The sequence below is a fragment of the Sciurus vulgaris genome, assembly GCF_902686455.1.
Source record: "Sciurus vulgaris genome assembly, chromosome: 1".
Taxonomy (NCBI): Eukaryota; Metazoa; Chordata; class Mammalia; order Rodentia; family Sciuridae; genus Sciurus; species Sciurus vulgaris.
Window position 1 is genome coordinate 98,375,242 of NC_136461.1, and position 122,421 is coordinate 98,497,662.

At 40.1% G+C, this 122,421-nt stretch overlaps 3 protein-coding genes across 4 annotated transcripts; all 3 read right to left on the reverse strand.

The window, feature by feature from the left end:
• Positions 1–2,432: 2,432 nt before the first annotated feature.
• MYBPHL (myosin binding protein H like) lies at positions 2,433–15,829 on the reverse strand. The gene is made up of 8 exons (XM_079131163.1): positions 15,552–15,829; positions 6,315–6,403; positions 5,609–5,804; positions 4,968–5,107; positions 4,679–4,838; positions 4,460–4,596; positions 3,277–3,463; positions 2,433–2,458 (listed from the first exon to the last, which is right to left on the reverse strand). Exons 1-8 carry the CDS (start codon positions 15,694–15,696, stop codon positions 2,448–2,450), a joined length of 1,065 nt encoding a protein of 354 aa, XP_078987289.1. The 5' UTR covers positions 15,697–15,829; the 3' UTR covers positions 2,433–2,447.
• Positions 15,830–18,631: 2,802 nt separating this feature from the next.
• SORT1 (sortilin 1) lies at positions 18,632–81,801 on the reverse strand. 2 transcript variants are annotated; one of them, XM_079111487.1, is made up of 20 exons: positions 81,422–81,801; positions 58,885–58,944; positions 57,498–57,571; positions 47,574–47,676; positions 46,794–46,958; positions 44,812–44,885; positions 42,105–42,154; positions 40,923–41,050; positions 38,838–38,982; positions 37,947–38,102; positions 35,706–35,812; positions 34,963–35,065; positions 34,454–34,622; positions 33,693–33,883; positions 31,438–31,627; positions 27,541–27,657; positions 25,472–25,580; positions 23,874–23,980; positions 23,247–23,361; positions 18,632–23,048 (listed from the first exon to the last, which is right to left on the reverse strand). In XM_079111487.1, the coding sequence occupies exons 1-20, from the start codon at positions 81,725–81,727 to the stop codon at positions 23,034–23,036; spliced, it is 2,484 nt and encodes an 827-aa protein (XP_078967613.1). In that variant the 5' UTR covers positions 81,728–81,801; the 3' UTR covers positions 18,632–23,033. The 2 variants fall into 2 exon arrangements, with proteins under 2 accessions (XP_078967613.1, XP_078967612.1); XM_079111486.1 differs by having other exon boundaries at positions 40,923–41,053.
• A 3,469-nt stretch (positions 81,802–85,270) lies between these two features.
• On the reverse strand, positions 85,271–107,880 carry PSMA5 (proteasome 20S subunit alpha 5). Its single transcript, XM_079109468.1, has 9 exons — positions 107,694–107,880; positions 103,212–103,278; positions 99,067–99,193; positions 96,719–96,786; positions 95,706–95,813; positions 95,508–95,566; positions 94,488–94,590; positions 91,884–91,970; positions 85,271–85,511 (listed from the first exon to the last, which is right to left on the reverse strand). The coding sequence occupies exons 1-9, from the start codon at positions 107,720–107,722 to the stop codon at positions 85,434–85,436; spliced, it is 726 nt and encodes a 241-aa protein (XP_078965594.1). The 5' UTR covers positions 107,723–107,880; the 3' UTR covers positions 85,271–85,433.
• Positions 107,881–122,421: the final 14,541 nt, after the last annotated feature.

Below are 122,421 nucleotides of genomic sequence, written 5' to 3' on the forward strand. Positions count from 1 at the left end.
AGGCATAGAAAGCTGTTTCAGTTACTTGTTTTTTTTTTTTTTTTTTTTGTCTTTTGCAGTACTGTGGATAGAACCTAGGACCTCACATGTGCTAGAAAAACTCTTATCATGTGCTACATCCTCATCCCCAGTTATATGTTTCATGTAAAAAGATCACTTAAAAAATTAGTGTTTGAAACAACAGCAACCATATGTTTGCCCATGATTTTACACTTGGGGTAGAGCTCTGCAGGGATAAGCTATCTGTACTCTATAAGGTGTTGATTGAGTTTGACTAGGGCTGAAAGGTCTACAGAGGCCACAGGTTTCTAGACCTGTGGTGCTGGCTGTTAGCTGGGATGTAAGGTGTCTTCCATGTGGCCTCTCATAGTTTAGCTTGATATTCTTTACACAGGAGTTGACTTCCAAGAGCAAAAGCAAAAACTATTAGATCTCTTAAGGCCCAGGCCAAGAACTGCCACAGCATCACCTCAGTTACATTCTTTTGACCAAATCAAGCCACAGGATTCAAGGGAAGGGGAAACAGATTGGAACTCTTGGTGGAAGGAGCAACATGGCCATATGAGGATGGGAGGAACTATTACCATCTTTTGCAGATTCTATCACAGAATGCCTTCAATATTTTATTTGATATAAAAATGAAAACAAATTAAGTAAGGGATGCTCAGGCCTGAGAGCTGTCTGTAATTAGCAAATTGTGTATGCGTTTGTCCTGTTGTTTGCCACTTTGTGATGGATATGCATTCTGTTAGCCTAACTTATATTAGAAATCCAATAGAAGAAGAGAGCAAGTCATCTTCACCTCTTTTCAGCACCTCCTACTGTATAGTTAAATTCATGAACTGCCATGAACTGCCTAGGGAAAAGGACAGTGTCAGAAACCCATGTGGAAGAAAATATGGCTATAGAAGAGGAGAAGAAAGAAGAGAACAGAAAGAAGAGACAGTCTAGCTAAAGAAATCTAAATTTCTAATTTGTGTGTGTGTGTGTGTGTGTGTGGTGCTGGGGATTGAACCCAGGGCCTTGTGCTTATGAGGCAAGCACTCAAACAACTGAGCTATATCCCCAGCCCTCTAAATATTTTTCCCATATAGAAAGGCTCAGACAGATGCACTGAAGAGCCACACATTTATTTAGATTATTTCAAACCAGACATTGTGCTAAAGCTCCTTAAGAACACCATCTTGTCACAGTCAGGCTTCCTGGAGGCCCTGAAAAGAAAGGGTATTTTGAGGCCGTCGTAGCAAATAGCCAGAGCACACCTGGGAAGCTGAGGCCACCTCTCTTCATGGTCCCAGGGACCTGTGCTATGAATTCACTACCTACCCCGAGTCATTGCTGGGCACTGGTTGGAAGGAGGGAAAAGAGCAGCAAATACATGCACCAATGCAGCCTCGCATCAACACAGAGGGTGGTATTCATGAGCCAGCTGGCAGACAGAACTCTCCTGAGGGGAGTCTGTGCTTTAATGCAGCCCTTAGTGTTTTTATTTGCTCCGTATCAATGATGGGCTTAAGTAAATGGCTTCAGGGATTGAGATCATTCTTAATTTTCCTTAGTCAGGAGCTGCAACTCAGGGGGACGTTGGGAGCTCATTCTTGTTCATTCTCTCTTCTTTTTCATCTTGCTCATCAGTTTATTTACAACACATCTATTGTGGAGGATTTAGAATTTGAAGGAGCTACCAAATTCTAAATAACTGAGTTGTACTTTGTGAATAATGGGCTGCTTGGGAACCACATACCCAAATGTTAAATTACTGTTGATACATAATGAAAATGGTGATTTCCTTCTCTTAGATAGGAAGGCATGCATGACATTCAAAGTCACATAAACTGATGTTTCTTCTACCTATGATCCTGAGGTAGAAACATTTAATGGACAATAATAGCTTTCTGTCCCTACTCACCCAGATTTTTTTTTTTTTCTTTTTGATCCTGGGGATTGAGCTCAGGGGTGCTTTTTAAAATTTTTTATTTTGAGACAGGGCTTTGCTAAGTTGCTGAGGTTGGCCTCAAATGTGTGATCCTCCTGCCTTAGTCTCCCAAATTGCCAGAATTACAAGCATGCACCACCATACCCAGCTGTTCTTTCACTCTTAACCCCATCCCTTAACAACTTTTCTTATAATACTGCCTAGTTCCTCCCACAGAGCCCCTCAGGATTAAATAGATGCTCTCACCCTTCTTCAGAGGACCATTAAATTTGATTTTTTGTCATCAACATACAGAGAAAGTAGACTTCATCTATGGCAAATTCTCTCTACAGAGGTAATAGTATTGGTTTTAAAAAAATGGTCACCAGGGGATACATGGTTGAGAGGCTCAGGAATACACATCTGTCCCAGAATCAATAACACTAGCATAAATATAAAATGATCCATCAAGACACCCTGTCTGTCTTCTCTTACCTTTCTCAGGTAAGACACCATGTCCATTTAGGTAGTCTCAGTTAGGAGCTGTAAGAATGCAGACATTTCTCAATGTTAAAATCTCAGAAATCTCTGGGAAACCTTTCAAAGCATTGGGAAGGGATATTCTACTTTTGTGTTTTTGGGAGTCCATGATGCTAGTTAGGGAGACTATACGTAAAGAAGAATAGGACATATGAAGGCCCATTCATTCCTGATTCAAGCAATGAACATTTTGACAGTGCCAGAAACTAGACACTGGGGAAACAAAGGTGCATAAGACCTTGTCCCTGCCCTCAGTGCTTAGAGTTTAAGGAGGGAACAGAACTATAAGTAGATAATATGCTAAATGCAGTGATGGAGCTCTGAAGAAGGTGACAGGGATGGATACATGAATGAATATTTTAAAGAGCTAGGGAGGATTGCAATATTGCCTTTAAATAAACCAGAGGGGGAAGAAATAAACAGTTGTAGTTTTCCTGGACTGGGTCAGGAGATTGTATAACTTAAAGAAAAAAAATGATATGATTGGGAACTTGGACTTATTGCCTCTGTAGTGTCAGCTCTAACTAAACAATACTGGAAATCTTGGGTAAAAAAGTTATCTCCTGTGCTTGGGATTTCTCCTTTGCAAACTAGGAAAAAAACAAACGATTTTTCTTACATTACAGAATGGTGATAGAGGGAAATGAGACAGTGGATACTAAAAATGTCTCCTCAAATGCCTCCTAATGTGACAGTGTTAAGAGGGCCCAGAGCCGGAAGCCCTTCTCCATCTAAACTTGTACCTCTGGGTGCTGACTTTTCCACCAGGGGAGAGAGAGATGGCTGGCACTCTAAGGCACCAGTTCCCCTCTTGCCCTTACTTTTCACGTCCACCCGACAGTCCACAGATGCCTCTCCCAGGGCGTTCACTGCCTTGCAGGTGTAAATGCCTCCATCAAAGGGACCAGGCTTGCGGATTTCTAGGGAGCAGATCCCCAGGTGACTGAGGGCTCTGTACTTGGGATTGCCTTGAATATCCATCTTGTTCTTCAGCCAGATGATCTTGGGCTAGAAGACAAAGATGAGGGGGTAGAAAGAGACAGTAAGAACAAATTGCTCTTTCTATGCTCAATATCTGGGACTCTTCCCACTAGGCTTGTAGATAATGACTTTCTGGAAGACTCCCTGACCCTAAGGTTGTGGGAGGAGATTTCCCTTCCAGTACTTTCACCAATACCCCACGCACGCTCCTTCATTTGATTGAAAAGAGCACCTGAAACCTCACCTTCTTCATCAAGTATCCCTGACTGGAAGAAAAAGGATAACTTCTGTATAATACTTCTTGAGCAACCCTTCATGGATCATAAATTCTGGGCATCAGGGTCTTCTCTCTCACTTTCTCTCTCTCTCTCTCTCTCTCTCTCTCTCTCTCTCTATATATATATATATATATATATATATATATATATATATATATATACACACACACACACACATTGTGAACCATTCATATTCTAATGCCACTGTTGCCTTGTGACTAGTTCCTGTCCTCTCTGGTTATAAAGTAGTTTCTAGAGTGGGCTTACTGATATCACCCTTCTAAGATGTTATCTCCATATCACCTCATAACCCAAAATGTACTTGGTGAAGATTGTCAATGGCATGGTGAACAGTGCCTAGATTTTAAATAGAAAGCCTCACTCAAAGTTATGGCCAGAGGCCCAACTCTAGGCAACTTGTATGTATCTGTCCCTGAATAGATGAGTTATGGATAAGCGTGAGGACAAACCAGTGGGACTCCAGCACTCTTACAAGATAAACAACTCCAAGCTGCCATCTTTGTGTATGAAGAATCAACACTAAAAGGAAACATCATTTGCGTCAGTTCATCTGGAACTACAAATGCACTGACTGTTCCTAAATAACCTGCTATTAAAGAGGCAGATGATGACAAGGATAGCCATCATCTAGTTCTAGATAGTTCTGTGGTATAACTAAGGTTAGGATGGGAGCATGAAACAGCTCAGTACCCTCCCTTCACCCCTGCCCCCACTCCCCACTCACCCTGGGAAAAGCGCGGACACAGCAGAAGAGCTGGGTATCATAGCCAGTGATTGTAGTACAGTCTGCCAGAGGCTGGGTAAACTTTGGGGCTTCAGAGAAGTCCCGCTGGGCAAACCCCTTGGTCTTGTAAACAGTAGCTGTGGGCATGATGTGGCATGAGATCCCCATCCCTCTTCAACTCTTTAGGTTTTTCTAGTGTGGTCTCTGTGCCTTCCTTACCTGCTTTCTGGATGTGGGCAAGATCAGCTGTGACGGGGGCTGTTTCACTGAGTCCACACTGGTTTTCAGCAAAGACACGAAAGGCATAGGAGTTGCCCACAATGAGGTTGGAGACAATGCAGCTATTGCGGTGATATTGCTCCAGCACCGTGAACCACAACTGGGGGCCCCAGAAAGTGCCATGCATGAGATGACTGTTTTATGAGCTCATCCCACACGGAGCTGCCAGAACGCATTACCATTCCAGAATGCCTTATCCCTCCCTCCTTCCTTTCCAGCTACACCTCACCCCAGATTTTGTGTCAGCCTTCTGCACCGTGTATCCCAGAAGCGTTGTGTTGCCTGTATCTTGGGGAGGTGTCCATTCCAGCGTAGCGTTGGAGCCCCAGACATCCACCAACTTAATACTCTGAGGAGGGCCTGGCCTTTCTGAAAGGGCAAAGTCATGGCAGTGGACACTGTACAACCCACATGCATCAAAATCACGTCAAGAGTGCCCTCCACCCCCTTTCTCTCCCTCTCTCCATACTAAACACCACTGAGAAAAGTGTCCTATCAAAGTTTATTTTATTTTATTTTTTGGTACTGGCGATTGAACCCAGGGGTGCTTTACCACTGAGCTACATTCCCAGCCCTTTTAACATTTTTATTTTGAGACAGGGTCTTGCTAAATTGCTGAAGATCTCACTAAGTTGCTGAGGCTGGTCTTGAACTTGTGATCCTCCTGTCTCAGCCAACCAAGTCACTGGGATTACGGGCATCTGCCTCATTGCCTAGCTTGGCCTTTTCTTTGCTCAGGCTCCTCTCCTCACCCACCAGCATGTTCCAGACTTGGGGTGGGGGCATCAGCCCAGCTTTCCTTTCTCCCTAAGATGGCTCCTCTTTAGCCTGAAGAGGGAATTCCTAGGGACTACCCCACCCACCACTTACCAATCACCAGGATGTCAATTGTGGCAGTGGCCTCTAGCCCACCCAGCTTCACAGAGAGTTGGTAGTGGCCTGAGTCAGCACGTTGAGCTTCTCTGATGAAGAGGATGGAGTCTTGCTCCCCATTCCGCACACTCACTCGACTGGTGTCCAAGGCACAGCCATTGTGCGTCCAGGTGGCTCGAGGTTTGGGCTTGCCCTGAGGAATGCAGATATGGCTGGAGCAGTCCAAGAGGCTTCTGGACCCTCCCTGAGGCAGTTGGGTTCAGATCCATCCCAGGTCCACAGGGTTACTTGACTTGCAGCTGCAGATTCCTTGAACTAGAAGTTGGTGGACTCTTCCAGGGGACTTCCTCCTTTCAGCAATGGCCTCAGATCATGGGAAAGGGGATGGAATTGAGGTTATGGACACCCATGGGACCAACTTGAATAGCTGCCCAAACTCCCAAGAGCTCTCCACTTTGAGGGCTCCCAGACTTCTGCAGACAGAGAGTCATGGATTAACTTAACTCTCCTCACAGGCACCCCTGACCCTACCCAAACCCCCCTCGGGAATGAAGAATAAATGGGGCATTTTGCCTTAGACTTCTGGAGATGTGACCCTCTCTATTCAAGGCCAGGAAGACTGCCTGATTGCTAGAAGGATTCTTGGTATCTGTTTCTAAATCAAAACCTTGGCCTGCTCCTAGTGAGGGACTGGCATAATCACCTGGAATGGGATTAGTAGGTTCACTGTTTCTCCAACCTTCCGGATGTAGGTCTGCCTCAGGGCCCGAGGTAGCCAGATCTTGGGGTTCTCTGAGTGATGGAAAGAGAGAACAGAAATTGGATACTCAGAGGAAGGGGATACTACACACTAAGATTGCACACTAATGGTGATGACCCAGGGCATCTTTCAACAAATTAAGCCACTATGTTAGGAGATGGGAATATTGTTCCCATTGTCCTTCTTTCTCTTGGGCAGTGCTGGGAATCAACCTAGGGTCCAGTGCCTGCTAGGCATGTGCTTTATCACTGAGCCCACTGGCATTGTCTTGCTGGGATTTAGGGAAGAGCAATTGGCTAAAGGAACACCAGGAGAGCATTTAAGTCCCTGCAGAAAGAACACTGGAGTGTAAGACTGCCACTTTTAATTTATAATTCTCAACTACTGACTCTCAGCAACCAGAGTTTTGTCTGTTTGCACTCAGACCAGTCCTGTATGTGTGGTGTGTCTTTCCAACCCTTTTCTGCATTGGTTCTCAGCAACTTTGCTTGTCTGGAGGTCACTTTCAATATTAATCCCCAACCGCCAGTTAGGTGTGGACTCTAGGAGAATGCTTTCCTGTTCTGCAGGCAGAGCAACACCCTGGACCCAAGCAGCCTCCCACTGAGACAGCACTGATGTCATCACAGGGAGCCTGCATCTGGGTCCCTTCCTTTGTGTGGCCACCGTGTTCCCAATGCCTGCATGGTATTCTTCCAGTTGGTGGAGGATCACTTTGTACAAACAAAATCTGGGAGAGATTAGATCCACCGCTCACTTCCCTTTGATCTCCCAGGCCTATCCCAGTGAAGCGTAAAGATTAGATGACATTTATTGGCTTCCAGAATGTAGATAGGAGATACTTCAGAAGGTGCTGAGTGTAAGGTTTGGAGAATGATCAGACACCATTTCTCTCTTCATGGGTATGCCTCGGGCTTCCTAAACTGTCAAAGTGGGACTATCCCACTTGGGTCCTCTGGGTGCCTGGTTGAGATTGACATCTTCCCAGGGCGGCTGTTTACTCTTTCTCAAGCAGAGACAGTCCCCTGCTGCTGTTGTCTTAAGTGACAGCGCCTCAGTTCCCACCAACAAGCCAGGCCTCCCTGCCAAAACTCAGTCCTAGCTGTTGAAAAAACTCCATCCCTGGTACATTCCTGTGGCAAGCAAGCAGGACGGCTCAATAGCAGATTCCAAACTTTTTGATAACACACATTTCCTTGTAAATACATTCCTGAGCATTCACCCTAACACAAATATGTTTACTTACAGATTGAACTGTTTAAATATGTACATGAAGTAAAGATTTAAGGGATGACATTTAAAATTACATAAACAGAGGTCAGACTATGTTTTTCCTACACCTCAATTTGTAGGCCCTCCCCCATTATTGTCTCAAGATCACTTGTCCATTGTAAATGAATACAGATTCAGTGGTGAGGGGTTATTTCACTTCTCTAGTTTCCTCTTTTGGTGTGTAGCTTATGCTTTTACCTATCTTGGATTGCACCTTGGAAGCTGGATGCTAAGAGACATGAGCGTTCTCTGGAACAGGGCAGTGACAGAGCCACAGGCTGCAATGACCCTGCTCTGATTGCCCTCTGCTGACTTTGGTAGTTGGGGGCGGGGCGGGAAGAACAGAAGAAGTGTTGTGTGATGTGTTCCTCTCCTGTGGCCATCTTGGCAAGTAACCAAGGAGTTAGAAACAGGCAAACATGAGTTAAGGGTTTTTTGAAAAAGAGAACTGTAAATGGAAAGGAGGGTCAAAACCTTGTCTTATTGAGCTTGGTTTCCCAGTGTTGGGTAGGGAAATAACCCTTCACAAGGGTTATTTCTCTCCCTTATGGGGGAGAGGGTTGGAGAGGAGATGACTCTGCTGTCCCTGTGCTGCCTACAGACTATCAGAGTTATCGAGATAGTTGAGGACCATCATGGGACAGAATACTAAAACCCCAGGGCCTTAGCCCCTGACCTGTCATCTATCAAAGGAATGGTACAAAGAAAGCATGGAAAAACACCCAAGGTTGTAAGCCCCTAAGCTGCCAATTCCTTCAAATTGGCATGCATTTTTTTTCTTTTCTTTCCTCCTTCTCTCTCACACTTTTCAACTATCTTATAGCCATAGAGTTACACCATGAAAGCCGAAATATTGATATCAGAACATCTCCAAGAGCTAGGTGAACACCTATAACCCCAGTGACTCAGGAGGCTGAGAAAGGAGGATCATAAGTTCAAGACCAGCAAAGGCAACTTAGTGAGACCCTTTCTCAAAATAAAAAATAAAAAGGGCTGGGGCTATAGCTCAGTGATAGAGCATCCCTGGTTCAATCCCTAGTACTGAAAAAAAAAAATTCTCCAAGAATAAACTAAATAGCAATGGGTATGCATCTTCCTCAAGGAAGACATTCCTTGAAAAATTATGACCCATAACCTGTGGAAAATGACCAGATCCTAGCCCAGCCCAGCATCTTGATAAAACACTGGACCCTTCCTTTGTTCAGGGAGCAACCTGATCTCTTTCTGTCAGTGCTGTGTCCTGTCTCCTTGAGGTAACCCTACCCCTCGTTAAAGCTTTGCCGTGTGCTCAAACTCCTTGGCTTGATTTCATTTCTGCAGTCACTGGGTCAGAAGTACCTATGTCTGGCATTATAATGAAGGACCCTGGTGATTACCTGGAACAAGGGACAACTGGAAGAAAAAGGACTCAGAGAGAAGAATTGATTTGCTGGAGATCTCCAGGCCAGTTGTAAAATCACACCTGTCACCCAAGACTCTGGCCTTCTTGTATGTCGGAAGAATGCACTCTCTGAGCATGTTCTATCTGTCCATTCACCTGCTCACCAGTGTCTGCCTAGAGCTGAGCATCAAAGTGAGGCTCTCATGTGACCTTCAGTGGCCTGCAGGGAGGAGGCAAAGAAGGGAAGGCAAAGGGATATATAGACTCAAAGACTGAAAAGGGTCAAGATGAGGAAAGGAACCCAGGCCTTCACGCCTGGAAAATGTGCGACTGAGCCTGTCTCTGCCGAGACCTTGGGTAGGAAATGGTAGATTCACACTAATGTATATGTTTATTTCTACCTAGCGTTTCTTTTGTTTATTGGAAAAACTTCTTTGAAAATGTTAGCTTTCTTTCACAGGAACTAAAGAGGAAAATGAAAGGAATAGGTTTATGTAGAACATAAGCTCTGGTGGGGGAATTAGGGTAGGATTTCAGAATGGCTTTGGAAAACTTAGGGGAGCTCTGCTGGTACAGAGCCAGCAGAGGAAGGCTGTGGTGGCAGTGAGGTGGCAAGCTGTCCCTCCAAGAGGGTTCCCAGCCTCTTGCTTGTTTATAAGTGGGATTCCCTGGCAACACGGTGGAACTGAAGTTAGCAGTATCTGGCCCCTCTGAGGGTAAGCGGGTGGGGTGCTGCTCTTCGTAGCCTCTCAGCCCCCAGAGACAAAGGGCTGGAAGTGCAGAAGAGAGTTTGGCAGTGCCAGGTGCCCGGTCAGCAGTGAGTTCTCCAGTGTCCTCCCAACTCAGCCCAGCAGCAATCTGACTCTTGCTCAGAATGTAACAGGGCTCATTTGAGGCCTCTCTTTTCACAGCTCCACAGTCAAGCGAGGTGTAAATTGTACTGACCTTGGGGAGCATGGCTTCTCCTGAACCCAAGGTCTTCCTTCTCCTCAGAGGCCAGGAGGGATGTGACCAAAGCCTAGAGCTTCAGTTTTCTCAGACCAGGTCTGTGACAGCCCCAGTTTGATTTTCTCCCTTCACAGAGTCTTGGGAAAAAGGCATTTTGAAAAGCCCTTTGGGAGCCAAGAACTCTGAGCAGGGTGCTCTCAGCACTCTCTCTCTCAGAATGTTGTCTACTTCTTTCTCAGACATTTGTAGAGGAGAATAATTCAAGATCTTGATTCCTCCTGATTAGAGAATTCCTTCTAATATCTAATATATAAATATATACGTACATGTATGTGTGTGTGTACTGGGGATTGAACCCACCAAGCTACATAGCCAGTCCCTTTAATTTTTTTTTTTTTTAAATTTCAGACAGGATCTTGCTAAATTGCCCAGGATGGCCTCAAACTTGGGATCCTCCTGCCTTAATTTCCTGAGTAACTGGGATTACAGGCATGGACCACTGTGCCTGGTTTCTTATTTTACTCTGTTGAAGTTATGCCCATTTTCTTTTTTTATTCTCCTGGGAAATAATTGTTCAGATCCTCTCATAATTTCCTTTCATATGACCAGAGACTTTCTTCCAGCAATTCCCTAAGGCTCTATAGTTCAAACCAATGTCATTAATTGTGGCCTGAATAGTGAAGGGGTGAGTGTGCATGCATGCTGTGCATGTGTGTTTGTGTGTGTGTGACAGCAGAGTGACACACACATACACACACACACACACACATGTGTGTGTGTGTGCCTTTGTGAATAAATGATTCCCCAAAGAAAGCAAATGCCCAAGGTGAACTGTGGCTTTGAAACTAAAGATTTCCAGGGATCGGAATACCAGCATGTCTTAGAGAAACATTCACAGATACCTAGGGTGTGACCTTGACCTTAGAAACCTGCCTGGAGGACTGTGATGGGAAAGGAGTGTGATGACCACAGAATAACCTTGTGAAGAGTATCACCTCCTTGAAGGCGTGAAGTGCAGATCAGAAAACATGAAAGGATGGAGAAACAGGCAACACTTTTCTGTGATAAAGACCCGGCCCCTCCTCTATCAGTCTTGCCTCATAGTTGGTTTTAGAGGCAGCTCAATGGTTCTGTCTTCTCAACACTGCTTCAGACCTGATTCTTGGAGATTTCATCACCCATCCTTTCAACCCTGCCGGGCCGGCCCATTCTGGCCCACCACTCCTCCAAAGATTTTTGTCCTCCCCAGCTTCAGCCACTGGACCCTAAGTCTCTAGAGTAGGAACTGCAACCTCTATATGGTCTGAACTGTAAGCATCTCAACACCTCCAAGTAAGAGACGGCTACTTGGCCATGAAAATGGTTATCCCTTGCAGAGTGAAATTATCTCCGAGAAGTGACTGCCCAGCGAGGGACACTTCCTACCACCCCCCTTAATGCAGACCGTAAGACTAGTTCTTGCCAATGAAATGCGAGTGGAAATGGTGGGAATCACTTCTGGGTTAAGACCTGTGTGCAGATGATCATGGGACCCTTATGAAAAAGGCCTGCAACCCCGATTTGCTGCTTGGAGACCTATCTGCTGAATAGGGACACTCATTTTCAGTTCTTATGCTAGTGAGAAAGAAACATCCATTATTTCTGAGATCTATTTGTTTCATCCATTGGTCTATCCTACGTGTAATACAATCTTCAATCCTTTATCTCACTTCTTTTTTTAAAAAATTTTTTAGTTGTCGATGGACCTTTATTTTATTTATTTATATGTGGTGCTGAGAATCAAAACCAGTGCCTCACATATGCTAGGCAAATGCTCTACCACTGAGTTACAACCCCAGCCCCATATCTTATTTCTTTCTAAAGGTGCAACATCAGCATTTTTGTGTGTTTTTGTTTTTGTTTTGTATTGGGGATTGAACTCAAGGGCCCTTTACCACTGAACTACATCCCTAGCCCTTTATAAAAAATTTTGAGACAGGGTCTTGCTAAATTGCTGAGGCTGGCCTCAAACTTGCAATCCTTCTGCCTCAACCTCCCCAGGCTCTGGGATTACAGGCAGAGACTGTAATCCCACTGTGCCCAGCAACACCAGTAGTTCTTTAGCATCGCTGAGATCTGTGCTTCATTATCCTACCACCCTTCTGATTTCGGCACCCCTCTTGTGTTAATCACTTTTTTCCATGGTTATTTTTTTTTGATTTTTTATTTGTTCTTTTTAGTCATGTATGACAGATTTTTTTTTTTTTTTTTGTACAAGGGATTGAACTCAGAGTCACTTGGCCACTGAGCCACATCCCCAGTCCTATTTTGTATTTTATTTAGAAAGAGGGTCTCACTGAGTTGCTTTGTCTCACTAAATTGCTGAGGCTGGCTTTGAACCTTCGATCCTCCCAAGCTGCTGGGATTAAGGCATGCACCTCCGTGCTCTCATATTTTTAACAACCATAAAGCACATTCCTGCCTCAGGGCTTCTGTTCTTGTTATCTCTGCATAGAAAATATTCCCCTTAAATCTCTCTTATGATGCTCAAATGTTGCCTTATTTGTAGGTCTTCAAGGAGTATCCTTTTTGAAACAGGAAATTTGCAATCTTCTTACCCCAGCACTTTCTATCTTCTTCCCTGTGTTATTTTTGGCATAGTGTTTATCACCATCTGACATACTATATACTTTACGTGTTTATTAATTGCCCAACTTCCTGTCTTAGAATATAACCTCAATGAGGGCAGTTAGTTTTGCTATTTTATTCATTTCCGAAACCAGAATTAAAACACCTACAGCAGTGCCTGGCACATAATAGGCACAAAAATAATTTGTGGAAGAAAGGAGGAGAGAAAGGAAGAAGGAGAAGGAGGAAGGGAGGAACCTTGCTCTCAGGCATGAGACTCAACTTCCCAAGCCTGGAAGTCACAGGACAGTTCAGAGTGAAAGAGGGTTCAAGTCAGTTGCATCAATTATGCTGAAGTCAGCAGCTGGGCCCTCCCTCTTCTGTCTCAGGGACTCATCTTCTTCATGGCAGGGATGCAGCCTCTTCCAGAGCCCCTACTAGTTTGGAAGTTCTCCTCTAGCCTCTGCCAAATTTTGTTGCCAGGATGCCATGCCTAAGTGCTGTACTGTTAGACATATAGCGGTTACCAATGCCAGCCTCCTCCCGTCCCCTTATTCAGTCACAAAGCAGGCTTGCTTGACTGAAAGCTCATTGCTGGTCAGTTGCATTGTATTTTGATCTTGCAAATTAATTTCTGTCTGCTCTATTTCCCACATGTGCTCAAGGCATCCCCCTTGTCCCCGGACCCTCTATGATTAAGATGAGGAGTTAAGAGGGGGAAGGTCTTTGGAGCTCTCAGGAAACTTAGGGTTCACCTAGTCCCTGGCACCTTGAAGGATCTTTGGATGGGCTTCAGCGACTCTGCAAACTCCCTGAACTGTTTTGATGTGTTTTTCCTGGGGCAAGAGGGCACATCTTTCATCAGATTTTCTTGGGGGTCCCTAGCTATCTAATTAATATTTGGATTAATTAATATCTATCTAGACAGATAATTAATATCTATCTAGTTAATATTTGGATTTAGTACAACTTCTTAATTTACAGATTGAGGCCCTAAGAAGTGAATTGACTCCCTTAAAGTGAAGAGACAGAGGGATTTGAACTCAGGTCTTCTTTTTCCAAGCAGCTAACAGACACATGTACTTTGCAAAGTGTCAAAGGGTGTCCTTAATGCCCGTCACCTCTGGGATACTACTGGGTCGAGCCACTGGCTGGTGGTAGAAGCCTGCAGTGTGTAGAGCTGTGGCCCATACAAGAAGTTATGTGGCCATGGATTGTCAGAAGCTATCTGCCCACTGTGTCCTGCTCTGCAGGCAGAGGCCAGAAGCCTCGTGAGATAAGTGCCCACCCCCAGGGTTCCATGGAGGCCAGGAGAGAGAACTGAGGGTTTAGCAGTCTTGGTTCTCATTCCCTCTTCCTGTGTTTTTTGTTGTTGTTGTTGTTGTTGTTGTTGTTAGGGGAAGAAACTGGCTTTCTGCCTTATTTGCCTCAGTTTAACACATGCACAGTAACTTCTGCTTCCCCTATTTTTTTTTTTTTTTTTTTTTTTTTTGGTACTGGGGATTGAACCCAGGGGTACTTAACCACTGAGCCATATCCCCACCCCACCCCCTTTTTAAAAAAAATTTATTTAGAGACAGGATCTCACTGAGTTGTTTAGGGCCTTGCTAAATTGCTGAAGCTGGTTTTGAACTCACGATCCTCCTGCCTCAGCCTCCTGAGCTGCTGCTCCTCTTACTTCTTCAAAGGGACAAACCACCAATTCTTTGTTCCCGAACACTGAAAACCTAGTGTCTTTTACATTAGGATGTTATGGGGTGAAGAGCTTTCCTGCACCAGCCTACATGGAGATGGAACTCTTGGCCTCCATCTTGACTTGGAGATATTATGGATTCACATTTTGATTTACCTCTTCCAAACCACTTTGGATTATCTTGGCAATCCTTTCATCTACCCTACTATATAGATGTTCATCAATCACTATTTTACAGACAAGAAATTGAAACTGAGTGGTTAATTGACTTGTCCAAGGTCACAGAGATGCCAAAGCGAGCACTGGGAATGGAGCCCAGATCTTTGCCTCTAAGTTCAGAGTATCTTTTCTCCTACCTCTTCCTACCCTGGGAGTCCATGGGTCTCTAGTGTGTGGTCCTTGCGTCCTTTGCACTTAGGACTTTAAGGTGCTGAAAGCTGGGGCTCCAAGCAGCTATATTAACTTTAATAGCCCTGTGGCTGCTTCTGATCCTTATGCGGAAGGAAGAGTCCAGCTTCTATTCTTATTCTCTAGTCTGCTGAGCAGGTTCGGCATGATGCACACATGTGCTTGGGTCCCAGGGTCACCCAGGTGAGCTACAGGGGCATTTGGTATTAGGGTGGGCAGTAGGGCATCCTGGGATTGGAAGGGACACCAAACTCCTCCCAGCTCTAGAATGCCTCTTCACAGAGATCCACATGGATGGGAATCAAGTGCTTCTCCCAGAAGGGCTCCATGTCATGAGCTCCATCTCTGAAAGGCCAGGATTTCCCATGGGAGCAGCAGGGGTGTTGGAGGGGGCCCCAAGGCCATGGCACTGTCTAGGGAGAGGCTGAGTGTCACTGTGTTGATCAATACTTAGCCTCTCAGTGGCCTCAACTTTTGATTTCCCTTCTCCCACTGCAGATAGCTGCCATCTCACCCTTCCTGCCCAACTGTCCATTAACACTTCAGGTCCTCCCAGTCCCAGTGACAGACATTTTTTTAAAGGTAAAAATAAAAATATGATTTCTAGTCACTATAAAGTACCCACGAACACTATTCGCTGACTTCTCAGCTAAAAAGCAAAAATCCAGAAGACATTTGAGCAGCAAGGAAGAATTCAAGGAGGCAGGTGGAGACTCTATTGAATGATGTAGTGTCCTAAATACCCATCCCATAGTCTCATAAAGTCATTAAGCTGTGCCAACACTTAAGGAGGTGCAGCTGGGGCAGTAGGGAAGTTCTCCCCAAATCCCACTACTCAGCCTCCCAACCCTTGGCATCTGCCAGTACTAACCTTCCACGGAGGGCAAGAGCTGGTGAGTGAGGCTGCCCACCCGCTGTCCCAGCGAAGCCTGGGGCTGTTCGGCATCTGCGTGATTGGCTTCTCCCACCTGCAGCTTGGAGCCTGAGACCACCTCCAGAGTTGTGGCTGCCTCCATGCTGGGCCACCCCAGGCTGGGCTCCAGCAGAAGATTTTCACTGTTGGTGGTAAAGGAGGGGCTGAGCACCTGCTCCCTGGGCTGGCCTCCTGGGGTCCCAGTCACAGGCTTATGTAAGTGGGCTGGCCTTTCCCCACCCACCTACTCCCAGCAGAAGGGTGAAGTTGGGGCTAGGGGAAGAGAGAAGGATCAGAGAGTAGCCCAGAATAGCCACAAGAGGAGGGCCGAGGTGGCCCTGTTATCTTGGAAGAGAGATGACACCCACACAGCACTAGGGAGGGAGGGGTGAGCTTGAGCACAGACCATCCAAAAGGGACCTCTGGCTTCTGTTGGGAGGATTGGATGACATCTCAGCTTCTGACCTCCTGCTCACCCAACAGGGCTTCAGGCCCCAAGACCAGCTGACCCACAGGCACACCTTTAGCTGCTCCCACATTCAGTGAGTTGTGAAGTCTCATCACTCGCCCTTCACAGGGCCGTCCCCATCCTCTCCACCTGCTCCCTTTCTTTGCCCCAGCCCTGCCCCCAGAGCAGGGCAGTGCCCTGTGGAGCCTGCACACTGCAGAGACTACCGACCACTACTCAACCACCCAGGCTCTACTTGGGCTCTGTCACCAGCTAGCTGTGTGACTTGCTACATACCAGGTGCTGGGGTGGAACCCAGGGTCTAGCATGTGCTAGGCAAGGGCTCTGCCACTGATTTGCACCCCCAGCCCGACAGTGTCTCTTCAGTCTGTTTCCTCATCTGTAAAATGGAGATAATAATAATCATAGGGTCGTTGTGTGGATTAAAAGAGCTAATCTCTGTAAAGTGTTTAGCAGAATGCAGTGCTCGATAAATGGAAGCTATTTTTAGGTCAGGCTAGTATTTTGAGTGTCAATGGCTCCCTTCCTAGGAGATAAAGCACAAATGAAGTGAGAGGCAGTGGGGCTGAGGGAGGAGAGCTCCTGGAGGAAGGGAGGTGTGACTTCTGGCTGTACCACTCTTGTCACCAGCTGGTGACTCAGAGTTGCAGGTCCATGAAACAAGGGATGCTGATGTCATGGTTGTTTTGAGGACAAAATGATAAAATGCAGGAAAGTGCCCATCCCATGGTAGGTACTAGTGATGCACTAAAGGTCCTGCATAGTTTCCAGGCTCACCCCCCCACCCGCCGCCGTTCTGTTTTATGTTCCACAAAACAAACATCTGGTTTTTGATCATGCTCCCGCTTTCCTATCTCCAGAAACCAGCATCCCCTTTGTATTTTTTAAAAATACATTTTATTTTTAGAGTGGTTTTAGGATCACAGCAAAGTTGAATGAAGTACAGAGTTCCCACGTATCCCTCTCCCACCCCTATATTTTTTCCATGGGGAAAAAGAATCAGTGTGGTTGAATGAATCAATAAGGAATAAGTATGAATGATTAAGGAATCAGTATGAATGAATGAATAAGGAATCAGTTCCTTATTCATTTTAGCCTCCAACTTAGGGACAGCTGGTAGGATCCCAGGAACTCTTACCTTCTTGGGGTGCCAGAAGCCCAGTCTCTTTGCACTCTGGATAGAGTCTGTGGTCCAGAACATCCTATAGACACACTTTAGGGTCAGGAATCTGTTCATCAGGGGCTGGGATGGCTGAGGAGGACAGCTGTAGAGGTTGACCTCTGGGTCTGGTTTGGTTGGGAAAAGGTCTGAAGGTCTGACCTTTTTCTTGTCTGATCCAGTAAAGACCCCTAGAAATAGTAATCCCCCAAACCAGGGGACCCACTTTTTATACCACATTCAATCACATTTTGATGAGGAAGTTGGCACAGTTTTCAGTCCTAACCTTTTGTAGCAATGAAGGTGTAAAGAATCAAATTTAAACTCCAGATCCCTGGGCTGGGGATGTAGCTCAGAAGTAGAGTGCTTGTCTTGCATGCACAAGGCCCTGGATTTAATCCCTAGTACTGCAAAAATAAAATAAAAAGCAAAGTTCTTGGGTCTGCCCAACATAAATTCGTAAGGGTCTGGGGTGGAATCCAGGCACCTGCATTAAAACAAAAAAACAAACAAAAACTAAAAAACATTTTGGTGCAGTGAATCTTCACTCATTATGGTAGGATTTCTTAATCTACCCTAGATAATCTCATGGGGTAGAATTCTCTCATCAGAGGGTGGCCCCTTCAAGCACAAGGGTTTGTCCTGTCATCTCAAGATCAAGATGCTGGAGTAGTAATGGAAACACTGCCCTGGAATGGCAGGGTGGGAGGGCTAAGGGCTCAAGGAGAGTGCAGAAACCCTCCTAGAGGCAATATCTGGAAGAGAGGAAAGCTGCTGTTCTTTGCAAGACTGGGAGTAAGAGCAGCAATAGAAACCTAAGGGGGTACTGAAAGTCACTGAAGTTCAACTTGTAGTGTTGCCATTTGTCAAACCTGCCACAAGGAACAGAATTCAGGAGAGCAATGATGTGTTGCTGTGTCCAGAAGCAGCGGAAACTAGAGAAGATGTGTGGGTGGATCTGCCAGATTTCCTGAAGGTGAGAACAAGAGCACTGGTCTTGCAAACTCCATAGGAGGTAGATTTTTATGAGCATAAAGAACAAGAAAATGAAGGACAAAAGGGCTGGGGTTGTATGTAGCTCAGTGGCAGAGCGCTTTCCTACCCTGCGTGAGGCACAGGGTTTGATCCTTAGCACTCATAAAAATAAACATAAAATAATGCATTCTGTCCATCTACAACTACAAAAAAAAGAAAAAAAGAAAAAGAAAGGACAAGAAAATTGTATAATTTTTAGGTGAAACAGCTCACTTTTGGGGGGAGTCATTTTCCCCTTAAAGTATCTAATACCTTTCATAAATGCACAGTCCTGGGTCTTTAACTTTTTTTCTGATTGCTGGAGTTTGGTTCTTAAAGCTAGAAAACTGGAAAAGTTATCCCATTAACAAACTGTAGTTTAGTCATCTCAGTAGATCAGGTAACAAAGTCCAGTCTGTTTTATTTTCTAACCCAAATATTGCAAATATACATAAAATTACCAGTACAAAGTTAAACACATCCAGATTTATTTACACAATGCCAAAGAAATTTCAGTTTTATTTCCATTTTGTGGAATTGCATTATGGAATCTGGCTTTGCCGTGTAACTGACATGGGTCATTGAAACTTGATTATCCCACCTCACATGCAATTTTCTGTCCCAAAGGAACAGAAAACTTGGGTTTTCAGCACACATGCAGTAATGATCTTAATACTGCTATACACTTTCATAAGACAGCTTGGGGGAGGGACCACATGCTCAGAAAGGGAACAAGAGACCAGAGAGGGATGAACAGGCACATGGGGACCCTGAGCATTTCTGTGCATGAGGATAAGGAGAGAACAACCCAAACCCTCCTCCCTGGAGGCTCAAACACAGGAGGTGAGCAGAACCACCAGGGGACATTAAGTCACCTGACCACAATTGAGGGCATGCGGAAGATGAGAACTGCATTAAAGATTTGGGGCATATCAATAAATCATTAACATGTACACTATACAGTTTATACATGTATATATGTACACATATATATAAAGGTACAGGTTAGTTTGTTATTTTATATAAACAAGGATGCTTGAGAATGTACTGGTGTGAAAAATGCATACAGTGGGTTATTGAATACAATTCCAAATTAATGCTCTAATTCTTATTGTTATGCAACATAACCAAGAAATCTACATGCTCCTGCTATTTCAATTATCTCTCATGAGGGCAGGGCCTGGGCTCTGCTAGGGCAGGATGCTGCTCCAGGAGCTGCTTGTGCTGGGCAAAATTATGGCAGATGGAGCAGAAGGTCTGGCACCTGCGGACTCTGGCTCTCCCTGTCTCTACATAGTATGGCAAACCTTAACTTTGGTTTTGTTCAAAGGACAGTTAAGTCCATGTTAATTTTCTTCCTGGAAGGTGGTAGAAAGTTGAAAAGTTGCATTCCTTCCAATTTTAACAGATCCAAGTACCCTGGCTTAATATGGAGGTGAGAGGGCTGTGCTGACAAGGAGCTGGTGAGCTCTTAGATGTGTGTACAGGGCAGGGCCCTGCACAGCACTCCTAAGGAAAAGACAGATATGCTCTTTCAGGGTAGCTTGCCTGGAAAATAATTAAGTGACTGAAGCCCTGTCACCCTGGGACTGGTATGGATGGCCTTCCACCCTTTTCTGTGTCCTGGTAACTTGACAAAGGCTATGGGGATGTTTATAGGCCCAATACAGAGAAGGAGGTGACCAACACATGACTAATCTGTCAGGGATGAAAGGCTATCTTGGGCATGCAGAGACCCAGAGGAAAACCTAAGAATAAGAGAGATACACATGAGAAAGTCTATTCTGGGGCAGGCAGCAATTACAAAGTTCAGTTACAGGGACTCTGCTGAACTCCTGAGCCCACTCCACAGCAGCCACAACTCTTCAAAGGCTTCTACTCTTCTGAGTAGTGTTCTTAAGTCAATTCACAGCTTAGGCATAATATCCAGCCCTGATCTCTGGTCTCAGTGAAAACCAAAAGTCCCCTAGGTCTTGAGCAGGAAGGACAGTAAGTTCTGGATTTAAGAGCTCAGATGACTTTGGACTATCTGATATGTCCAACCTACCTAATAATGCTAGATTCCACTACTCAAGCATCCAGAAATAATTTCTTCTGCTACCATCAAACCTAGGTGTTTACACAACACGCTAGGTTGTACCTTCAAGTAAAGGATGATGCTCCTAACCTGAGTAGGATAAATTAGTGTTTTCTGTCTTCCTACGTTATAGTAGGAAGCTATAATGGATTTAGACTGTTTTCCTTTCTGGCTGAGGGCACATATTTGTGACTGGGTGGGCTGACACTGAAAGTGAACTGGCCAAAAAAGGCCAGGCTTGCTGGCAGTCCTCCAGCCAACAGAGCCAGCCAGGCAGGAGTGGAAAAGCAGGCTGGAAAAGGGCACCATCCACAGAGACTCACTTCTGCTTTGCTCAACAGGGACTCTTCACCAGAAGAGGGGTCATTCCTGACACACATTCATGATTACTCTTACTTTTGTTTTCAGCCATAAAAAACAGGAGGATAAACTTTTCTGTTTTCCAAAAATAAAATAAAAAGGTGCTAAGTAATGCTCTGAAAGAAATGCCACTGACCCCTGTCCTAAAGAACAGCAAGTCATCTATAAGAAAGAAGCCCCACTGTATGCATTCAGAACTTTGAGAGCATTAATGCTTCTGCAGAGTTCTGAAGACAGCCAGCCAGCTCTGCTTTTAATGTACACAGGAACCCTGGACAACTGACTCAATTTTGATTCCTCAGCTCCATCATAAGAATGTTGAGGGATGCTCTGAAAATCGCCAAGTTCTACAGAAATCCCAGTTTTTATAAGCAGAGAAACTTAATGTTATCTGGTTAGAGAAGAGTATCAACTTTCCTACGTCTTAAAACTAATACGAGGATTACGGTATATTGGCATATCTACCCCCATCTATCTGGGTAAATGCTGGGAGAAAGAGTGTGTGGTGTAAATAGGTGGGCACTGAATTCACTTTCAGCAGGAGGTAAGGGTGGGATGGAGGCTGACACTTTTATTATTTTTGAGCTGGTGTATCTTTGGAATTATTTTATAATTGAAAACTACACAAAATCAATGAATTAAAATACATACACTCTACCCCTCACAAATATTAGTTCTTTAAAAAACTGCCCTAACTTCATTTTCTAGTTGAAACTCCCTGACTCATTTAATTTTACTGCGATTTCAAAGCCTCTAAATTTTCTATCCACTCCCTCCCCCTCTGTCCCTGCTACTGTTCATCCATTCTGGGGAGGAGAAAACTTAGCCATCTGCTCTCACATTCTGACAAAAGTTAATTTGGCACATTTACTTTATACTGACTTTCTAGTCACAAAATGAACCAGCAGCAAAATGGCATCTACTAAAGAATGTCCCAATCATAATCATCTGGAGAAACTGTGACCAGCACAATAGGTATGGTAAGACTGAAGACTAGCCATACTGTATTACTGTATAGCAAATATTCAAGTAGTATTGAAACTAATTATTTCAGTTTTCCATTACTATCTGGCCTTCCCAACTATATTTTAGAATTTGTTTAATTTGGGAAAATATCAAATGAAAAACTTCCTTAAATTTAAAATATGAACCCAATATATCACACAAAGTCTCCATACTGAAACTGTGTTTTCAATTGGTTCAGCCAAAAGTTTCATGTCAAAAAATGACTTGGCAAAGCTGGGGAGAGGGGTGAGGAGGAGAACCTGGTCAGAGAATTCTGATTTTTTTAAAAAGTCTATAAATCTGAAAACAACTCTTGTCCTGGCTCTACATACAATAGCAACCAAGGAGGAGGTGGGTGAGCAGCCACTGTAATGTCCACCAATAAGCCAACACACCAGGTGAAATGGGAAGACAGCGAGGGCCAGTCCCCAGCGCTGCACGATGCGCTCACAGATCAACTCCAGTGAAGAGATGGTCGAGCCTGGGCAGACTCCCAGGCCACGCCTGCACCCTGTCCTTGGGCAAGTCCACTGGCACACACACAAAGCACAGCTTGAACAACCTCAGAAGCAGCCAGAGTTTTGCTTTTAATAGGTGCTAAATCTAGTCAATTCTCTATTGCTCCCTTCTTCCTGCCCCAAGTTAAAAATATTGCCCTGTAAGTTTTCCTGATTTAGTGTTTTGGAAGCACATGGTTAAGTTAGTTGCCAAAGGGCAATTAACAAGGGTATTGCCTAATTAAACAGGGGGAAAAGAAAAATCACTGTGGTCTATGGTCCCTGGGGAGGCGGAGAAGCAGCATTAGGATCTGTGTGAGGAGCTGGTGTGCGATGTTCTTGGGGCAGAGATGTCCCCAGATGGGGAAAAGCTGGCCACGCTGTGCTGTCACTGCAGTGGGTTTCTTGCTGCACTGCCTCTTCACATGGCCAGCAGAGCCCAGGGACAGCACCAGATATGTTGATGCTGGAGTAGGTAGATGCCCTGGGCCTGGCCCCACACAGAACATGCAAGAGTGGAGTTAGTGAAATAGTCCCTTCAAATTCCATTTTCTTTCCCTTAAAAAACAAACAAACAAAACAAAACAAAACCCCAAAGCCCATACTTTAAAAAAAGACAGAACTTGAAATAAAGTTAAAGAATTTAAATCCCCCTCCCCTCAGAGCCAATTGTACTCAGGGTTCCCCACCCCCACCCTGCATTTCTTTAGTGAAGGTCCTTTTGGCTTTGATGGAAGCAGCAGAAACAGAGCTGGGTCCCTCGCAGTGGGAAATTTATTTCCCCCAAGTTGGAGCCACAGGGAGTGTAAGAGGTACTGCGGTTCCACTATGCATGCTGGGTCCCAGCTCCTTTGAACAGCTATTCCAGGAGGTCCTGAAAAGAAAGTCATATGCTATATTATTGACAGATTAAAAAGTTCCTATTCTGAAAGCAATTACAGTTTCTGGGTTAGCTGAATCCTACAGTCATTAAGGTGTTGCTCCTACTTATATCCTCCTTTGCCCAAATGGTAGCCTGATCATGAGTAGATGAATCACTTTGGGGTGACTCCTCAAGAAGAAATGGCCTCACCTCGTCTGAGTCATCATGATAACCACTTTTATTAGCATGAGAGGTTGTGTCCAAAGCATCCACACCGTCAGCCTCTGCGTGCTGCTGTAGCACTGAGTACCTGTGCACAAGGAACCTGTGGATGGAAACCTTCGTTAGCTCTCATGTGGGAGCAGGGGCGAACTTCTTATAGGACTGAATTTTCCCAGTTTGGTACACTCATGGAGTGAGCTGCGCATATAGGCAGCACAGCCCACTGTTGACATATGGGAAATATGAGATATGAGAAGATTTGGCCTAATTGGTTTTTTGTTTTTTTTTTTTTTTTTGTACCATGGATTGAACCCAGGGGTGGTTATCCACTGAGTCACATCCCCAATCCTTTCTATATTTTGAGACAGGATCTTGCTAAGTTGCTTAGGGCCTTGCGAAATTGCTGAGGCTGGCTTTGAACCCATTATTCTCCTGCCTCAACCTCCTGAGCCACTGGGATTACAGACCTGTGCCACTGCACCTGGTTTAGGCCTAATTTTGGGGGGAAGATCATTTCAACTACCAACTTTTTGCAAAAGGAAGACTCAACCATATATGCTGGGTTGAATTTCTGATTTGAATTCAATACCTTTGGCCTACTTCCATGTTCCTTACCTTCCACCACACACATATTTCTTCACAATGAGCACTCCTGCTACAACTGTGACCAGCATCAGTCCCACGATGGCCAAGATAATTGGAACAGAATTTGACTTGGAATTCTTGATAAATCAAAACACAAACACAAAGGTTTTTAGACATGCATACTCTAGGACTGTATTTGAAGAGGTTGTTATTTCCTGATTTCTCTGAGCGTATATCTACAGTCCAAAGTACTTATTGATGGTACTTTTCCAAGCCCCCCACGATGAACCATCTCAGTGTTACCAGAGCACCAGAACCTGCAGAGGGGAATCTGAATTCCACTGCTTAGAAACTGCAGGGCTTCAATGCTGGCAACTGCCTAGGTCAAATATGGTAATTGTGAGTATTCCACATCCTTTGTTTGCAAGTCTTGCAACTTAAGAGTGGATGGATCAGGAAAGGGAGACTGTGATAATAGTGGGTTAAATGAATGTAGAAGAGGGCTCTCATGGGGAGGAAGCAATGTCAATGCTATCCCAGGTAGGCCATTCTATGACACCAAGATTAATGTTTCTATTTAATTTTTGTGTTTACAAATATGCCTTATCTTATCACTGTTTCCCTATAACCTACCTGCTTCTGGGTGGGAGATAAGAAGTGTGTGTTTTCAATTTATCCAAGAGGAGGCAGAGCTGGATTCTGGGACAAGCTGTGTCCCTGTGGGCGGGAGTCCTGTGCAATCACACACACAAACGTTCTGAGGACAGCCACCAGGAGTCCAGGGCAGGGGCTCAGAGGAGTAACTTGTCCCCTTGCAAACACACACACCCACACACTCTTCTCCAGTTGCCTCCTTAATCCCACCCCTGTTGGTCTCATCCCTTGGAACAGCAGAAAGGAGGTGACCATAGACTGTCTGGCTCAACCTTTCATATTTTAGATGAGGAAGCAGGGCCTACAATTTAACTCTCCAAGTCACACAGCTGGTCCACAGTTTGTTTATCCTCTTCTCAGTATCTCCAGATCCCAACCAGATAGTACAGTACCACAATTTGTAATCAGTCTCCTAATTTGCATCTAAAATCAAAACCAGCCCATTATGACCATAGTTCATTTTTTAATTCTGAATACTTTTGGCATGACTCAGCACAAAGACCCACCCTACCTACTGTCCAAAACTCTTCTCTGCATGGGTACAACTCTAGGTCGTAGCCCTTACAACCAACCTTCTTTTTTTAAATTTACTTTTAAAATTTTTGATTAATAAGCAATAATTGTACATATTGGGAAAGCACAGTGTGATATTTCAACACATGCATACATCATGAGTCAACGGTCACCCCTTGAGTTTTTTTTCCTAAAATGACTCAGCTTCAGAAATTTCCACAACTCAATGCTTCTAAGACTTTCATGACATTTTAGAATACCATTTTCCCTCAACAAAAGAGAGCTTTATTGGGATGAATTATCATTGGGTTAAGGGGCCTGTCCTTCATTTTAACAGTTTGCCTGTGCTTAGGGAAGTCTGGCAGTAGTTTGGCCACTTTGTATCAGCAGCAAAATTCTTGATGTTGTAACATTGACAGAACACAAAATCCAGCTTGTATTAAAAACCAGATCTAACATACCTGCTTTTTGGGACTCAAATAGTTGCTTGTGCATTTCTTTTTCAAGTCTTTTACTTCTCGAGCTGGATTTACTCCACCTTGGCATCTGTCCCCTGGAATTTTCCGGTACCTGAAAGGCAGAGACTTGTTCACAAGGTTTTGTGTTTGTTGGTGGCTGTCACCTTCTGGTAAAGGTGTGTAGATAGTGGCTGTGGCCTCTGGGTTAGGAGGCTCTGTGTTCTACTGGAGTTAGAGGCACCAAGCCAAGCCATGGCTAGCTAGCACTCAACTGACTCCTGCTGCTGCAAGAGTCAGGCTGCTGCAAGGCCATCATGACTTGCAAGCCATTCGTGTAATGCAGCCTCAAGTAAAATGAGCTTCTCAAAGACCACTCACTAAGATCTGCCTTCAGTGGTGGCTATTACAGAAGTGGGTTTGAACCCAAAGTGACAAAATAGGAAGCAGCATTTAAACTGGATATAAGTCCTACTGCCAGTAAGGAAGAATAAGAGATGCTCACCAACAAATTGTAATCTTAACTCATCCAAAGGAGGATCTCCTTATATAATAGACAAAAATCACTGAAGCTGAAGATCTGCTAAAAGGTCAAACTAAAAAATGAAGTACATGTATGATGAATTTTCAGTTTCTATTAGTTTATGTACATGAGTTCCAGCTTTTTAGAATAAAATGCTTTAGAGATGCAAAGAAAGAAAGGAGGGAGGAAGAAAGAAAAGAAGAGGAGAGAAAGGTAGGTCTGTTAACAGAATATAGAACAGATGTATTCTTGGACTCTTTTCCATTTCCTAGAAACAAGATTTAAAAAAAAAAAAAGTTTCTTGTCCTTATGAAGCAAAGAAAAAACCCAAATAAACTGTCTAGTTTCATTTGCTCTTAGTTGCTTTTAGTTGACTTTAAAAATCACTAATTTTGGAGGTCATGCAGTTGGGCAATGTATTATTAGTTTCCCACTAGCTTTGCTGTAGATGACATATAGGTCATGATAAGAGTTGTCTGGGATACTTTTCAGGGACTTGAAGTCTGCTTTTGTTGAAACCAAAGACTCTTCACTTGGGTCTGTTGAAGTGTCTGATAGGCGAACTTTTGTATGGTTTTTTTTGGGTACGATTTAATGGATGACTTTTTGAGTTCAGAAAGCCAAAAACACTGTCCTCAAATCATGCGTACATCATCATTTTCTGAACATATGTCCTATGGGAGAGCTATGAAAATTGACTATGTACGTGCAGACCACTGATTATTGCATCTCCAGTCACTTTTCCCCATGCCTTAAACCATCCTCCTTCTTTATCCCATAAATAGCCCTGAATCCTGTTTTCAGTTAGATGGATCTGAGACTTGTTCTCCTGTCTCCTCTCTCTTGGCCACCTTGTGAATAAATTCTTTCTGTTAGGCAAAACCTGTTTCCATGATTAGCATACTGCATGGTACAAGGTAAAATTCTGTCCTTCAGGTTGGGAACAAGGATGTTCATGGGGATATTCTGTGCAGTTTCAGGGCTTGAGCCGACTAAGCATCTCTATCTCTTGCTCTTAGGGACATATCTGTTCTTTCTACCTTAAGAGTCCATGCCAGGGCTGGGTTTGTGGCTCATGGTGGAGCGCTTGCCTAGTGTATGTGAGGCCCCCAGTTTGATTCTCAGCATCACGTAGTAAAATAAAATAAGGATATTGTGTCCATATACAACAACAACAAAAAAGAGTTCATGCCAAAGAACTATGACCCAGACATAGTGCACTAACAAGTGGAACAAAGATGGGTGTGTGTGTGAAACTTTATCAGAGGGGAGAGGTAATGAGGCTCCTCTAGGGTCACACTGTCCCAGATGGCAGCTATTTAAATTAAAATTAGTTACAATGAAAAACTCAGCACCTCAGCTTTACTAGTGTCAGGAGCCCGCATGTTGGATACAAAAGATCACAGAACATTTCTATCATCCCAGCAAGTTCCACCAGGCAGTGCTTTCATGAATGCTGGGAACACTGCTTGGGTCTATGTGGAGAGAAGCAGCTGTCACTCAGAGCAGTGACGATCCATTTGCCACCCTGAGGAAGGAAAGGCCATCTCACCCATTTGTTGTCAGGTGCTCCTCTCTCCCATACAGACAAAACTCCAGGTCGTGCCCCTTCAGCTCTGGCTGTTCCACACACTTTGAGGCATTTTCTGGACGGAAGTAGCCAAAATCACTGCAAAAGTCAACAGATAAGGTAGCTTTCAAAGTCGCTGAAAGAGAATAGCAATGAAGGTTTTATGTGGGGCAGTGGATGGTTTATATTCCAGTCTGGAACATTCCAGATGGGAAGGTGTTAGCTCAGGAAGGTTTGTGACAGCTCTCTCTGGTCCATGGTATTGTTTGGATTTTATCACATGGTCCCATGTGGCCTATGTATTAAACGCTTGGTCCCTGCTGTGGCACTACTGGGAGGTGGCGGAACCTTTAAGAGGTGGGCCTCGTGGAGGTTGTTAGGTCACCAGGGACCCCAGTTCCTTCTTCCTCTCCTCTCTTTTTTTCTTGGCCGTGGTGAGCAGTTTTGCGGTGCCATGCACTTCCATCATGAAGTGGTGCATTGCCACAGGCTCAAAGCAATGGGGCCAAGCTATCATGGACTTTATACATCTTTTTTTTTACAAGTTGATCATCCCAGGTATTTGTTATAGTGACGGAAAGGTGACTAACTCAGTCCATTTAGGAAACAGATATGGAGAGGGCTTTGCTGAGAAGACAAAAGAAAAAAGCTGATAAGTCAGGCCTGGTAAACTGAAGAATCACTAATCCCCAAGACTGGGGGTCCTGTAGACAGCTCAAGTGCAGGGAAGGGACTGAGCAGCTGGTAGTGGAGTAGGAACCCACACAACTCTGACAAAGAAGGCAAAGAGGAAGCCACAACAGCAGCAGCAGCATGAGATCTAAATCCAGGGTCATTCAGCAATTATTTTTTTCCTTCAGTTATCATTATATACTGCCCTCGGGATACATGTCAAGTTTTTCTTTTCTTCCCTCTTCGCTTCTTAAATTGTCCTTGCCTTCAACATCATCACCCCTTCTTGCCTTCTATTTCATCCCATCTCTTTCTAGTGCCTTTCATCTGTTCCTCTTTCCCTATTTCTCCCAAAGAAATAATGTCCTGCCTCTTGTTCACAGCTGACCCTTCATGAGCATTTTTGGTCTTGGTCCCACTCTTCCAATCAATGCTGGGCCCTTCCTTCATAGACAGTATAAGAGGGGACAATCTTTCCCACTCAACTGGTGGCTTCTCCTTAGCCTAGAATTTACTTCCTTAACTCTTCTCTCTTTTACTAGTTCAGTTTATGAAAAGAATATTTACAGTCGCTCTATTTTATTAATTTACTTTTTATTCCATGTATTTTGGTTTCAATCCTCTCTGAGACCTTGAAAATGAACATCTGAGGCTCCCCTAAGACCTGCTAGCCATCCAACCCAGCAGAGTCCTCTTTTCACTTTGGTCACCTGTTCTGTAGCATCTAATACACTGTGTCCCTACCCACCACGACACTGGCAGAGCTTCAATCACATGTGTTTCTGGGGCCACTGCTTCCTCTTCTTTCTTCCTGACCCATAAATGCAGGCTTTTTCAAGGTTCTATACTTCATTCTTTTATTCCGTATCTGTTCTTCCTTAGTGACCACAACTGTTTTTACTACTGAACTTCCAGCTTTTCCTTCTCTCTTGGGCTCTAATCTTACATTTCCAAGTGCCTGTTAGATATTGCCACCTAAATATACTCCTGAACCTCAAAGGAATATGGCATATAGCATGCCTTCTCCTCTCCCAGCACCCCCTTGTCATTTCACAATACTATGACCTTTCTTCTCACCACCTAAGTGGAAAATTTAGCCTAACTGTCTTCCATCTGTCCCCTGCTTACTCACCATGCTTGCTCTGACTTCCTCTCCCAGTGAGAGGGGATGCTATGGTTCAGCACACCCTTCCTTAGTCAGGCTGTTGGGTGTCCATGCTCACAGCAGTCCAGGGCTTTAGTGACCACTTTCTTACCAGAAATGGTTATGCATGGTTAAATCCTACCATTCATCAGTGCTCAGCTCAAATGCCACCTCCTCAACAAAGCTTTCTGTGACCCACCTCCTTTCAGTTCCAGATGGTGCTTTCTGTCCCTTCTTGACATCCTCATGACACCTACTACCTTCTGTTTTGCATCATAATTATGTCCATCTCATCAGGAAAGTTCATAAAACTCCTTCCATTGGCACTTTGCTTTGCTCTGCCCACAGCAGGCATTCAGTGACTATTTGGGGAATGTATGCTGCTTGTATTTCAAGGGTTGTCTGAAGAATATTTAGGGGACAAGGCAGGGACAAAAGATACAAAAAGATGCCACCCCTCCAATAGCATGGGGAAATTTTAGGTATTCAAGCCAAAATTTCAGGGAAACTATCTCACTCATAGCATGTCTGGTAGAGGGTGTGGGCACTGGAGCTGTAATGCTGGTTTCATGTCCCATTTCTCAGGGGCCAGTCAGGCACAACTTCTCTGTTGTGAGGGTAACTGTAAATTGCTTAGAACAGTGCTGACTACAAAGTTAGTGCTTAATAAATGTTAGCTGCTATCATTACCACTATATTATTATCAAGCATAATATGCTCTCAAGGAGTTTGGGTTTGATGGTGGAACCAAGCCTATAAAGTATCGTTAAAGACAGTAAGTGCTGGAATGCAGGTGCTGCAGAGATCAAGATGGGGGAGAACTGGGAGACTCTTTAAAGTGGTACTATCTGAGCTAAATATTAAAAGCCAAGGAGGAGTTCCCTTGGTGTGGGGATCAAGAGGGGAATGTGGACAGAATTTCCAGGCAGAGGAGGCCCCATGCACAATGGCCTGGAGCACTGCAGAATCATAGCATGTTTGGAAACAGCAGCAGCTCAGGCAAAGAGCCTGGCATATGTGGAGTCGAAGATGGGGCATATCTTCTAGAGTTTCACAGGTCTGTACCATCCTTGACTCCACAAAAAACTCTAGCTGAACTGCAACACCAGAGGTGATCTGAGTGAAGTTTTTCCTGTGGAAATGGAGAAGGGAGGTCCCTTGACCATTCTACATTCAGATGTGAACCAGAGGAGGAGCCGCGCAGAGTCAGACCTGCATTTCCCTCAAACCTGCATTCTGTGGTCACCTGCGGTTCAAGGGAAGACAATGGGGGAGGACATGCCTGCTGTCTCCCTGCATCTGGTCCAAAATCTTTAGGATCCACTTTACCTTCTGTCAGTATCTATGGTTGTAGCAAGTTCCACTAGATTATTACCTGTGAAGTGAAGCTGTTCCTCCTTTGGGCCCTGGAATTACTTCATTTAAACTACACTGAGACTCCTTGCCTTTTTATGTAGTCAACTAACCTTATGCCAGCCAAATAAGTAATCCTTAAGCCTGGACAGTCCTGAATTCTAGGGAGTCCACCTTGATGGCCTCTAAACCTCAATGGGACATAAGGACCATGAACATATTGATGTTGCCCCTAGTCTTTCAGGACCAAAAATCATCTCTCTGCCTTCAATCTTGCATGGATGCAAAACCTAGTGCCCTACCTGCTGTACTCAAACCGTCAGGCTGCTCTTTAAAGTCCAATTCCTCTTTGCTCCTGTACCACTTTTCTTGGAGTTTTTCTTGCCATTTTCTATAGATTGTTTTGTTTTGTTTTATTCTCTTCCTTTTTATATAACTTTTCTTCTTCCCACCATTGCCAAGTCAGGAATTCTGGGGTGGTTGCTGGTTCTGCCCAATGATTAACTGTCCAGTATGATTATATTATCTGTCCAATTATTATCAAGTTTGGTTCCCTCTCTCTGTGCCTCAATTTCCTTGATAAGAAGCAGCAGTTCTCCACTCTTGGGGAAAAAAAGATTTCAGTATTTTTTAGCCCTATAAGACAACTGTCTTTCACCAACTCCTACACGGGACAGGGGCTGACAGAGGGATCTTAGGAGTGCCGATACCAGAGGAAGTCCTCCAAGGAACAGGGACAGATGGATGGCTGCTTGGTTACAACATAGTCTCGACCATTCTGACATACAGATGACTTGCGTAGCCGTAGGTACTGTTCCTTATAGCCCAAAATGCAGCCATCTTCATAATCCCCAGGGTCTGTGGAGTGCGCCAGCCATATGGTATAGTCCTTCTCTTCACCTAAAGGAGAGACAGATGGTTCAGGAAGCTGCACTGCACAGGGCCACCAATGGGAGGCAGCTGTCGGGGTATGGGAAGAACGAGGGAAGGAAGGCAGGAATGTCTGCCTCAATTTATTGCTCCAATTAGGAATTGCAAAAAAAAGTTACATTAGTCTACAGCTTGCTAGCAATTGCAGTCTTGCATGCCAAAAAAGGATTCTTTCCATCTCATCATCCATATAAGAATTAGGAAAAACCTCATTTGTTTTGAAGTGGGAAGCTGGACAGGGAGTTCTAGGGTTCCTTTCAAACTAGGAGGCTGCTGTCTTGCTCACCTATGCCCTCAGTCTGCAGGAGCTGTCAGAGGTAAGCAATCAGATGTTTTTCACTCTTGGGACTCTGCTTAGAATAGAACACTGAACAGCTCAAAGCACAGGTTTGATTTTACCACGTGTTAGTTTGCTTCGAACAGAAGGGAAAATAGCCTCTTTCTAGACTCCTATCTCCAGAAGATTGGCTCTCAGATGAGAAATGCTGACAGCAACATTTCTGGCTCAGTATTTCTTATAATCTACTCCTGGAAAACAACTCAAAGGCTGCAACCTAAAGACTGTGAATTAGGTTTTTATCCTTCAGGATATGAAAACCAGCACAGAGCCTGTTAGAGAGCAGGTGCTTAACAAATCTCTTAATGATGCTAAACTTGAGGGATAACCGTTTCTCCACCTGCTGTGGGGAAAACTACTAAGCCAGCTCCTTTACAGTGTCTAATGAATTTAGATGACAACAGTCCTCAGGGTTTAAATCACATTTAAACACCTTGTAGAAAAGCAGTAAACTCCAAACAAGAGCTCTGTTTCCTCAGAAGTCACTGAATTAACACTTTGAGGAAATGGACTCATAACTCAGTCTAATAGAACCAAAATCCAACTAGAAGGTCTTGAAATTTTAAGTCTTTGATTGTGTTACACCAGCATGTGACTATAGGTCACTTTTCCACCAGTGTTTTCTTTTATCTTTCATAGTTCTTATTATAGCATCAGCTCAGCATTTTTGGCACTGGGTCTGGGTCTGCTTGTGACACTTTGGGAACACTGTGCACTGCATTTTGTCAATCTTTTTCTGAAACCATTTTCTGGACCTTACTATGTCTTCTATGTGAAGTCACAGAACACGGAAAAGGTCAGTGTGGGCTTCACACCTGCCTAGTGGTCATTCCAGTGCCTCTCCTACAACTGACATTTGAGTCAGAAGTTGTTGCATGAAAACTTTCTCATTTCAACGTTTTGAGAAGAGATGCCACCAATTACTACCGCAAACATTTTCCTCTAAAATTTTCTCTTTACAGTCTTACTGCATTTGACTAATCAAGGGTAAAAACCCCTGAAATGTCCTGAAATAATGTTAGTCAGACACACAAATGTACTATTCTTTTTAAAAATGTTTTTAGATGTTGATAGACCTTTATTTTATTCATTTATTTATATGTGGTGCTGAGAATTGAACCCAGTGCCTCACACATGCTAGGCAAGCACTCTACCACTGAGCCACAAGCCCAGCCCCTACTATTCTTCTAAACCAGAAAAAAAAAAAGGCTCATTAAAGGTATAGAGATCTTTCCTACTGTACAAAGCCACACTGTCCTAGACGGTAGCCCTAGCCTTATGTGGCTGGTCTGAACTGAAATTCACTAGAAGTATAGTATTAGCTGTATACTAGATTGCAAAGACTTAGAAGGAAGCAATGTAAAATACCTCAAAATTTTTAACACAGCTTACAATTGATGATAATGTTTTGATAAATGAAGATAATCCTATCACTAAAATGCATCCTTTCTTTTTACTTTTATAAAGTGGCTGACAGGATAATTTAAATTACATATTTCTTTTGGACAGTGCTAGTCCCAAGAAGGAAACTGCTTTTCTGATATGATTCCACTGGATTACCCATATGGAATATCCTCCAATAACCTTTAGTATACATACACATATGTTTATCCCAACTAAAAGACATTAAGCTGCAAGTATTATTTAGGAAAGGGGGCTGACAAGTTTCTGGTAGAAAATGTCAAAAGAGATACTCACAGTTCCTTTCAAGGATATCTTTAAAATCAATGGTGTAGGAGACCCATTGGCGGGTCAGGAAAGATTCTGTGAACCCCCAAATGCTGATATTCATAGACCTGGCTCCAGGTTCTGAGGCTAGGCCAGTGAAATAGATGGGCTCCCTGGTGAACGTGTAGGTTTGCCAGCATTGACCTTCATCTGTGGAGAACCTGAAATCACAAGTAAATAAAGATCATGACAGAGGACCAATATATATAGGGATCCCGAACCAGAAGAAACACTTGTATTTAGGAGCTGGCATACTGACTGACATTACTTTCATTTTTAAAGACTACAGGTAATTGGGTAGGGAGAAGGATTCAGTCAGAAAAAGTAGGGAAGTAAATATCTTTACAAAAATTCTTTCAAAGGCAAGACAGGGTAGTGACCAGGTGAGAATGGGCTTCTAAATTAATAAACTCAAATTATCTTATAAAAACTTGTACTTAGAAAGTCATTTCCAATCCAGAGAGCTTGAGTATTTCCATACTTTTGTGATGAAAAAGAACATTTTTTTTAAAAGAATGAAAAAATGTGTTACCTAAAGGGAGTCAGAAGAAAAAGCAATGTCAATAGTCTGAGTTGCTCTAAACACAATCCCTTCTAGAACCTTCCATACAGTTCTGTAGAATGCAAACATTTGAATCAGAGTCCATGCCTTTTCCCCTGGATAAATTGAAGAACATTCCCACCACTGCCCTGCAAGCAGATAGTGTGTGTGGAGCTGAACTCATGCATACTTAATCACATTGATAGGATGGCTGCTGTGCTCAATGGCCACAATGATGCCTCCAGAATCCAAGATGGTGTAATAGTGGGGTCCTTCCAGCATCTTCGCCCAGGAGTAACCCCCATCGTCTGAGATGTACACATCTGGGACCATCACCGAGATGGCATCCCCCACGCTACCTGCAACATAATCCACCGTTTCGTCAGCACAAATTGGCAATGAAACAGAGAGGATTCCTGATAAGGGAACTGGGAATAAATGTATTCTGATGAGTTCCCAGCAGGCCTCTTGCAGTAGAAAAGAAGGCTACTAATACTTGATAAAGGAAGTTGTGTTGATCCCTTAGTGGGCAGTCTATGAAAAGCCAAAATTGTTATAATTCAAGAAATTCTACCAAAGGAATGCAAAAACCATCTGCAGTGGGCTTTGTTTTGTGTTTTAAATCAGGCTCAAAGGCTGTGGCTGAGTTCAGTATGCTCAGCTACTTCAGTTTATGGGGTGCAAGGGGGGGTTCCTTACCATGAGCAATGACTATGCCTACAGCATTAGGCTCTGAGAGTGGGGCCATCGGGACGTTTAGTTTCTGAGAGATGCTATAGGAAGCATGAATATGAAGGCTGCACTGTGAAAAGAAACCAAGCTCAAATTAAAACCAAATATTGATGCCCTTACTCATCTCACAGAGCCTTCTCATGAAGCTTGAAACTTAACCCAGACCTTGATGGGGTGATCTTTTTTATTTTTTTTAATTGTGGTAAAATATAAATTTCATAAAATTTACCACCTAAACATTTATCTAAGTGTATAGTTCAGGAGTGTTAAATATATGCTCCCTTTTGTGCAACCAATCTTCAGAGCTTTTTCATTTTGTAAGATTGAAACTGTCACCCTTTAAGCCACTACTCTTCCCTTCTGCCTCCTTGCAGTCCTGGCAAGCACTATTCTACTTTTTCAGCCTCATAGCTGTCATGCTGGCCCCTAACTAATGGCCAACACATCTGTCTACCCTGTTTTCATTCAGCATTTTAGCAAAACAAATTGTTAGCCTTCAGTTTTGTTCTTTAATAGATGAATAATCCATAGTATCTTGACCTTTCTGCAAGTTGTTATTTTCCAAATTCTAAGTTAATTTCATTACTCTCATTCCAAACTTTCCATTTTTAGTTGTACAAATCTAGTACAAAACTCCATTATTCAGAAGCTAAGCACTGGGCACAGCAGAGCAGAACAGCTGCTTTTCTCCTTCATGAATGTAAACAAACCTCATTCTTGTTCTTTGCTGTGGCATCACACTGGCTATTTTCAGGCTTCCTTAGGTGCTTCCACCTTCCTCCTTGATCAAAAGTGATCATTGTCTGAATGGAATTATCTGAATGGGAAAAGAATGACCATAAGCCTGACATACTGCAAATACCCAATTTAAGTCAATTTACCACTGCATAACTCTCCTGAGGCCACACATCACTATTTTAACCCTGGAGTTCCACAAAGCTTACAAAATGGCTCAGTGTTGGTGAGTAACTGAGCAGCGCTTTATATATGATATTTGAAGAAAGCTTACTACCTGAACAGACTCAATTAGTTCCAGAAATAATATGGGGTTGATATCATTGAGAAAACATCATTTTTATGCTACAGTTAGGATGTTAAATGTCCCCCATCCCATCTCCAAGGTCCATGCGTTAAAGGCTTGGTTGCCAAACCATGGCACAATTGGGAGATGGTGGGAACTTTAGAACATGGGACTCAGTGGGAGAAAGCTGCCATTGGAAACATGTCCTTGAAGGAGATATTAGGACCCTAACCTCTTCCTCGTCCTCTGTTTGAGGTAATGGGGTTTCCTATACCACATGCTTCCACTATGTTGTGCCAACATAGGCTCAAAAGCAGTGGGTAAAACCAACCATAGACTGAAATCTTCAAAACTGTAAGCCAAAACAAACCTTTTCTCTGTAAAAGTGAATTACCTGAGGTGTTTGTTACAGCAATGGAAAGTTAACTAACATATTTTCACTTCTGACCAACATTAATTGGCTGATATCCATACTCTTTCCTTGTCTGCTACCTTGGAAGGAAGGAAAATCTACCATGGGAAGGCATCCTAAGTTTTCTTCACACGAGGCCATAACACCACTCTTATTTTAAGGATTCTCAAGGTTTGAATATGTGTGATTAAATATAAATTAATAATCCCCAATTATTGTCTCTCCACTACCCCTCTTATCCTTTTTTTCCCCCTTATAATTCTCCCTCATCCTCCATTTTCAATATTATAAACTGCTACAGTTTAATTCAGAGATAATATGTTTGGAGTTCTATGAGGAATATCAAATAAAAAAGAAAGTAATGGAAGATTCACTTATTTGGCAAACCTTTGAGTGTCCACTGTGTGAAAAATATTGCAAGCCTTTGGGACTATATTAGTCATCAAAACAGACAAAAAAAATTATGAGGTATACATTTCTAGTAGAGTGAGACAAGCACTAGACATAGTAAATGATTATATGTTAGGAAATAAGTGCTGTAGAAAATATGTGCACAGCTAAAGGTTGACTGGGAGTATGAGTGTGTGAGTGTGTGAGTGTGTGTGTGTGTATGTGTGTGTGTATGTGTGTGTGTGTGTGTATAGGGCAGGGCAGACTGGAATTTAAAAATGGGTAGTTAGGGAAGGATTCACTCAGAAAGTAACACAAGAACCCCCAGCAATTTAGCAAGACCTTGTCTCAAAGTAAAAATAAAAAGAACTAGCAATATGGGTCAGTGGTTAAGTGTCCCTGGGTTCAATCCCCAGTATTAAAAAAAAAAAAGTAGTAACACATGAGCAAAGACTCCAGGGAGGAAACACTCAGTGCAAATCTGTAATCACTGGATGTGTGTATCTGGTGTATTTAAGGATGGGCAGGGGCAAGTGTGAGTGGTGCAGTGCAAACGAAAGAGAAAGAACTGGAGGTGAGGTCAGGGAGGATAGGAGATCCAATGTCACTTAGGACCTTGTAATTCACCCACAAGGAGTTTACAAAACAAAACAAACAGCCTGTACCTTTTACCAGAAAATACACAAATAAAACTTGCAAAACCTTTATACTTGGGAGTAATGTGTTTATTTGCATAACTGAACCTTGGTAAAGGCGAAACCTGTAGAGCCATGGAATAGAACATTAGAAGAATCTTGGCGGGTTATCGCTATGCCCTCTACAAGAACAAAAGTGGCTCAAATTAAGGCTTGTTCCTGTTGGTCTGAAACTTCCAATATGGAAGACTCACTTTATAAACTAAACAACAAAAACTCCAAAGCATCTTTCCTCCTACTTGCAACTGCTTTGCTCTCTCCTAGTTCTATTTACAACTTACTTAAAATAGGGAGACAGAATTTACGTGAGCAGGCTTGTTGGCAAGGCAAGCACATTATTGGGGCACAGGACCACCAAGTTCCCGGAGGCCTCAAATACTATCACTATCAGCAGAAGGAGCGGAAGGAGCAGAACAACTGCACCAGGACTCACCTTCTGAGAGTGTGCTTGTGATGTAGACCCCACGGAGAGAGGTCACATTGGTAAAGTCAGTCTCTCCACCTGTGGTAGTGTAGAGGTGTCGGTCCAAAGACTTGGAGTAGACAATGCCCCGATCATCAGAAGTAAAGATTGTGCCAAATCCAGTATCTGAAATAGGTGAAAAACAAAAACATTAAGTCTTAAGAGGGATAGAGAGAAAAACAACAGTCCAGCCATTCACGACTGCCTGATTGACTCAAGATCTTCATGATTAACTTTAGTTTTAGTACCCTGCTAAATGCCTGGAATTGGGGGATGCTGAGTTTGTTAAATGACTTAATCAGTTTGTTAAATGACTTAAAGAGAAGAGCTCTTCCCAGAAATGGTTTGCTGGCAGTGGCACCGTATTTGGATTCATAGTTTACACATTCCTAAATCTTTAACACACTAGAACAATGTTTCTCAAACAATTTGTGGTGAAAGATCACTTTCTAATTTTTCAATATGTCACAACTAATGTTTTTGGTAAATATAATAGAAAGCAATCACTAGAAAAGTGAAGTAGAAAGACAAAAATAAGCCCCCATTTTTTTTTTATCATCAGCAAACAGATATAAAATTACTTTTATATCTTAAATGGCTGTAAGACTGTCTGCATGTTTCCAGTACTTCACTGGTAACAGAGGATTTGCAGATCAGTAAGAGCTGAGCCTCTGCTCCAGAACACTTGAACATTCAGACTATAGCAGACCACCAAAACAAACGGCCTTTTTAAGAGCCAAGATGTTACCTCTAGGATCGAGTAGTCAGGAAACATTGGCATGTAAAAAGGGAATGTACTCGAAGCAGGGATCAGGGCTTATATCTGTACCCATTTGGGATGAGCTACTAAAAGGCTCTTACCTCCAGGTTCATCTACGTGCATGAACACCATGTCATCATTTGCTGCCAGAATAGAATAGAACTGTTCCTGTCCCACAGAGGGGAGCTGGGCCATGCTCCACGTGTCCCCTTGATCTGTTGACACATGGATCCTTCTTGTTGTATCCTGGAATAAATATGTCAATATCTATCTTTCAAATTTTCTCTCAAGATGCCATGTTCATGGACATGAACGGGAACATTTTTAATAGTTATAATTATTCACCTCCCCACTGGGTACAATTGCAATGAATGGTCACAGTGCCAATTACCAAAGCAATTTCTAACCCCTTCTAGGCAATGGGAAAATCCATTTTAAATAAGGCTATCTTGGCTTTCTCTTTGGCTCTTTCATTCTGGCATGATCTCCTAAACTCTGATACTCCATATTCTTCAAAAGAACTAAGGGTTGGATGGGACTATCAATTTGTTTTTATAGCCATTTGGTCATACTTGCTCAAATAATTTTTAAAATTATTACTGCATGAAAGTTTGGTCCTTTTGAAGGGCTGGGGATACAGCTCAATGGTAGAGAGCTTTCTTAGCATGCAGGAGGCCCTGGGTTTGATACCTAGTACCTGCCCTGCCACATGGTCCCTTTGAGATAGTCCTGGCATACCCCAGAGAATTAGAAAATTAAGGGGGTAGAAAATGGAGATGAAACCTATGCTTGGGAGATCACAGGGAAGTCAAGATGGGACATGCTTTTAAGGAGCTCTCTCAGAGTAGCCATGTAATGAAGGAAACATGTATGGGCTGAAAAGAGGCCAAGGAGGGTCAAAAATTACTATAAGGAAACTGTATTCAGATGGTGAACAAACTGTTAAGAAGGTAATTTAAGCCTCTCTGATAAATAGGTTAAAATAACTACTAGATACAATTAGCCATGGCATGAGAATTAAGCTCCAGGCCTTTTTTTCCGGGTGGAGGGCAGTAACTGGGGATTGAACTCAGGGACACTCATCCCCAGCCCTACTTCGTATTTTATTTGGAGACAGGGTCTCACTGAGTTGCTTACTGGCTAGCCATTGCTGAAGCTGGCTTTGAACTCCTGATCCTCCTGCCTCAGCCTCCTGAACCACTGGAATTACAGGTGTGTGCCACTACGACCAGCTTCCAGGCCTCTTTAGGTTAAATACTTTTTAAAGTTCAATGATAAGTACATTTAATTTATTTGATTTATACTGAGATATCTAATTACTTTGAATCTTATTGTTATAGATAGAAACTAGAGTTATAAAGCACACAGTAGAATTTTAATTCTGTAAACAGTAGTACAAGAAACTAAGGAGGCTACTGCTAGAATCTAACAGTCTGATTTCCACCAGAGTTCTACCACTGGGTGACCCTACACAAGTTACTCATTTTTTCCCCCTATAAATTTGAGATAATGGTATTAGCTTCAGCCTGAGGGTCTGTTCCCACACATGCTGTTCCTCCCCATTCTCCCCCTAGATGTCTGTATAGTCCTACTCTCACGCATTCAGATCCTAGCCAGGCCACCTTGACCACCCAGTATGCAACACTGCCTTGATTCCTGCTGCTGTTTCCTTACTCTGCTTTAGACTACTTTGCAGATTTAAATATCTGAATACACTTAGTATTTATTTCCCCACTTGAATATAAGTTCTGAGAACAGAAAATTGACCTAATTTATTCACTGCTATATTTCTAAGACCTAGAATAGAACCTAGCACATAGTAGATACTCAATTGGTGTTACCTATTTTTATTTTATTACTATTATTGAATAGTATTTTGTTGCTATGATTAAGTAGATGGCTTTTTTTTTAAGATATCCATGTCTGACTAAAGTTCAAACACTGATCTATATATCCCCCCAAATACATATGGTAACAAAAGACCAAAGTGCAGAGCAGCCATGAGGTCAATCAGTCTCTGTAAACAGAATCACCCCGAACTTTAAAGTGATATTAAATATTGCAAAGACAAGAAACTCTGTCAGTACTAGTACTACTAACAGAGTACTATAAGTAGTAAATGGAATCTATATGAGGTAGTATATTTGCAGAAATGTCAGACCCCAAAGTGAAAAGGTAATACCCACCTTATCAGCCATTACAGAAGCAAAAAGGAAACGTCCCCCAAGACCAAATGAGTAGATTTTCACACCAATGGTTTTGAAGCTTTTTCCCAAGTCTGAAGTTCTCCACAATTCCAGTGCCCCAAGATCAGCTTCTTAAACAAGACAAAATATTAATTAAAATTTCATTTACTGGTGAGCCTAGTTCAAAACAGCTGCTTTAGAATTGCTCTTAGTTTTATAGCAAAGCATTCTAAATCATATGCATGTTAATTAAGTAATAATACAAACATAATATAGCATCAGACTCAGGGAATTCACATTTGGGTTTATTTTGTACATGAAATGTTTTATGCTGGATGGAAAGATAGAATTTTCTCAATTCCTATACAGTCACATAAAAACAGCACAGCCACAGCATCCTGCTTTCCTTGTCCTCCTTGTTCTCCTTCCCCTCTTCCGTCCTATTAATGCTGGGGATTGAACCCAGGACCTTGCACATGCTAGGTAAACACTCTACCACTCAGCTAGATCCCCATTCCTTTTTATTTGTTTGTTTCTGTTTTGTTTGTGGTGTTGAGGGTTGACCCTGAGACCCTGCACATGACTAGGCAAGTGCTCTAACACTGAGGTATATCCCTGATACTTTTTATTTTTTATTTTTTGAAACAGAGTCTTTCTAAATTGCCCAGGCTGACTTGAACTTGTGATCCTCCTGACTCAGCTTCCCTGTAGCTGGATTACAGGTGCCTGGCCAGTCCATGTTCTTTTGCAGAAATCATAATACATTTCAATTTGCTATTGTTTATAGCTTAATATTTATATAAATATTTATATAAATACACTGCCAAAATTAAGTATACTGCCTCCATGTTCAGCCTATTTGTGTGTGCATGAGTGTGTGTTTTTTGAGTGTGTATGTGTGCTGCTGGGGACTGAACCCAGGGCCTAGTGCATCTAGGCAAGTGCTCTACCATTGACTATTACCCCAGTCCTAACTGACATTTTTATTTGATATGGGCACAGTAGTAATTTGTAATGTAGTAATTTGGCTGTACTTTAAAGATTTAAAAAATCACTAACAGGTCTCTTTAGCTATTAAAATGTCAAGAGAATGAAAGAGACTTGTTTCTACATCACACAACCCAGAATATTCTACCATGAATGGATAACAGGACGCTCTTTCTGGGACTAAAACATACTTACTGCAGGAGCCATTTGCATAGGTGGTAAAGAAGATGATGTTCTCTGATCCCCTATAAGGAGGTAAAGGCAGGAAAAAGAAATGGTTTAAGGCTGCTTATGTACTGTGTCAACCTTAGTCACAAAGTTCATGGCAAGTCTAACAAATGTCACCCACAGGCACCAACTGACACAGCCTGCTGTGGTGCTATGCATCAGTTTCTCCTAAGGCCCACCAAGCTCCCCAGGGCTTGGCCCCATGTTTTTCCCAAACGATTATGAGGGCTCATCCAGGCAGCCAAAGTGGTCTATTTACACTCTCCAAATCTGCCTCTTGTGTCGTACTGTTTCCCCCCTAAAATGCTTTTCTCTCATATAACTGAACTGTACTCTCACAATCTCCCCCTCACAAGCTGAAGCTTAAAATCTAGCTCTCCTATGAAGTTTTTCTGTCATTCTAACTGGAAGGCTTCTTTGCTGCAAGTAGAGTAGTAGTTTCTCAACCAGGGGTGATTACAGACTAATATTTGCTTTTCATGAATACACTGGTAAAATTAGACATTTGGTAAAGTCTGGAGACATTTTTGGTCGTCACAACTGGTGTGGGGGGAGTGGGAAGGAGTTGTTACTAACATCTAGTAGGTTCAGGCCAGGCGGGTTGCTGCATATCTTATAACGGAGCAAAGCCCTCAATAATGAGTTATCCAGTCCAATATGTCACTAGTGATGGGCTGAGAAATTGCCCTCTACACCAGCCACTTGACATTCACTGTCTCCCATTTGGCTCTGTTAATTGCACAGTGTGTGCCTCATCTCTCCTACCACACTTGTTGGCTTCTTCAAGTCAGGTACTAAATTTTATGTTATGTTACTTCCTCATAGAATTCAGCTTGATGCTTTGTATGAGCTAACTAATTTAGTTCTTTCATCTCAAACAGGACAACAAGGTCAGGGGTTGAGTTATTTAAAATGTAACTTGCAAAAGGAGTTTGCAGGGAACTAGATTCAGACCCTGATATTACTTAGAGATGACTACAAGCAAAAGATACTGGGTTTGAGCATGTTGTTTCAGGACTTCAGGTTTCTAGGTAAACCCCTAGAAAGCAAATGTCTAAAAAGTGAGTAGTGCAGTTATCATATATTAAGAGTTAAACAAAGTAATGGATTATTCAAAGTGAAAAACTTGCATAGAATTCAAAATATCACTTTAACATAACTTTTTCATTTTAAAGATGCATCCTAAGGATCAAATTTTCTATAGTCTTAAACATGTACTACATAATTTAAATCCAACAGAAGTGAAACAATTTGTTAACTTTTATTACCTTAAAAATTACTTTGTTCATGATAAGACAACATGGTACAAGCAAAATTCATTAAAATATATAATATGAGAGAAAATAGAGTATGTGTACCACAGCATTGCTGTAAAAAACTTGATTGAAAGCATTTCTGGAAAAGGTTCACCTTTTTATAGTTTAAATTAATTTTGGTTGATATCCAAATGTGTATTATACATTTTCCTGATTGCCAAGGTAAAGTACATTAAACTCTTCCTTGCGATTATAGTTCATTGTCAGGAACATCACTCATATCAAACCATAATACAGTGTTTCTATTAGAAGTTACTGAAGTATGTGTCCTTTCTTGATCTAGCACTGAATAATTTCATACTGTTACATGCTCTAAGTTTTGTCTGTTCTCTTCATTTTTCTGCCTCCTTCCAGGTTTCAGACTGTAATTCTAATGCTGTCATGTGCTTGTTGCCAGCAGCCACTAGCTCATCTCTGGCAGCAATCTGCTATAAACTGAGAAACCAGATTAACAATTTTGTTGAAATTAGTCAAAGGAAAAGAAGAAAGAGACTCTGAACAAGAGTCTGAGCCTAATCAGAATTTTGGAGGTTAATTCAATTTTTTTTCCAGTTGTTGATGAACCTTTATTTTATTTATGGATATGTGGTGCTGAGAATTGAACCCAGTGCCTCACACATGCTAGACAAGTGCTCTACCACTGAGCCACCGAGTCCTGTAAATTCAACTCTCTTTCAACCATCCCCCACATTCCCCAAACAAATTCCCTTTTGCAGAAAAGGAAAAACTAAAGACCAGAGAGGTTAAGTCACTGTCTAGCAGCAAAGCCAGGTCAGAACCAAGGTGACTTGATTCCCAAATAAGAGCTCCCTTGAGTTTGTCATCTCTACACAGGCACCTGTTGGGGGCATGGCATCCTGCCGAAAAGAATACCTGATGGGGGCATGGCATCCTGCCAAGTAGAGTACATTCCAGTGATCTGACAATGTGCCTTTGGCAGTCTGGAAGCTCTTTCAGCTTTCCTCCTGATTCCTTACTATGTTCCACATAACTGAAATGGATTGCTAGATAAGGGAGTGTAAACCTGGGTGCAGAGAAGAATTTGTCCCCAAACTAGAGTTGTATTTTATTATGTTCCCATTGATGTCACCATTTGCAGAATAAATCTTTTGTAGACAGCAGCTACTCAGTCATGTGCCTTGTTTATATTCTATCATTAAGGGGGACTAAATCTTCTTTTCCAGCACAATAATAGAAGTTCCTCTGGGTTGAGATCTATGTCATACCCTTCTCTCCCTTATGGTACTCTGAAGAGTACTTGGCACACAGTAAGTGCTCAATATTTATTCATGTGACTTTTGGCAGCATTATCAGGAAAGGTTTAGGGCTATGCACAGATGGAGTCTTCTGTTACTCACCATTTGGCCAAACATACTGCTTTGTGGATTTCTTCCCATTTTCCCCCAAAATTCTTGGACACCCACAGGCCATTCTGAAAGATTATAAATGACTTATCAAAATTCCAGCTTTATCCTGTGCAGCTGCTTGTATGACCTTTAATAATTCATATTCAATCATACAGGACAGTAAACACACTCTGAGGCTCCATTAGAGCTGCCTGAGCTTTACAGACACACACATGGTTCATCTGGGCTCCTTCAGGGTCTTGAGAGTTCAGAATAACAAATGCATATGAAGCACCCACTATATGCCAGACACTGTACTGGATGTTACACAGGAGATACAAAGAATGAATAAGACATACTCCCTACTCTCAAGGAGCTCACAGTTTAACAAGGAGCATTGATAAGAAGGTCAATGCCATGTGGTAAATGATATGGAAACAGTGGTGTAGAAGTGGAGAGAAGAGGAAAGCTGCATCAGATTTTCTAGAAGACAGTTGCACTCACTTTGAGATGAACAGTGTAACCAAAATGAGGCAAACAAGGAGATGAGATGTTGCTGCCCCAAGGTAGACTAGTCTTGCAAAGGCAGGAAGGTGAAACAACACTGCAGCATGTGTAGGGAGCTCAAAGCCATTGAACATCAATGGAGTACAACTTGTGAGGTGAGGAAATGCAGAGCTAATGCTCTGGAAAAGGATGAGGGCCAGCTCACAGAGGACCTCCTCCTAGGTCAGGCACCGGACGTGAGGTGCTCTCCACAGGAGGGAGGCTCTACAGTTTCCCTTTTTTAAGTGGTATACTTGGATGAGAATGAGAAAGCTGGATCTCAGAAGGTACCAATTGAAAGTAGGACATGTGATAAATAACTGTCACAATTAATTCAATTAAGAGTTAATGAGGGCCAGACAAGGTGTTGCATGCCTACAATCCCAGTGGAATTAGCTGGAAGCTAATTTCTCTAAGATCTGAAGTACCCCAGCAAGCCCTTCATCTGGCCTACCTCAGCATCACCTCTACTCAAATATCTCCCCACCAAAGACTCAACACCTGGACCTCTCTTCTGTGCCCTTCATCCTCCACATGTCACCTTTTGCCCTGCCTGCCTGGTCCACAGTTGGTGGTCTTGTTTCTGCCCCAGAATAGTCAGCACAGAAAGGCTCTTAAATTTTAGAGTGCAGGCCCAGCTGGGGAGCTAGATAAAAATATGAGTCTCTGCAAGCAAAAGTCATTGTTTTACTGTATCTGGATTGAGGTTTAGGGATTTGCATTTTAAACCCCCTTGTCAGATGCTCCCATCGGACGCTGCTGCTCAGCAGACTATATCAAGTGCTAAGACAAGGAAAGTCACAGAAGTGTAGAGTATAATTTTGACCATCATAGTCTGGTCACTCAACCACTTGGTGCCCCTAACTCCAGGTTTGGAGACTGGTCCTCCAGGACAGGAAAAGCTGAATTTGCTCCTCAAGGAACTTTCAGAAGACAGGTGGGACAATGTGTGAGGAACACTGGTTTCTGGGAATAGTACAGGAATATGATAGGGAACACAGGGATTTGAGACTTTGGATACTTAATACATGAAATGTCAAAGGCAGAAATCAATACATAACTGAGGAATTAGCAAAAAAAGGACAAATATATAAAGATGTGGTTTGATCATAGGAAAGGAATAATAACAATACCAGGAATTTGATGATTTACCTTTGTCCCTGGCAGCATAACAATAATTAATTTTTTTAGTTCATTTCTCCAATACACATTATTTGCTTAAAAAGTTATAATGGCAACATACATTATATTTACCTGAATGGACAGCACACAGAAATCATATCTTTTATCAAACAGGAAAGAAAAAGTTAAAAATATATATTTTGTGTGTAAGATGACACTGGGAAAAAGTCCAACATAAAAGCATTAGCTATAGTATCCTTTAAAGACAGTTTGTTCTTAAAGTATAAAAACGCAACAGGAAAGCCAAGTTCCTCAACTGCACTCACCTCAGTGCTGAGGGCTAACAGGTAATCAGAATTCTGAGGGCTATACATCATCTGAGTCAAAGGATGAAAAGGTAGATCTGTCTGCACAAAGTTCTTGGCAAAATCTGATGACCTGAAGATTCTTCCTCCACGACTTCCTCCAGATACCTCTGCTGTTAATATCACCTGACCAGGAAGAGCAAAGATCACATTGAGCACAGAAAGTTCCTGTGCCATTTTCACTAGACATTAAACTTCTTAGATTATATAAAGAGTCGTTGCTCCATTCAACTTCTTATGTCTTAAGTCTTTTTATAAAAAATATTTTTAAAAATATATTTTTAGTTGTAGATGAACACAATACTTTTATTTATTTTTTATGTGGTGCTGAGGATCGAGCCCAGTGCCTCACACATGCTAGGCAAGCGTTCTACCACTGAGCCACACCCCCAGCCTCAAGTCTTAGTCCTAAAAAAAAAAAAAAAAAAAAAATCCGAATTGAGATTTGTCAGTTTCCCAAGAGACTAATGTTGTCTGTTGTCATGGGGAGTAAACATGTAATGCTAAGTGACTGTCACATAGGTAGGAAGGTTTTGGTGCATCTTGGACAGGGACCAAAAGAAAAGACCTATGTACTTAAGATTCTTTTGTGATTGACATTAAACTATGCCTAGTTTTAAAATTCAGCAATACTAAACTAAATATAATATTGTGTATCTCTGGATCATTCCAAAACTAACACTGGACAGCACAGTATATGTTATTAAGTACCAATTTTATAGATGCAAGAATGAATCTCACCTTTCCAGAGTTCTCTGGACCAATAGCCATGCCGAATTCAGTTCGAATGAAGGTGTTGTTGATGAGATGTGTAATATCCTTAAAGTTCTTCCCATAATCCTCACTGAGGGGAAGAAAAAAAAAAAAGGCAAATTTAGAGGGTGGCAGTGATGGATATTATTGGGTTCATATTTAGCTTCATTTCTTCCTTATCATGACTTTTTCTAGTGGGGGCCTGATTAGTCAGTCAGAGAAATCCAACTCCTTCACCAGTGATGGGTTCAGAAATAGGAAAGTGACCTAGGTTGAACCAGTGAGACAAAAAGGGAAAGTTTTATAATATATAATTACATATACATATATATATATATAAACACACACATATATAAATACATAATTTGTGTGTGTGTGTGTATTGCTGGAAATTCAAACATTGAAACCTAGGGCTTCATACATACATACATGCCAGGCAAACTCTACCACTGAGTCACATCTCTAGCCCAAAAAGGGGAAGTTTGAGAGTCTTTTAAAAAACACATTTCTGCCCCAGATAACCACTTACTGAAATGGTCTGCTTCCCCTTAGACCAGCTGTTCTCAATCAGGGGTATTTCTGTCCCCCAGGGAACATTGGTAACGTATGGAGATAGATTTGATATTCAGAGTTCAGATGCTACTGGCATCAAGTGGTGGTGGTCAATAAGGCTGCCAAACATCATACAATGCTCAGGAAATAGTCCCACAAGAACAAAAGAATCATCTGTACTCAAATGTCAAGAGCACTAAGGCTGAGGAGTCCCAACAACGTAGTATGTGAATGCAAATCAAAAAATGGCTAGTCATTTTGCAAAGAGAAGGCACAAATGAGGTAATTCTGGGATTCTGGAGAAGCAGAGCCTAAGACACTGGATTGCAATGGCTCTGAAGCCTGTTCTTGCTCCGTGTTTAGTTGTGAGAATCAATAATTCCCTTGTTATTCAAGCAGTTTGAGTTGGGAATCTGCTATACGCAGCCAAAGGCCTCCTAACTAATCTGTTAATCCATAGTACTTAACTACAAAGCTGTAAGTTAAGTAGTAGGGGTCTTGATGTTTTTTCCACTAAAAGTTACTATCCCACATAAATCATAGTTAGGAAAAAATAACCATCCTCAACTCTTGGTTTCTCAAAGCTTTTCCCAAAAGTTCATTTCAATAATACATTTGAGAGGTATTTAAATCCATATTCAGATTTTAAGAAATCTAACATGAGCAAACAACTAGGAGCTGACAGGTTTAAAATAATGTATTGCTCTTTTAAAACAATAATGAAATGCTAAATCTTAAATTTGTTAAATTTAAGTATCTATCCATGAAGATCACAGTGCATTGCAAGTTAGTTGCCCACACAGAAAGGTAATCTGCAGTGGTCCTCACAATGGAATTTATGACCTAAAAAGATGGTACAAATTTTTGTTGCATCTTCACTAAATAAAGAACCAAGAATAACGGAACATGAGAGATGCAAGGAATTGAGGAGAATGGCTTGTTTAACTCCCTCACACGAGGGAGATACTTTATCAAAAGTCAAGTAGTTAATTAAGGACAAAATTGAAACTACAGTCCATTTCTCTTTATTCTTACCCCCCAAACTACAGACTACTTTTAATTATCTGTGAGGTTTTCCTCTCTGCCAAGGGCTTGTGAAAGGACAGTATAGATCAGTTAACAGGAAGCTGGAGATAGGAGGGACACGTTGATGTTCATATGTATAGGTCTGTGGTAGTATGCTAAAACAATCTGCGTATGTCTTCAAGTTGTCCAAATGACTCTTCCTCTCCAGAGAAAATTTCTGGATCCATAAAATAAGGATTGGGCACCACCCAATAAATTCCTATAGAGCCCTGATTTTGGCTTTTGAGTACAAGATCAGTTCTTATCCTCTTGACAGCCAGCAGGAGATGTGCATAAACAATTCCCAGCTCTGCAGGATCCACATCAGCAGCAGCCAGACAACCTTCCCAGGGGTGGTAGCAGTTTGACTATCACTGTTTTACAAATCTCTCCTCGTTCATGGCACCCCCAGGGAACCTCCACAAACCTGCTGGCAAGCCTGCTTGCTTTCTAAGAACTTGGCACAACAAACTCATCCCTGTGCCCTTCAGAAAAATAGGGCAACATGAATGAAACAAAAAAAACATGTGTGGCAACCCTGTGGTAGTCAGTGAAACAAATGGAGAACCTGCTGGGGGGTTAAATAAATAGGGTTTTGTAAGGATACTTTGGGCCTGGAGAGATATTTTGACATTTCATTTGAACATACCTTTGTTTTCTATTAGCATAAGTATGCATATGGCATGCATAACGAAGAGGAAATCAATAATATACCCTGAAAATTGAATCCACTTTTCAAACTCCATATAATTAATGAAATTATTCATAGCAGTCAAGTGATGAGTTAATTAAAACCCTGTGAAACCATCTTTTAGAAAGAAATCTTTTTAATAAAGATTCTATACATCAACCCCTAATATCTGCTCATTTAGGTTACCAAAAATAATGATCGCTTTTGTGGGTATCTGTGGTGTAAACATGCACATGTTTACAACTCAAGATAACAATGCTAAAATACAAATGTGTGAAATAGAGCTTGTCTTAGTCCATTTGGGCTGCTATAAGGGAATACCAAAGCCCAAGTGCTTTAAAACCAACAGAAATTTATTTCTCACATTTCTGGAGGCTGGGAAGTCTAAGATCAGGGTACTGGCAGATTTTGTGCCTGGTGAAGGCCTACTTCCTAGTTCACAAACTGCCATCTTGTCACTTGTCACTGTAATCTCATAAGGCAGAAGGGTCATGGGAACTCCTTGGGCTGGTCTCTCTCTCTTAAAAATATTTTTCTTTTCTCTCTCCCACAAACCCCATACTAGAGATTGAAATCAGGGCCTTGTGCATGCTAGGCAAACACTCTACCACTAAGCTACACACCCAGCCTCAGGGAGTCTCTTTTATAATGGCACTAATCTTTTTGGTGAGGGCTCTGTCCTCACAAATATTTATCACCTACCAAAGGCCCCGCCTCCTAGTGCTATTGCATTGGGGGCTAAGACTTCAACATATGAATTTGAGGGGGAAAAGTAGACTAATCTGCCCTTGTCCCCCCCAAATTAATGTACAGATTCTCACATGCAAAATACATACATTACATCTCAAGAGCCCTTAAAGTCTTAACTCTTTCCAGCATCAATTCTGAAGTCTAAAATCCAAAATGTCATCTGAATATTATATAAATCAGGTATAGTTGAGTCTCAAGGAATGATTCATCATGAAGAAAATTCCTCTTCAGCTGTGAATCTGGAACCAAACAAGTTATTTACTTCCAAAACACAGTGGCAAAACAAGCATAGCATAGACTATCCATTCCATAAAGGTGAAATGAGAAAAAATAAAGGAGATCCCAGATAAGTCCAAATCACAAGGCAAACTCCAAGAGATATTAAGGCTTGAAAATAATATTCATTGGCTCAATATTCTATTCTCCACATCCACCAAGCTGGTGAATCTGCCTGTGCAGCTTTGCTGGGCAGAGGTTGGACCCCCAAGTCTCTGGGTGACCCTGAACACATGGCTTTGGGTAGAAGCCATCTCTAAATGAGAAAGGTAACCCCTCCTAACCTCACCCAAATTTTGAAGCTGAGGCAGCAGCCTTGATGATTTCTGAATTGCTTTGGGGGTCATTCTTCCCTTGTCTTGAAAAATAGTGCCTATTAGCTGAATAGCTCTATGGTCCCATCCTTTTAAACTTGAGAAGTCAGGCAGCCTTCCTTCATTTCATTCTGTTTCCTTCCTCTTAAGTTCATACTGGTAGTTTTTCTGCTGGGTGGTTAATTAAGTTTATGGTTCATACCCATACTCATCTTTATCAAACGGTCTCTTGGCCACTTTCTTAGTTTTCATGATTTTTGCAATATGGGTAGACTAAGAAACTTCCAAATCTTTAAGTTCTGCTTCCTTTATGCTTAAGAATTCTGTCTTCAAGTTCTTTCTTCTCAAATTTCACTATCAGCTGTCAGGAGGAGCCAAGCTACAGCTTCAATACCTTGCTCAGAAATTGCTTCAGCTAAACTCCCAATTTCATCACTTGCAAACACTTCCTTCTATATAACACTATAACATGAACACAATTAGCCAAGTTCTTTGCCACTTCATAACATAGATTGCCTTTGTTCCATTACCTAATAACATGTGCCTCCTTTCTGTCTGCAACCTTATCATAGCAGCCTTTAGCATTTATATTATCACCAACATTTTGCCATGGATTACAAACACACTGGCTAAGACAGAAGTTCTTTTCTACAACTGTCCCTCTTTTTGTCTACATCCTCAATAGAATCATTTAAAAAATTTCATTCACAGCAATCTAGGCTGTTTGTAACATGCACCTGGAAACTCTACCCATTTTCTCTATTCCTTTTGTTCATTTTGCCATGAATACTTATTCACTATGAATTCAACATAAAAGTAACCAAGTTGATAACAAACTCAAATTACAGCATTATCGTTTTCACTAATTGGAAAAGTTAACACAGTTCATCCCCATTCACACGTTCTGTATTTGCAAATTTGCCTACACACTTAAATTTATTTGTAACCCCAAATTCAATGCTCATGGTGTTTTCACAATCATTTGGAGACACTGGCAAGGCAACCAAGGATTTGAGTCGCATAGAACGTACATTCCCAGCTGAGGTCAAACAAGATGATGCTCTGCCTTCTTGTCTCAGCTTTTATAGTGCAAACAAGTATCCTATTCATGGACCATTTAGTGTCATATTTTTGCATTTTTGTAGGTTTTTTTTTTTCCCAAGGATTTTGCTGTTTAAAATAGCCTCCACATGTAGTGGTGATATGGTTTGTGTTCCTAAGCACAAAGACTTTGGTACCTCATGGAGGAAACGTGAGTTAAACAAGCTTCATCTGGGCGAGCGTTATAGAGCTTTTGGCCAAGAACTCAATTTTAATGAAGCAACAATATCTACTAAATAAAGTATCTTTAGACAGAAACACACATAAAACAAGGTTATGTATTGATCGGTTGACAAATGTGACCAGAGATTTGCAAAAAACTAACCCTTTATTTTCTCTATAAGCAATGGTTCAGGTTCACTAATTCCGTGTTTGTGGCAACTTTACAGAACATAATAACTATCATAAATAATAAGAACTAGCTCAATTGAGACCTCCAGTCAAAAGAGCAATAGGGAAAATGCAGCTTATTAAAGTGTGCCAAAGGAATCCTAGACTTGAAGTAGCTGCCAGGTAACATGGCAGAATTTGAACCCACACTAACCTTAATAACCACTACTTTCAGTCACTTTGTTTTCTGTCTGATGCTACCTTGAATTTTAAGTATTTTGTTGTGTTTTATCATTACTAGAAAATTCATATTTTCTGTAGAAATTCTGAAAATACAAGTGGAAAAATAAGCAGAATTACAAATAAAATCATAGAACTTTTAATCAGAAGGAATATGAGTATTTGGTGGGTTTCTTATTTTGCTTTGACAAGATAATTCTAACAGTATAAAACAAAGATGCATCAAAGGTGAATCGCCATCATCATGCATTCAAGTGAACTTTTTCTTTTAAAACAAACAGTAAAAGAAATTTTGTAAATGGAATTTATGTTAGCTGTAACTGAAATATGCAGTCATTGTTAATAATCTACTGCAGTGAAACTGACCTGAGCATATCATTAAAAAGGCTGCATGTTGGGCTGGGGTTGCAGTTCAGTAACAGAGCACTTGCCTGCTTGCCTAGCATGTGTGAGGCCCTGGGTTCAATTCCCAGCAACACACACACACACACACACACACACACACACACACACACACACAAAAAAAAGGCTGCATGCAAGATGGTTTAATGAAGCTGGCTAACTGAAATAGCAGTTTTCTGCCTGCTATATACTTAAGCTATCTTTTTTTTTTTTTTTTAATCTGAAGCACATCCTGAAAAACTTATATTGACCACAGAATAAACTTTGATATGAAATCTTAGAGATTCCCAGATTAATTTCCAAAATTTAAGTAACTCTCAAGAGAAAATGAAAACCAGAAATAAAATAATCCAGTAGTTTTGTGTTAATTAGGTACAGAATTTTGATGTAGAACGTGTATGTTTGCATGGCTAAGTGGAGCTCACACACTGAAAAGTTAGATTCAAGAGGCCATGAAGCAAAAATGCAGGATATCTTTTAGTTGCAAAACAAAACAAATAAAAAATTATCACCTGAATACTGGTTTATTTTTCAACTTCATATTTGCAAGTGAGAGACAAAGGTACTTAACAAGCTATTATACAAATATTCCTTAACAGAATCAAAATTTATACAACTTAAACATGATTTCCTTCAATTAAAGGTATTAACAATATTCTCTCAATTTTATCTAACCATTAATGCCCTTGGGACTTTATTAGCTCCCAAATCCTTCAACAATTCTTCTTCAAAGCCTAAAGAGAAGTATACTCCTTCTAACTGCACAGGTAACAGGTGACTTCCTTCTGTTCTTGCAAACCCTTCTACTTTACTACATGCAGCAGGTGGCATGTAATTAGCTATATTTTATTTGCATTCCTAATAAACCTTTGGCTGTATAAGATTTAGTACACAAAGGTAATCTAATAAACAATGCAGAAAACTAGAAGAGTCTTCAGAGTAGATTTGGTGGGCTTTTTTTTTTATTTTTTCTAATTTGGCAACAATAGCATATTCAGAACTTGTAACTCATTTTAATTAAACTGTCCCCTTCCGTTTTCTTTCTTTCTTTATTATTATTATTTTTTGGTACCAGGGATTGAACACAGGGGTGCTTACCCACTGAGTCACATCCCCAGCCCTTTTTATTTTGAGACAGGACCTTGCTAAGTTGCTGAGGCTGGCTTTGAACTTGTGATTCTCCTGCCTCAGCATCCTGAACCGCTGGGATTTCAGGCATATGCCACCATACCGGGCTCCTTTCTCCATTTCTGAAGCAAGGACCCCATGGCTAATGTGTTCAACAATGTGACTCACTTCCAGGGAGGTCAGCCCAGTTGGAGAGGCAACAAGGCATATTTACAGTATTCACCTGAACTCTGGAAGTAGACAGGAATCAGGTTTCACTTACTTGGAGGGAAGAGAGAATTAACATTCAAAGTGACTCTGGTTAAAACACAACAGTATTGCTGTGCAACATGAAGATAAAGAACTCTGGTAACATCATACTGAGTCAGAAACAAACGGAACTGCTCTCTAGTAAATTATATGTTAGCAAAGGGGCTCTCACAAGAACAGACAAATATATGATGAAAAATGGCTGAGTCAGATGGGGGTGAGTATTTAAACAATAACACAGTAAGACTATTCTTATTTTGGTTTTGGTTGTCTTAAAGTAGACACGATATTGAAAAGCAAAAGGATGGGTGAAAAAAATTCATGAAAATGCTTTCACTCTCATAGATCTGTCTTAGGAAACTGTTAGATCCAATTCCAGCTGCATGATCAAAGAACAACGTAGAGAACAAGAAGTGAATTGAGAAGAAAAGCAAAAAAGCGGTTGAAGCATTAGGTGTGGAAGATCATTCAACCTGGAGAGGGCAGAGTTTTAAAAAAACCCTTCAAATCATGTAACCATTAATCAGAGAGGAGGCGTTCATTTGCTACTAAAAATTGAACTGGAAATGAGCATCCCCTATAACACAAATATGTATGATATTAATCACAGTAACATTAGTTACAGTGAAAGAACTAGCTGTAACTGTCCAATGCAGTAAAGATTAAGAAGATTATGTCCATCCAAAAAAATGAGGGCTTACTAGAAGAGGGGACTGTATGGGCACTGACTAACAGAACAGGTGCAGCTCATAAGGCCAGGTGTTAGTAACATCTACACGGTGGCAGGGGCTGGAGCAGAGTTGTGCATATGTAGAAGCTGTGGAGGTATTTTGGGCAATCACTTTTTACCAACTGGCACGGAAGGCTTTCAGTTCATTTTAACAATTGGTACGGCAGTGCCAGTGCATGCTGGTCATGTGCCATCCATAGCCACTGGCATGTAGCAGCAAACAGCACCAAGCTCTTATTCCATGCCAGGCATTGCAAAGCATTCCTTGCCACACTGAGGTGGGCATTATTACTGTCCTTTTACATAGGACAAAAAAGACTTAGGAGGTTAAAATGACTTGCCCAAGTTCATTTTGATTGCAAATGACAGTGCTGGGATTCAATCCCAGGCCTGCTTGCCAACAAAACTTGGCAGCTTCCACACTGCTTCCCAAGACTAGATAGCCAAATGATGTAACAGTAAAGAAGAAAATCAAGATAATTAACTGTAAATAAACTAAGATTATACTCAGCATTGGGTGAATTTCTTTCTTGATGTTAGAATTTCCAAATATTATATTATGATTATCTTGCTTTTATAATGAAAGATAAGTTGGCAAGGAAAGCCATAACATGAGGAGAAATTTTATAACAGCAAGGATTCTTAAATACTAGAAAGAGTTACTAAAGTTACACATTTTTCCCTTCCCAAACAGGAGACATTTCATCTGTCTGAAATGATTGAACTACTGTTCTAAATGAATAAACAATGTCACCTATTATAGCCCCTTCTAGCACTAGGATTCCATAATACATTGTCAATTCTACATCAAACAAATAAAAATATACTATTAGTCTAAAGATTATAGAGAATCCAAGGCATTCATTTATTAACACTTGTTGCCAGCTGACCTGTCAGTCATTTGATAGATGGTGGAGCACCACAAAGTGGTCCAGAGCCTTGCCTTCATGGAGCTTACAGTAATTCAAGATGGCAGCTCTTTCTTGGCCTAAAGGTCCACCTACCAATTTGAGGCCAACATTACTGTGTTGAAGGGCACAGAGCTCTGGCTCCAGACCCAGCAGGCAAGGATCACACTTACTGGGGAAAGGAGGTTGGTTTGGTTTACTTCAGAGCTTCATCATGGGTTCCCTTCCACCTGGTCAAGACCAACAGTCAAATAAAGAATCCTTAGAAACCAACATGGCCCCTAGAAAACACCCTGTCCCTGGGGTAGTTTCTTCATCACCTGCTGGGATGCCATGACTTCTTTAGGTCCCTAGGGGCAGGGGTGGGGAGGATGAAACTGACACAAATTTGAGGGAGTTAACTCTGCTCTTAAGTCTTACTTTTAAGGAAAGAACCTATTATTTAACCATTCTGTACCTTGGAGGAGACAACTCTTAAAATGTGAATGTTGGGCTGGGGAGATAGCTCAGTCAGTAGAGTGCTTGCCTTGCAAGCACAAAGCCCTAGGTTCGATCCCCAGCACCGCAAAAAAAAAAAAAAAAAAAAAAAAAAAAAAAAAAAAAAAGATGTGAATGTTATCAGAACACAGGTTCCTGTTGTCATTACTGGTGTGAACTCTACAAGGCACTTTGGTAGGTTTGACCTGAGAACTTCCTTCTTATGTAGAAACAGTTACCTGACAATCTCCATCTAATATAGGAACAATCTTTTAGGCCTTAAAATGTTCAATAAAAAAAAAAAAAATTGTCTAGAAGGTACAATGAAAATTTTCATTTCAGGAATATAAAAAATCATTCTGTACTCATAATAAATAGATGTATAAAAATCTGTACTACCTCCTGCAAATAAATATCTATGTAAATTAACATTCACATGCACTCCTTAGACCCTTCATCTTCCTTCATTGTTCTACCCCTACGTCAGGTGACCTCATCTCTGCAGCATTAGTTCCCTTTTCATACTTCTTTAGGTTGCTAAGTAGACATTAAAAAGTGGGCTGAGTGTGACAGTTTGGTGAAAAATTAAGATGGAAAGAAGATCTAAATCAACATTAGCCTCTACGATGTCCAGAACAGGGAACTTGCATTCTCAATGTGTTACTTAGTCAAATGCCCCTAAGGTGCTGGTCATCTCACCTTCGATATAGCTTGGACTGTTCAGAAGTAATAATTACCAGTGGTACATGGAAGGTAGTCAAGACTAGTATAACCTGGAGAGAGACAAAAGCATTTCGTCAATAAGAAAGATACTTGGATTACATGCTGATATGTGATGGGATTAAACCACACCTGATAGGCTGCTGAAAGTCCCATTGTGTAGCAGACTACATGCCAACATATTCAAGAACCAAGAAGTACCAAGTCACTAGGACTTACAATGACTGGGGAAGTCCTCCACTCATTTCATTGGGATGATCCTCCTGGCTTACACTTGAAGCAGTGAGGCAGAGCTATTCAAATACACATTATGATAAGGGAAGGATTTAACTACTTTGTATCCAGATTATCCATAAGACATTCTCAGGCAAGAATCATCTCTTTTATTATGTCTACAGAGGCTACAATACCATGGATGTTGTTAGACAACTGTGAGACAGACATATATATATGTATGTATATATGTTCTTCTGCTGTTAGTTCTCCATAAAATTCCTTTTATAAATAACTATTTTTCTACAAAAATATTCATAAGATAGAGATACTGGATAGATTAGTACAGGAGTCTAGGGAGTCTCAAAAAGTGATATAATAAGAAAACTTGGAGCTATACCTATCTTAGATAAAGGGATAAATCATGGAAATTAGGGTCTAACAAATCTTAGAAGAAACTGAGACAAGTTGAAGGGAATTCTACTGGAAGTTTAAAAAAATAATTAAGCTACAACTTGCTTTTCAAACCACAATTTTATTTCTTTAGGCTTCTGATATGGCTATCATGTGCCTCCAAGTTATGCTACATGCACTACTGGAACACCAGGAGGCATGTGACATGGCCCCTCAGGGTATCCTCCTCATGGGAGACCAGCTGCACACTAGGAGGGAGAAGGTGCTTCCATTCCTCCAGTCCTGGCAGTGCCTCCTTTTGTCGACACAGGGAGACTGGATGTAGTTGAACAACCACGGGCCCACAGATGCCACAGTCCTTCAACATAACTGTGGGAAAGGACACAGGGAAAATGCAGTTTGGAGGGAAAACGCCACAATATGCAATGTTCCCTTTTCTGTTTCTACACAGGGGCTTCCCTTCTTAGCACACAGCATTCTTTTCCCTTTCTTCTTCTTCCTGCACCTCCATGCTAAGGAGCCACCAAAGTCCATCCTCCTACTAAGGAAAAAGGGAGTCTTAAGATGGTCCCAGTTCTAAAGCAAAACCAAAACAACTACAGCTTCCCGAAAATCTGTCCCGTGATAGCACTCTCTGAGCCTGCACTTTGCAGTTTCAGAAAGTAATGATACTTAGTGGTTAAGCCCCACAAGTCTACATCTTTTTGCCAGACTGAAATAGAATCAAAATGTTACTTACCCCACTGCTATCTCCAACCCAGGACAAGGATACTGAGCCCCTGAGATCATCAAACACATGCTATAAGGGGAAAAAGAAATGAAATTCCTTTAGAAAGGTATCCTCTCTCCTTCGATTTTTGACTTCCTTAAATAATTCAGAACTTTATCACTGTTCAGAGTAATTAAGTTCGTAATTATAAGGAGACATGGATTTCCAGAACAAAATTTGGGAGAGATGGGATTTAATTATTTAACCTGGATCACAAGTAACTTGGAAATTTAAATTCTCTCTTACACAAAGTAAGCCAAGCAGATGAGTTTTCTTCACTGCACCAGATGGGGAAATGGGATAATCTAATTGCTTTCTCCAACATAACTAAATATAAAGATATGGCAAAGTATTCTTAGGATGCTTTAAAACAAGAGATCAGAGCCCACATTGACAGACATAATTATAACCCAATCAGCATAATTTCAATTTTTCTAGGCCATCTTCACAGTATAACTGAATAGTTAGTAGCTGTATTCCTTTTGCTTCCAGTCTAACACCAAAATGACAAGAGGCAAAAGCAAATGGCCTTGTTTCATTTTTATTCAATAGTAATATTAATAAAATAATAATAATAATAAACCTTACGAGAGCTGTGGTGTGAGTCAGGAGGCAAAAAAGAGAGTGTATTGTTCAAAATATGGTACATATGTTAAAATACTATTATAATTATTGTTGGGGTGTTTTTGAGTTTTTTCTCAAATGTATAAAATAACGTAGCCAAATATGGTGGCACATGCCTGTAATCCCAGAGGCTAGGGAGGCTGGGGCAGGAGGATTCTAAGTTCAAAGCCAGCCTCAGCAAAAGCAAGGCCCTAAGCAACTCAGTGAGACCCTGTCTCTAAATAAAATACAAAATAAGGCTAGGGATATGGTTCAATGGTCGAAGTCCCTGAGTTCAATCCCCAGTACCAAATACAACAACAAATAAATAAATAAATAAATAAAATAATATACATATCCATTATAGAAAACACAGACATATAACAAAAGAAGCATTATTCATAGTTCTACCATTCAGAGATATTTCAGATATGTATAGTCTTCTAGTCTATATCTTTTTACCTTATAAAAAAATAAAAATTCCAACAAAGCAATAGCTTCATTTGATAAAAATAGCCACCATATAGAAATTATATACTATATATAGCATATATAACAAAAAGTGAAGATCCCTCTCCAAACCCTGTTTCTATTAATAATTTAGTAAACATTTCTATTAAATGTTGGTGAATATGTTTTTTCTTAAGATTTATGTCTCAGGTTTTTAAATCTTAAGTATGTCCAGGCCTCCCAAATATGAGGAGCTCATTATAAGCAGAGGATGTAACTTTATATTTCTTGGTACTCCCTATGCCTATCATAGGGGTACTCTGCACACTCAATAAGCATTTGTTGAAAATGCTTATAATATATCCTTCCCAAACCACAAACTAAATCTCAAAACAGAATACATCTATAAATGGTGGGATGCCAGTTACTTGGTCACCCAAACCACCAATCCCAACAGAGAAGTCTGAAAAGAAACAACTCAAAATACGAACTGCTTTACTTATCTTCTGATTTTCTCTTGTGGTCCTCCTGAGTCCACCTACTCTATTTCTCTCCTGGTGGGAAGTGCCTTTGAGGTCAAAAGACCCTCTTATACAATCTTTGCAAGTAGTACCATGAGTGCCTCACACAGGGCTTGCTAAATAAATGCTGGTTAACTCTCAAATGCTCAGGCAGAGCTTCTCATAGTCTCTGTAGGACAGAAGGGCTATTCATACATGTAATCTTGCCAAGCATCTAAGGAGCAGGGCTGTGAGAGACTCCCGGAACCAAAGCTTACACACTGACACAGCAATGTGTTTTGTAAGATATTTCACACAAAGCAAGACCACATGTTCTCTTGAGCAAGAAAACAGTGTCTGACATTACATCAATGAGTTCCTTGAGGAAGAGTAGGAATATTCAGAGCTACCACAAGCTCCAGACAGACCACATGCTCTACCAGTCATGTAAACATAGGTTATTTTTTCACAGAGGGTTCTGGTCATAAAACTGACTAGGGTGGATGAAAAATTCCATTATATGTAGTTCTTGAGCTCTTGGTTATCTTGATCAGTCCACAATATAATCTGTCTTGAGTCAATGAAGTCCTGTACCTTATACTTCTCAGGCAATGCTCTACAGACCTGACCGTGTCAGTGCACACTTGGATCACCCAAATTTTCCTACCTTTCAATCATAGAACAAGCACTAGTACTAGATGTCACTAGCAATCCTCTGCCTCACCTTAACAACTTAGACAATAACTGATCTCATTCATCATCCAAAGAGGCCCTCTAGAAATGTAGGCCGGACTACCCTTGACCTTCTATACCATTTCCTCCCATTAACCAATTAACATTAGATTTTGAAAATGTACAAACTCATTAAAAATTTTTTTATCTACCTAGAGTAAATGTAACTGACTTGTTATATTTCAATCTCTAATACACCTATACTTCTGAAAGTAAAAGACAAAATGAAATCAGAACAGTATGACCAAAGCTCAAGTGGAAAAAGGTCATGTGGAAAGAAGACATGTCCAGGAGAGATGTGGGACTAAGAGTACAGAGTCAATCCTATCTGTTGGATAGGAGAAGGAACTCAGGAAAGGGTGGGCAACATTTTTATGGTTAGGAGACAGAATGCACTAGTGTCAGCGAAAGTTCATCAGTTCTGATCCCTAGTTGTTTATCATTTTAACACAATGTGCACTTGTCACTCTACATTCTATCATCATTTTACATCTTTTGAAAACTGTATTTTAATTATAGCAACAAGAACCCTAGATGACCCCCTCACTATATCTGAAGCTCATCTGGTTCAGGGATTGAGCCTATACATTTTTGCAGTAACTTATAGCCTCATATGCCACAGGCGCTCAACAAATATTGAATCCATTTTCTTTAAGAACCATTTGGAAAGTCCTGAAAAGGAAGATGAAGTGAAAAAATACAGCCAGACCCAGTTAACTTCCCCATGACAGAAATCAGTATGAAATTTAAAAATTCCATTCTGAGAGGAATTTTGCTTCTGGTCAAGAGGGAGCAGCAGGGATCAAATTTACTCTCCTACCTGAAACAAGAGAACACAGAGAATAGAAGCCGCGTGCAGTGGTGTATACCTTTAATCCCAGCTATGTGAGAGGCTGAGGCAGGACGATTGCGAGTTCAAGGCCAGTCTTAGCAACTTAGTGAGACCCTGTTGCAAATTTTTGAAAAAATAATAAAAAGGGTTGAAAATATAGCTCAGAGTACCCCTGGATTCAATCCCCAACACTCCCCTCCATGTACTTAAAAGAAAAATAAAAAGTACAAAATACATGAAACAAGTTTTCAAGACACTGGACAAGAAGCAGTGAAGGACAATGATCCCTAGAAGATAGGAAACAAACATAAGAGGATCTTAGAACGGCCCCAGCTTACTATCTGCAGAGATTTTCCAGGCCACAGTGCAGGGAAGAGAAATCTAGGCAGAGCACAGAGGTCTCCCTAAACTGGTGAAATAAAACTAGTGTGGGGAAGCCAAAGAGGTCAGCGTTCACCAGATAGAAGACTAGAGAAGAGAGTTGCAAAGAAAGAGGGGGTGCTATGGATTGAATGTGTTCCCCAAGAGTTCGTGTATTGGAAACTTAATCCCCAAATTCATATGACATTTGGAGATGGGGTCTTTGGGAGGTACAGAGACCTATATTAGAAACTGAGGATGAAACCCCAAGATGGCATTAGTGGCTTTAGAAGAAGAAGAACAGAGATTGAGAGCTAGCACACTTGCTCTATTTCACCCTGCGATGCCCTATGCTGCATTATGAAGCAGCAAGAAGGCCCTCACCAGATGCTGGGGCCATGCTCTTGGACTTCCCAGCCAACAACTGTGAGCTAAATAAACCTCGATCTTCAGTCTTTGTAATTACCCAGTTTTCCATTTTAGCAACAGAAAACTGACTGAGACAGGGGGATTCCCAACCATTTAACCAAGTATCCTGCTGAGTACTGTGAGTACATGCATGTGAGGAAACTACCTGAGGCCTGAGAAAGAATCACCTGACAGGATGTGTGGTCTCACAAGGGACCACAGTGATTCCTGTTCCCAACAAGCACAGTAGAAAAACTTCATGTTTCAAGGGAATTGAGTAGAGTACTCAAAAATGTTTACCCTAAAGTAAAGAAAAATTAATTCTAGACTAAACGCTGTTCTGGTCCTGCTTTAAAAAGCTTAAAAGCAAGACCAAAAAGAATCAAACTGTTTCCAAGTAACATAACTGCATTCCAGAACAAAGTTCAGGAATATTTATAAGAGTACTAAAATATCTAGCACTCAACAAGATAAAATTCACAATACCCAACATTAAATAAATCACCCAGTATGCATGGAACAAGAAAACAGGACTCACAATAAAGAAAAACAAATCTATCAAACTGACTCAAAAATAACACAAATAATAGAACTAGGAGGCAAGAACATCAATATAGTTATAACTATACTCCATATGTTCAAAAATTAGACAACATAGAGCTTGTTAAATAAAGATATGAAAAAGGACCCACATTGGACTTGTAGAATGAGCATTACAATGTCTGAGATGAAAAATACATTGGGATAGGATCAGCAGATTAGACAATGCAGAATGGATTAGGAACTTGAAGAATACCAATAAAAACTATCCAAAGTGAAACAAAAAAAGAGAAAAAATAAACAGTATCATTGAGCTGTATAAAAACTTCAAACTAATATACACACACACACACACACACACAAATTGTAGGAGACTGGGGAAGCAGGGACAGAAAAAATGAAGAAATAGTAGCCAAAACTTCCCCAAATTTGATGAAAAGTATAAAGCCAGAGATTCAAGAAGCTCACAAATCCCAGGCTCAAGCAACATGATGAACAGGCTCATCATATTTCAAACTGTGTGAATCCAGTGATAGATAAAAATCCCCCAAACATCTGGAAAATGTTCACATACAGTGAACTTTTCCTCAGAAACAATGAAAGTCAGAAGAGAATGCAGAGCTGGGTCTGGTGTTGAGCACTTGTCCTCCCAGCTGCTTGAGAGGCCAAGATAGGAGGACTGCTACAGCCTACAAATTCAAGACCAGCAGAGGCAACATAGTAAGACACTGCCTCAAACACAAACAGAAGACATTGGAGCAGCATCTTTAAAAAACTGGCAAAAACTGTACATTCTGAATTCTATACCCAGTGAAATCTTTAGAAAATGCAGGTTCCAAAAAAGAAAAGTTCTATTCTTTTGAATTTGTCCATTGTTCCTCAGAATTGCACGTTGGGTGTTTCTTCTTGAAGCCATGATGGAGGGCCTACACCAGTGCAAAAGACCTGACGGTCCAATCTTTCTGTAAAACCAACCATTCTAGTCCTGAATTATCACAGCTCAAAGTGATCCCCTCTTCCCAGGTTATTATTCTCCAGCATTTTTCCCCAAGAGCTGGGATTGAATCCAGGCCCTTGAACATGCTAGGCAATTGCTCACCACTGGGCTACATTCTCAGCCCTATGCTATGAATTCTTACTGGCAGACATCATAATGTGGTATAGCCATCAGGTCCAGCACAAGGTCTTAAACATTTTAAGTGCTCCACAAACATCTCCATAAAAGTCTACGGTATTCACAAATCCCTGATGTCAACATTATTGATCTGTGTATAATCTTCCTTCTACCATAGTTACCATGGTATCAGTAAAAAATGGCAGAATAGGGTTTATTTCTTTGCCCTCTGAGCCAGTCAAAACACTGTTAAATGCTATTACGTGTCTTGGGTGTTCACCCATACAGTGATGACTTTATTCCTCTCCTTTCCACCATAGTTACCGTCAACTCTATATAATAAAAAACTGGCAAAGATTTCTTAAACACAAGGGTGTCTAGAGGTATTGGCCAGGGGTAGACTATACAGAAGAGAAATGCAAACATTTGAGTATGAAGAAATAAGGTCTACATACTGAGACTCTAGCAGAGCTTACAGAGGTGGGAGCAGATGGTGGTAGAAGGTAGTTGTTCAGGTAGAACAGGAACATATATGCAAGTATTTTAGAAAATTTCAAAGGGTAACATAAAATTTTACTAAAATATTGCCAACCAGCAAAGTTTTAAGTATACAGTAGATGCTATTAAGTAGTTGTTAAAATAAAAATTTCAAGAGAAGAATAAAAGAAGTTAAGGTTGAAATAGAAGGAAAATAAAAATAGAAAAAAGGAAATATGTTTGGCACTTTAGAAATAGTACTTCTGCTTCAAAGATCCAAAGAAAGCTGAGATGAGGCCTCAGGATCACTTACTCAGACAGGGCCAGTTTACAGCAGTACACAGAGCTGAACACAATTGACCAACTGGTTCAATTGTTCTAATCAAGGCAAAGTAAGAAGAACAAAAGACATATGAGCAGAGTATAAGCTTTGTGGCTAGAAAAAACTCAAATGCAGAATAATCTCTTTAGGAGGGGAAAACTCAAAAGTTCTAACCCAATATTACCAATGACTATTCCATAGTATTAAAATACTGAATCAAATAAAAACCTGTAGAAGTAGGGGAGTCCAGCAAGCAGAAGGTAGAGAGAACATCTGTATCTCAAACATTGTTATTAAAAAGACAACTGAAATGGAGAGTGTAGGAAGTTGAAGCAAGTTTTCTTTCCGGTGAAATAAAACTTATTTCTCTAATGTAGAATGCGGAAGAGGTAGATTGTCCACCATAAAGAGAACATACCTGGTCAGTCAGTCACATATATGATCTAAAGTTAGATCAAAATTAAAGGAAACTAGTCAAATTTGCTGTTTTTCAGGTTAACAGTTCAGTATCCAGAGGGGCCACAGAGCAAATATAGTAACTCAGATTACTTAAGATACTTTAGGATAGGAAGCTCAGAAACCAAAAAGTTGAAGACCAGCTAGGTAAAACATCAGTTTGATTCTTTCTGGAGCATATGAGTATGAAACTATTACAGCTTCTCAAGAGATTTATTAATCTCCTGACACAGTTACTGGCATGGTAATAGACAAGACAGATCAATGGAACAAAACAGAGTCAGGAAAGAACAAGATTTCTTTTAGCATATGACAAAGCTAGTACTTCCAGATAGTGGTAAAGGAGTGTTGGAAAAATTGGCTATTTGGTGGGGGAAAAAGCCAAATTCCTAACTTCTTTCTTAACCCCACTCTCAAATACATTCCAGATAGAGCAAAGATTTAAATGTTAAAAATTAGATTATAAAAATACTAGTACTATGAGTGAATATTTTAATAATCTTAGAACAAGAAGACCTTTACAAAAAATGATTTTAAAAAATCAGAACCCATAATAAAAGGATTTTCTCTGACTATTTTAAGAAATTAAATAGCAACACACCAGAGAGGGGAAATTTTTAAAAAATTATTTGCCACATAGCAAAAGGTTAATACTGAAAGTTTTTTCAAATCAATAATTAAAAAAACAAAACAAAGCAGGTCTTTGAAAATAGGTAAAGGGCGTGAACAAGCAACTTATAAAAGGACACAGACATGGACAATAAAATATGAAAAGCCACTCAGTCTCCCTTGTTATCAAAGAAAAATAATGTGATGACATTTTCACTTTTCAGACCGTCAAAGATTAAAAAGTTTGACAAAATGTATCTGGAGGGTGTGAGACCAGGGCACCTTCCTGCATGGCGGGTGGGAGTAGCTAAACTGAAACAGTTTTTCTGGAAAGCTGTTTGGTGTCACAAACTAGGACCAAGATGTTCATGCCATGTGACTCAGTAATCCCCCTCTTGGGAGTTTATCATAAGGGGATAATGACACACCTTTAAAAAAATGTCACATGTGATGTTTAGCAGATAACAGTTTAGCATTCCTCCGTGTCATCTTCTACATCAGTCATCTGACACACTATCACTTATCCACCTAACAACCCCATGAGATTTTACTAAATCCATATATTATAGGGGAAGAATGTAAGATTTGTCAAATGTTATGTCATAAGCCAGTATACAATGTGCTACTGAAAACATTCTGGGTATTTACTAACATGCAAAGACATATAACATATGAAGCAAAAATCAGGTTATAGGACAGCATGTAAAATCATGTGTGTGTCTATGGTTAAAAAGGTATCTGGAGGGCTACTCTTCAAAATATTAACAACAGCTATCTCTAAATGAGAATTTATGGGGTGGGGTGGATTCTTCTTTATAGTTTTCTGGACAGTGTGTGAATTACTCTTAGCTCACCTCCCCCGATTAGCAGGAATCTTTTGAGCCAAATCCCCAGCCCTTTTTATTTTTTATTTTGAGATGGGATCTCACTGAGTTGCTTAGGGCCTCACTAAGTTGCTGAGGCTGGCTTTGAACTTGTGATCCTCCTGCCTCAGTCTCCTGAGCCACTGGGATTACAGGCATGCACCACCATGCCCAGGTAGCAGGAATCACTTAAAAAATAAAACTGTAAGCTAATTTTAGTAAGAAAAAAAATTATGAAAAAGTTTATATGAAAGGATGAGAAAAAAGTAGATCAAGTTAGTTTCTTCTTATTTATATTAGATTTGCTAACAGATAAACCAGAAGGTTATAGGATGTCAGAGAGCCCCCTGTCATGCTGGGCCATAGGAACATAAGTTGTCTTGATTCAAGGGCAACTCTCTAATGCCACATCCTAACTTCATCATCCTCTGATTCACCTTTTCATAGTCACTTTCAGAGCCCGTTCATTCAGCACCTGTTGAAAGGTGATTACCAGGGTCCCTTATGGCCCCAACAGTCATCTATTTGCCCTCAGTAGGAGAGCTCTGGGTTGATATTTATGGCCACCATCTGACTGTCAAACAGGTTTTCAGGAACTCATGTTAGAAAGCAGGGGACAGTATGTACTTCCTTCTCTGAAGTAAATCCACCTGTAGAAAAAATGATGCAGGATTCACCTACCCACCAATTGCCTGCCATCTTAACTTTAGACTGAATTAACACAATGTCCGGTTTGGTCATCATGGTCTAGTTCTGTCCAGAAATGAAGAAAAGTCACAAATCACAACATTCTTCACAGAAATAACTTTGTCTTCACCTATAATTAAACTAGATGCCTAATTAAATTACTGTTACTATAAGGTTGGAGAACTTTGAGTTGGACCCAAGAGTCAATGTACTTGGGAAAAAACTCAGTAATGAGAAACTTGTGTCTGTCTTTAGTGGCACATTTTGATCAACAGCAAAATACTGAAAGAACTGACACTGGCACAACTGAGCATCAGTTTTCCCATGGCAGGTCACAAGTTAAAAGCCACTTGCAGAAAACCCTATCATCTCACCGTCAGGAGCAGCCTCTCTGAATCCACATGGCTCAGGTCCTTTATATCTTTGTATCCAATGGCCCAGTGTTTCACAGAATCTACTCACACCCTCCTGTATACTTTAAATCATCTCTAAATTATCAATACCTAATACAATGTAAGTGCTACATATGTAGTCATTGTATTGTGTTGCTTAGGTTACAATGAGAACAAAAAAGTCTATACCTGTTTGGTATAGATGTAATTTTTTTCCTGAGTACTGGCAATTCAAAATTGGTTGAATCCATAAATGTAGGACCCACAGATACAAAGGGTCAACTATATACCTGTGCACCTACCATGTGCTGGACCCTACCTGAGGCACCAGGGAAATGGCAGTGATAATGGCTGCTCTGAGCACATGGAGATTATACTATTATAAACACTCTTCTCTTATGCAAAAGTCTAAACATTAAGGTTGTATATGCTAGACATTTAATCTATAAAAGAGCCCACCAAGTTGGGGGAAAGACAAAAAGAGCATAAAGCCTAGTCCAGTAATTAACTGATTGGGCACACATCATTTTCTCTCTTGGGAATCCAGTGAAAATGAATTATGCTCCTTCACTAGTGGAAATAATAAGAATCAAATCAAACAGCATACAAAGGCAAGGAAGGTACTGGTGATTCTATGAAGACTGGGAATTCAGGATCAGGCTTCCAAACCCCTAGTAGGGGACACAGGGACAGGACACAGTGATGTGTAGAAGATGTCTGGAATGCAACATGGGCGATGCTTTTGCAGGCAGGAAGAGAATCTTAACAGAGTACAGTTCTGTTAAATAAGGCACTGCTAGGATCATAAAACATGAGCCAAAAATAAGATCACAAATGTTCCAGTTCTCATGGAGACTATTCTTAGAAATGAAAAAGCTAAACATAAAAAAGTACAGGTTTTCAAATCTATTCAATTATTTAGTGTTTTCTCAGAGGTAGGATAATACAGAGGAGAACACTGGGCTAATAATCAGTCAGCCTGAATTTTATTTCCAGCTCTGTCAAAAGCTCTGTGTGAACTCAGGCAGTGCAATCTAACATCAACATGAGGGAGGGGGCTGCAATAACAATCTTTCTGGTCCCTCTGAGCTTTAAAATTCTATGACTCATCAATAATTTAGTTGCTTGGTTTGTTTTTCCACTGCTGTTTATCTGTTTTTTAAAGAACAACAAACAGCTCCCGGTTCCACAATACCCGATTTACAACAGCAACCCCATTATCTGGACACCTTAGCAACCCTGACACTTGCTAAAGGAAGCAATTGAGACCTCTGATGAAGCACTATTATGCATTATAAACTTATGCATTTGACCTCTAAGAGATGCACACCATCACTCTAATTCAATTTACTAAGCTTGCTAGAGTTGTAGTTTGTTAAAAATCTGCTTTCTTAGCTTACTGAGGAAACAAATCATACTTTGGGAATGGTGTATCTAGAGACAGACATGGATTGCAGCAAGAAGGAGCAGGACATTGCAAGATGGTTTCTGTAGAACGAAACAAGTAAACTTAAATAAGCAGACAATCACACTAAGCTTACAAAAATGGGCCACTGAAAACAGAAGAAAATAGCCCCATCTATCTGGATGGCTTTGTGAGCATTAAATATCATACCACATTAAAATAATGTGAGTCATGATGGAGCATAATTTAATCTCTTCTTAATGATCCAGGACCATACTAAGGCAGCTAAGAAATATTTTAGAAAATTTTTCATTAAAACAACAAAATTTTGGGCACTTAACAAGGGCAGGCTGGGCTGGGGTTGTGGCTCAGTGGTAGAGTACCTAGCACATGTGAGGTACTGGGTTCGATCCTCACTACCATATAAAAACAAATAAATAAAATAAAGGTATTGTGTCCATCTACAACTGAAAATATTTTTTTTTAAAAAAGGTGGAGGCATGCTTAGTTTTTGAAAAATTCACTTTCATAGAACAACTCATTCTAATCATGCCCAGTAAATGAACTACATTTCCAAACCTTCAACATTTCGTTTTTACATATTAGTCCCATTTCAAAGAAAAGAAAGTGAGGAAGAGATATGTTCCAATCATCAGCTGACTGAGTTGCCAGAAACATAAAGCTTGCTGCTCACCCACTGGGTGTGGGGACTTGCTTCTTCACTTCCTCTGCTACAAACACATTGGCCTTTTTCCAAATCTTTGAGTACACCAAGCTCTTTCTAGTCCTGGGCCTTGTAAACATGCTGTTCTCTCTGCCTGGTATACTCCTCCTCGCAAAATTCTGTTCATCTTTAAATATCAGGTTAATGGTTCTTTCCTAATGCCCCAGATAAAAAGACCTCTGTCAATTATTCTCCTGTGGTTACTTCTTTTCTTCTTGGTGCTCATCATATTTATAATTATATATTATTTATTGGTCATGTTCTCTATTGGTTCATAAAGCTCCATGAAGGCAGAGATGGTATCTGGTGTGTTCCACACCAGCTCCCAGGACTCAGGACTCAGTACTGTGTCTAACATATGCAGGTACTCAATAAACCATGGTTGAGTTAAAGAATAACAATAGGAATATTTAACCTTTATGGAGCACTTATTAAATTGTTATTGCACATATTATTACAAGGCATCACTGCTACTTTGTAAATGAAGAAGAGAGCTCAGAGAAGTTATTTGCCTAAAGTTACACAGCTGGTAAGTGGCAGAGCAAAGCTGCAAATACATGTCTGTCTGACTCCAGACAACACATTTAAATACTATTCTTTCTCCAGCACTGTGTGGGGTAAAATCGATAAAGGCCTCCTAGAACAAGTTGGGCTACTTTTAAGGAATTTATAATTCAGGGAATAAAAGTTTTATAAATGAAACTGAACACAAGACGAACACTGTAGTATTACACTACATGGCACAGTTAAATGTTAGAGAAGAGAATAGGAAAAAGCAACCAGGGGTAGAAGTGTATTCAGACAGGAGGAATGCCATGAGAACAAAGGCAGAAGCAACGGAGCTTAAGAGACCTGTGAGAAGGTCACTCTGACTGAAACTGAGGATTAACATAGGCCCAGAAGTGGTGAAATGGTAGGTTAAAGAAACATGTGCATTATTAAAAGTAATTCCTTCAACATTCTGGTCTGCTAGCTTTCTAAGAAAAGTTCCTGAGAAGTACTTACCACATTTTATTAATATTTCATAAGCCTTCATCAGTGTCAAGAGAGGGCAAAGCTGTTAGTAGCTGCTCAGTTAATGAATGGGTGAAATATACAAGATGCTATTTCAGAGTTATCAACTTAAGACCAGTCACTAGCTCTAATAAGTTAAAAACTGAAGAAAAAAGGCATTTATGAAATTATGAGTAGTCTTTTTTTTTAAACTATAAGTTATTCAAAACTAACTACATATACTTGAAACTTTTATAACTAGATGATCAGGTATATAATGATGATTTTCTATTAATCTGATTATTATTTTTCCTCCATCTCCTATAGCTTCAAGAAAGATACTTCAAATAGATGAGATGATCTCTCCTTTACCTTACCCCTACTTTTCTTTATTCTGAATCGAAGGATATAAGGAATATAGTTGTCCATCAGTATTCCGGGAGTCCCCCATCCTCTGCAGATACTAAAATCCACAGATGCTCAAGTCCCTCATATAAAACACTATGAAATTTGCACAAAACCTACACGATCCTCCCATATACTTTAAATCATCTCTAAATTAATTATAATAACTACAATGTAAATCATGTGTAAGTCATTGTTATACTATATTGTTTAGGGAATAATGGCAAGAAAAAGTCTGTACAAGTTTGGTACAGATGCAATTTTTTAATATTTTCAATCTATGTTTGATTGAATCCAAAGATGTGGAACCTATAGATATGAAAGGCCAAGTGTACATTTCTTAATTCGGATTTGGTTCCCGCAGATTTGGTTCCTGTAAGTACTCATGACAATTCTCTAGGACTAATACAGTTATGAATAACTTTTAAGCACATGAACAAATACTTAAGCATCTAACTGGCAACATTTGGAAACTTAGAGGTACTCATTATAAGAAACTTTCAATAAATGATGAATACATCCTAACTCCCAAAGACTCAGTTTTCACAATGACCCTAAGAGGTAGGTAGGTAGGTATTAGATCTTCCATTCTAATCAATGAAAAAACTAAGGTTCAGAGAGGTTAATTTGTCCATGGTCACCACTTAAGTTTGAATCCAGGTCTGATACCTGAGATACTGTCCCCCCCACTTCCAAACCATTTCCTCAAAGAATTAGCAATCATATTAATAAGTTAAAACTTCAATGTAATCACAAAGTTTAAGAACACCACCATATATGCTTCTTACATTTATGTCAATCTTGACTCACTCTCATTCTTGCCACCCCCGCCCAAGCCTGTCATCCAACCCTGCCAAGTGATAAAACCAAATACATTTATGCCTCATCTGTCTCCTTTTGTGCACATGTTCCTTGGAAGTTGGCTCAAGGACTGTATTTATCAGGATCATTTGGCTGACAATTGGGCCATGTGGAGGCTGTGACAGATCAACAGGCTCATTAAGAAATCACACAAGTCATACTCACATGGTACTTCAAGGTTTTCAAAATATCTTCATGTATATTTTCCTTTCAAACCCTCACAATAATGCTACATTTTATATGATGAAGAAATGAGGGCTTAGAAAGGCTAACTGAGCTCTGTTGAAAGAAGAGAGTAGTAGATCCATAGCCATATGACATAACTGGGGTCTACAATCTTGCCTTACCCCTACAGAAAGTACATTGACTTAAAACATGTCTAGAAAATATTTCCACATGTAGTCCTATGTTGGGTTATCTGGGTTCCACCCTCAGCTCTTGGATCATAAGCAACTTATCTAGCCTCATCCATAAAAGCGAGGGAAGTGACCCTCTAAAGAGCCTAATGATCATGACTCAAGCTATTAAGCATATTACCAGCCAGTGTTCAACTTTATCCTGGTTCACTAATGTTCAGAAAAGAGAACTCTGTCACAGGTACCTAGTTTTTCACACCTTGGCTCACATTCTCCTTCAATAATGTCCTGCAGTCTAGGAGCATTCCTCAGAACCTCTAGCATTTCAAGTCTGCCCTGCCCTGTATTCCGCTCTCCTATTGGGCCTATGCTTGCAAGCGCACAGCGATAACCAGCCTGGGAAAGGGCAACTCTTCTTGGTTCCCCATTGCCACCTCTGGCCTCACGTCTAACTCTGTTGAAACACTTTTGCTAGTTAAGTCCTAGTCCCAAACTACCCCCTCCTCTTTCTACCCCCTTAAAGAGCTATCTTTTTTTACTTCTCTATGAGTCTTCATGGAAATCTTAGTCCATTGTTTACCAATTACCTTCCTCTGCAATAGTGTCCACTGGCCATCCCCTCAGCATGTCTTGGATTTTCCTAACTTAGTGTCTTTACAGAATTACCTCCACATCCAGACTGTCTTTATCCAGTTCTTCCCAGACCATTGTACCGTAGTGCTCCTGCCATCTTTCAAACTCCCAGCAAGCTGCCTCTGAACACCTAAAATCCTTTCAATGAGACCAGTGCCTAGCTTTATTAATGCACAGGCGTAAACTCCATTCAGTACATGGTAGGAGGTGTTGAAATGAATGACATCCACCTAATACCTTACATTTAACAAGACACTAGGATGGAACTTCTCATATGACCCTCTGAGCAACCCTGAGAGCCTGCTTCTCTAGTTTAAAAACAACTATAAAGATCAGGGAAGTTAAGTGACTATCCATGATCAGCTATTAAGCAGCAGAGCCCTGACTCAAATCTGGAAATTAAGCTCTCTCTTTTCAATTTTGTATAAAACATATCTATACTATGAATCCCTTATGACAAGTAGCAAGTATCAGATAAACATTTGCTCCAAATTACTCTGAGAAGTATTAAGTAACTTAAAACTTTCGTCCTTAGTTCAATCTCTCTCGGTTCTTCAGAATGATCTTACAGTTGAAGGAGATTTGCAAATAGGCATAAATACAATGTTAAAACAGCTTTTTTTTTTTTTTTTCAGGACATACAGAAGAAAAAAAATCTTAACAAAAGAAAACTTAAGAGGGATAGTATTCACAAGCGTAGAAGATAAATGTACATTTTTTTTTCCTGATGAAAATAAATTAAGTCCCAGCCTCAGCAACAGTAAGGTGCTAAGCAACTCAGTGAGACCCTGTCTCTAAATAAAATACAAAATAGGACTCAGGATGTGGCTCACTGGTCGAATGCCCCTGAGTTTAATCCCTTCAATCCCTGATAACCCCCCCAAAATAAAAATAAAACTGAAAATAAAAATTAAGCCAACTAATCACACCTAAGTTTCTATGTGTAAGTATACTTAAAGTAAGCTATTTTCAAACACACAGGCAGTGAGAATGAAAAAAAAAAAAAAAGTCTCCAGTATTTTGCAGAATACTTTAGGGAAAAAACCCTCACATTTACTGCTACATGTCTATTGGATTTGCTTTTGGACTATCCAAGCTAGTAGCTTTTATTAGCATTAGATTGTTCAGCCAAGAAGGAACGATTAACTATTACCCAAAAATAAGAGACAAATGTCTTTCAAAGTTGTATGAAAAAAAATATTCCTATCTTTTAAGAACACTCATATTTCACTGCAACAAATCCTGGAGGTGGTAACAAATCACCCCCAGATGTGAAATCTATGCTATGTTCAAGTTCAACTGAGAAGCTGAATAGTCACAATTTGCTTCTAAATTTGGAATCAACCAATAAACATTTGTGATCACAACCTCTGGCCTCCTCTTCTTCCATATGAATCACAGAAATTTTTTTTGGCCATTTAAAAGCTCATCCAAAACTTCTCATGTTGTAGAAGAGGAATTGAGGGCCAGAGACTAAAACACAAAATAGAAAATAAATTACAATCACAGAGACTTTCTCAGCAGAATACCACAGGTTCTACATGGAAGGATTTTGTTTTTACTGTGGTTTCCCGAGCCTTGGTTGGGGGTAGAAAAGGAAAAATAGCCTCAATCTTTAAACAAACCCACATGTCCAGATTCCCCTTGACAATCTGTACAGATATGAAGGGTCTGTCCTGACGATTCACTCAACCCAGCAGGCTCAAAGCCACATGACTAAGCCAACTTTGACAACAGTCACCATTAAACAACAAAAAAGCTGCCTAGAGCTGACTGAAATCGATCAGCTTGTTCCTCAAGCATCATTACTCCTAAAATCTGCCAACCTACAGGCCACAGAGGGGAGGAACAAGTTGTTACCAAGTTTCTTTCAAAACAGTGGTAAAAGATACAACAGGAACGCTGCTTACAAAGGAAGAGAAGCGAACTGACAACTTATCAGAAATTTACAAATGCAGTACATATTTCATATTTTGGAACCATTACCATATAGCATTTTCTAAAGCTAATTACATGTCAAATTTGATGGTTTCATCTGCCTTAAACATTAGCTCATAATCCTATAAAACATCTGAGCCTCATTTCTCCAGCCTCAAAATGCAGTTAATTTTCTATAAAGATAGAAATTGAGGGGGAGTGAGAGTAGGAAGGGAGGAAAAAGAGGGAATGTTCTTTCCGGCTGACCACTACGTCTGGGGGCTGAACACTATCTGGCAAGAGATGCTCCCACAAGCCGAACAGGCCAACTAGGGAGCAGGGTTTCTGCAGTCGCCCACAGAGAGTCTGATGCCTGTTAAAGAGAGCTGATTGAAAGCAGGCAGAGTGCAAGAAGAAACTGTTAACAGCCTCTGTGAACCTGACATGAAAGAGCAGATCACAACAGCAGGGCGGAGAGCCTATTATTATCGTTATTACAGAAAGAAAACAGCCATTAGAAACTAACCAGAACATAAGCCTTCTTTCAATTAATTTTCATAAGCAGAGATAAAACTCAAATTTCTAATTAAAAATCAATGTGCACAAAGCCAAATATTTGAGCCAGCAGAGAATCATTACACAGTGTTCCCCTTGAGCCATTTGACATACCTGGCTAGCTTTCTACTTTCACCTTAACCAAATCCTAGATGAAGACTAATCTTTCCCCAAAGAAACCAGATTTCTTAAAATCTGCTGATAGTTCATACTGGCATCCCTGATGCACACATCATTTTAACATCCCTTTGAAGTTAAAGGTTTGACCAGTATACTGCATGGGAGAGGATTCTCCATGAGGATTCTGCTCACCTAGCTCAATCAGGACCAAAGAGGAAAAACTCCAGAATTCCTATGCCTTGATCCAAACATGAACAGAAAAATACAGGACTCAAGAGACGATTAAGTAACCTAGAGGATGGAAGTGGGGTGCTGGTGAAGGTAGCTTGCAGACAGGCTAAGTACTAGAATGAATGAGGCAGATAAGAAGTTCCGGGGCAGCTAAAGGCACTGACCTTCAGATTTCCGGGTGTTCAAAGGCCTGGTGATCCACAACAACAGGCTGAGAGCAGCAGCTCCTGAAACTGCCAACAGGCACATTCAGTCCTGTCAGCCTGGACTCAGCCCTGCCAGTGCCACAAACAAACACACACATTCTTCCCGGAGCTGACGGCTCATACAACACAGCCTCTCCACAGGGCCTGTTTATTTAAAAAACCAGATGCTTTGATGTTGGGGTAGAAGTTGGGAAGTTATGTATAAAGAAGTAGTTAGTGACAGGAGCAGAAGGAGAGCATGAACAACAGTTACTGGCTTTATTAATAGTAGGTTTAAAAAGATTTAAGGAAATTGTTGAATGGCCTGTACACAGGAATGAGAAGTAAGGAAATTATGTCAGCCACCACACATAACTGTGGCCAAGGCATTTCAACTGTTTCTTTAAGACAAAGTTTCATGCCTACCCTCAAAGGGGTGTTCATAGAGGGAGTGTTTTGAAGCAACCCGACTTAGCAACCAACATTAATAAAATCTTCCAGGCCTGCTCAATTTCTCTCATGTACAAAGGTTATACATGTCGTGAACACTCCAAGCACTGGAAGGAAAGATTCAGTTAAAAGTGTAGCCTGAAAACAGTTTTGGGTTAAAGGCAAAAGGAAGACCATTGAATCTCAGAAAACAGCACTATGAACAATCCCTACAAATAAAAATAATAGCTATTTAGTCAGTGCTAACTAGGTGTCAGACATTATTCTAATGAGTTAATACATTTTATACACACATTCATTTATTTCTCACAACCACCCTGTGAATTTAGGACTCTTACTATCCATTTTACAGATTAGGAACTAAGACACAGAGAGGGCTTAAGTAATTTACCCAAATTAACATAGCTAATCATAATAGCCAGGAATCAAATGCAGACAGGCTGGCCTCAAAGCCTGTCCCACGCTCTACTGCCTTTCCATGGCATGTCACACCCTCAGAATAAAATTAGGAAGCATGATTTTGGATAAAGTAGAAGTAGTTGTCTTTCTTCTTTATTTTCTTGTCATTCTTTTGTCTTCTGTTTTTAATAATGGCCAGTATTTTGATTTCCAGTTTCTTTCTTAAGAGACTCTTATATAACACTCTAACTAGAAAAAAGTCTTTCCCTCTCCTCCCTCAAATCCCAAAATAGAGTACTTAATCATTGACTTCTACATGAAAAATATATGCTGTGCAAGATAAGCCCTGAATAGATTTGAAATAGACTTAAATTCAAGATTGAAAAGAAGGTATATGAAAGGAAACCTAGAGAGAAAGAGGGAGGCTTGGGTAAAGAGAATAATCTGCTGCTTTCTTAAAAAAGCAAATAAATTAGTTAAAATAATGTGTATGTTAAAATAAATTAGTCTCATGAGCCTTTAGAAACAGGTCTAGGAGGCCTTGCTAAAACATTCGAGGTTTTTATTCTCCGGTCTGAATTATCTTTTCTTTATAAATTGGCAATCCCATCCCAACTCCAGATCTGGGCTCTTGGAGGGCATTCACATACATGGATTATATAAATTAATGTGGCTTGAAAATAAAAGCATCAAGTTATAAGAAAGAAGAAGAGAACCAAGAATTTTTTATTTTTCTTGGGAATTGAATTCTGGAATATTATGTACGAAAAACTAAATGGCACTTTCCTTTCCTAGCTATACAAAAGCATATGATGTGATAAAAAGTTGTTTGTCATGCTGATACTTTAATTTTGCACCATTTACAAAGGATCCCAAAATACTAGATCTCTTCAATACAGTTCCGGATGATTTAATATGACTTCTAAAAATATAGAATTGAAAAGCAAAACAGACCACTGCATAACAATTCTTGGTCAAGGAAGTGGAACCGTTAAGAGCTTCATTTCTAAGGTTAAAGTTATTAACAGAGGCTCCATATTTTTCACTTTGGTACTGGGTATTGAACCCAGGGGTGCTTTATCACTGAGACACATCCCCAGTCCTTTTTTTTTTTTTTTTTTTTTTTAAATTATTTTTTTATTTTAAGACAGAGTCTCGCTAAGTTGCTTAGGGTCTTGCTAGTTGCTGAAGCTGGACTCAAACTTGTGATCCTCCTGTCTCAGTCTCCTGAGTGGCTGGAATTAAAGTTGTGTGCCACCACGCCCCGCCAAAGACTCCACTTTTTTTTTTGTTGTTGTTGTTGCTTTCTTTTGTTTTTAGGTACTGGGGATTGAATTCAGGGGCACTTGACCACTGAGCCACCTCCCCAGCCCTATTTTGTTATTTTCTTTAGGAGCAGGCGAACAGGGTCTTACTGAGTTGCTTAGCACCTCACTTTTGCTGAGGCTGGCTTTGAACTTGGAATCCTCCTGCCTCAGCCTACCGAGCTGCTGGGATTACAGGTGTGTGCCACCTTGCTTGGCAAGGCTCTGCTTTTTAACCAGATATACAAATTGCTAAAAGGATAAGATCCCTGAAGAACAGAGTTGGATGAGTAACAACTGCAAAAATAGCTATTTTAAATAAGGTTGCTGAAAGAAGACTGGAGAAAAGAGCTTAAAAAAATCAGAAACAGCAGCTAAATAAAATATAAGAAATAGAGGAAATTTCTTTACATATGGGCTTCGAAGAATGAATGGTTTTAGATCCCCCTGAGCCAGTTTCCACAATCTCTAGGTTTGGAATCAATATATTACAAATGACATAGCAATCTGAATTAATCAGAAACTTTTGACTAAAGGATAAATCCAGAAGTAGCAGCAGATCTAAAGACACCAGCAAAAGATTCTGATATATGGAGTGAGAATGCTGTATCTGGCTGGCCCAAGGAAGATGTGGTCCTCATATAAATTAAGCATCAGTTGTGAAGTCTTTCTCAATGCCTCCCGCACCATGAAAAAAAGAGTGTACAAGATTATTTTTTTCTCATCAAATAGGAAGATTTCCCAGAACTCATTCCACCCTATCTGCACTCAACCTTCAGCACTAGCTTAGTTACCTTAATATAGCTGCTGCTTGGACTACTTTATAATGCATGCATTTTCCTTGAATACTTGTGCCTTAACTTCAAGTGCCTCATGCCCCCAGATCTGAGAACAAGAGTAGTCCAGAAAGATAGTCCAAGAAGACACTGTGGCTCAGCTGATACTGGAATGCAAAGTGGTAACACAAGGACAAGTATAGGTCCAGAACACCAGCCACCCATCTGTCTCCATGTGCAATTCTCTTTGAAAGAGGCAAGGATAAGGAAGAAAATATATTGAGTTGAAATACATTTTGCAAATGTGGGTTGCAAGAATTGTTAATCGTAAAAAAAAGCATGAGGAAAATGCCCAAATCAAACTAAAGCAAGGACCAGTAGTAGTTAGCTAACAATTTTCTCAATCAGTAGTGTGTCAAAGGTTGAACTACTGGTCCCCACAGACAGAAATATCACAATTTTGAAAGTCTTTTTTGACCAGGAACTGGCTTAAAGCAGAATATCTACAATGTGTTTCTTAGCTATTGGAAATCTTGTGGCAACACTATACTGACATCCCAGTCAGAGTTCAATACCAGGACAGAAGGTTAATTTTGAAGAAGAGAGATCATATAAATAATATTGTGACTGAGCTGGGCATGGTGGTGCATGCCTATAATCCCAGCTACTTGGGAGGCTGAGACAGGAGGATCATAAGTTCTAGGCCAGTCTCAGCAACTTACTGAGACCATGTCTCAAAATAAAATAAAAAGGGCTGGGAATGTAGCTCAGTGGAAGAGTACCGGTAGGCTCAATCCTCAGCACTGCAAAATCATGATGATGATGATGATGATGATGATGATGATGATGATAATGTGATTTAGCAAAGACTGGTGGCTGAACACATAGAAGCCAACGCTATGGCACCTGTCTTTGCAAAGAGAAAAAATTTTATTGTAGGCTGACAAACAGAAGGCAATCTCAAATCTGTCTCCCTGACAGCCGGTAGCAAGGAATTCAAGCAGCCCGGGGTGAAGGGAAATAGGGCTGATTGGTTGTGACTCAGAATCTTGGTGGAACAGTTTGTACCCAGGAAGTGCATCCAGGTGGAACGTATGGATAATTCTAGATTGTCTTGCATCTGTTGAAGGCGCCCCTCACTTCTAACATAGGTTTGAGAGACCCTATGCCTCAAGTTCTACTCATGGGACATTTGGTTCTGCCAGCCTCTCAAGGTCATTTTGGGTCAAGTTCTAATGTTCTTCGCCTTCATTCTGAAAAACAACTTGAACAATTTTTAGAAGCAAGGAAGTTGTTTTATAGTTGGGTTTCAATGTCATCTAATTTCCATGCTTGTTCCTTTAACTATTAAAATACACGCAGTGACCTAATAACTGCTTTGGGATTTCACCACCGCCTGAAAAGTACAGATCCAGAGAGGACACACCTCTGCTTCTGCGCAGCCCAACTTCTGCAAGCACTTAAGAGGTAATTATTCCTCCAGCTTCCTGGTTGGTGATAATGTTACTGGATCTGATTATTTACACTGACGGAAAACAACGACGCTCAAGATATTTTGACAACTTAAAAAAAAAAAAAAAAAAAAAAAAAAAAAAGAATGTCATGAAAGTCTAAGATTGTCTCCCCTGTGACGAAACACAGCCCCGCGGGCCGCAGCCCGGGCCGACTCCGCCCGCCGCAGTTTCGGAGCCGCAGCCCGGGGGTCTCCTGCTCCGCGGAGACTCGCCGCGCGCGAGGCAGGGAAGCCGGGCAGGAAGAGGGGCCGGCTGCGCGGCGGGAGGGCAGCCGCTAGGGGCCAGGGGCGGCACCTCACAGTCCGGGCGTCGCCCGGGCCCGGCGCCCGCTCACCTGGTGCGTGTTGTTGGCTAGCTTCGCGACGAAATCCCGGACCCGACTGCAGTCCTCGTCCTCGCCGGGCGCGCTGCGGCGCCAACGGCCGACGCGGGGGATCGGGCCCCCGGCCGCGGCCGCGCGCAGCCCCCAGCTCACTCCGACGGGGCCGGACCAGCGCAGCACAGGCGCAGCCGGCGGCGGCGGTGCGTCCAGCCGGTCCTGGCCGAGGGTCGCCGGCGGCAGCAGCTGCAGGAAGAGGAGGAGGCCGAGGCCGTGAGGCCAGCGCGAGAGGCCGTCCGCAGCTCCCCGGGGCCGCTCCATCGCCGCCGAATGCCGACGCCGCTGACACCTGCCACCCGGCGCGCCCGCCCACCCCCGCCGGCGCTGCGCCACACCCCCGAGCCCGAGCCTGGCGCTCCTTGGATACGCGCAGCCAGGCCTCTCCGCCCGCATAGGCTGGCCGCCTGTCCTTCTTCCCTGGCCCACTCCTCATTGGCTCGCGTCGCCTCCGGCTTCGGGGGTCCTGGATTCGGATGCCAAGATGCGGGACTGATTGGCTGGAACGTGGCAGAGAAGGCTGAGGTCATTCTCCACCCTCGCGCGGCGTCTCTGGGCTCCGGCTTCCAGAGTTCGCGTAGGAGCTCTCCCCACCTTCCCGCGAAGCCCCCAGCTCCGCGGCCTCTGACTCCTTGCTGCTTCTCTGGCACCCTCAAGTTGGGGCTGGGTATTTATTTCCCTTCTTTCCCCCCAGAAACACTCCTAAAATTCCCTTGTTGAGGCAGCACCGGGAAATCTCCTCAGGGAATCCCTTAACTCGCTCAGCTGGAAAAGGGGGCTTCGTCAGAAACTGGTGCTTCAGGTTTTTAACCCGGGCTCACTGGTGCGCCCATTGTCTGCTGAAGCTGCCGACTTGCTGCCAAGGTGAATGGGAACTGGTGTGGGCCAATTCCTACCGAGGCAGATAGAAGGACATCCGTGACTCACGCAAGCTTGAAGAAAAGTCTTCCACCACATTTGGCCTCACTGGCCTTCCTCTTCTGCAGGGAGGTAGGCCAAAGGCGGAATTATTTATGGTTTTCCTGGATTTTGAACAATGCTTAGGCATCAAGGGTAGATAAAAAAGGAAAAGGGAATTGCCCTAGGCCTACTTTGAACATGATCATTTCATGGATGCATATTTACCAAAGTGCCTCAACCCTGCAGTGAGTGCATTGAATAACTTTTGTTCCAGAATAAGATAACCCCGATAGCACCCCGCCTCCAATAAATAAAATCCCTACCGTTCCCTTTACCACAGAAGCTTTGCACACAACTTCTAGAACATGCAGCACAGGTATAACCAGTTCTGAGTCCTTAACCCTACAGATTCCATCCTTTCTAAATCCTAGAAGTTCAGGAGAAAAGGTAACAAATAGATACAAAATATGCAAAATGTTACACCCAAATAAAGCCACAGAAATTTTCTTTAAGCTGGCAATAAACCCAGATGAAAGATAGTCATTGTAGAGCAAAATGCTGCAGTGCACCCAACTCAAAATGTACATCAAAATACTGGTCAAGTTAACTTGCAAACAAAAAGGTCTTCCAATTTACATGTTTCCCCAAAAACAACCAGAGTGGGAAGTGAAAAGTTTTTGAATGTCATCAGAACAGGATCCTAAAATCACCAGAATAGTCCTCCAAGTTCTGAACTCCTGGACTGACAAGATATAGCTGATGAAAACTGGTGAACAATTTGTTCCTTTTCTATAACTATTATGTGTCAGATTATTTTTTAAAAATAGATTAATTTTTAATCTATGCCAACTATGGAATAGATCACAAGACAGTCAGTTCCAGTAGCATGTGATTAGTTGGGGAGAAAAGAGGGGCTATAAAGGAGTATTTCTTTGTCTGGGTGACAAAGATGAATGGTCTATTGTCTTACTGTCTGAAAAGTAAACTCAATAGTGCCATCTCCTGGAGAAATTACCAAACATACTTTTAAACTATTTGTACTACCTGTGCTTTTTAATGTATTGCTCTTAGTCATGTCTACAGTATATATTTCCTCAAACTGCATCACTGAAGGTAGCATGGTAATTTGCATATGGCACTAAAAGTTTTTGAGTGAAAAGGTATTTTCTATTTCACTTTTTGTCTAATTACGCTGCACAAAATACAAAGTTGCATTGCCAGTTTCTTGTATGAATACATCACAAATTAGAGTTCCATCTTTTTGAAGAATGCATATAATAATTATAGAGGGTATGAAATTTACTGTTTTCTCAGATAATAGTCTAAGGTACAGATACACCACCCAGGCAGTGGGAAGGAAAATTGTTTTAAGCTGAAGCTGAGAGTTAAGCTATTCCTTGATGTTTCCTTTCTCTATACAATGCACATGTTTCAGACATAACTCACCTGTTTTCAAAACAGCATGTGCTTTATATTTTTCTGCATTAACCTACAATGTTACAAGGGAATATCATTTATTTCCTGGCTCTTCCCATTAGAAATGTTTCATAATCCATATGAAGACCATAGATAACACTTTTTCCAGATCTATCCCCAATGCTTAATACATTACTTGGCATGTCATAGGTGGATTCTCAATAAATTTGTTAAATGAACAAATCGAAGTTGAAATAGGATATTTCAATGCTACTATTAGGGTTTGATAAAACTAAGTGATATGAGCTAAATAAATCTCACAATTCACATGTTACATTTAATAATAGGATGAAAATCACCAGGAGAGTCTAGAACTTTGGTGATAATACTCTAGTCCTCTACTTTCCTTTTATGTCTAAGCCAAAACTTTCTTCCAATACTTCCTGCCTGCATTGTAGTTTTCAAATGCATATATATATTTATGTATATATTTATAAATATATATAATATATATATATATTTTTTTTCCTGCAACCACAGTAGGAATTTTGTATGAACTCTACTTAACTCAGTCACTATTTTTACATCGTATGGAGTACAACTTCCTAATGAATACAGAGCCCAGCAAGTCATCCTGGGGTCCCTGTTAGTGAATTTCAATCAATTCTACATCATCTCCATGTGAGTTAGGTAAGTTGTACGTAAGTGCAAGTACACTTCAAATCTCTATTTCCCTATTATCCAAGAGCTAGTGATTTGAAACCAGAAAATGAGTTCAAATCAGATTCTGTGTTCATGAACACACAGCCTATCTGTTAACTAGTAATAATGATACCTACTTGCTATTGTTATGAGGCTCAAATAGAATGATTCTTTAAACAATCTTAACCAATCACTCATATGATGGCAGCTCTAATGAGGGAAGTTCATAGCACATTCCAAAGTCTAATGTAAACTACTTCTGAATTTTACAATCCTCTTTTACTGATATGGCTGAGATCTGTAAATGACTGCCAATGAGGACAAGATCATGAATTTAATTTTTACAGTTCTTAACTTCATAAAAAGGAAAAACTTTCCAAATTGTCCATCAAGACACAAGAACTAGGCAACTTTGGAGGAGGCTTATCCCAACCTATCACTGTATTGAGAACTCTAAAACATGCTCTTTTGATGGTCAATTAATTGCATTTCCTTCATATAAAGAAACACAGCAAAAAAATACTACTTATTTAAGAGAAAGGAGGACTGAAATAGATTTACAGCGGTATTAACATGTATTAACCACTGGGAGGAGCTGGGCTAGTTTGAGTCCGTTTATCAGCACCATGGAATTCATGGCTAGAGTTGACTGTTACAGGGAGCAACTAAAATAATTTTAGAACAGACACTCGCACAGGATAAGGATATTAATACCCTCTCCTTTTTTGCCTGCTAATACAAGCATTTCAAACAAAAAACTACAGTATAAGAGGATAGATCATTAACACATATTTTAAAATTTTCTTTATTTCAGAACTGCATTTATGTACAGACATCATAAAAAAAATGCACAGACAATGGAGATTTGCCAAGGAATAGGAGCTGGAAGTAAAACTTAAGGGCAACTGGAGAACTGAAATTGTCCCAGAGTAGTTCTGAGGATCACTCTTCCTTAAATGTCCTTGATAACCTCTTCAAGTTCTTCCTTTGTGAACATGTGGAAATTCTGGCCAGGCTGCACTGTGGCTAGCTGGAAAGAAAATAGAGAGGAGTTTATAAGCTGGGCTTGAGTTCCTCTGATAGCCCTAGCATGGTCAGGAAAAAACTGTGTTGGTAATGCAGCTGTTCATTAGGAACTAAGGGATCTACTGTCCCAGGGATATCCTTTCCAGGCAGCAGGTCCCTAAAATAGCTCTCTGACTACAAAATAAAAACTCTTATTGACCAAATTTTCTATTTTGAGGTTAATCTATCACATAATAGTTAACCAAATGCCTGGCATCACTGTTACTTCTTGAAATTAGCAGCCAAGTACGTGGAGTCAGTACTCTTTTTCTGTTAAAGATTCCTATAGAAAAGTATTTAAAGCATATTTATATACTTGCAAGTTGAACTTGTGAGTGTGACATGGGGTTATTTGGCCACTTTTTGCCCTTACTTCCTCCTCTGTAAAATGGGGATAATAATCATACTTATAGATTAGTTGTGAGGATTAACATAAGAAACATCAAATAATTGTTAACTATTATTGTTAGATATTTTCTCGAGTACTGTCTGTGTGGCAACTTAACAGAAAGGTTTGCTTTGTTTTTTAAAAGGACTGATTATGAAAAGACACCATGAACAATGGCACAGGAAGTCAGTTGTGTCTGATGATATCAGAAATAACAAACAGCCTAGATTATAATTTATTTTACCAACAACAACAACAACAACAACAAAAAGAAGATGGTTTCAAATTTAACTATGATTACTAGATTTTCCATTATCTCTGCTGGTCACTGTCCCATGTTTTTGGTCAATACCAAAGAAAAGGTATTTCACATTTGCCTTAAAGCTTTTGTGTTTGTTTTAAATGTCATTCCTTATACTGTATTTTTTTTAGTTTAAAAATTAAACATAGTAGGGCATTTTAAAGTAATATCCATTACTGATATTTAATATAATTTGAAAGTTGCCAGACAGAATTAGCATGACCCAGTTACATGATGTTTATTATTTTCTGCCTCATTTGTAAGTAAAACTCAGAAAAAAGACTGCTGCACATCTTAAGACATCTAGAGATGATCTACTCTAGGAACAACTTAAAAAAAAAAGTTCTCTCAAAGCCTGCAGTTTCCTCTAGAGTTTCCCAAAAGATATATCCAATTACATAAAATGCTGAGTCCAAAATATATTTACATAATATTACAAAGGTTAAAATACAGAAATTGGGTAAACTCTGTATAGAACAGTCCTACAGAACTAAGATGCAAGTATTGTCTTCAGGAAGTTACTCATCATTAGAAGAAAAAATAACCCTTTACATGTGCATAATGATGTTATTTACATAATGAAAATGAACATGTTTTTCTAGATTCTCACTTTTAAAAAACCTGTGAAGCAGGTAGAACGAATATTTCCTTTAATTTACTCCATCAATAATTAATTTGAATACCCGTCACAGTTGTACTAGGGACTAGGGATAAAAAGATGAAGAAAAAAGTCTGTCTTATTTATTAAGGGCACTGGTTGCCAAATGTTTTCAATGTCAGGTAAGTATTATAATAAAACTTAACATATGTAAAAGAGTGACCAAGAAAGCAGTATGGTGATGCCTAAGAAAACTTAGAATGGAACCATTTGACCTAGCTATCCCACTCCTTGGTTTATACCCAAAGGACTTCAAATCAGCATACTACAGTGATACAGACACATCAATGTTTATAGCAGCTCAATTCATGATAGCAAAACTATGGAACCAACCTAGATGCCCTTCGACAGATGAATGGATAAAGAAAATATGGTACATATACACAATGGAATATTACCCAGTCTTAAAGAAGAATGAAAATTGTGGCATTTGCAGGTAAATGGATGGAACTGGAGAATATCATGCTAAGTGAAAGAAGCCAATTCCAAAAAACCAATGGCCAAATGTTTTCTCTGATAAGTGGATGCTGATCCATAGTGGAGGGTACATAGGGAAGCATGAAGGAACTTTGGATTGTACAGAGGCAGTGAGGAGAGGGGTAGGGCAGGTAGGGATGGGAAGGATGGTAGACTGAGACAGACATATACGTGTATAAAAGTTTAAAAAAAAAAAAAAAAAAAAGAGTGACCAAAGAGCCCAGGAAGGCATCAAGGAGAAGAAACCTTTAGGTCGTACATTACAGAATGGCAAGAATGGGTCAGATAGCCAAGGGGAAGGGCAGACTCATGCAAATGCATAAAAGCACAAGACATGGTTTATCTATGAAACAAATACTGTACTGTATATAGTTGTAGCAGAGGTTGCACATGGAATAAGATGAAATGAGAATGACTTGGGGCAGAGGTCAGAGCTCACAGGTAGAGAGTGTATTATAGTGGTTAAAAGTATAGAACCGGGAGGCTGAGGCAGGAGGATCAAGAGTTCAAAGCCAGCCTCAGCAAAAGTGAGGCACTAAGCAACTCAGGGAGACCCTGTTTCTAGGAATTGAACCCAGGGGTGCTCTACCACTGAGCTGCACCCCAGTCCTTTTTTTTTTTTTGCGGTGCTGGGGATTTGAACCCAGGGCCTTGTGCTCGCGAGGCAAGCACTCTACCAACTGAGCTATATCCCCAACCCCCTGTTTCTAAATAAAATACAAAATAGGGCTGGGGATGCAGCTCAGTGGTCGAGTGCCCCTGAGATCAATCCCCAGGACCCTCCCCGCCCCACCAAAAAAAAAAAAGTACAGGACCTAAATTCAAACCTGGGTGCAAACACTGACCCTACTATCTACCAGTTACCATTTACCAAAGCTGTGGTTTCCTCCTCTGTAAAATGAAACCAGGAATACTTATCTCATAGAGTTGTGAGGATTAAAAGATATACATGTAAAATGCTTAGCAAAGTACCTAGCAGATTAGACATATGACTTAAGAAGCAGTAAATTATCATGCCCTAAAAAGAAGTTTGGAATTTATCTTGTACATAACAGGAATAGGAAACGATTTTTAAAGTGGATAACAATTAAGATTGGATGTGGACTGGAAAATCTACTCCAGTAGCACAATGAGAATGAGGGGAAAAAATGGGCTGAAACAAGGACAGCAAGGCTGTAGGCAGGAAGACTAGTTAGAAGACTCTGAAAAATACATAAGGCAAGTGCAAAATGGGGACCTGAAGCAAAGAAGGTACATGAAATAAGAATTGAGAAGGGGTATTTAAATAAGAATTATTTTTTACAAAGGGGAAAACACAATTTAATAAAGGGAAAGGGAAATCAAGATCTTCCAGGCTCTGGGTGTGAATGATAAGAACATGGGTGTTATCATCAACCAGCATTAGAAACAGAGGAAGAGGAAATGATTTTCTGGAAATAAAATGATTTTATAATTGTCAAGTTTGAGATGAATGCTTCAGAAATGTCAAATAATAGTGCTCAGGATATCCAACAAACAGGAGGTTTTACAGAAAGGTGCAACTTGGACATCTTCCCTTTCTCATGGAGACACTGGAGATTCAAGAGACCTACAGGAGACAGGGAAGGAAGGGCTCTAGAGTGAAGGCTCCCTCATGCTGGTCTTCTTAGACGACTATCAGTTACTGGAGGCGCTTTCACTAAAGTACAGATCTCTGAACCTCATTTCCAAAGACTCTTATGGGCAGATAGGCTTAGAAACCTGGAGTTAGAGCACTGGTGGAATAGTCCTGGACAAGTCAAAGTGCCCTTTTTTAATGCGAAGAAATCTATAGTTAGGGAGATTAATGACAGAGCCTGCATGAGCCACACCTGACGGATGCTCATTTCAAAGCAACACTGTAGTGGCACTGAAAGTAAACGAGCAAGAAAATATCTATGTAGTTTCGGATGAACCAAAGAGGCCTCAGAGCCTTTGCCATGGAATCAAGAGTACATGTGAATTCGTCTGAGGTGGCAAGGAGCTATTAAAAATGCCACGACCCTCTTATTCAGTACAGAAGAAAACAAAGTACTAGAAAGATACCGACAAAATCCCTCTTAAGGGTCAAGTTGGGAGTATCATACTATGTATTGTGCTCATCATTTCACAGACAGGGAAGAAGGGGAAATATTTTCAAATCCTTGTTAAGAAGGGAAAAAAATCCAGCATATTTATGAATTAAGTTTTCCACTGAAGAACTATGTTACACCTTTCTCCCTCCATTACTGCTCAAGGAGCAAGTCAATCACCCCTAACCACACTCTCAAACTCCTAAAACTCTACCAATTCTAGGCTAGTTCCCTCTTTTATATCCTTCATGACAGCCTATGAAAACCAGCTGCACTAGTGCGACATTCACCAACAACATTCCCAAGAACTCTCCACTCTTCTGTTCTTAACTAATCAATCCCCCATTGGTCATTAATCCAACCATCCACTTTCTCATGAGTGAGGCTAATTAACATTCTGGTAGGTGCTGGATGGTTTAATTGCTGATTGCTGATTACAGCATTTGTTGGCCTTTAAGATTTTTAACTGAAATATAATATTCGAGGCTGGGGATATAACTCAGTGGTAAGGCTCTTGTCTGGTACACATGAGAATGTGGGTTGGATCCTTAGAACAAAAAAGATTAATATATGTATGCACACACAGATACATATATATATATATACACACACATATAAATGTATTTATGCATATATGTATTTATATATATAAATATATATATTTATATATAAATATATAATGTATTTATATAAATACACATATATGTATTTATATATATATAAAATTATACATTATATGTGTGTGTATATCTCTCTATATATAATATAAATACATACTATGTGTTATGGTTTGGATGTGAGGTATCCCCCAAAAGCTCATGTGTGAGCAATGCAAGAAGGTTTAGGAGAAATGATTGGGTTATGACAGACTTAACCAAATCAGTGAATTAATCACCTGACAGGATTAACTAAGTGGTAACTGAAGGTGGGTAGAGGAGGTGAGTCACTGTGGGTGTGCCTTTAGGTATATATTTTTTATCTGGTGAGTGGAGCCTCTCTCTGCTTCCCTCTGTCACATTCTTCTGCCAAGATATTTTGCTTTACCTTGAGCCCCGAGGAATGGAGCTGGCTGTCTATAAACTGGACCTCTGAAATCAGGAATTCTCAAACTTTTTTCTCGCCTAAAATTGTTCTGGTCAGGCCTTTGTTACAGTAGTGAAAAAGCGGGCTAAAACACAATGCCTTCAAGAGTAAACTTTATCCCTAACTTTTAAGAATAATGTGGCCAGGCATGGTAGCACATGCCTATAATCCCAGCAGCTCGGGAAGATGAGGCAGAAGGATCACAAATTCAAAGCCAGCCTCAGCAACATAGAGGTGCTGAGCAACTCAATGTTGAGTGCCCCCGAGTTCAATCCCCAGCACCAAAAACTTTTAAAAAAAGAGAATAATCTGTCCTCTGATTCCAGCTTCAGCTACTATTATTTTAAGTGACCCAGCAATCCTTTTAACTCATCTCCATCTTCCCTTCTATTTTTGTTTTGGAAATATTTCCCATTCTTAACTTCACTATTGCATTCACCCATGCTCAGCAGGTGACCTAACAATCACTAGGCAAATGTAGGACCTCTCTCCCAATTTACCTCCAAACTATGTGTCACCATTTGGTCCATGCATCTGCAATCTTATCTCTTGCCACTCTCCTATCTTACATACATCCCACACCCCAGCAGTCAGATAAAAAACCTTGGAATTCCATTTTAAACAAGTTATTTTACATCTTTGAACCTTTGCACATATTGCTCCCTCTTCTGAAATACCTTTTTGTTCCCTTCTCCAGACAACATCACCTCTTCTAGGATGTTTTCTTAATGTTCTAATGTAAGTTATGTTCACATGTTAATCTGTTCTTCCTCCTATTATAGAAGTTTCACCCTAAGCTCTTATTGTTCATATTTCCATACACTTCAAAGTACTACTTAACTACGAATTGAATTTTCTGCATATGTATCCCTGGCATTTAGCATAGTACCTTCTATATGGTGTGTACTCATATGATGCTGAATTAATTTTATTTTTTGAAACCAACTCCTTCATTTGCACCATGTCTTCCCTCTTCTAGAACTTTTCTATCACCTTTGAATCTCTCCTTTTTTTAAACTTTTTTCTATCCACTTCCTCAGTTTAAAAAAGTAAGTTTTCCCCATCCTTAAGAAGACAAAAGTCATTTTCTTTAATGTTGCCTTCTGCTCAATAAATCTTCTCAAGATAGTAGCATACTTGGGTTTTCTACCTCATTACCTCCCTTTTACTCTTTAACTCACTGAACTCCAGCTTCTGCCATCACCACTTTACAGGAGCTGCTTATTGAAATGCTATAGATATTCTAAGGACTGAACATATAAGATATGCTTTTCTTGATCTAATCAATCTTTAGCACTGGGGGTTATGATATCTGAAGAGACAGTAAAATATAAAAATACCTCTATATTAGTTGCATTCAACTTCTCCTCCATTACTTGTTTGAGGATGATGAGTGAAGATTTGATGGCTTCTTTCAGTGTCATAGACTTGAAACAAAAAAGGGTGAGAAGATAAGCCATTAATTATATATAATCCCTCCTTCCTTCAGATTTCCCCTTTATCTCCCCCCCAAAAAAAGATTTAGCATAAATTAATAAATCAAGCACATTAATTTTACAGTACACTACAAGTATCTCCAAAATTCAAGTAAATGGTAGAATACACTTATTCAGAAATAGAAAAAAATGCCTTATTTTGAGCCAGAGTCACCAACTTTTATACAGTAAATTACCTTTAAAGAAGGAGAAGGGGCAGCACTCTCTATATTTGAATTCCTTGTTTAATTTAGAAGATAACATAATATTAGTGATACCTAACAGATAATAATGCCCAAATAACATAAAAAGATAATCCAATGGTTTAGAAAACCCACTTTTTATACCTTTTTCATATCTAATTTTCTCCACATGTAAATTCAACATTATAGGAACACCTTGTTTTATTGTGCTCAGCAGATATTACATACAAATAGAGCTGTGTCAACCCTGCATTGATCAAGTCTACTCGAAAGATATTTTCAACAGGATGTGTTCACTTCATGTGTGTATGTCACATTTTGGTAATCCTTACATTTGAAACTTAATTATTATTACATTTGTTATGGTGATCTATCAGTGATCTTTGATGTTACTATTGTAATGGCTTTGGAATACCACAAACCACTCTCACATAAGATGATGAATTTAACCGATAAATAAAGCAAGTGTTCTGACTGCTCCACTGACCAGTCATTATCCCATTTCTTTCCTTCTCCTGGAGCCTCCCTATTCCCTGAGACAAAGTAATACTGAAATTAAGCCAATTAACAGGTCTACAATGGCCTCTAAGTGTTCAAGTGAAAGGAAGAGTTGTTTGTATCTACTTTAAATCCAAAGCTAGAAATGATTATGCTTGGTGATAAAGGCATATCAAAAGCCATGACACACTAAAAGCTAGGCCTCTTATACCAAACAGCTAGCCAAGCTATAAATACAGAGGGAAAAAAAAATACAGAGGGAAATTAAAAGTGCTACTCCAGTGAATACATGAATGATAAGAAAGTGAAACAGCCTTATTGCTGGTATGAAGAAAGTTTTAGTGGTCTGGATAGATGAAACCAGCCACAACACTCCCTTAAGCCAAAGCCTAAAACAGAGCAAGGCCCTAACTCTCTTCACAATTCTATGAAGGCTGTGAAAAGGTGAAGACAGTACAGAAGAAAATTAGAAGCTAGTAAGAGATAGATTTATAAAAATACAAGGTAAAGCAAGTTCTGATGTAGAGGCTGATGTAATTTACCCAGATCTCGTTAAGATCACTGATGAAACTGGCTACATTAAACAACAAATTTTCAACCCAGATAAAACAGCCTATATTGGAAGAAGATGCCAGACAAATCAGTGCTTAGCTTCAAAGAACAGGATGACTCTCTTGTTATGACCAATGCAGCTGGTAACTAAGTTGAAGCTAAGGCTCAATTACCATTCTAAAAATCTTTAGGCCCTTAAGAAATATACTAAATTTACTCTGCTTGTACTCTTAAAAAGGAACAACAGTCTGTACATCTGTTAACTAAGTTTACTGAATATCGTAAGATTACAATGGAGACCTACTGCTCAGAAAGATTCTTTTCAAAATATTACTGCCAGTTGACAATGTACCCAGTCATGTTATAGTTCTGATGGGCATTTATAATCAGATTAATATTGTTTTCATGCCTGCTAAATACACTCATTCCACAGCCCTTATATCAAGGAATAATTTCAACTTTTGAGTCTCATTTAAGAAACATCTTTTAATAGTGTAGGTTCCTGAGATAGTGATTTCTATGATTGATATAGGCAAAATAAATGAAATCTTCTGGAAAAGATTCACCATTCTAGATTCCATTGGGAACATTCATGTTTCATGGAAGGAGGTCAAAATATTCACAGGAGTTTAGAAGAAGTTGGCTCCAGTCCTCTTGGATGATTTTAAGGGGTTCAAGACTTCATTAAAGGAAGTTATTGCAGATGTGGTAGAAACAGTAATGAACTAGAATTAGAAATGGAGCCTGAGGATGTGTCTGAATTGCTGCAATCTGTGACAAAACTTTAACAGATGAGAAGTTGCTTCTTAAGGATGAACAAAGAAAGTCGTTTCTTAAAATGGACTCTACTCCTGATGAAGGTGCTGTGAATGCTGTTGAAATGAAAATTTCAACAATTTGGAATATTACATAAACTTAGTTGACGAAGCAGCAGCCGAGTTTGAGAGGACAGACTTCAATTTTGAAAGAAGTTCATGGGCAAATACTATCAAACAGCACCCATGATACAGAGAAATCTTTCAGTCAGTCAATGGCAGGGAGTGGGAATAGGGGTTGAGGGAAGTATTCTGTATCTTGTTTTTGGTTGTGGTTCTAAGGGTATATACAATTGTCAAAACGTATGGAACTGAACTCTTAAGGTCTGTACGTTTTATTACATGTAAATTATGCCTTGACTAAAAATATAGTAATAAAGGTTGTGAGAATGCTTGATTACCTTGTGGTAAACTTCTTGCAAGGAGCTCTGAGCACCCTCTGAAGCAGAGCCAATTGCTCGAGCATCACATTGTACAAAAGTCCCAGACGGGTCCATATGAAACCTGCAAAACCCCAAAAGGAGAATTAAAATGCTTGAGTGGTGGCATTTTATGTAACAAACATCTCACTTAAAAAAAAGTACAGGCCAGGGGTAGTGGTTACATGCCTGTAATTCCAGAAGCTTGGGAAACAGAGGCAGGAGGATCACAAGCCAACCCCAGCAATTTAGTAAACAACCCAGTGAGACCCTGTCTCTAAATAAAGTACAAAATAGGGCTGGGGATGCGGCTCAGTGGTCAAGTGCCCCTGAATTCAATCCCTAGCACCAAAATAAATAAATAAATAAATAAATAAATAAATAAATAAAATTTTAAGAGTACAAGTACTTGGCCCTGTAGCAAGGAAATGCCACTGAAATACTGAGGCACAGTTCCAAAAGACGTTCTGTTTTGAAAAATAGATCATTTTTTTAAATTTGTTTTTTAGTTGTAGATGGACACAATACCTTTATTATTTTTAAATATTAGTTGTTGATAAACCATTATTTATTTATATGTGGTGCTGAGAAATGAACCCAGTGCCTCACACATTCTAGGCAAGCATTCTACCACTGAGCTACTCCAGCCCCCCCAAAACTAATCTTTTAAAAAAGGATTTAAGAAAACTATTAACATCCTCAAGGTGTATGCCTATCTATTATTTGAGAATGAGAATCAGATCAACACTCCAAAGCAAAGCTCTAAAACATATTCTGACTTTAGTAATAAGGTTAGTTCTGATTTTTTCCCAGAATTAGCACTGGTTCCAATGGGGAAGTTCCCCAAATTTATATAAACAGCACAGTCACAGCTAAAAGTCCTTTTATTTTTCCAATTCTAAAATAACCTTAGTTGATTTATACTACTATCCCTGGTTCCAAATTAAAATAATTATCACACTCCCCCCAAAAAAGAGGAAAAAATGGCAAAATGGTACTTACAACTGGGGTCCTTTCTCATCGACTCCTCCAAATAACAGTGCTACTCCAAAGGGACGAGACTAGAACCAAAAAGAAGAGGTGTTGTGATAAGTGGCCATGAAGTAAGCGGGTGAGAGGGGCCGGGAAAGGTAGGTGCTGAGGGCAAACACCCAAGTCCTACAGAACAGTAAGTGAATTCAACACACGCATCGCACTCACCATGGCACCTGGATCTGCATCTTCTTCTCCGAATTGTAGAGCCAGATTGGACACAGCCTGGGTTACACTCTCCACCGTCATTGTCTCATTGTAGGTAAACCAATGGTTCTAGGAAAAGAGTACAGAATGGTACAGCTTTCTAATAAGAAGGGCATTAAAGCAGTCCACCATCTCACTACACTCATCCCTTTGAAATGTGACTGGAAACAGAAGGCTCAAGAATGTTTCCTAGACAATGGTTATTTGGAACTGCAAGAAAAACATCTTTGAAAATAAATATATCAAAAAGAATAAGCAAGGACTGAACTAGAGGGTTAATTCCTTGAAAAAAAGTGTTAACCCCTACAAACACCAAGTTTAGTCTTCTCACACAGTAAGTGCTATATCAAGTGCCACTTCCCTCCTCAAAGACTCTATCTTATTCTGTTATTTATGTTAAAGTACTTATTACTTAAATGATGAGAACAAATTTGCAAATAAGTACAAAACATTTTACCTTGAGATATTTTTTTTTCTTATTAGCCTACTCTCCAGGCAACAGGTAGTCAGTTTAAAAAAAAAAAAAACACACACCCCAGCATTCCTAACCAGTATTTGTCACCTTATACAAATCATTATTTACCAGAGAAAAGCAGTTACTTACAAGTCTGGTAGGAAAGGGCACGAAAGACAGTTGTAGGGAAAATGTTCCTTAACTATGACAACTTCCTGCACAGAGCTTCGAAAGAAAGTCAATCAGGGAACAGAATGTAGTGTGATAAATGCATTATGTAAGGTGAATCAAGAAGAGGAAGACTATCACCTCTATTGACTAGAGCTTCCTTAAAACTGCAATGATTAGGTAGGTGCCTAAAATTTAAGCCCCACCAAGTTACAAGTCGGGATTCTAACCAAAATCATTCCCAAGAGTCACATCTAAGATTGATACCTGCAATGTAGCCCAGGCAGCTATATTACCAGTAAATAAGGAACTCAAGCATCATAGTACAAAAGCAGAGAAGATGCCCATTTACCTGTGTCTCCACTCTGGCTTTATCGATTAAAGTCTTAGCATCAGCAATTAGCCCACTCATGGCACAACCTGTAATATAAAAGCAACAGTGACCCAAAAGCCAAATCCTTATAAAACCTTTTATCAACTCAGGAAAATACTGAAATTGTGGAGTGGAACCATGCCAACAATCCCATGGCAATATAATCAATAAATTACATGGGAAATCACTGGCACTAAACCCCAGTATAATAATGATACCAAAACAAAACAAAACAACAACCCCATTCATAATGACATAGAAATCCAGATAGTATGATAGACGACAGAGAAGAGCAGAAGCCAACCAAACACAAATTTCCATATAGAACATCTCTAAGAATCCGGCTAGCACTCATTGTAGGTCATCATGCACTTCTGAACTAAGCAAATACTAACAACCCAACCTGAGAAATAAGAAAAAGGAAACTATCTCATTATGTGCTACAGTGGAAGACCTCAGAATAATATCAAAAGCCTTTTCACCTCTCTGTTCCAAACAAACCAACGTAAGTTATGTTAGAAAGTTTGCCTAATGGTCCAAGATGCCACAGTTATGGCTAGAACTGCTTACTTACAGATGATGTTTCAAATCTAAATCTCAGCCTAGGTTTCTCTCTCAAGTTTCAGAGCTATAAAGTCAAATGACTCCCTTAATACATCTACTTGGATATACAGCTCAATCTACTCATCTTATTTCCCTTCTAGACCCCATCTTCTTCCTTGGATTAGTCCCTTGCCCTCGGATTTTTTGTCATTGTCTTGCTTAAGGTCCTGATCATCCCTTTGCTTGGACTATTAAAAAATTTCTTATCTGGTCTCCCTATCTCCAGTCTCAGCCCTTTACCCTAACTTGAACATTGTTATCAGAAGGGTCCTTCTAAAATTCTAAAGGAAACATTACCTCACTGCTTAAAACCTTAACTGTCAATGCAAAAGGATCAAGTCCAAGCTCGTTGGCAGGGTAAATAGGGACTTCTATACTGACCTCAGATTCATCTCTTGCCATAGTTTACCTCACAGCCATACTAAAGTGTCTGTGCCATTTATATTTTATACTGCCATACCTTTGTTCATTTCTATTCCTTCTGACTAGAATGCTCTCCTGTGTTACACTAAAACACTTGTTTTATCTTTCAAAATGCAACTCAGCTCAAGCATTACCTTCATGGAATCCTTTTCTGAAAGCTGCCCTACCACCAGCCTCAGGCAAAACTATTTTTTTCCTCCTTTATGTCCCTACTAAGCACATACTAGAATCTTTCTTAATACCTGTACCACTTAACTACATTTACTTATTTACATGTCCAGCAGCACGTTTAGACTGCAAGCTCCTGGAAGTCAAGGACTGTCTTATTCCTGTCTGTATCCCTGATGTCTTACACAATGTTCGTTCCCTATTTGCTGAATGAAATGATATTGACCTACCTACAAAAGAAAAGTGATCTGAGGTAAACACACTGTTCTAACTGTAACAGATTCAATCTGTTTCTATACTTTAAAAAATACTATACTATGTTCCCACAGTCACCAGTCATTTTTTCTTTGCCTTCAAGCATTAATTATTATAGGAATGTATCACTAATTAGATGACTAGGTAGGTTAAAAAAATTTAGTTAACTAAAAGTCCATTCTATAAATAAGTAGAACTATTCACTCTGTACTGCTACAATGTCAGGAGCCAAGGCAAGGGAATTACACTAAGGACAAGAAGGTAAGGAGGGGAGGACAAGGAATAAAAAAACTTGAAAACAGGATATGGTCAAAATCTAAAATACTTTTTTTTCCTTTTAGCCACCATGTTGTTTCATGATATGAAAACTGGAATACTGAAATGAATATAGCTGAGATTTCTTTCATGACCTGTGCTTTTTATCAACTTGTTCATCTTAGAACCAACCTTTACAGTTATCAATATTCCATCACTTTAACCAGTCTTAGGTATAATATTCCTGCTTACATGTATCAAAACTCATACTGAACAATTAGTTCTGGGTTGCAAAAGAGAATTTCTCTTTTGCACCTGTCTATAAGTCTCTGTCCACACGTTAAACAAAAACACACAAAGGTGCCCTCAAAGTCTATTATAGTACTCTTACAATCCTCAGATCTTTGAGAATTCCTCTTTCCTCAGTGAATACCCTAGTTCCTCACATGATGGTCAGCTCTAACTGCTTTCTACTCCTAAAAGTAAGCACATTGGCCTACTCTCTGGAAATGATAGCTAGCCAGGTGACAAGATATTTGTCTCATGAATCTCTGCTGGAACAATGCAGAAGACCAATTAACTCAGACCAGATTCCTACAGAACAGCTTTCCCCTACTCCTTACCTATATGAGCATCAATCTCTACAATTTTCTCAATGCTGCTAGGCTCCATGAGTGGGGAGGTAATTCTTTTCTCCACAGCTAGGCATACGCCTTCTGATGTCTGGATCCCAATGGCTGTAGAACCAAGCTAAAAAGAAACATGTTATGGTTACCATGTACAGATCAAAGAACAGTCTCACATGCTCACCAGAAATTTCTCTATAGGTTTTCAAAAGCCTGAAATTTTAATTATCCATATTAGTACGCACAAAATACCAGAAGCAACCTAATAAGTAATACAATGCTCCTGTCAACAGCAAGACCATAGATTTATAGAAATCTGAGTTTCTGAAAAGGAAGTCCAATAAGGTCTTCAAATCATCTGAAAAATGATCCCTTCTAATGCCAATATTTGGGAGAAAGGGATTCTAAGGTTCTAAACACAGTGGGCAAGAAAGTAATAAAACCCTAACTTTTTTTCTGGACTTTGTCTCTTTTCACCTCTGCTATCCATCTTGGTCTGTCCCAAAGGGGACAGTCCCCAAACCTATATGACATCAGGGAAAAAAAAAAAAAAAAAGGGAGAGAGAAAAGACCACTATCCTCACCAACAACATTAAAATACAAATTTAATACAAGCTCACTAATTTAATCCACCATAGAGCTTAAATTCATCTCTTTATCTCTATATGATACCTCTCTATATGATCCTAGTCATCTACCTCTACATGTCTCAGTTTCCCATCTGCAAAATGAGAATAATAACAATACTTATAGGAAGAATAAACATTAATAAATTAACACATAATATGTAAATTGGTGTATACCACACACTAATTCAACAAATTTTATTATATGACATACTTAGTCTCATCTATTTATTTTGCAGTGCTGGGGATCAAATCCAGGGTCTTGAACATGCTACACAAGCACTCCACCACTGAGTTAATCACTAGCCTGTAGTCTCACCTTTAATCATTAACTCCCAATGCATCTTTCATGCTACAGCCTAACTGATCTAATAAAATGCTATTATTAGATTTCTTCTCTCAAGAACTAACATCTCACCATTTTATCTATAACAAAATCTAAGCAAGCTTCCAGAGCCCTCTTAACCTAATGCCACCCTTCCCTTCCAACTTCATTACTCAATATTCTCCAACAAAACCCTTCCTTCAGGTATAGCCCACCTCATTTCCTCAAGCCATTATCACCTAACCTTTGTACCCCTGCTAAAGTCATCTCCCCTGGAATACATTCTTCCTTCTGCCTCTCCAAATTCTACCCATTATTCATAAAGCCTTCCATGAACACTCTTTCCTCTGAGTTTCCATTCTGTTTAGTTAAGTCTATAAAGCAATAACTGCCAAATATGAGCATCGATTTGAGCCCATTATTACAAAGGGTTCCAAAGAATTCCATCAATCTTTAGGTATAACAGGCTTAACATGTCTACAGACTGAATGATCATGCTTCACACATTTTTCAAATATGTAAATTTGAGACTTTATTTGGAAGTGTTATTAAAAGTGTGGATAATGTCTAATAAAAACAATATAAGTCTGAGTTCTAGATATATAGAGGTAAATATCAAGAATGTTATCAGCTAAGACATTTTAAAGTGCTGCCTCTGGGAAGCTGAAAATAGATGGGTAAGCTTCAGGGATTGCTGTTTTTGTTATACAATTTAAAGAAATATTTTACCTTTTGACTCTAAAATCACATATATACCTAAAAACTTAAAAACAAACATTCAGAAACATAATGCCAGAAAATTCAGAAAGCACTTTTTTGTTCTAATTGTTTTTATGTATTCCAATCCAAAAAAGGTCAATATTTCTGAGACAGGATATTTTCAAATGCATCAAAATTCAAAAAATTTTCATTTTACAGTTATATTTCCTTCCAGATATTTCAATATTATACTTCTATCTAAATTTCTCCTCTACCTATCTTGATGAGAACTGGAGAGAGGAAGAATTGAGGGAACATTTGAACTATGTAGTATTTCTTGAATATAACTAATTAGCATAGTAATCAATATCTAGAGGCTTAATATAGTATAGTAATTTTGTCACTAACATAGATTTCTACTCCTTCCCCCAAAACACCTACTCAAGGGCACTTTTTCCCCTTCCTTTGCTGGATACATCTCGCCTATACCATTCAATATCAACACCTCCAAGTGAACGTCTTTACGATCAGTCATTCTCTAGTTCCTCTGATGCTACTAAAGTCTTAAGGTTAGCAAATTGCTTTCTCATTGGCCACTCATGAGTTGCCAAAGCAACCAGAAGGTTGTTTAACTCCCAACCACCTAATTTTCACAATGGTTAGGTCTCATTTGTTAAGGGCCACATTACTATCTCTATCCTAGTCCAACTAAGACTATGGAGATCAGATACCACTTCATAATCTCTAGATAACCTAGAAATTACTGGCCCTAAGGAATCTTAAGAACTGAGGTTTACTCTTGGCTTTTGTACCTGGGCAGAACTATTGTCTTAGCTGATGCCCCAAATTAATCCTACAGTTTGGATTTCCAATAGTCTGGCACTTCATAGTAATATATTCAACACAAAGCAAAGATATCAGGATAGAAAGAGGTACTTGCAGCTGGCCCAGCATTTTCTGTACTAGTATCACAATGTTTCCACTTTTGCTTCTATGACTTCAGCTGACCAGAATCTCTTTCCTCTTTTTCGGATTCTTTTTTTCGTATTAAGGACTGAATGCAGGGCCGCTTAACCACTAAGCCACATTTATTTATATTTTTTTTCTTTTATTTTTATTTTCTTGAGACAGGGTCTCACTAAGTTGTTGAGGCTTGCCTCAAACCTGAGATCCTCCTGCCTCGGCCTAGAATTAATCTTCGACTCTAGGATTATAGGCATGCACTACTACCCCCACTTTTCCTACTCTTTCTAGGAAAGGTAGCTAAGAAATGCAACACTTCTCTTTAATGCTAAGAGAACTGTCCTATGGAAAAGGTTTAGATATTCTTTGATCAAAGGCAAACTAGGATCCCAGTGTCTTAGGACGCTGAGGTGGGAGGACCACAAGTTCAAGGCCAGCCTCAGCAACTAAGACCCTGTCTCAAAATAAAATACAAAAAGGGCTGGGGATGTGGCTCTCAGTGGTTAAGTGTCCCTGGGTACAATCCCTGGTACCCCCCCTCCGCAAAAAAAAAAAAAAAAAAAAAAAAAAAGAAAGTAGGACAAATTGAAAGAATCTTTGGAAAGTTACCTGATATTTTTATTTGAGGATAAATTCTAAACTACCATGAGCTATTTCAAATAGAACGTGCTCTTTTGTGAGAAAATATCTGTTACTAGAATTCTACAAATAGAGACTATCAAATATATGCTCTTTGGATTTATATAGGTAATTCAAGCAGAGTGAAGATCAGTGATTTTCAACTCCTGTTGAGTATTAGAATAATTCATGCTTGAGCCTGGGCCTTAGCCCAGATAACTAAATCAGAATTTCTAGGGTGGGGCCTGAACATTGTTTTACTTACTTTCTTAAAAGCACTCCCCAATGATTCCTTTTCAACACTACATTTAAAGATTTAGATTTCCTATAACTCTTTGTTTCTTTTTCAGGTTTCTTCTTAAACATTTACCAGTTGAAATGCTATTTAGATTACACATAATTTAACAAATACAGTTCCTACAGGACAACTAATTTTAAGTATAGGTATCTTACTAATTTATGGAATAATGGTTTGACTACATATTTATGTTACTAGATCACAGAACGTATCTTTTATTCATTCCCTAGTACCTAGTACAAATTAAAAACTTTACCAACAAGAAAACAATACAGAGGTGATTAATTACATGATTTGATCAAGTAACAGAGGGGTTAACACTAGATTTCTACAACCTCTTTATAGACCAGAGGATTATAAACCTGAACATGTCCCTCTATCTGCACTAGAAAAAGCTAGTTATATAATCAATTAATTAGTAACCTGCTCGAAAAGTTTTAAAATAGATGTTAGGAATAGGATTGAAATTGTTATAAAAATAGTTATTAATGGTTGGTTAAAGGGATATATGAAAACACTGTCTAAAGGAATGGCTAAAACATTTACCTAAATGTTTTGCTAGCAGTGTGAGGTTGCCATAAAATTTTGAAAACTATACTACTTGCTAAAATACCTTGATAGCTTCAATGGCATATTCCACTTGAAATAATCTTCCTTCAGGAGAAAAAGTATTCACGCCCCTGTAATTGAAATAAAAAAGTATTAAAAAACTGTCAGTAAAAATAAATCATACAGACACTAAACTCAAGTTTCTTGCTGGATACAGTGGCACACACCTGTAATCCTAGCAACTTGGGAGGCTAAAACAAGAGAATTGCAAGTTTGAGGCCAGCCTCTGCAATTAAGTGAGACCCTGTCCCAAAATAAAAAATAAAAAGATCTGGGGATGTAGCTCAGTGGTAAAGCATCCATGGGGGCAGTCAATCTCCAGTAAACCACCTCCCCCCACCAAAAATCAAATTTCTTAACTAGCTCAATGACTATAGGTTATGCATGTTGTCATTATTCTGTACTTTGCCCACAATAATCTTTTTTTTTTTTACTTTAACAGTATAAGACAATAGAACCTCTTGAGATGATCTATAGGTTTTTAGACTTGATAACCTCATGTCCCAAAATTATCATTCAATTACCAAGGAAATGTGCATTTTTCCTTATCCCCTTCCCATTATGTGCATTTGACATTAACATCTTAATTTTAAGCAAAGGTTATTCATTGGTACATTTCTCTACTTATTTGTAGGAAACAGTATTGTTATTTTAACAATACTTTAAGAGCCACATAGTTCCTAAAGTCTAACCCGGTTCATTCACTCAATAGATTAGTGTCAGATTGATTTTTACTCTAAAACACGTCCTCCATCTTTTCTTGCTCTTAGGGAGACAAGGCACCAATCATGGTGTTCACTATAAAAGCTTTCAGCACACAAAGAACACTCAAAAAATAACTAAGCTGGGCATGGTTGCGTATGAGGCTTGTGAGGCTGAGGAAGGAGAATCATAAATTCAAAGTCAGTCTCAGCAACTTGATGAGGTTCTAAGCAACTCAGTGAGACTGTCTTTAATAAAATATAAAAAAGGAGTGGAGGTGTGGCTCAGTGGTTAAGTGCCCCTGGATTCAATTCCTGGTACCAAAAAAATTTTTTTAAAGAAAAAAATGAATGAAAATGCTTATAACCCTTAGTTTATGGACTCTGAACTTTATTACAGGTAGCATATAGTATATAGTATTCTCAAATTTCTTAAAACAAAAACTCTTTTTTTCCAAGGAAATTTTATGTAATCCCAAAACGTAAAACAGATAATAATGAAAGTTGGCACATGCCGATCATTCACTATATGTCTGGCACTATGACTTAACTCACTTAATCCTCAAAGTGATCCAATGAAATAGTCTTCTAAGGTAGATACTATTTTATAGATGAGGAACTTGAGGTACACAGAGATTAAGTAAGCTGCCCAAAGTCACTCAGTATATAAAAGGCAGAGCTGGAGTAATTTAAGCAATAAGTCATATTGCCAGAGAACAAGTTCTCAACAATTCCACTATTCTGCCTATGAGAATTAAACTGGCTAAATTGGGGGGTGGACAGAGAATTCCACCATCCCGACTCCCTGTCTGCTGAGTTTAATATCCCAAAAGCCATTTAAAAGTAAGTTCAGGGCTCTAAAAAAGTTTAAAAATCACTGAAAGAAAAGTCTGAAGACAGAAGACGTAGGATTGAGTTCTAATTTTGCCAGTTGCTAGCTTTTAACTTCAGAAACAAAAACTGATAATGCTTGTCCCGCCTTAATCACAATACATTTGATTACTGATTGGCAGAGTGTGAAATAATTCTATAAACTGTAAAGTGCTATGTGGCTATAATAGCTTTTACCCTAATTTAGAAACTTAATTCTAGTGAAACATTACTACTCCTCCCTAATATGGGCTCTGGTCTTGGACATCTTCTCAAACTGAACTGTCTCCTTGGACCATTTCATATATGCTAAGCACCAACTCTCCAAATCTCTATTACCAGTTTGATTTATTTACTAATTAAATTCCTGATGAACTTTTCCACTTGGATATTCCACTAGCACCTAACATTCAACATTTTCCAATCTGAAATATTATTTCTTCAAATACTGTCACTTTGGAAAATCAGGTTCATCTTGCACTGTTCCTAGTTCAGTCTTATTTTAAAACACCTCCAACCTCCCTGTTCCCCAGGTTAGACAGTTCTGAATGATTTGGGCCATTCCTCCCCATCTTCTATCATATGACAAGCCATACCATAGCAAGTCCCTCTTCACAGTAACATGTCACTCTTCCTTCCATTCTCAATGCCCTCATTATCTTTCACCTAACTATTGTAACAGCCTCCTAACTGGTATTGACTCCACCTTTCACCTATTATAACAGTCTCCTAACAGGTACTGACTCACTCTTTCCTCCAACCCAATCAATTAATCTCTCTAAAACACAGCTATGACTGGGCACAGTGGCGACCGCTTGTAATCCCAGCAACTCCAAAGGCTGAGACAGGAGGATCCCAAGTTCAAAGTCAGCCTCAGCAAGGCCCCAGGGAACTGAGTGAGACCCTGTCTCAAAATAAAAACTAAAAAGGGCTGGTAAAGTGAAAAACAAAAACAAAAAAACACCCACACAATTATGACTATGCAACTTCTGAAATAAATTAACGGCACTTAGCTGCTTACAGAGTAAGACCCAAACTCCTTAATCTCATATTAAAAACCATCCAATACCTAGCACAATTGTTTCCCCTTACCTCTTGCTACTCCCATAATATGTATCATGTGTGCTAGTCAGAACAGACTTCTCTCAAACATATCTTATGTTTTTTTATTTCCTCTCCTTTGTTCACTCTATATTCTCAAACTCAAAGCTATTGACTCTTCACTATCTTTACTCAACTCCTGCTTTTTCAAGACCAGCTTAATATCAGCTCCTTTGTGAAGTTTTTCATGAATCCCTAATATCAAATGCAACCTCTCATCAGAACTTCCAGTGTTGATTTCAATTCCTCTAATGATGTAGATACACTTCTGCCTCCTACTAGTTACTTTTGTAAACAGTTCTTTACATGAGTCTCCTATACAAGAGCAAGTGTCTTTACTTCATACATTGCTGTAGCACTGGCACCTGGAACAGCATGTCTTATACAAAGCAATATTCAAGTACATTAGCTAAGCAAATAAGAAAGGGTTGTATTCACCAGGCACATGGCACGTGCCTATAATCACAGTGACTATGGAAGCTGAGGCAGGAGGATCCCAAGTTCAAGGCCAGCCTAGGCAACTTTGGCCTGACCCCATCTCAGAATAAAAATAAAGGACTGGAGGTATAGCTCAGTGGTATAGAACCCCAAGACTCAATTCCTGGTACCAAATAAAAAGAGGGAGGGGGCTGTATTTTAGGCATTCCTGAGAAGATAGGAAAACAACACAAAGCAATCAATATACATGTTGAGCAAATGATCACAAGATTTAATGAAGGGTTTCTGACAAGGATCACAATTTTCCCATATGCAATTTTGATATAATTCAAAATTATATCACCCAAGATGATTTTCTGCAATGCCCTAGAAGTTAAATACTGATTTAACAAAGTCATTTTACTTGACAGCAGAAAAAAAGGTTGGTTTTAAAACTTCACATTTACCTTTTGAGTCAGTAAAAGGATGAAAAGTAGTAGCTTCAGGTAATGAAACTATGACACGGTCAACATACTTGACAAGGGAAGCAGTTTCTCAAGCTATCTAGTACAAAAGAAAATGTCTGCTTTTTCTAGCTTTTTAAAAAACTTAAACGGCTACTAGAAAACTTATCTGATCAAAATAGAAAGTGAAAGTAAAAATATCTACAGCAAATTCAGTATTACTTAGCATTTCCAAGCTCTGGGGGGAAATTTAAAAAATTTAAATACAACCTCTCAACTTTTAATTTTGAAAACATTACATTTGGTTTTCAACAGCACTAAATCTGCTTTAAAGTTTTACAAAAGTCAGAAAAACCTTAGTCAAGCGAAACCAGTATGATGAGAACTCTCCTGAGAACCTTTCTAAATTCTGGTTCACATAAAATCAGATTCCAGACAACATATCCGAGCATAGCTGAGACTTGGTCTTCGAGCTTTTGCAGAAACTGTACATCCAGTCATGCTCTATTATATACAGATTTAATAGTCTCCAGTTGCTTTTTTACTCCAGGCAGCACATTTTGCTTTTAAAATTAAAAAAGTCAATCATACTTAGCAGGAAAAGATGAACTAGGGAGGGGTAACCCCCAATCTTCTCCGGGTTAAAGGTCGGAGTTCTGGGCCCCTTCAGCTTCCTCCCCAAGCACAAACCCGAGCTTCTCGCTTCCGCACTAAGACTAGGTAGTGACTCAGCTGTAGGACAAGTGCGGCCGATATGCTCAAACGAGCCTGGGGAATCACCGTGGAGTGGCGGGGCATGGGTAGAGCAAGAGATCCCCAGGTTCGGCCAGACTCGGGTTCCCGGGGCGACCCATGACACTGCAGAACCCAGGCCGCGGCCGGGCCCACCCACCTACCCACAATCCCGACCCGTTTTCTCCAGACTGCACAGACCTGTCGTACTCGGACCGGGTGAGGAACATGGCGAGGAAGAGGGGAGTTGGCAGTGGCTACGAGGGGACCCCGAGAACCAAGAGGACTCCAACAGCAAGCACCCAAACCAACCACACGACCACAGCACCCAAGGCCCCCTTCTGCTCCCAACTGCGCGTGTGCCCACGACCTCTTTAGCCCGCCCTCCTGCGCCTGTCTTCTATTGGCTGGGCTCACTTCTCGGAGAGGTGATTGGGCCAACGCGCTTCTTCTGCGGACCTCAGTTAGCGCTGACTGGGCGGGACAAGAGGCGTTTTTCCGCTTTACCTTGAAGGTGGTTGCTAGGGGCCCTGGGAACTCGAGGCGTGTGGCGAGAGTAAGCTCTTTGAAAAAGGTTTGAACCCGCCCCCAAGATGGGCAACTGGGAGAGTTTGTGCGAAGAGTTGAGCTGTCAGAATCCAGACTTACAGGTCCGTCGCCTGTTCGCTTAATATCACCTACCCAGCTCTTCGCAGGACTCGCTCTGTGGGCTCAGGCGCGACTTTCCAGACTGCTTAGGACCCCAGGACTTAGACGCGGAGATGCGTGCGCTATGCGCCACAGTCGATCTGAACCAGCGTTCAGCCAAGCTGGCACGTTTGTTCAGAAAAGTTGGTGGCCTTTAGTCTATAAGAAAGTCTTCAAGCCGGGAGCGATGGCGCACGCCTGTAATCACAGCGGCTCGCGGCGTGGGTGCGGGGGGCGGTGCCGAAGGAGGAGGATCGAGAGTTCAAAGCCAGCCTCAGCAAAAGTGAGGGGCTAAGCAACTCATCGAGACCCTCTCTCTAAATAAAATACAAAATTGTGACTCAGTGGTGGAGTGCCTCTGAGTTCATCCCCGGTCCCAAAAAAGAAAAAAGAAAGTCTTCAAATGTCCGCATGAATTTTGACTTGTAGGTCCCTTGCCTGCCGTTTACGGCAATTGAACCAGCTCTTATTTTGGATTCCCTCCTCCAACCACCCCATACAGGTTTCAGACCTGATTATCTAGAGTTTAGGATTCAGACTGTTCACTTTTTTGTTACTCAAGAAAAATAAGTGCCTTCCTTTTCTGTGCTTCTTGCTTCTTTTCCCTAAGGAATAGAAGAGAAAATAGCTTCACAGAAATACTGTAAATCAGTTGTTTAAGAAAGAGGCAGTTAAGTATATGGCGGGAGGGTAGGGAGATGTTCGTCAAAGGGTACAAAGTTTCAGACGAGACCAATACGTTCTGGAGGTGTATTGCACAGCAGGGTGACTAGAGTTAATAATGAATTCAATAAGGAATACTTGAACATTGCTAAGAGGGTAGATCTTAAATGTTCTCAATACCAAAACTGTGACATGAATGTTAATTAGCTTGATTTAATCAAACATATACATGTATCAAAACATGTTCCGTACAAGAACTATTACAACTTCTATTTGTCTATTATACCTTAAAAAAATGGAAGTGGTGTAAGAGGAAGCAATAAATTATTTAATGGGAAGTATATGCCTGGAAGAGAAATATCAGGGTTCCATTTCCAGCTTTTAATGTGATAATTCTAGTCAAGTCTTTAAACTCTTCAGGCCATACTTGGCCCCACATTAGGTTTGTAAGTCACCAAGGCATTTCAGTGGTGGGGGCAATGTAGAAATATGCCTTTGGGGTATTAATATCTTTTCCCCACCATTTATTTTCTGACTTCCTTCTTGAATTCAATAGAAATTTAGTTTTGTAGTCCTCTAGCAAATCAGATGTTTGGCACTAATAAAACTGAGGAGAGGGGGCTGGGGAGATAGCTCAGTGGTAAAGCACTTGCCCAGCATGCATGAGGCCCTGAGTTCAATCCCCATCACTACATTAAAAATAAACAACAATAAGATGATTAAAAAAAAAAAAGAAACTGAGGAAATATTCCAGGTCGCAATCCTTAGGGATCTGTTAGATTTCTGAGAAAAGAGTTTCACCTTTTAGCTTACTTGTCAGGTTTCTGACAGGCTCTCTTGTCAGCTTGCCAATAGCTTTATTGAAAAATGCTCTTTATAAATTCACTACACCTGTTCTTTAGAAATTCTTTTACTATTATGGGTACTTAAGTCTATTTCCTGAACACTTAGGCATGCAAGGTACTCTGTAGCCTCTACAATATCAGACACAATGGTAATGTCTCACAAAATGTATTCAGTTTCTCTGGGTAAATATGTACAACATATAACATAAATGAAGGGGAGTCACAGGTGGCTGATTGTAGGTAACATTTTTGCAATCTAGGTGCATAAAAATCCAGCACCTAGTATAATGTCTTGCCCATAAATGTTCAATAATAACTTTCACTGAAAGTTGAACCATATGTCCCTCTGTTAGTGCTGGGCTTGGTAGCATAGTCCTATAATTCCAACTACTTAGAAGACTGAGGCAGGAAAATCACAAGTTTGAGGTCAGCCTGGGAAACTTAGTGAGACCCAGTCTCAAAAATAAACAAAGAGACAAATAAATAAATAAACAAAAAGAGCTGGGCATGTAGCTCGGTGGTAGAGCACCCCTGAGTTCAACCCCCAGTACTACAAAGTAAATAAATGCATACGACTTTTAAAGAAATTATTAGCTATTCAAAGCTAAAGTAATTGAAGATAAAATGCATATATGTATGTAGAATATTATGTAGCTTTTAAAAGGAATGAAATTCTACTGGGCATGGTGGCACATGCCTGTAATCCCAGTGAAGGTAGGCTGAGAGAAGGATCACAAGTTTGAGGCCAGCCTCAGCAATTTAGCAAGACCCTTAGCAACCTAGTGAGACTCTTCCTCAAAACAAAAATTTAAAAAAGGATTGGAGGTGTAGGTCAGTAGTAAAGTGCCCCTGGATTCAATCTCTGGTACCAAAAAATTTAAATAAAAGGAATGAAATTCTGATACATGCCACAACTTGGATTAAGCTTGAAGACATTATGCTAAGTAAAATAAGACACAAAAAGACAAATATAATTCTACTTTATGAGAATCATATAGTCAAATTCATAGACACAGTGGTTACCTACAACTAGAGGTGGGGAATGAGGAGTTATTTTTTAAGTTAGTACAGAGTTTCACTTTGAAATGAAGAAAAGATTCTGGAGAAGGATTGTGGTGGGAATTTTCCAATAACATGAATGTACTTAATGCCACTGAATTGTATGCTTTAAAATGGTTGAATGGGTAAAATTTATATTATGTGCATTTCAAAGTTAAGGGGAGAAAAAAGAAAAGTCATTGAAATGTGAGTGCTTTGAGGCCCAGCACTGTGTCTTTCTCAGCCTATCACCTGGAATATAGTAAATGCTCTACTTACATTTTTTTTTCTACTTACATTTGTTGAGTAAATAAACAAATACTTATTGGTCGAAATATTCTAGATGCATAGAGATTAATGTGTGTCTCAAAGACGTAGAAAGGTTTTTGTTGTTGTTGTTGTTGTTTGTTTTTTGATAATGCTGGTGATCAAACCCAGGGCCTCACACATGCTAGGCAAGTGCTGTACCACTAAACTATACCTCCAACCCGACTTAGAGAAGTAGAGTAAGAAAATTCAGTATTTCAAATCCCCACCCTTAAAATTTTTAAAGTATTTTTAAAAATAAACAGGCAAATTTGTTAGTCACAACTTTTCTAAGTGATATATTGCAAGATGAGAAGGGCTACTCCTTTTGGGAGAAATATGTCATTTGAACATTAATGCAAGTCCTATATTCACCCACAGGATGAGAGCTCTCAAATATTTTGGTACTTTTTTGGACAATTTTGCAAAGAAAAGGAAATGATCCCCTAATTGAAAGCTGCTATAGTTATTAGATCTAAACTACATTACAGTAAACCATGATACTTTTCAAACTATAAATTAGAAACTTTATTCCAAAGTGAATAGCCCAATAAATATTGAAAATAGATTTGTTAACAAACACTACATATTGTCACTTTATGTCAGACATTCCTGAGTCAATGGCAGAAAATATGAGAATTTTTAAAATGATTTCAAATCAATCAAGATCTCTTTGATCTTCCTAAATATTATATTCCACAAATCCATCTGTCCACATTTGTACAAAGTGTTGACATAAAAAGATATTTTAGATTTGGTCACTTCCCTATATAAGAGTTTTTGCCTCCATCATTTTGTAGGGATATTTTTAAATAGCAAAAGTTTTCAACTCAAAATATTGGAGTTTGAACTAGCTTGACTCTTGCATTCTGCTCCAAAGTAGTAATTGACCAGTCCTGGCCAATGACTGAGCATGGCAGGGGTACTAATGTGGGCTCAGGAATGCATGATTTGGGACTTCTCTAATGAGCACTCTACACTTGAGGACAACCCATCAGCCTAGCTGAAACTTTCTTAGAACAGCAGTCTAAGACTTCCTACCCAATGCTTTCCTTTCCCTCTTCTTCATAGGTGTCAAATTCGTATCATAGTCTGCAGCTCTTCCACCTTCTCCTACTCCCTTCCCATTTATCTTTCATAGATATTTTCCCCAATAAATGTTTTACCTGTTATGAACTGAATTGTGTCCTTCCTGAAGTTCAGATGTTGAAGCGGAACCCTAGTTCCTCAGAATGTGTATTTGGAGATACGGTCTTTATAAAGAGGTTCTTAAGTTCAAGTGAGGCTATTAGGGTAGACCCTTATGCAATCTGACATCCTTATAAAATATTTTTTGAATACCCAAAAACACCAAAGGCAGATGTATATAGAGGAAAGGCCATTTGAGGACACAGTGAGAAGATGGCTGTCTACAAACAAAGGAGAGAAGCCTCAGAAGAAACCAAACCTGTTAACACCTTGATCTTCAACTTCTGTTTTCTAGAACTGTGAGAAATAAATGTCTATTGTTCAAGCCACCCAGCCTGTGGTATTTTGTTACAGCAACCCTAAGGAACCAATACACCTGTCAAATTTTACCTTGGCATTTGCTTCTCAGAGAACCCAAACTAACACAAGTGGTGCTAAGAGAGAGTCAAGAAAACAGATAGGGTTTCAGGACCAACTCTACCTGGTGGGCAAAGAGTATACCATCCTGAGGAACATAGGAGCATGGGAAGTTCCTAACGGAAGGTAATGTCCCTCTGCTAAAGATTTCATCATTGGTGACCTGAGAAGATATCCCAGTGTGGGGAAATCCCTGTGGATGTAGTTTCAGGGATTTGAAATACTGGGGGCGGGGGTGGGCAGGAAATGCCTATGAGGGCAGTGGAGTTGTCTGGTTGCTGCTAAGTTGTATTGATACTTTGAAGAGGGGTAATGAGAAAGCCAGGGTCCCTTCGGTCAATAGCCAAGTGTGAAGGACAGAGGGTCTCTTTAGTAACTTACAAAGAAGCTTTTATCTCCTGCAGTGGAAGAGCTGACACAGTTGAGCCACAGACTCAGGACATGATAGAGTCACAGAACTCCAGAGACATTTAAATGTGTAGTCAAAGCAGGTCAGGGCTCTGAAAAAGCCGGAAACCCTGAAACAAGGGATGGGACATCTGGACGGAGATCCTACAGGATATTTGCTCTGTAGATCTTTGTACTTGCAGAAGTGGCCTGATCTCTGTAGTTCCCACATACTGAAAGATAGTGCAGTCACTCTCCTGCAAGGAAACAAAGGAGTTGCTCCTGCCTCCTCTCCTTGCTCACAGGCCAATAGCTAGAGCTAAATACTAACACAACCTAGCTGGGAGCATGCTGGACCTGATAAAGGGAAGAGATGTATACAAAGGAGCTATAAGAATTAGCTAACACTGGGTACAGTGGTACACACCTATAATCCCAGTGACTCAGAAGGCTGAGGTTAAAGAATTCCAAGTTTGAGGCCATCCTCAGCAACTTAATGGGACCCTATCTCAAAATGAAAAAGGACTGGGGATGTGGGTCAGTGGTTAAGTATCCCTGGTTTCAATCCTCAGTACCCAAACAAATAAATAAAAAATAGGAAGGTCTGGGGATGTAGCACAGTGGTAAAGTGCCGCTGGGCTCAATCTCCAGCACCAAAAAAAGGAAAGAATTAGCTAGTATGTGCAGATAGAAGCCAAGGAAATACTTAGGAATTGAATTTTGAGGTTGCTTGATCAAAAGGGCTAGAATATAAAACTGGATAATTAAGATTCATTGAATTGGGGGCATTTCTTGAAACAGTATTTAACACCCTGGCAAGGGCTTGGAAATGAATCAAATTCACTGCTGAGGGAGTTGTAGAAATGTAGAGAAAGTGATAGCCAATGTTGAACAAAGCAGAGACATCTGAGTTGCCCTGATATATGGTAGAAGAATGAATAGAAAGGGAGAGTGGGGGTACTGGAATGAGTATATTATGTGAGGCCAGATCATTATGTTTCATTGAAGAGCCCAGAAGAAACACCATTCACCAAAGCCATTAAAAATGCTCCAGTGAGAGAGGGAACAGCATCACTAAGAAGTTCTCTGAAGTCTTAGACTGAATATTGATGAAGCAGTCACAGAGCTGGGGCTCTGGAATGATATAACCAGCACCCCGTGGCACCCTACCCCACCCTCAAGTAATAAGATTGGATGGTGGTACTTAGTCACAAGAATTCAGTAGACAAAATCACCAGAAAGACTAAGATCTAGAAAGAACAGCACAAGTAGAAATGTCTAATAGAGATAATCCCTGCCCCCTACTTTGACCATATATTCTAGTAGACTCTTGTACTGGAGGTGTCAGAGGTATGAAAAAATGCAGTTTAGAGCTTGTGATGGAAAATTTTGTGTCAGTTTGTGCCATAGAATGCCCAGATAGTTGATCAAATATTATTCTAGTTATGTCTGTGAGCATGTTTCTGAATGAGAATACATTTGAATTGGTAGACCCAGTGAAGCAGGTTGCCTTTCCTTTGTGCCTTTCCTTTCAGGCCAATAATTGAAGGCCTGAGTAAGAACCAAAAGACTGAGTAAGAAGGAGTTCCTGCTTAACTACATGAACTGGGACATTGCTGTTTTCTGACCTTTAAACTTAGACTGAAGCATCAACTCTTCTTGGGTCTCAAGCCTTCCAGGTGTCAAACTTACAACCATTGGCTTTCCTGGGTCTCCAGTTTGTTGACTGCAGATCTTGGGATTTGTCAGCCTCCATAGTCATGTGAGGCAATTCTTTATACCTACTCAATTTATTTTCCCCCTCCCTTTCCAGCACATATATATCCAATGGGTTTTGTTTCTATGGAGAACCCTAATACAGATATTAATACCAGAAATTGGGTGCTACTATAACAAATACCTAAAAATGTGGAAGTAGCTTTGGTACTTGAACTTGGTGGTGGTAGAAGCTGGAAAAGTTTTGAGATGCATGCTAAAATAGGACATTAAGGGACATTTTTATGAGGTCTCTGATGGAAATGAGGAGATTGTTATTGAAAAATGGAGAAAAGACAATCCTTATAAAGTTATTATGTTTCATAGAACTTGATTGAACTGTGTTACAGTGTTTTGTGGAAAGTAGATGAATTGAAGAAGGAATTGTTAAGTAAAAATGAGCCCAAACTTGATTTGGAAAATTTTCAATGTGTTATTCAGCTTTACATTATTATACCAAATAATGAAGATAAAGTAAATCATAAAACGAAAAGGGCGTTTTGTTTGTTTGTTTGTTTTTTGTTTTTTGTTTTTGTTTTTTTTTTTTTTTTTTTTTGGCTCACAGTGTTAAAGGTTTCAGTCCATGACCTGGGCTGTTGCTTTTGGTCTTGTGGTGAGGTAGTACATTATGGTGGGGAGTACATGTTACAATAAAACCATTCACCTCATGACCAAAAATGAAAGAGAGTAGAAGGGGCAAGAGTTTTATTATTCCCTTCAAAAGTATGCCCCAACTGACCTAAGATTTCCCATGAGGCCCTACCTACCTCCCAATATGACTGGGGAAAAAGCCTTTAAAACATGGGCCTTTGGGGATACAAACTATAGCATTCAAACCATTCATATGTCAAAAAGTGAGAAAGTGGAGTTTTTTGCTTATTTCTTTCATTTTTTTTTGCATTACTGGGGTGCTCAGGGGTGCTCTACCATTGAGCTACATCCCCAGCCTTATTAATTTTGTTACTTTGAGACTGGGTCTTGCTAAATTGCTGAGTCTGGCCTCAAACTTGCATTCCTTCTGCCTTAGCATCCTGAGTCCTGGGATTATAGTTATGCACCACTGGGCCTGTCGAGAAAATGTGTTTTAAGGAAAATACTAAGGGTATGCTCAGATAATCACTCAATAAAGAATTTATTGGATTATGTGACTAGAAAGGAGGAGGAATAAAGCCTGAACTTTATTCATGAATGGGTCAATTTAGTGTGTGAATGAAGCAAAAATTAGATGATGTCTACATTATAATCATATTCTTTTTAAATGTTTGTCTACTTTCTCTTTATTTTAATTATTTTTTGAGCAGGGGTCTGGCCATGTTGCTCAGGTTGGCATTAAACTCCTGGGCTCAAGGAATCCTCCTGCCTCCTGAGTAACTGGTACTATTGTATCTGTCTACAATCATACTATTTCTTTACCTGGGAATTGAGCCAGTAATTTTTTTACTGGGAATCAAACCCAGGGCCTCAGGCATGCTTAACAAGTGCTCTACCATTGAGCTATATCCCCATTCTATAATCATATCCTTGAGTTACTTTGAAAAACAGCAGAGAAAAAAATCTTCTCTGGGTGGAGCTACAAGCATTATCTCAGATCATCTACTTTGTGTGTAAGAAAAAGGAGACAAAAGTACAAATCTATAAAAATTCTTGGGCAGGAGTCAATGGTCTGGCCCTCTGGTAGGGATCTGGAAGAAAAAGGACTAAAAGATCAAAGACAAGGAAATCTGGGGTAGACTTATATGGATGAATATACAGAAGTGAGCATAATGTGTTATAACTTGTATTATATCTTGCATCTACCAGGGAAGAGGCACTAAACAAGTAAGCAAAATGGGTCAGCCAGTTGACATCCCAAACCTTAATCACTGGCCACCATGGAACCAACATAATGGACACTTTCATAGACTGAATGTGTCTTCCCCTTTCCAGATTCATATGTTAAAGTCCTAACCCCCAATAGTTCACAAACTAAATAGGTTTGTTGTAGATGTAATCAGTTGAGATGAGATCATACTGGAATAGAGTAGATTCTTAATTCAATATGACTGGTGTCCTTATAAGCAGGTATCCATGTGAAGACAGATATATTGGGTGAATATTATGTGAAGATGAAGGTAGAGATTGAGGTAATATAACTTCTTTATGCCAAAGATTGCCAGAAAATCACCAGGAGAAAGGCATGGAACAGATTCTTCATGACTCTCAGAAGGAACCCAACTTGCTAATACTTTGCTCTCAGACTTCTGACCTTCAGAAAAACAATACATTTCTGTTGTTTAAGTCACCATGTTTATAGTGCTTTGTTTTGACAGCCCTAGGAAATTTATACCAGCACATAAATAGAGACCCTCAGGAATAAAGGTTTGGATCACACTACCACATAAGTCACCAAGGCATGCTAAGGTGACAATTAAGGGTGAGGATAATTTAGAGTGGACAGTGGAGGAAAGAATCAGTATTAATTGTGGTCCCCAGATCAATTTCTGTATTAGTCCCACTAGCCTTCCTCTTCAAGTTGCTCTTCAGGAAGAGAGGTCCATGGGAACCATGGTAGAGCTTCTCTCCAAACTTGCCTGAGGAAGTAGATCTGTGGAGCACAGGATGAGCTATGGTGGTTATGAAAATGGGTCTGTCATGTTTCCTTCTGTGGGAAACATAATTTATTGATGAACCCATCTATTCACCTTCTTGAATCCACCAATGTGTTTGCAGCTGAAGTTATGCTGCCCATGAGCTATTCCTAGCCAATGATTGAGCATGTTGGAATGCTAATGCAGGCTTATTCCTGTAAGACTTGGGTCTCAAATAAAGGTTCACTTTGGTTAGAGAACCACATATAGGATTCAGAACTCAGAGGAAAATTTAGAGAAGGGAAAAACAAATTTAATGCAGAAAGAAAGGAAATAAAGATAAAATCAGAAAGCAATGAAACAAAAAATATGCAAGAGAGAAATTCAAAACAAAGCCAAAACTTAATCTTACAAAAGATTAACAAAGAGGAAAAAACTTCTAGCAAGACTAATCAGGAAAAAGTGAAGGAAACACATCCCAATATCAGCAATAAACAAGGATACATCACTACAGGTCCCACAGACATTAAAAATACAAGGATATTGTAAATAATTTCATACCAATTAGTTTGACAATGCACATGAAATGGTAAAATGTATTGCAAAATAAAACTTATAAAGACTGAAACCAGAATAAACAAAATTTCATATTCTAAAGGATTCAAATTCATAATTTAAACTTTCTTACAAAGAAAACTCCAGATGGCTTCACTGGCGAATTCTTTCCAACATATATACTGCTTTTAGAAAGGCATAAAAGGCATATTCACACTTTCTAATGCTTATATATTACATGCTCTATTTGTGGATTAACTTCCCCTGCTTCCATGCATCATTCATTGAGCACCTACTATGTTTCAGGGCATGATGGTATGTAAGTATTGCAGATACAGTGATGAATAAAAATGGGTTTTTTGAGGGGAGGAACTTTCAGGTTAGTTGAAGAAGCAGACATATAATGTAAATACAATGAAATAAGTGCTAATAAAGATATGTATAAAGTACTATTAGAGATGGGGATGAAATCAATAGAAGGATAGCCTCTCTAGGCATGAGGGGGTGAAACAATGGCATGTGATATGAACATAAAATAATCTGGACAATACAAGACATTTCTTCTAAAGCTTACTGGGTCTTTCCCCCCTTATTTCTTTATTATTATTATTTTTATTCCTTGGAGTTCTGTCTTTGGTGTATGTTTTTCATTCTTCCCCAGGGAAGTTTATTCTTTTTCACATTTTCTCTGACATGTGTAAGTTAAGCATTCCCAAATCCATGTCTCCAACTTCCACCTCTCTAGTTCCAGGCTTAAAATCCAAATATCTATAGATCTGTGGAGCTCCATTCAAGGATGTTTCTTCCCACTTACCCCATCCTTGCATCACCATTTTCTCCTCCCTTCTTGAAACAACCCTTGATGGCATGTTTCTCTCTAGCTCTACACTATTTCTCTGCTTCCTTTTGTTTAGTGAAATTTCTCATTTTCTTTCTTTCTGTTGCATATTTATCTACTCCATTGATTTTATCCCCATTACCCTTTTGAGATTTCCCTTATTGAGGTCCCTAATTACCTTCATGTTGCTTAATCCAGCTCTCTTGACCTAAACAACAGCATTTGACCAACTGACCCTTTCCTCTTTCTTGAAAGACTGTCTTTACCTGGCTTTCACTTTCTACTGAATTTTCTCTCACCTCATCGGCCACTTTTCCTCAGCCAACCTTCAAGATTTGGGGTTGTCTAAGTGTAGTGTTCCATTCTTGGACTTCTACTCTTTTTTGTTGTTGTTCACACTCACTTCTTAGAAAATCCTAACCACATTTTTTTTTTCCAGTGCTGGGAATTAAACTCAGGTGTGATCTACCACTGAACCACATGCCCAGCTCTTTTATTTTTTATTTTGGGACAGGGTCTCACTAAGTTGTTGAGGGTCTTGCTAAATTGCTAAGACTGGCCTTGAACTTGCAATTCTTCTACCTCAATATCCAGAGTCACTGGGATTACAGGCATGCACCACCAAAATTTTATCATTTTAAATACATATGCTAATGATTTCAAAAGTGAACATCTCCAACCTCAGCCTCTCCCCTGAACCCCAGACTCATATATCCACTAAACCTACTGTATGGATGTCTAACAGTATTCAAAACTAAGCACAATCAAAACTGAACTTTCCTGCCACCCAAACCTTACTCTCTTTAGTCTTCCCCATCTCAGTAAATGTTTCTACCATTCACTTTGTTGCTTGGGCCAGAAATGTTGGGATCATTATTAACCCCTCCCTTTTCTTAATACCCTCATTCAATCCTTTAGTATATTCTGTTGGCAATGCCTTCAAAATATATTCCAAATCTGATTAATGAGTTCTTACCAACTTGATCACTACTACACTCCTCCAAACTACCATCATCTTTTACCTAGATTTCTTCCTTCTAACTGACTACCTGGCATCCATTCTTCTGCTACTATAGTTTATTCTGAATCGTTCCTTTACAGTGTAAATTAGGATATCCCACTCTTCTGTTCAGTATTCTCCAGCTCACAGGGTATGGTGGTACAGCCCTGTAATCCCAGAGACTCAGAAGCCTGAGAAAGGAGGATCGAAAGTTCAAAGCCAGCCTCAGTAACTTAGTGAGAAGGCCCTAAGAAACTTAGCAAGACCTTGTCTTAAAATAAAAAATGGGTTGGGGTTGTTGCTCAGCAGCTAAGTCCCCCTGAGTTAAATTTCTGATATCACAAAAAAAAATTTAAAAATCCAATTCTCCAACTTATATCACATTTAAAATCCAAAGTTCTTTCCATGAGCTGTGAGGACCGTATGACCTGGCTTTTGGCTAAATTCTGACCTTATCTCCTTCCATTCAGTCATACTATTTTCATTGTTGTTTCTCAAACATATGTCAGGTTCCTTTGGACCTCTGGACCTTTGCACTTGCTGTTCACTCTGTCTGTAATACTCTTTCCCCAGATATTCACGTCTCATTTCCTCATGATATTCAGTTTCCCTTTCAAATGTTACCTCCTCTGAGGACCATCCTATCTAAAATAACTCTCTCCTTCATTTGCTGTGGTTTTGCTCCAGCTCATAATACTACAAAGATTATCTTGTGTATGCACTTATTTGGATATATTATCTGCCTCCTCTACTAGAATGTAAGCTCCATAAGGCCAAGGAATTCGTCTGTTTTTTCAGTCATCAAGTCATTTATTCCACCTCGTAAAAATCTCTTCAATTCATCCTGCCTCCATTCCAAGACCTGTGCCTCTCAGTTCAGTAGCAATCATCAGTTGCTTGGACTGTTTTAGTATTCTATTTGATGTCTGCCTTCACCTTATTCTATCCAGGTCATTCTCCCACACTATTGCAATGTGATAGCATTGTTAATTGATATCTGTTCATATTTCTTCCCTTTATATGCAAAGCAGAGATACCCTCTTTGCATATAGATAAAGTAAGGGGATAAAGTAAGCACCTTAACACAGTATCCAAGGAATCTCCAGCCATATCTCCTGCCACTACCTTGTCTTTACTCTCCAGCAGTACCAAAAGCTTACATCTTTTGGTTTCTTGCCTCTGTCCTGGTACATGCTACTTAAATGCCCTTTCCTGATTCTGCCAGATAGATACATTTTCCTCCTTTGGTCATGCTTTTATTGCATTCATCATACTGTACTTGATTTGTTTTGTTTGTTTTTCTTTTCTTTTTGGGGGGAAGTGGGGTCTTACATTATGCAAACTCCTCAAGGGGAAGAATTTTCTTATTCAGAGCACAGCTTCTGTCACATGATAAAGGGAAGACGGAGAAGGAAGCAGGGTACAGGGAGTGTTCAAAGTAGAAGAAACTGTATGTATGAACACTGAGACACAAAGGAGCTTGACACTTTCAGGAAAGAGAGAATGCCTTTGTGACCTCACTCAGTGCAAAAGGACAACAAACTAGAAAGACTCTGGGAATTAGATCATGTTATTGAAAAGTTTTAAGTAGAAAAATGACAAGATGAAATTTGCATTAAAAGAAGACATGATAGCTGCTATGTAAAGAAGGGGTCGAACAAACGAAGAATGAGTACAGAGGCAAGATGGACATATTACAGTAGTCCAGGCAAATGGTGATGGTGGGTTGGGCTAGAGCAGTAGCATTAAGGATGGTGAGAAGTAAATCAATTCAAGATATATCTTAGATATAGAATGAATAGGACTTAGAGTAAATGAGGGGTGAGAAAGATATAGATACACACCTGAATGGCTCATGGAAACATTACTGAAATACAGTGCATTTGTCAGAACAATGATCAAAAGAAGCAACAACAAAGTCTTGAGAGGTTAAGTTTGAGATGCTGGAGTGTGAGACATGTGAAGATATATTAGAAAGGCAGTTAAGCTTGGTGCAATAGTGCACACATGTAATCCCCAGCAGGAGGATTGCAAGTTTGAGACCAGCTTGGGCAACTTAGAAAGACCCTGTCTCAAAAGAAAAATAAAAGGGTTGGGGATGTAGTCAGTGGCAGTGCACTGGCCTAACATGCATGAGTCCCTGGATTTGATTCCAATAGAGAAAAAAGAGAAAGGAAGAAAGGAAGGAAGGAAGGGAGGGAGGGAGGGAAGAAGGAAGGAAGGAAGGAAGGAAGGAAGGAAGGAAGGAAGGAAGGAAGGAAGGAAGGAAGAAAGAAAGAAAGAAAGAAAGAAAGAAAGAAAGAAAGAAAGAAAGAAAGAAAGAAAGAAAGAAAAATTAAATGTAGGTGTGTGGATTTCAGAAAAGTTATCCGGACTAGAAAAATAATTGGGAATCCTTAGCATACAGGTTGTATATAAAACTTTTGGGGGTGACAAGAGAGCTGAGGGAACAATATAGTGTGAAAAGGGAAATGAGTGTGTCTGGTGTGGAGATGAGAAGAAAGTCATTGGATTGGAGGTAATGAGAACATGAAACTGAAAGCCCACATGGACCTTGAAATTGCCCAGGAGAGTGACAGAAGATGAGAATAAAGGAAAGTTGTGAACCAGGTGCTTTTATATCTTCAAAGAATGAGGGAAACCCGCTAACAGCTTGGAAGATAAATGCATTGGGAAGGGAGAA

Excerpts from the sequence above, each read along its gene's own strand:
- MYBPHL (XM_079131163.1), bottom strand. The coding sequence starts at position 15,696 with ATGGAGGCAGCCACAACTCTGGAGGTGGTCTCAGGCTCCAAGCTGCAG. Across the intron at positions 5,108-5,608 it reads AATTGACATCCTGGTGATTG|AAAGGCCAGGCCCTCCTCAG; the intron begins GTAAGTGGTGGG and ends TTGCCCTTTCAG. Across the intron at positions 4,597-4,678 it reads TGCCCACATCCAGAAAGCAG|CTACTGTTTACAAGACCAAG; the intron begins GTAAGGAAGGCA and ends TCATGCCCACAG.
- SORT1 (XM_079111486.1), bottom strand. The coding sequence starts at position 81,727 with ATGGAGCGGCCCCGGGGAGCTGCGGACGGCCTCTCGCGCTGGCCTCAC. Across the intron at positions 57,572-58,884 it reads GGGTTGGAGATAGCAGTGGG|GTTATACTAGTCTTGACTAC; the intron begins GTAAGTAACATT and ends GTCTCTCTCCAG. Across the intron at positions 33,884-34,453 it reads CATCCTATCAATGTGATTAA|GTTCTCCACAGATGAAGGTC; the intron begins GTATGCATGAGT and ends TTGTGATTTCAG.
- PSMA5 (XM_079109468.1), bottom strand. The coding sequence starts at position 107,722 with ATGTTCCTCACCCGGTCCGAGTACGACAG. Across the intron at positions 95,814-96,718 it reads AAGCCAGAGTGGAGACACAG|AACCATTGGTTTACCTACAA; the intron begins GTAAATGGGCAT and ends CTCTTTTCCTAG. Across the intron at positions 85,512-91,883 it reads TGAATGCAACTAATATAGAG|CTAGCCACAGTGCAGCCTGG; the intron begins GTATTTTTATAT and ends TTTTCTTTCCAG.